The sequence below is a fragment of the Parasteatoda tepidariorum genome, chromosome 7 (assembly GCF_982258835.1).
Source record: "Parasteatoda tepidariorum strain Cologne lab strain chromosome 7, Ptep-v5.0, whole genome shotgun sequence".
In the NCBI taxonomy this organism is placed as follows: Eukaryota; Metazoa; Arthropoda; class Arachnida; order Araneae; family Theridiidae; genus Parasteatoda; species Parasteatoda tepidariorum.
In genome coordinates, this window is record NC_141761.1 from 108,475,744 (window position 1) to 108,619,290 (window position 143,547).

Below are 143,547 nucleotides of genomic sequence, written 5' to 3' on the forward strand. Positions count from 1 at the left end.
CTAAATGCATCAAAAATCAAATCAATTATAAACTAAATGAGAAGCGAAAATTGAAAAAATAAAAAGGAAGCTCACTTGCCCACTTCAGAGTTTATGCCAGAGATGGCACACCTATGTCACACATGCCATTACATGGCACAGGACATAGGTGGCATGCGAAAGGTTTTTATTTAAGTACAGTTGGACTTCTATTTAATGAAGTTGCTAAATCCTGATGATAAGTGCATTATATGGAAAATTCGTTAAATAGAAAATCACCTTTTGAAATACTTAAACAACAAAAACAGGTTTTAAATTCTTAAGCTCCAGACATAATTAAAATAGCAATTGATACACCTTTATCTTGTAAACAAGTATCTACTATTTATTTTATAAATCTTAACCATAAAAGAAATCTGCATGGAAAGCAAGAGTAAGGCAAAACATTATAGAGTGTTACACTATCATGTTACATACATTTTCATCTAAAAAAAAAAAAAAGCTAAATTTATGTATAAAATTATAACTGCATTTATTATAAAAGTAATTTTAAACGTACACACCACGTGCGTTCTTAAGTTTAATTGCTGCTGATAAAATCCGTTTTGTTTGAGTTTTTTGTTTGAAATGCAAAGAAAAAGGGATTTAACTGCTTTCTCTAATATGTAAGCAGCTTCGAAAATCAATTCAAGGTCATTTTCCCCACAAAATGCTATTAACAAGTTTGAAATGTTCTTAATCATTATTTTTTTTTTGGGGGGGGGGAATAGGAAAAGTGGATCTCAAAGAAAAGTTCGTTAAATAGAAAATTCACTTTGCTATTTGGAAGATATTTCACAAAGAAATTTCCAAAATGTTCTTGGTACCTCGAAGAAAAAAAATCGCGAAATATAAGTTCTTTAAATCTAAGTCCTACTGTACTTTTATTCAATTACATTCACCAAGGCAGAAATAATAAAAAAAAAAAGAAGTCCAACAATTATGGCCATTAAAGGCAGATTTAGAAATAAGTACAATTTTGGACGCCATTATGACATTTTTTAGGATGCAAGGGTGATCATTGTCCCCACCCTTACGGAAAAGCATTTTGTAAGGGGAGACATGCTCTTTCTTTGGAAGTAGGTGAGTATGATGAGTTGTAAAGAGAGAAATCAAACTTAACTACAAATTATGAAAATAATTTGCAATAGGGTGCATAACCAGATTTTTCAACAAAGATAAGCACTTTTTAAATACTTAAGTTAATAAGTAAACAACAAAACTTAAAACAAGTTAATAAGTAAACAGCAAATATAATTACGCAATGTAAATTTTATGCTTTGAAGTCTACTTAAGAGACTTTTTCGAAAAACAAAACTATCACACTGGACACCTGAAAGTAATAAATCGTAATTTAACTGGCACACTAATCAAAAAGGTTTGCCATTTCTGGTCTAGGCTGTTGGTTCAATGCTCAAAATCATCATAAAAAAAATTCTAGTTTGATCAGACAGGAATAGTTTTTATCTGGAAATGCAGACAGTTATCGGAGTTTTCAAGGCAAAAGATCAACATGTTTAAATGGGAGATATAACACTGAACTAGATTTTTCTTATCGTTTTGATTGATATTTAAAAGCAATATTTAAATGCAGATTTTATGAGATATTTATGTCAATACATCAGAATTAAATTTTTTAGGAATTTCATTAATATTAAAAAAAAAAAACATGAATTTCAGAGAATTTCAATGTAAATATTAAATACTTATTCTAACCATACAAAATGGTTAATTTGGAAATAAATTATAATATAGTACTTGATTTCATAAATCCTTTACAATTTCCAACACGTTTAAGTAAAATAACTAAGGTACAAACAAAATAAAATTTTCAAATGTTTCTAAATTCAATATTAACTATTTACAAAATTACATGTAAAATGATTACCAATCAGGTTCAAATACGAAGTCGATTATGTGTTTCATGGTTACTTAACAACAAACTTAATAATTCTCACCCATTTCTTCTTAAAAAAATTTTTTTTTTTGATTTTAGGAAAAACAAACATAAAATAGGGTTTTGAACAAAATAAAATAAAAAAGAGTATGATTCATAAAATGATTGAATTAAAATTTTTCCACAAGTTTAGCAAATTATAAGAAACAAAGGAATAACTTTAGGTTATTTTATGAATATGTCATATGGTAAATATATCAATTTGTTTTATTTTTATTTTCAATTCAAGGACAAGATCACTTTTCAACAAAATATGCTCGCCTTCAAACAGTTTTAAACAAATATCATAAAACAAATATCATTTTCTTGCAACCATTATCATAAAACTTTAAACTACTTTAAAGTTTAAATTTAAGAACATAAAATATATAATACACTAAAATTCTTAAAAAAAATCACTTATTGGATTAGTAATTGAAAATAAGCGAAATTTGCAGTTTTAAATTACTAGGGCAAACTAGAAGTTAAAAAAATATACATTCTTTAAACCTACGAAGAAAAACATTTTGCTAAATATGACTATGTTGAAAAAAAAGTTGAAATATAAATTTTCTCACAGTTTTCTCCTTTAAATAAGCAAAATTTTTTTACTTTACTAACTAATATGTTGCTCATAATAGGTGAAAAGAGCAGAATGGAGGAAGGTTCTAGGGAAGGCTATGGCCCACATAGGGCTATCATGCCAGTAGAAGAATTGATATGTATTGACTTAAAAAGTATTTTTTATGCATATACTTGGCTCTTTAGTTGAGTAAAACTCAAAAACATTTTATCACCAAATACTGAAAAAATTCATGTAAGGAGAAAATCATGAAAACTATTCATTTATGATATGAATGTGAGAAACAATCACAAATAAAACTTATGCTACTGCCCAAATACATATCATATGTAAAGCAGTTATTTGTGAGTGTAAAATATCACAAAACACACTTTTCTAATTTGCTATATTTTTTAATACCAAGTCTTTAAGTGAAACTATTTGTCTAATTGCTGGAAAAAAGAGAATCACTTGTTTATCATTATTTGTGATAATATTGTAAACAACAATATGGTCATTCCATAATATATTTAAAACAAGTGCAATTGTTCCTCTCACTTATTTGGTAACCAAAAGTTACAACAACAATTTTTGGAAAAAAGAACCGAGAACTTCCGAAGTGAAGGAAGAATTCTTTATTCTGAAAAATAGCAGATGATTTTTCTAATCGAATAATAAAATATCAAATAAAAAATTTATAGTTAATCGAACACAAAAAATATTTCAGATACAGTCAAATCCCGTTTTAGTTAAATTCGAAAATTTTAATGTAACAAATACTTTCTGAATCTCCCCAAATGAATCTCCACAGAAATAATGGATTAAAAATACCGATATTATGAAATTTGTAACCAACGATCTAAGCATGTAAAATACAACAATAGTTGATTATTGATTCACGGGACTGAACATGTGTTTTATGTACAGCAATATTTCACATTAAGAGGTTTCGTGATAACGAGGTTCGACTGCATTTGATAAATGTTTCTCTTAAAGTTAACCATACCTTTTCTTCTCCTATTTCTCTTTTCAATTATTAGCAACAAAAATAAAAGCTGATTCAGAGGAAAAGCATATTTGCATACTCGAAAGCAGTACTTAAAATGAGGCTAAGAATATGAAACTGCAAATAATAAACAAAGTAGGCTTATGAATAAAAAAAAAAAACTCAGTCTGGAATTAACAATACTAGACAGTCAAATAGATTCTGTTGAGGTGATCTTGTCAGTGAAAATATGTTGACCCATTAAAAATATCTTCATTTTAAACTTAACAATATGCATAATTTAAATATAAAATGCCTCAATATACTTTGAAATACAGACATAGAGACGCATAACAAATAATAAAACAAAGCAAAAACGAAAACAGTCAGAAGAATTAGAAAAAATGCTTGACTTGAAAGAGACAGAATTACCGGTATAAATAAATACTGTTTGTAATTGACATTTATCTCACTTTTAACTCTAAATCTCTGAAATAGCGACGGCAGAATACGGCACCATCCGTGGGAGGCCTGTCGTTCATGTGTAGTTGTGACAGTTGTTTGTTCGAGAGTTTTGAGTATGCTTTTCTATACTCCAGATCAAAGGACACTAGAAAAAAAACAGGCAAGTTACACCAGGGCTGAAGTGGAGGAGGGTTTTATAACCTCCATATAACAAAGTTTTTAGGTAGCATATTATTATTACTTCTTTATCTCCCCCACAACACACTTTTGTAGGGTTTCGTCTAAGGGGATGTGATAAATTTTCGAAATTTTTCTTTACTTTGTGCTCAGGTACAGTTTAATAAACTAAAATAACACTCATTAGGTGGAAAAGCAACATATTTTAAGAAAAAAAGTTTTTAACTTAAATTTTAAAATACCATTTTGGATACTTTCTCAAGAAACTTTTACTATAAACTCGGTAAATTTTTCTTATTATTAGATAGAAATAATGTCAAAAATTATTTGAAATATTAAAAAAAAAAAAAAACTAGCAATGTGAAATCTAAAAAATAAGTACTATGGCCAATTAGCAATAAAGTTTAAAAAAATCAAAGTTACATGTTTTTTTCGTTCTTTTTTTTCAAAAGAAAAAAAAATTATGTGAGATATAAAAATCTAATCTATCCATAAATTGTTATATTATTAACAAATGTCTTAGCATTAGAAATATCTTAACATTTGAATAAAAATACTTGTTTTAGAGGCAACTAAAATGAAGTGTTTTAATTCAGAGGAAGTTTAAACATTTCATTAATATTAGGACTAGAGTATAAGACAGTTTGCAAAAATTGCTATCACTAAATAAATATTTGTCATTCAGCTTTAAAATTTTGCATGAAGAGCAGCGGCTCCCAGTTATTTTCGGCAGAGCTCCTGCTTTATAAAAGAAGTTTAGGGTAATTGTGAATGTTATAACCTTTAAAAGATTACATTTAATTAGAGGATAATTTTTCATCATGTTATCATTAATAATTTTAAATTAGGTTTTATGTCTGACAGTTAAATTGGCAGTTCTTGTGATATATATATAGTCTAGTCATGAATTTGTTACTCGTATATATACATAAGCTGGAAATGATTAAAATAAGCCGAATTATGGTTTACTTCAAAATGAAAACACAACAGAACTGCTATAAATGTTGAAAATAGTTATTATGAGAACATATTTCTTTATTAAAGAATTTAGTTATTTTGATTTGAAAAGCACGATAGGAATTAGTAACGGAACATTTTACAAATGCTTATTTTTTCAGAATTTGTTTGATACATTGCTATTAGAATTTTTTTATTTTCCTTTAAAAATGTCATTTCTATTTCATTGGCATTTTACTTGAAATAATTTCATTAAGGCAACCATAAGATCATTGGTTATAAAAAGTACTAATCTGCGTAACCCCTTTAACTCTTTTATGGAACCCTAGGGTTCCTCGGAACACCATTTAGGAATTGCTGATGTAATGAAGCAGCATAAGGAATAATATTTACTAAAACAAAACTGTTTCAATATTTTGGTTGACTTTGGTTTACAATCTCATCTCAATTTAAGAAACTGATGACAATTCCAGATTTTCCCTGATCTATGGTTACTCTGTTCGATAAAAACAAACAGTTTCATTCCGATATACAGTCTTACCTACTTAAGTGCATATCGGATAATCGAATTTCGATAAATTGACAAATTAAACGGGTATAAAAACAGTCTTCAATTATAGATTATTTCAGAAGGAATAAAATAATATTATAGTGACTGTATTATATTTTTCATTCGCATTGATTAATTTTTATGTAACTTTAAAAGACATTTATATTTTACGATATCAACACAGACAGTTTCAATTATTTATTTATTTATTGATTGATTGTTGACAGTTTTAATTATCAGGGGTGATAGCGAGCTCAACTCAAAAATTTGGAAAATTTTTTGAGTAAAATCATTAGTGACGCATTTCAAAAAATTAATGTCTTAATAGATTTAAATCATTGATATTTTCACGACATGAAATTCTAAATAAATTATATGCAGCATAATTTAAATTAATAATTATGTATAAGTTAACTTTTATCACTAATCATATTTTATATTCTACCAGAAAAAATATTAACAAATGAAAGTGATGCCAAGTGTAAATTCTGGTTCTAATATTTTTAAATAAAATATACAAGAATTTTTACACATAAATGCGATCGATGATTTCTTAAAACTTCTGAACCATGGATTTCCGGAAATTTTTCCAGAGCACAATCATCTCTGAATTATTTATTACTAATTTATTGATCATAAAATAGAGTTTTTTTTTAACAAGACACTATGCATTAAATACTATTAAAAAGTAAAATTTTGGCAAAATGTCTCTTTTAAAGTTGAATATTGCACTCCCCTTTTAATAGAATGTCCCACTTAATTGAATAGAGTTTGCTGGAACCAATGGCATTCTTCTCAGCATGGTTGATTCTATATTAATTAACATTGTTTTGAAATACTTACAGTTATCAATGTTCTCTCTGCCCATTGCAATGAGAGAGAGAAATAAAATCTCTCTATAAATACTGTGATGGTGCTTCCTGGATGAACTCTTTTTCCTTTCATTTATGAGCAGACAAATGGGGGAGTAAAGGTCATTGCACTGCAGGCGACCCAGAATCTGTTTTATGACACTGAAATCAAATCAAAATAAGTCAAGGAAAGCAATTTTCTAAATTTAAGTGTTTTTATTATAAAAATCGGGGATAGTTTTCTTTCTTTTTTTTTTTAAACATCAAAAATCAGTTTTCAACTTGTCATGTGTGTAAAGTGTGTTTCAATAGAATTAAACAACCAAAAAAAAAAAAAAAAAAAAAAAAACTAAAGTATGCTATTTTAAAAATAGAATACTACAATTAAAACAGGGTCGCCACTCAAATCTGGAAAAAAAAATTCCCTGTATATATTTATTCCTCTGTATTCCCTGTGAGGAAACACAATTACTGTGCTCTTGTGTAAGATATATTGGGGGGGGGGGCTAACTATATTTATTAGTTTTAATTACTGGAAAAACTTGGAGAGGAAAAAAGGAACAGCTGAACATACTTAAATAATGCTATAGTTAATGAAATAGTTTAGTATAGCTGAAATATCATCCTTAAATATCTCATAGATTACGCTTTGAGTGGCAAAAGAGGAAAATAAGATAAATTTCCAGTACTTTCCCAGTTCGTAAAGAAAGAATCAAAATTCCCTGTTATTTTAGGTGATTTTTAAATTCCTTGTATTTTCCAGGTTTTCCTTCTAGAGTGGCAACCCCATAAAAGTAGATGTCAGGATACAAATAAAAGTAATTAAATTTAATTCAATTTTATGAGCAAGGCTTTCTAATAGATAGTAACTGCTTAATTATTTTTATTCACCTGTAATACAATAAATAATAATGACAAAAGATAATCTTTATTCACAGGTATTTTCTTAAAAGTATGTGTGGTATAGTTATAGCTATTATCCCATTTTTTGCTCATAAAAATAAAAGCTCTGCGTTACAAAATACAGACATAAATAAATATTATAAATATTCTTTAGTATTTATTGAACTTAACTAGTAAGGACAAAAAAAAGAGAACGTTTTATAACAATATTTTTGATAAATTACTATATGCAGAACTTTGATGTTTAGTAACAGTATGAAAATTCAAATTTTATAAAAAAAAAATATAAAACAGTTTCATAACAAATATGAAATCTTTGTGCTTAATTTTAAAAATGAGTTATGTTTTAAACTATACTATATACTTAAAAATACATACCATTTCCTACTATTTGTCAATGATAATAATTGTTTAGAATAATAAAATAATGTAATAATTAAATTGTTCCATAGAAATAAAATAGCACTATAGAAAAAAATTAGCTATGTAATTAACAGTAATTAATAAAGAGTTAATGGTTCACTATAAATTTTTTGGAAATTAGCAGATAAAACTAATGAAAAATTGACCATGTCAACAAGCAGATTTTTGATAAGTGACGATGGTTTTATCTGTCATAATTGATCAGGGGATAGAGCGTTCACCTCCCAACGAGGTGATCCATGTGAGGGTGGAAAATGAAGCCTGAAAATGAGAATAGTTTGCAAAATGCAGCAGAGTTGCACATGAGAGTGCAAGAATCTCACCGAACCCAGCTCAGTAGATGCACTTGCAAGTATTTCATCTAACATGTAAAATGATTGGCCCTTTCATACGCTATGGTCTGACCAAATGGATTGTTGTTGAATGAATTGTGAAAATGTTGGAGAGAACAATGTAAAAGCACGCTTTTGCATAATAAAAATGCATGCTTTACCATGGCGAAAATCGACATGTTAAAGACAAAAAATCTCATTTTGGAAAAGGGAGAATTAAGCACTTTTTAAAAATACCCAATGAAAACAGCACATTTAAAGGCTTTTAAAAAAAGAAAATCGAAAATAAGCACCTTTAAGTACTTTTTAAAAACTTTATGCACCATGGAGTATGATGATGAACAAAGTAGATTTGAAAAAAAAAAATTGTTTTTCTTAGTTAAGACTTATTTTAGTACATTACACTAAAGGACACCACGATTACACTTTCATCCCTAAGTTTAATTAAGCAATAATTAAATCTTATTATAAACTATAAAACTAATTGTATCATATGATGCAAATCAACATACAAAGTACAAATATTTCTAAAATTTCCTTATATTTTTGGAATTTTTTTTTTTTTATATTTTAAAAATGAGTAAAGCTTTCTTTTTTTCTATTTATTGGAATAAACGAACGCTTAAATTCCAAATTTTACTTTGATTAGTTGAATACTTATTAAGAAAAAATTCATCTTTAAAAATCATTGCACAGTGTGAATAGTAAAAGAAATATTTAAATAAGATTGAGATGTTACAAAAAAGAGGAAAGATAAACTGCAATTTTCAGATGTTAAGGGAGAAAAAACAGAGGGGTAAAATTACTTTCTGGAGGCTTTCCATTCGTCAGTCAAAAGTGCAGTGACAAGTGAAGATTGTTCACCTGAAAATAAATTAAAATAAACTTTAAAAATTAGAAACTAATAAAGAAATTTATTATTTTATATACAAAGCTGTACTTTGATAACTCGGAAACATGCAATATAAATTATTTATATAGCATGTCAATAGTTGAAATTTTTCTAATATTTAATTTAATATTGAACAATAAGAAAAAATTAACAAGTAGTTTGAAACATACAATTGCTTCAAAACAAAACATATTAGTGGAACCAAAAGAGAATGGTGTCAAATTTTTATTACACCAAAGCAAGCTGTATGTTTCTTGACTAACTCTATTTTGTCTTTATAAGTCAGTTACAATTTTATTTAATTCAGCTTTCTTTTTCAGGAGGAATAAATAAAACATAAAAACAATACAGTAAAATAACATACACTTAATCATATTTCTCATGTATAGAAAAAAAAATTGTTAAGAGCATTAGCATTCTCAACAAAAAATTTTCTGATTTTGGTTTGCTTTAGAGGCAGTAACCTCTCAGCAAAATTTTTTTTTCTTGCAGCAGAGAACAGTTAATGATTCGCGCTCAGCTTCAAAAGTTTCTTTAATATAATTTTCATTGTTTGCCCCCACAAAGTTAATGCGGTTTATGAAGAATTGTGGTAAATAAGAATTCAGTTGTCTTCTGCATACAAAGAGAAAAAAAAAAAAAAAGCTTGGAAACTGTTCAATATTTTGAGAAATATATATTGGATAAAAAAAGTAACGATAGAAGCATTCAATACTTTTCAAAACGTACTAGATGATGCCTACTTACTGGACCTCTCCTACTCACTGGAGGCAATTTTGAAATTTTAAACATTAAAAGTTTTTTTGTTGCAGATTCAGACTCTCCAGAAAAAAATAGGTTTAGGCATTTTGTTTCACAGAAGGTGCTGTAATTAACATCGAAAAAAATTATTATAGAATATAAACTGTTTAAAATAGTGGTTTATTGAGACCTATCAGATTGGATATGAAATAAAATGTTTGGATATTTTTTGTTGTTGTTGAAAAACATGTCTAAAATTTTTTTTGTATTTTTAATTCGATGGGTTTAATTTTAAACAGTTTGCTCCCTATATTAATTTTTTGATAAAAGCGCCGTCTGTGAAGCAAAACGCCTGAATCTTTGGGCAAAATTGGGTAAATTTTTCTAGAAAATTTGAAATAAAAAATATGGGTTTATATTTAAGATTTCAAAGTTGCCTCCCATCCCTTGCCAGGGAGTCAGGGAGGTAGATCAAGCAGGGTGCATAGCCAAATTTTTCAATAAAAAACAAGCACCTTTAAAGTACATTTTAAGCACTCAAAAACATTTTTTAGCATTATATATATTAACAAAATGCAGAATTTTCAAAGACTTCACATGATTATGATAAAATAACTAAATGAACTGAATAACTGAAATAATAAACTGAAATGGAGAATATCTTGCAAAATGCAGCAGAGTTGCACACGAGAGTACAAGAATCTCACTGAACCTAGCTTATTAGACGCACGTGCGGATTCGCAAGAATTATATCAAACATGTAAAATGACTGGCCCTTTCATACACTACAGACCAAGGGTAAGCCAAAATGGATTGTGGTTGAATGAATTGTGAAAAGGTTGAATAGAACAATTTGAAAACCATGCTTTTGCATAATACATTGCGAAAATAGACATGACAAGAAAAAAAAATCTCATTTTCGAAAAGGGAAAATTAAGCACTTTTTAATAACACCTTATGAGAAAAGCACCTATAAGGACTTTTAAAAAACAAAAAAGGCACCTTTACACACATATTAAAAACATTACGCACCATGTCAAGTTTGATATTATTGGATAGTTTAAAAAAAATTTAATGCGTCTATTTTCACTTTATTGACCCGTGTATATTTCTTGAGAACCATTTAGAAACTTTTTTTTACACCGTTAATTTATATAACATTTAATTTATCCATATAACTCTTGCTTGTTTCTAGCTGCGTCCAAAGCATATAGAGAGGTTGTCCAGTTTCATCATGTAGTTTGACATTGTCCCAAACACAGTGAACTGACACATTGCGATAATCCATCTTTTGCCATGACTCTGGAATCTAGAAATAAAAAAATTGTTGAGAACAGGATGAGCAGCCAGATTTTTCAACAAAAAATAAGCACCTTTTATGCACTCAAAAAATATTTTTAATCACTTTCCAAAAAAAAAAATATTCATAATTAGGATCTGTGCAATAATGAAAATTATTTATTTCTATTGTTTAAAGTTCTTAATTTATAAATATAAAATCAACAAAATGCAAAACTATTTTTAAAGACTTTACATAATCATGATAAAATAACTTGTTTCTGAAAAATATTGCAGAGAAAATTGTGAAAATCCTGCTTTTTTTTTGTAATTTATAACAATTGACACTTGAAAGATAGAAAATGAAGCACTTTTTAGAAACCACCATAAAAAAGCATCTTTAAGAGTTTTGAAAAAACGTTACAAAAATTAGCACATTTAAGCACTTTTAAAAACACTATGCACCCTGGAGAAACCTTAAACTTGTAAATTATAATTTTTCTGAAATAATATGTATTTTGTTTCCCTGAAACTACGAAAACAAGACTCAAACCACAAAAATAATATTCAACGGTACCAGTTGTCTGCTGATTTTAAACACACCCAGCAAAAAAGAATTAATACTCACCCATAAGAATTAAAAATGCAATTTTTGTGCAATCAATTTAATTTTTATCAAACAACATTTTAACTAAATGAAATAGTAATCTGCAAAAATTAAGTATAAACGTCTATCAGGGTTCCCACTCAATTTCAGAAATAAATTCCCTGACTTTCCCAGGTATACCAGGTAAATTTCAATAAAAATTGAGACCATATTTTCATCGGGAAACTTTGATTCTTTTATTTGTAATATTAGATTTTCTGTTAAAATAATATTAAATGAGGAGAGGAACATTTCTGTTTGACTAAAATTATAGGCTCTAACAACAAATAATTGTTAGAGATATTAGAATTATTTAACTCGAATCACAATAACTGATTACTGTTACTGACAATTTTAAGACTGGTTATTTTTCCGGTATGATATAGGAATATTCCAGGTTTCTGTAAAAAAATAGCATCTTTCCCTGGGTATTCCCTGATTTTCGGGGTTAAAATAAAATTCCCTGACAATTCCAGGTTTTCCCTGACCCGTAGAAACCCTGGTCTATTGCGTAAATTTAAAAAAAAAAGTTTTTGTTTATGTCTGATAGTTAAATTTTTTTTAAAAGTCTACTTTATCTTCAATATTTAACTTAGGTTAAATCATTAATGCCAAATTAATTAGTTACTAAGTAAATTTCATCATGAAAATGTGAGCGAAAAATTTTAAAGATAGTGCTTATTTTAAGATTGTTTTTTTTTTTTTTAGTCATTTTCTTACAGATACATAAACCACTTTTTTCTATTATTTAATTTTCGCTGTTTAAAAAGGCAAATTGAGGCTCATTTCCAAAACAAGCTCCTCATAAAACACACTTTTTACTCTTCCTATCACTGACCCACAAAACTACACAACCGACTACGGAAAAAAAGAAGAGGGAAGGCATTCCTTTTGAAGCGAAGTGCGACTATTAGCCAAGTAAAAATTCGGGGATTGAATCGAAAAGCAATCATTGTAATGAATTGACCCTCCAAACTTTAATGTCATTTTGAATTCACCACTAGGGCTTCAGTTTCAGGAATTCCCCCCCACACACACACATACTCCCCCATCGACATTGAGATTACACTACTAAGGAAGGTATAGCCATAAGGTTAATAGAAACATATCATTTGTTATATTTTAATCTGATTCTGTTTTTTATATCTTTCTTTATTAGATATTTCTATCAAATTCCCTGAATAGTTGAGAGGTTAGTTTGAATAAGAAAATGAATAAATCAAAACAAAAATTACTTTGATAGGGCACAAAAAACATTCAACAATGGAACTTAAAAAATGAAAGGAAGAAAATTAACGCTCTTGATGAAATATTATTTCAAATATCGAGCATCAGTAGCCCCAGTAAGATATTGTGAAAAATTGAGACAAAGTTGTCCTTTACTTGTACTCTTTAATTTACGTAAGGTACCAAAAATTAACTACAACTTAAATAAAGAATATTATTTCTTCTTTTCAAAATTGGCTAATTTTTCTCTGAAGTATTTTTTTTTACCTTTCTCACTCCATCTATATTTAAATTTTCTGATGATTTTTTACAAATCAAAAATATATAAATATAGAAAACAATGCAATTGAAACCTTTTTTCCTTTTGTAGTTGATTCTGAAGACAGAACAAGAGCAGGTAAATGACTTGAAACACCAATTCGTTTGAAAAACCATACCTGTAAAAAATATATATAACTGTAAAAATCACACTAAGTTACAATAAAAAAATCATAGGAGAATAATAAAAAACACTTTTTAATATAAAAATAAAATGAAAATTGAAAGAAATTTTACTAAATTGTTACAAAAACCATTGAATTATATTTTGTTAACACTTTTGAACATTGTTAAAAATTTCATCGGAATTTTTTCTCTTAAATGAGCAGTGTGATCAGCAAAAGTTATAAGTTACATCATAAAACAACTTGCCATATATATATCTATACATATAAATAAAGAATTAGTGTGTGTGTGTCTGCATACTGGATTGTGAGCATAATGTAGGCAATAAAAATACAAAATTCAATATGGAGGTAAATTAGTACATTTTTTAACAAATTATGATGTCCGATTTTTTGAATTAAATTTTCAAGCATGAATTTTTCAGGTGTGCTTTTTTTTATAGTTCTGCACATTGAAGCCCATTTTGTTCAAATGAAATGGCCTAGAACTTTATAATTATTTTTTAATCATTAAGTTCAGACTTTTTTAAACTGAACCATCTAATTTTTTTCTTAAGGTGTTTTTTTCTATTTTTAAAAAAGTAATTTGAGAAACCCACTTTCCTCCCCCTAAAATTGTTAAATTGTGACGTCTGTTAATCTATAGCAGGCATTAATTTCGAATTTAGATAAATACAGTATATACAATGTTTCGAAAACCTTTTTATGTCAAAAAAATATTTTTCCCTCTGGCATACACCTAATGCTAATTTGAATTCCTGTGTCGTTCCTATACTAGAAAAAAAAATTTCTCAACATTTTGCTTGAATAATTTTCTTAAACTAACCAAAAGATTAAATAATCGATTGTTGTTTGGATGTATTTCGCAGAGGACTGATCGTAAATACACGGTTCCCAGTAGAATGGCAAAAGCAAGCATCACTGCCTGTGGCCAGTTAGCGGGTGAGTGACCATTTTGATCAGCCTGCATTGGGACCGAGGGTGAGCGGCACTGGTCCTCGTTAAACTGTTCTACTGTAAAGTGCTCAACTTCGCACGCAGGTCGTCGGGCTACAAAAGCAGGGGAGCCATCCTCTCTGCAGAGGATCAAAATTGCGATGGCTCGTCTTCGGACAGGGTGCGTAGCCAAATCTTTGAGTCAAAAATAAGCACTTTTTAAAAACTTTTCAAGCACTTTACAAAAATTTTCAAGCACTCAAAAAATTCACATTCAATCAATGAAATAAAAAAGTTAATCTAGCACACAAAAAAATTAATAATTTTTATTTATATTTTTAAAAAAATTTCTAATCCATTTAACAATCTTACACTACAATAATACAATTCCAAGATAATTATAATAATAAAAAAAAAAAAGTTTACTAACCAGTTTTTAGCAATGTGGAGTTTGCCTGCTCTACTCTTAAAATGAATTACAATTGATTCAATCACATAAAACAAAGATTTATTAAGATTTATAATAACAATTTCACTTAAATGCAAAAAAGGATATAAACATACATAAGGCATATTTATTTTCCACACAGTTTCACATATAGTTTTCATGTTATTTCTTATCAATCAATAGTTAATTAAATGACAGGAACATTATTTTTTAACTGATAATTTGTTTTCTAGATCCAACAGTTCTTTCTGCTTTTTATTAATATCAATTCGTACAGCATTAGTTTCTTCCAAAAATGAAAATTCTCTGCCTGGTGAGCCAGCTCGCTTGCTTTATTGTTCAGGTTTATTATATATTTCTCTAAATCTATTCTGTTCTTTTTTATGCAGAACATTTCTTCTTCTTTCGTTTTCTTTTATTTTCACTTTCCTTTTCTCTAGCCTTTTGGGCTTCTAGGTACACTCTATACTTAGCATGTGTGCTGCTACATGAAACACGCATTTCTCTCGTTATTTCAACTTTATGGAGCCCCCACATTTTTTTTACATTATCGTAAATAATTCTCTGTGAAATATAGGAATTGTCACTCAATTTCAACGTTCTTGCTCACACCAAATCCTCTTTCCACTGACGCCTGTCCATGAGAAAGACTCAAAATCATCTTAATAATTTCCAACTACTTAGGAAATTTATCACCCTCAAAATAAGGGTTTTCTTATGGTCAAAGTTTCTGAAGGCACTTGCGTCAGGTATGACCACTTGCTTGTGAAAGTCTGAAAATACCGATACACATTCTTTTTCTTCAGTCTGATTCAGCCGATATAAAGTTAAAAGAATATTTTTCACCCAAAAAAAAAAAAACGGATGTAAATCGAAACAATCAGTACTTTCCTACATCATTGGTCCAATCCAAATGAATTCATCTTGACCCTGATGTCAAAACAAAAGTACCCCCTACGTCAAAAAAGTGGTGGAAGTAAAATAAAATGAACAAGAATAAAATTAAAGTAAATTAAAAAGAAAAACAGGATCTGATATTCTCTATCCGAATTGGAGCACTCTGGTTTCGGTTTCAAGTGTATGCGCAAGTCACAACGTGGGTACGACATGAAGATTGCGTGAATGATTCCATTGCAAACACCCCATTTTTCGTCAAATGCATGGGATCCACCAGATATCACTGAAGAAAAAAAAATTATTCGTGAAAAAAAGTACTTTTTAAAAACGTAATTGATTGTAATTTTGAACCCAATCCAGAAGACAGGGGAACTTGGGGCAATTGGGAGAAATTTGCCTCTGAGGAGGACTTTTTGATGGTACTAACGAGCATTTGCAATACATGGAGAGTGAAACCACGAAAACCTCGCATGATTAGATTGACGGCATTGGGACTAACCCATGATCCGTTTCTACCACTGAGGATATTTTACGTCAGCACTGTGGTCAGTGCAAGCCGGATGTGGAACCCGTATCGACCAGCCATTGCTGGGAATCAAACCAGGTTCATCTCATTGGAAGGCACACGCTCTATCCCCTGAGTCATTACGGCTTTTAAATTTAGTGCAACCGGTAGGATTGAAGAAATGATTACTGTCAAAAAAAAAAGAATTTTGGGAACTCAATTGAAGCTTACCAAATTCCAATATATGATAGGATGCTGGTCGACAAACTCTGGTTTTGTCATGCAGTTATCTCCTTCATGCTCAAGTACATTCTCAACTTCTTTCCGCAACACTAATGGACTCAGGTAAGGCACTGTGACTGGCTCAATGTCGTTGAGAGAGACGGAAAACCTGCGGACATCACTCGCTGATGAGTTCGTGGACTGGCTCAACTTCCGAAGCTTGGCATTGTACGGTGGAACTGCGATGGATGGATTCTCGTTTTCATCGAGAGAATTTGGGAGTAAGTTTTCAGTTTTCAATGGATCAAAACTGTCAACTATGTTTTGGTCGTAAGGAGATTTTCTTAAATATTCTTTCTAAAAATAGATACGGAGAACATGTCAAAAGCGGTAAACAAATATTTTAAAATATACAACAATAATATAAAATCATAATGCATTAAACTTTCAGGAAATAAAACTGGAAAATAAAATGAAGTAGTCATTAAATAAGGTTTCCATTATAATTATCCTTAAAAATAGTGGCTGAAAATACTGGTTTTCTGTTAGCTATTTTAAGCAGAAAAGAGGCAGCAAGTCGAAAAAACAATTTGAACAAATATTAATACAGTCAGATGATGATTTAACTCACAGACGGTTCAGCAAGTAAAAAATTGCAATTTTACCTGCAGTCTTCTCCGCACAGCAAAACTGGTTTTTTCATGTTATTAGATAGGGAAACAGTGTATTGGGAACATTCTCCCAATTTTGCCCCTTTGCTATACTGCCAGTGGATTAAAGAATACACTGAGACCTAAAATTTTATTTATAAAATTGGGAATAATTTCCAATATCAAGGTTAAAAGCAAAGAATGTTTCACAACTTTTTCTCAAAACCAGCTTTCCTTAATTGACTTTTACAAAACTTAAAGGAAAAAAATACATAAATAAATAAACAATCCTCATTTTAAGCCCCCCTTTTCTAACCACTTACAAAATGCTGTGTAGGAAATATTTTTTTCTTTTCCAAATGACAAGATTAGTAAAGCAGTCATATATTTTTCTTAAACAAACTAACATAAATTTTTTTTTCTGCTGTAGGAATATTTCCTTAATTTCGAGTTTATTTTTCACTAAATAAGGGTTGTGGCTTAATTTTAATCGAACCTAATAGAAATGATTAAGATTGAGACACTTTCTTGATGGCCAGTAGAAGCCAAATTATTTAGTGCCTCTTTTTTTGCTAAGTCAAAAAAAGGAATGAAACAATAAATTAGCTTCAACTGGGTTTCCATAAATTTCCCTCGCAGATAGTAGTTTGAGTAGTCTTACATATACGAAATAATAGCTTAAACAGTCTCCTTAATGAAATAATTTTTATGCTTTTTCATGCATCTAGTAGTGTTGTGAATAATTATTGCAACAAAACAAGAAAAAAATGCCATCGCATAATAACTTAAATCTTAGCCAGATTAGTACTAGATGAGACCATTTACTATTTCAACTACTGCTTTAAAAGCAGAACAATGTTTTCCTTTTTTTTTTAAAATATCACAAATAAAAAGGAAACTAAATAGAGATAAATTTCTAAACTTCAAGGTAAATAAGTTTATTTTGATTCTGAAAACTAGAAAGCACCATGTGAGATTAAAATGAATAATTGATCAAGACTTAAAATCAAGATCAACCTTATACAATTTAAAAAAAAAATGATTAAAAGGTAAACAATTCTAAAAGATTTTTTAATATCCAATCATGAAAAAAATTCATGAACATTTTACTCAGTATATCTTTCCTAAGCATTCTTTATACCAACAGAAAAGAAAACCAAATAATAAGAAATATGGAAAATCTAGGGGAAAAAAAAAGCTTTACCAACTTAGAAAGGTAAAAAAAAATTAAAATCTATTTCTTTTTAAATCTAATAAGTTTAACACAGGGTGAGCAATCAAATCTTTCAACAAAAAATAAGCACTCAAAGAATATTTTTAAGCACTATATATATCAACAAAATGCAAACTAATTTTCAAAGACTTTACATGATCATGATAAAATAACTAGTTTCTGACAAAGAACTCTTTTCTTGATTATATTAGTCATGATAAAATGACCAAGAGATTTTTCGGTCAGATTTCAGAGGGTGGAAAATGAAGCCTGAAATGGCGAATATCTTGCAAAATGCAGCAGAGGTTGTACATGAGAGTGCAATACTCTCACCGAACCCAACTCAGTAGACGCACATACGGACTGGCAAGTATTTCATGACACATGTAAAATGACGGGAGCTTTCATATGTTACGGACGGTACACTGAAATGGATTGTGGTTGAATGAATAGTGAAAACGTTGAATAGAACAATGTAAAAAGCACACTTTTGCGTAATACATAGCGAAAATAGACATGGTAAAGAAAAAGTCTTACTTTCGAAAAGGGAAAATTAAGCACTTTTTAAAAACATCCAATGAAAAAAGCACCTTTAAGGGCTTTTAAATAACAAAAATCAAAAATAAACACTTTTAAAAAACGTTATGCTCCATGTAACATATGTATGTCATGTGAAAAATTTTTGTGTTTTTTGCATACTATGCATAGATATACTTACTATGCCAGATATACTTACATTGTCAGAATTTTCTTCAATTAAAATAAATGCATTGTGGTTTGAATCAATATTGCTCTTAACAGACATGTTATTCTCCTGTGGACGGTTAATGAAAGAATCAGATTCAAAGACATCGGGACGAATGTTGGAAGAGACACTGCAAACACTCTCTGAAGATTGAGCTGTGCTGATAGAATTCTCCTCCCATCTGATATCCTGCAACATTACAATAATTATTATCCATAATCAGGGTCTGTCCAGACATTTTGTGAAAGGTCCTGCTTTTGTAAAACTGTGAAAAAACTACTTATAATTTGTGAATATAAAATAAGCGTTAAGTCACATTTTTTCAACCAGGGTCCTGCTTTTGTGAATTTGTGCAAATAGGTTACTGTTATTGCCAAAAACCTTTTCAAGAAGTTTTTAAATTGTGAATAGATACAAGATTCTGCTCAACAATTGCTGCTACTAAATTAGAGACGCAACATACAAATATTTGGTATTTGGCCTATACTGCTCAACACAGAATATTAATTTCGGACGAATAATGGAAACTAATTCACTCACATTTTTAATAATTTCAATTGACGTATTTTAAATAACACAATTTAGTAATGTATCACTTTTAATGTGTTACACATTAAGTAGACTTAAACAATTCCCCAATTTATAATATTTTATTTAAAAAAATTGCTAAAAATTAATTTTTATTTACATAATATTCTATTAATTAATTTTATGAATAAATATAAATTGATTAATTATTTATTTACAAAAAAAATTATGATTTAATATTAATAAGAATATGCACATGACTTTGTAAAAGTAGAAATATTTTCTTAGAATACATTTGGAATTTAAACTTAGGGAAACTTAGTTTGTCTCGGGAAGCGTTTACTTGATTAACAAAATAATAATGAAAATAAAAAAATTTGTGAAGGATCCGTTTTTATGAACAGATATTTTGTGAAGGGTTCGTTAAAGGACCCAAATTTCTTCTAAAGAGACCCCTGATAATATAATTATAATTATATGTATCAAAAAAAGGAAAACAGTTTACAATAATAGAAGAAAAAAGTACCTGAATAAATATTGAGAGAAGAGGTACTAACTTAGCTTTACAAAATGTACACCTGGAATATAATAAAACAAATGAGGTACAAGAAAAGAAAAACTCAACAACAAATAAAGTACAAACACTTCATTAAAGTATTGTTAAATATTGTAATATTATTCAGCTGTTCTCAGTTACACAAATAAAAATAATTCCAACTTCTTTTGCAGGTTTTTAGTCAAGAAGAACTATGTTTAAAATGTGAAAAACTATGAAAAGAACTATGTTTTTAATTATACGACCTCTTTTTGTGATACTTGAAGATGTTAACTTTTGAGAGACTAGTGTTTTCTCATATATATATATATATATATATATATATATATATATATATATATATATATATATATATATATATATATATATATATATATATATATATATATATATATATATATATATATATATATATATATATATATAAAGAGTCAGCAATTTGAAAGTTTTCCCTAGATGGCAAAGTTACTGATTTCTCTTTTGCTATGATTGAACATTTTTCTTGAACAGGTTAGAATGAAAAATGAATTCAGGGGTAAACATAGCAGCCAAAATGGATAGGAAAAAATGCAGTAGATATTACGATATAATATAAATTTCATGATAAATTTTGCATAATGTACTAAATATTTTACACATAGGGAATTTTTAAGAATTTTTATAGTCATCAAAATAGAGAAACTGCAATATTTTACAGTTATGACTGACATTAAACATACTTGAAATGTTACGCATTATATTTACTCATAATTTTGAATATTAATAGGCATTTAATTCATCAAAGATAGTTAGATAATTAGATAAGATTTTTTAAAATTAATTTAAAAAGAGACTTCCGAATTAAAAAAAAACTGAAAATTTTATAACAAAAAAGTTTTTAACTGATTTCTATGACTTAGGTTCGCTTCATTATGTATTAGTAATACTTATTTAAATATTCTAGAAAGCAAGCAATAATCTGTACAAGAATTCTATTTCAATAGGGATTTTTCTTAGGAAATTTACTCAATTTTAGGGAATCTTCTAAAATGTACAAAAACTAGGAGAATTTTACTTAAACCAGTAGACAAGGAAAAACTGCCAAAATCCAGTAGAGTTGGCAGCCATGGGATAATAATGATTTCAAAAAGGAAAGTAAATAAGCAATTAAAAAGTACCGAGTGTTCAAGTTTGAATCATCAGCACTCCAGCCTTCCATTATCTCTTCATCGTACAAGAGAGAGGAGCAATGGTGGCAACGAGAACAGGTAGTCATCACGATCTCCAGAGCCACTCTCTGACTGTTTTGACTATCATTCTGGGATGAACTCTGTTTCTCAAACATTTCATATACCTGAGAGGAAAAGACCGGTGCGCTACCTAAATAAAAATAAATAAGGAAATTGCTTTAAATCAAATGAGATCAAACAAACATTTATGCAACATCGATATTTAACATATATTAGCAGGGTTGCCACTTAAATATAGAAAAGAAATTCCCTGTGTTTTCCCTGTACATATTATGCACAATATATTAAGAAGAAACACAGAAGCACCATGCTCCTGTGTGTGAGCTATATTGGGCTAATTATATTGGGCTATTTAATTGCCATATTGGGCTATTTAATTGCTGGAAAAACAGCTCAGCATAGTATTTAAAACAAATAATGCTATAAAAAATAAAATAGTTTAGTATCATTGAAATATCATCCTTAAATATTCCATAGATAACGCATTGAGTGGTCACCATTTTTTAAAAGAGAAAAACAAGAAACAAAATTCCCTGTATTTTCAGGTTTTCCCTGTGGAGTGGCAACCCTGATGAGTCAGCAATCAACTGAATATTTCTAAACTTTAATCAAACTATCGAACACAGGGATGTATGAAAAGGAGATTATTCTTGGTAGAAATTACAAAGTGATAGTTAATAGGTATTCAAGCTTCACCCCCTAAACATAAGCTTCCATACAATTATTTGTAAACAGATAAAGAACAAATAATTTTCACTTTACTCACATATATGATATAAAATTCAGAAAACTGATTTATGATTTTAAATGAATTTTTACTTATGAGAGAGAGAATCAAAAAGGTAATGAGAAAGAAATTCAAATCATAAAAGTGAGGGTGAACCAATTTTTTCAACCTTACATTTTTATAAATATTGTAAATTTTAAATTGTGAAAAACTACAGTGAAAGATACATTATAATATGGCTACCCTTTAGTGAGTATGCCATTGATTGTCATACTTAAATAGAACAAAAATATCAATTTTGTCTCAAGTAATAAATTTAACCCAGAATTGGCAAAAAACACGATTTTTCAGATTTAAAACAGATTTTTCTTCTTGATTTTTTTACATTTATCAATCAAGACTCAGATGATAATCATTAATAAGGTTTAATATTATACAAAAACATTATAATTAAAGCCAATAATATTTTCAACTTAAAATGATTAAAATTAGTGAATAATCACCGAATAAATGAAATCGTAGTGTTTTTTATGCAAGCTCAACACTCTCATGGGTTAGTAAAGGCAAAGAACCAATTTTTCAGTTAGATATCAAATGAAGAATAAATTATTTCGATCAAGAAACAAAACAACAAAAAATCAATTTTCTAAATTACTTTTGATAGAATAAGTTTATTATTTATAGACATAAATCACACAATTAATAAGTTTCAAAAGTAATTGTATTTAAACAATAAAAATTAAATGGGTACAAATGAAATGCTATTAATTCATTGCCTGCAGCTGTGTATACATACACTTCCCTAAGCCAATGCGTTAACTGCCCCTGGTATGTATATATGTCTGTCTGAAGTATGCATTATGCAATGCGCTGCTATCAGTAAAACTGCTACCACAGATTTGGAATGCAATAGAATGATCTTGAGAGTGTTTTCAAAGAATTTCAGACAAATTGAGTCAGGCATGCCTCTTCTTTTCTCCAGTACACACCAAAACACACGCCATTGTGCGAACCAGTGGCACTGGGGAAGTGAATCTCGAAATTTTCTTAGGCAGGCAAGCGGTTAAACAGCAAATTATTTTACATACAGCTAATGAATAATTATAAAGTAAAGCATCTCCGCAACAGCCCGTTTTAATCTAGAGTGGGCAAGGCTCCACAATTTTGTGGCTAACCACATAATTTTGGTAATGTGTTTAGCAATGCGCACAGGCCGCCTCTACTTCCCAGACATGCTGGTACCCTTCAATCTGAAGCTGTGGGGGGGGGAGGGCTTCAAGTTGTTACTGGGGATCGAGCTCCAGTTCTTCACAATGACAGTTCAGTGCCTTAACAAAGGATGGTTTCTAATTATTTCTCTGGCAAAAACTTTAATATTAATAAAATGAAACTTTAAGAATGTATTTATAAATTACATCGAAAAATAAAAACTTTTCTGACTCTAAAAAATAAATAAAAAAATCAATTAAATTGTGATTTAAATGCTAACCTTGATTTTTATATTGGATGGGGAGGGGATAGTAGAGATCAACAAAGTCAACCTTCATCTATGAAAAGGTACCTCAAAATTGAATCGAGTTAACATGTCTTATATACTATGGAATTGGGATTGTATTTTTGTAGTGGCAGACACACTACAGTACTCCCCCACCAGAATTATATCTGTGACAGAATTCGATGAACGGATACCACTAGTTGATTTATTGCTGTTTCGTGAGAAGCCGAGAAAGCTGTATTAAGATCACCGTACTTTCAAATGCTTCAATGTGGACCATCCATCGAAGTAGGCGTGTTCAGATCAAAGTGGGTGTTACTGTGAAGACAGGCATCACGTCCTGGTCAACAATAAGGGGACAGTTGTTATCGACTATGACAACCTTCATCTATCAAATGGTACCCCAGGGTTGAATCGAGTTAGCGTGTCTTATATATTAGGGAATTGGATTAGTATTTTTGTAGTGGTAGACACACTACAAATGGTATACTAAAACAGAAATAAACTCAAGTGAATAAAAGAGGAGTAAACTTACCAACATGGTGTAAGGTTCCAGGTGAATCCGATTTCACGGGCGTTCGTTCTCTGCCAAGAAGACCACCGAGGGGTGAATCGCTTACATCAACAAAACCGGAATAATCCATACTGATACGATATCCGTCAGACATTAAACCACCAGAATCAGTATCATCATATATGATTAAATCAATATCTTGTTGAGAACTCAAAGGTGTGACATCTAAGATGAGTCACACGGTTAAAACAAATATATAAATTTAAATCTCATTTCAATATACTCTTAAAAGCAATCATGTGTATGAAACTCAAAAGAATATCTTTCCTATGTATGACCTTTATACAAAGCTACAATTTTCAAACGATTTATAACCAAATACATTTGGCCACAAGAAAAAAAAAATCACCTTAATAACGATTAGTATCACCATAGTAGGATTCCCCTGCTTTAAAAACCCATTAAAAAAAATCTTTTCCTTTATTATTAATAGCTGAAGGGATAATTTAAAATAATTTTGAGTATTAAATTTCATCAGTATTTTTCCTTGATGTAGGTGTTTTATCAGTCCAAACTTAAATAAAACCATTGATAGTTCAAAGATAACTTCTTGATTTGAAACTCTTTGTTTTATCTATCAATTAATAAAATATTAATCAATTAATAAAATATTATAATTGTGGATAATAATAGAGGGATAATGGGGATCCACTCGTGAAAAGGAACCCAGAAATATGGACACGTTAATTTCTTAAGTCTAACGAAATTATTAAGACAGATATATCGCGCCTTAATTGTAACATAAATGAATTTTTTTTAAAAATTATCGATTTCTATTTTTATTCTTGGTTCTGAAGATATTTTAATTCTTTTAGTTACTAATTTAGTTTTAACAAATCTAGGCACAACAATTAGTAAAGCATCAATATTGAAACTTAATAAAAAAAAAAATAAAACAGTGTTTTATTTAAAGAATGAAAAGGAACTTACTTTTTGTCGGAGTATTAGATGCAGAAAGAGAGGTACGGAACTCATTCAGCTTCGAGGATACAGAGGTGACAGCTGATTTTAAACCTTCAAACAGAACTTCAGAATGCCTCGAATTTATCTTTGAAATACCAAAAGAGGAGGAACTTAGAGGTAAACTGGCTGGTGAGTCGGTCAAGTTACTTTCTGAAGAATTGTCAATTCTAGGAGTTACGGGAAGGGTGGATGATCGGGACATGGACTTCCCAACGGAATTGACCATCACTGCTGGGACGCTTTCCTTGCGTTGCTTGAGTTTGGGAACTGAATTTCTAGCACCACTATGGAAAGTTGAGCTGCGGGACACCTTGCTGCCAGTTTTCCGACGAAAAGACTCTCTGTAGACATTGCCAAAAGTAGTTGTAATATTGGATGCAACACCTTTAGCACTGCTTGAAATGTCCCAATTAAGCCATGCTTCCTTCAAGGGACTGAAAGTTGAAGATAAAAAATCTTGAGAATTATTTAACTCTGCTTCTTCGGAGAAGTTTTTATCCTCTGCGGTACTCGATAGAGAACCTTCCTCGGACGACATGTTAGAAACAGTACTTTTCTTAGACTCAACAGATATCTTCTTCTGTTTCTCGATGAGCACGCCAGAGGACTTGTGTTTTACCGGAGACATCTCCTGTTGCTCCGCTTCGGGTTCCTCGTCGCACCTGGTTAGGACACAATTTTTGGAAATTCTATCTTTCTCTTCCCTTTTCTTATCAAAAACAGTCATCTTGAGAGGAGAATCAATCCACTTTGAGATGGAATCGTAAGAGTCACGGCCCGCTCGGATCTTCCTTATGATTTGGGCGTCACTACCGAAGCTGTGAGATCTTAAGAAAGGAGCTTTACTAGTCTTTTCGTCAGGAGTATCAGATATCGGTTTATTGGGGGAACGTAGATGGTAATTTAGAGAAGAGCAGTTGCATTCTCCAGCACTCTTGTGTCGTCTGCGAACGGGCGTGTCCAGTTCACAGAATTTCATGTCCTCTGTCAGAGAGGTGCGACTAGTCATAAGTATGCCAGCACTGCTGTCAACTGAAATGTTATAAGATAATTAAGACAATAAGTAATACAAAAATAAAATTTGCTATTTGATTTTATAAGGCAGTGCTTCCCAAACTTATGACTTTTGTGTACCCGTTCTAAATTTTTCGTAACGCTGTGTACCACTATTAAAAAAATGAGTATTTTTTTAAAAATATGTTTATTTTTTATTAACTCTGCAAAAAATAGCCAATAGAAAAATTTTAAATTTAGATGGCTAGCTTTGTTTTTAAATAAAATGCTTTGAAATTATTTTGTTGCAAGATATTTAGCATAAGAACGTGTACCCCCACTAAACTGTTCCTGTACCCCTGAGGGTACACGTACCACACCTTGGGAAACACTGTTATAAGGGATAAAAATTGAATGATTTTAAAAGACTTTTTTATGGAGAAGAAGCCTTATAGTAAAGATGAGACTGTCTTTTAAAATTAAGCTAACTTGCATAAATTCTATAAATAAAACAAGGTAAAAATTAGTTATTTAGATATTTAAGACAAAAAGTAATACAAAAATAAAATTTTCTATTTAATTTTATAAGGGATAAAAATTCTATGGGATTAAAAGATATTTTTATGTAGATTAAACCTTCTAAATAAAGATGAGATTATCTTTTAGGCTAGCTTGCATAAACTCTGTAAATAAAGCAAGATAAAAACTTTAAAAAAATTTAGTCACTGGTCCATGGACGAGTGGCTAATTTGTTAATTCAATTAGATAAAGTGAATTTAAATATAAAGTTACAATGCTAAGAATGTGTTATGATCATAATTATGATGAAATATGCTACATTGTGACAATGGAAGGTGTTTTCTAGGAGGCATTGCAAGCTCTTTAGTACCTATACTTCCGTGTTATTGTTCATGGTGTGTTCTGAAGCCATTTGGCTCCCGACGTGATCATCGTGTTTTGAGACTCTCTTGAGTAGTATTTCTTGCATATGTGTATTTGTTATCTGATTTATTATTTGTGCGTAAAAGAAGAATCGCCATTTGAAGACCTGCCATTACCAGACATAAGAATTGTCATTTGAAAAAAGAATCGTTATAAAATACTTCTTACTTTGCTAATTGTATACCAACTTTAAAATTTAAACCTAAATGATAATTTGTAAAATGAACATAATCTCGCTGCTCGAACAATATGCTACCACTAACGTTTGATAGAGCACCAAGGACAAACAGTAATAAACAAGTAAAAAAAGGCCAAATCAGAACTGGCAAAAAAGCGAGTTCTTTCTAAATCCAGCAACGATGTCACCATTTTTTTACAAGACATCTCTAAATAACTAAAACAAATTTATACATATCTTATGAATACTATCATCAATAATATCTTATGAAGTAAAGCAGATTTGAGCTCAGAAATTACATAATTTATTACTTTTATTAAAAACAAAATTATCTACTTGAAAATATTGCCTCGCAGAATAAGTAGCTGTATACTTTCTAACCAGAAGTAGAGCAGGTCAAGAGGTTGAGATTGTTGCTGTTTACATTTATATTGAAAACACCATCCATAACATAGGTTAAAACAGGAAAATGAAAAATCAAAACAGCATATAATCTCTTTACATACAATTCCCATAGCTGCCAAGCTGGATAGGAAAAAATCCAGTTGATTTTACAAAATGATATAAATTTCATGATAATTGTTGCATCATGTACTAAATATTTTATACATAGGGAATTTTAGGGATTTTTATTGTCATCAAAATAGAAGAACTACAATATTTTCCAGTTATGATTGACTTAAATGAACTTGAAATGTTATGTATTATGTTAGCTCATAATTTTGAACAGTTATAGGCACTTAATTCATCAAAGATAGTTAAAAAAAAAGATTTTTTAATTTAAAAAGGGAGTTCTGATTAAATATAAACTTAGTATTTTAGAGCAAAAAAAAAGTTTTGAACTAATTTTTATAAATGAGGCTCGCTTTATTGTGTATTAGTAACACTTATTTAAATATTCAAGCAAGCAATAATTTGTCCAAAAACTCTATCTCAATAGGGATTTTTTTAGGAAATTTTCTGAAATGCACAAAAACCAGGAGAATTTTTTTTTAACCAGGAGAAACTAGCAAAATTCAGTAGAGTTGGCAGCTAAGCATTCCATACTTGCCAGTTCGGGGGACCACTGATAATTATCTCATCGTAATTTGAATAAATTTTAGTGAATCAACCTAATATTTGTGCCTTAATATACAATCACATGCAATTGCTTCTTTTTTTTAAACAAAGATAAAATTGTTAAGGTAATAATTTGCAATAAAAGTGAAGGAAAAAAAAGGCATAATTAAAACTTGAATTTTTTTTACAAAACCCGTAAATTGTTTTTACAGTAATTTTGCACTAACCTGAACAATCTTGGAATTGAGAAAGACTACCAATACTGGATGCTGAACTTTTCACAATGCTACCGACACGGCATCTGAAGTTATCTGAAGCAGTAAAATCTATTTCTTTAAATTTCAATTTCCTAGCTGCAGAACACTTGGGGGCTGAAAATGCAAACTAATTAATATTATTCATTATTTTGCAAATTGAAAATTGTAAGAGCAATTTTCTTGCCAATTCTCTGATAACTGTACTATCTCTAAGTACTGTTTAAATTAAAAATTTCATCTTACACTAGTGCTTCTTCTCTAAAAGAGTGAAATAAACAGCTTAAGAGAGGGTGCTAATTCAATGCAGCTCAATTTAAAACTGCTAACTTTGAGGTTGTTTTACAGAAACACAACTAAATTTATACATTAAAACTTTGCTATATATATATATTTTTTAAAAATTTTACAAACATTTTGAATGAATTCTCTTATTTATTTCTCAAAATTTTACAAAAACTTTGGAATAAGAGGTAAAAATGCAAAATATGAGAAAAATATCAGTTAAACAACCAAGAGAAAGAATTAAACAACTTGAAATTTAAGATAACTATTTTCCATATAGTAAATTTATTAACAAATGATATTAATTAAATGCTGTTTTAAGGGATAAAAAATTATCTAATTTAACACAACACAACAATAGCTCATATAAAATTTTTTTAACTTTCAAAAAGAGGATTATCAACAAAATGGGTAAGAAAATATATTGAAAAAATTATCTTGCAAAGACATATGCTGACAATAGAAATTTCAGTTTAATTAGCAAAATTTTTAACTTTACTACAAAATATATTAATCTTTAAATAATTTTCCAGCAGTCTGGTTTTTAAAACATTTCTAAGGCTCTGATAGTTAAAATTTAGATCTCACAGGTGAAACAAAGTATCTAAATCTTTATTTAGAAAAATATTTGCATAGCATTAATACTTTTCCTGGATTTGGTGCAAATTTTGTTACACTCAGGCCCTCGAAAAAAAATCGAAAGTCAGCAATTAACATTCGAACTACCCACTCCTTAGCTCAGAAAATAATAAATTGACCAACAATTCACCAGATTTCAACATTTATCATCATTTATCATCATTATATTATCAGCATTTATCATCATTGGCGCAACAGACTAGAGTGGGCCTTAGCCTTCTTCAGAACATTTCCCTGTGAAGTTCTCTTTGTTGCCAGTTTAAATATCATTAAAGATATAAAATATTCAGACGATACACACTTGGTATAGTGGGAAAAACACAAATAGTTACAGCCTGGATAAACCTTGTTTCAAGCAAATAAACATGTTATAAAGTACCTTGTTTAAATTCTTGACAACAGGCTTTTTCTTCTTTTTCAAGTTTACAGTTATCAGCAGGCTCTTGTAGTGATAACGATTTGATTCCATCAACATGGTTCATGGAACTGTAACCCCTATCAGATGATTCATCTACAAAAAGAATGAACTTTGCATTCAAATATACCTTCTTTTATGCTGAACATGACATTTAAATATTAAATGAAATAATTTTTTTAATATTTAATAACAGAAGTTTTATATAATGATATCTGTCACCATCAGAAAGTAAGAATTAGTAAGATTGAAGCTCAAAAATGGGGAGATTTCACCAAAAAATTGGGAGATTTTGTAGACAAAACAGTGCAGACAAAAAAAAAAAAAAAAAAAAAAAAAAGAAGAAGATATCACACTGAATAACTCTTGTTCTAATGATCGGATTTTCATGTGCTCAGTTAATCAGTGATAACTGTTAACTAAATTGAAATCAAATACAAAAACTTACTTTCTTTGAAAACACACATATTTTTTTTTTACATATTTTAATTTCTGACCCTAAAAATATTGAAGAAAGACAAAATTCCGAAAAAATTGGGTCATAAATTGGGGCGGTTGAGAGATTTATAACATAAGTGGAATAAAAAAAAGAAAATGTCAAACTGCATCAGCATAGAAAATAGTGTAATTTAACATAACCATAAATTAATTGCATGATTGACAAGACAGCAAAGGCTAGTGTATCTCCATAAGCAACCAACAGAATGAAAAAAGCTTATGAATGAAATAAAAACTGATACTTTTTCATTAATTTTTCGTGTTTATGAGAAAAACCAGTCTATAGTTTATAGAAAAACATCATTTAGACAACTGACATTTTTAGATGATTTCTTGCCAATATTTATTTAAAAACTTCGTTGAACATAAAATTGGAATATAGTAATAAATAATTTATGGTTTTCCAAGATTTTAGAATTTGAATACATGAACTTTTCATTTGACACTATTTGTGCTTTTTTACATAATTTTATTTTCATTTGTATGAAAATTTTATACTAAGACCAAATTTACATAAAAATAATATAATTATATACAAAGCTATTAAGTCATATTTCTGAAGCTCACAAGAAACCAAAGCCACTATAACGTCATGGCGATGTATGCGTTAAATCGATAATTTGTGATATATCGATTTATCCAGGGTGCGCTGCCATTTTTTTCAGCAAAAATTAAGCACCTTTTAAGCACTTAAAAAAAAAGATCATAATTAGGCAGGGTTGCCAAGTTTTTGACAATTGACGGTTTTAACCGTCATGACAAAAACAAAAAAAAAAAACCTTTGGCATAGCTTTTGACAAATATCAAAAATCATGAAATTTTGAATAATGTAAAAAGAATGGCCTTTCATCAAAGTTTCTTACATAGTTACATACATTTATTTATGTTTACCAAATAAAAGATGCATTTTGGCGAATTAAAGACCGCATGTAGCCTCATCTTCCGGTCTGCAGGTTGGGCACTCCTATTCTATTTTCTAATATCTACAGGGTATCTGCTACATTTTAGATTTTCAAATTCATGACTTTCTATGACTAATTCCAAGAATTCTTCATGACTTAACGAAGTTACTATTTAATCTGACAATAACACAACAATAAATTTAAAAAAGCATTATAATAACATTAATTGAAATGATAGGTAAAACCAAAACTGTTCCACTCCGCTTCTTCCTATTTATAGATCTTAAATTTAAAAAAAAAAAAGAGTAAAGAAAGAGTTGAAGCAATACAATAGTTGGGAAAAAAATACACAAGAAATTTTTTTTTTCTCCCCCATGCTGAATTATAATCTAAAGATACTTTTCTTGTTCATCGGAAAGGAAAGAAATACTTCTGATTTTTCTGTTCTCATTTCGGAATTAAAAATAATTCGACAGTAACTGGCTTGCTTCAGCTAGAATTTTAAATTGGTAAAATAAAAATAACAAAAATTCTGAAATCACAGAAGTTTAAAAGATAATTCGCTCTAGAAATTGTGTTTTTCCTTTCATTTTTTGAAAGAATATCATAGTTTTTATAACTATGATATGTTTTAAACTATCATAGTTTTTATATGATAAAAACATTTTATATTTCAATAAAATATGACGACTGTGAGTGGGGATCTTGTTACAAATTCAAATATTCAAAACACCATGAAATTGAGGGGATTCCATTTTAAAAATTAGATTTACAGCGATCTAAATCTATGACTTCTAAAAAAATTGATTTTCTAAAAAAAAAAAAAAAAAAAAAAAAAAAACAAATAGTTAAAATCATGACATTCTAGGACCAATTTTGTTCAATACCGAAATTCATAACTTTCCAGGTGCGCAGATATCCTATTATCTACTATTTTTACTCCATAAAAGATTTGAATAAATCTGACATCAAAACAAACCTGAATTGTTCTGATCATCCCCGAGTTTGATTAAATCGGGTAAAAATTCAGCTGGGTTGCTTATCCTCACAATGGACACATCGTCCGGATTGCTGCTCTCCGTACTCGCTCTGCTTAGGCAGTCCAATTCAGTTTCAGAACACAATGAAAGAGACCGCCTTGCCTTGTTCTTCAAGCCCTGCCTGAATTGGGCCACACTCAAGATGACATTACGAAGGCGATTCCACATCAGGGTACTGCTTGCGTCTGCAGCAGGCCATTTGCTTTCTAGAACAGCCTGGAATTATTTATTTCATTTTAAAAATATGTTATCGCAAAAGAGTAGAAATAATTTATTCTACAGATCATCTAGCTAAAGTGCAAATTAACTAGGATTGCACATCAGAGTGCTGCTTGTGTCTACAGCAGGCCATTTGCTTTCCAGAACAGCCTGGATTTTTTTTTTTTTAAATATCTTTTCACTAAAGAGTAGAAATAATTTATTCTACAGATTATCTAGTTAAAGTGCAAATTAACTAGGGTGATCCATTAAAATGACAAAAAAAAATAATTGTTTCCTTTCACAAATTATCTAGGTAATACGCAAATTTCCTTAATAATCTACACATTGCATGCAGGGGTCTGTCAAAGTTTTTCGAGAGGTACTTATTTTGTGAAAATTTAGACATAATCTTGGGCATAAAATTGTACCCATATTTAAAACTCCATACAAATTACTGTCCATAGCTATATTTCAACTTGAGTTTAATAAAAACATGCATTTAACACTACTAGCACTAAAAGTTAATTTTCATTATGAGAACATTTTCAACTAGGTCATACAAAAAAAAGTTTCACAGAGAAAAAAATGTTTCGTAAAAAATAAAGGTCTGCTAGAAAAAATTTACGATAGTTTTTAAGATAATGTTCGAATGCTTAGAATAATGTTCGAATTTCGACTTCTTGTAAAGCTTATAGAGGGCTCATTGTTTCATTTTAAAAAACTCAGCGAAAAAAAGTTCGGTTTGACATGACGTAAGTGACCAGTTGGGCTTAGCACATTGCATTATCTGACCAAACACGTCATACCTTTTCGTAAAAGACAGCTGGCAGAAAAGCTTTTTTCCATAGATTGCAACGAGAACGGGGTTTGCATGAGAACTTGTTTTTTTAAAAGTGTTTTGTGAAACTACCGTTTTTCCTAAAGTTGAATTTGTGAAGGTACCACTAAATGGTAGTAAATTTACCCTAAACAGACCCCTGACATGCTAGGCACTTGCTTAAGCAAAAATAATATCTTTGCTGAAACAGTAGCAGCATTTCTTACAAGGTGTCTACCAGGTCCCAGGAAAAACAATTAATGACCTCAAAACAAATTTTCAGGACCTCTGATTTTTTTTGGCTTTTTGCTTTTAACTACTTTTTACAGAAATTATTAAATTTATGTCAATATTATTGAATACATTTTACATTCATAAGATTAGCAAAATATATACATACCAATGGACCATTAATTAGATATACTGCTGTTTTTTTTTTATGTGAAAATTTGGTGATATGCTTTGATGCAGCACTTTACATCAAAAAAAAAAAAAACTATGGAATAATGCAGTGTTAAATTTTTTTCCTTCAAGTTTTGAATAATTGTTATTTTCAATTTGACATTCTGCACAGGGCAATTTAACAGTAAAAAAAGATTCCAAAATATAAATAGAAAAATAGGTCCAAAAATAGATTTAGAATAATTACTTACAGTTTTGTATTTTCATTTTTTCTTCAGCCTTTCTCACAATAAAAATATGTCAAAAACAAAGAAATACTAGCTAAAAAAATTTTTTTCTAAAAGGAAAAAAAATCTACATAATTATTTACATAAATTATGTGTTACTTCAAATTTAAGGTTTTACATTTTGTTTGCACAACTGGACAAAAAATACAGTTTAAAATTTTTCTACGGTTTTATCTTTACTAAGGGTTAGCAGACACAGAACATTCAGTTTCATTTAAATTTGTTTTTATATTGTAATTGTTTTTCTAAAATTAGTCTGTTTATTAATGACTTTCTGCTTCCTCAAATGTGAAAATTTCAACTTTTCCTTTGAGAATATTTACTTTGAATAGTTACAGAACAGTCTTACTCTTTTTGTCCTTCAAATTTGGCTGAAAAATTCTTTTTTTCTCTTTTAATTATAGAAAACACTGCCCATTCTCTTAGATTATGATTATGTGCCATAGATATAATTAAAAAGGTCCATTTCCGCCAACTTTCTTAAAATTCCATACAATTTTTTTAAAATCATTTTTGAGTCATGCAGATTTTAAATTCTGATATTTTTATTACAGTGTTATTATGGCAAACTAATTTCGAATTTAACAAGGCAAACTTATTTTATCAGTGGACTGAATGTCAAAGATAAAAACAGGAATTTAACAAAAAAACAAAAACAGGCATCATTTTAACAAAAATCAAAATCATACTTTGTTATAATAACCATAAGTTATTGCATTGGGTTGAACACCATAATGCTTCATTTCAAATAAAATTTTCACAGCCAAGGTTGGCTGACTATATAATCCACATAACAGCATCAACACTCTATAGCAAACCTGTTACAAAAACAAAAGTTATCAAATTTGCAGTAATTTCAAATTGAATATATAAAAATATTATAATGATTTTATATATAATGACTTTATAATATGTCAGGTATAAATGGGAAAAGTATCACAGTTTTGTCAGTCCAAATGTAAAAAAGTAGTCATTTTCTCTGAAATAAATGAAGAGAAATAGCATTAAAAATAATTCTTTCTCAGTGCAGTTCTTATCATTGAATCATTTTATATTTCAATAAACTTTTTTGCTCGATTTTGTTGTTGTCTTGTCTATGGCACTGCTAAATATTTCCAAAAGTTTCGAGAATGAATTTTGCGAGTTCAGTGTAAGATGTCCTTTGACAGTGCGCAGAGTTCAAAAAGTGCAGCCAGAATGGCTTGACAGTTGAAAATGTGTTCTGGTGTTAATTGGGTTTGAGGCAATGTCTGTACAGTCAAATCCTGTTTTAGTGAAATCTGAAATAATGAAAATTTCAATGTAATGAATATTTTCTGAATCTCCATAGAAACAATGGATTTAAAATACTGATTTCACGAAATTGGTAATCCGATTCAATGAAGGTGTAAATAAGCAAGAATTCTCATTTTCTCTCATGATCAAAACACTTTTCCATTCCTCAAAAGTACAAATTGATCTCAGAATTCAAATTTTTTTGCATCTTCAAAAAAAAAAAAAAAAAAAAAACAACAACTTTCAGATATTTAAGGGACATGTCCAAAAAAAACGAGTCACTCGGTAGGGACCACCCCGTAAAGACTAAACCCTAACCCATTCATGTTACTGCAGACGATAATGCTGGAAAATGTGAAGCATTGACAGACCATGATATTGTTCTTATCATTTAAGAAAACAAAGAAAAATAGCTTCCTGACAGCAGTGATGACGAAGTATGTTCTGAAGAAAACGTTTCTCTACCTACAGCTTTACAGGTCTTGGCCAATTTGGAAGCCTTAAAGAAATATTTAGCAACACAAAAATCTTTTCGGATACTTTGTTTGATAATGTGCATAATTTGAAGAAGTTTGTAATTTCTACTGGTTCTAAATAATTAGCACAGAAATTTTTCTTTATGGATTACGTAATTTCTGATAAGTAGGGAATAATAAATCCCTTGTCCCTTGTAATTTAATTGTTTTTGTGAGCTTTTAAAATATTGATTTGATATTTTCTGCATGTAGAGTACAAATAGATCAAAATTGTAATTAAATGCAATATTTATTATTTTTTTATGCGAAAAATTCGAATGTAACAAAATAATTTTGGTTAATGTTTAAATTCTTATAATCGGTATAACGAATAATTGTTATTGCATAGCGATTGCTTCGGTCCTTAGGAATTTGATAAAACGAGATTCGACTGTATATTATAGTATAAAAGCCATAGTAAGTTTTTGTGAGCTTTTAAAACATTGACTTGATATTTTCTACATGTAGAATTCAAATAGATCAAATCTGTAATTTAATGTAATATTTGTAATCTTTTCATGCGAAAAATTACAATGTAACAAAATAATTTTGGTTAATGTTGAAATTCGTAATATCAATTCGTTAAAACGAGACTGTATCCAAGATCATTTATGAAGTACTACTTGACTGATTTAAATTGCTCCTCAGGGTTCCAAACAAGTGACAAAATGTACAACATGGCATTTCCTTAAAATGCATATCATATACAAATAAAATAAAAAAAAAATTAAAAATTTATTTGATGGTTTAAATTTTTTTGCTGTTTTTCCTTTATTTCAAATTGTTATCAGTAATGAGTGCACACATACAACGGTATATTTGAAAAACAACATAATTAAATATGGGAGAAAAAGTGAGAAAATAAAATGAAATCAAATAAATAATAATGATAAATTGGAATAATTTATTTAGAATTTTAAAAGCAAGGAAAATACCTCATCTGGTTGGCAAATTTTATATTTTTGAATTTGAGCCAGAACATCAAATGAAAGCCTAAGTGCACTGCTTTTGGATGGTGAGTTTCTTACAAATGAAGGCAAATGAATAAACCATAAACTAAAGCAATAATTCACCAGGCACCTATAGAAACACAAAAGAAATACATTGTTCAAATATATTTATCACTTTATATGTTGCACAAAAATTAGCAATATTATATGCTATTCTTTTTGATGGGATACATCAGAATTCTCCCTACAAATAAAAAAGGGCACTTTGAGTTTTGAAAGGGCAACAAAAGGGCACTTAGCAAACATAAAAATTTATCAAAATGTAGTAACTGAATCTGATCCTCAACAATTTTTAAATTACCCTCTTGTACTATTTAATGTGCAGATTTCAAAAAATAATTTTCTCTCATTATCAAAATTTGTAGTTTATAAAAATAATTAAAGGCTTGCTAAAAGACAATCTCTGTGCATAATTTTTTTTCAAAAAAAATGTACACCAAAAAAAAATTATGAGGAAATAAACATTTAAAGGTGCATTTTTTTTTAAAAAAAAGGTATTTATTTAAAAAATAATTTTAAAATTATTAAACAAATTTATTAATATACCAAGTCTCGAAAAAAAAGAGATACTTATACACATTTAACAAGTTGAGAATAACCTTATCAAAGTAAATATTTGAAATAGATATCAAAATTAAACCTATACACAAAAATATTTGCCAGTGCGTAATTATTATTTAAACAGTGAAATAATTCTTTTCAAAATAGAATATGAATAAAAAGGCAGTTTTTGATTCACTTTCTCTGATTTTCCTTAAATAATCAAAAAGGTTATATATTTTTAATATAGCTTTACCTGACAGTGATTAGCTAATTTCAATAAAAATTTTTTTACTAGTTTAAATAATTTAAACATTTGCAATTAATAATTTGAATATTAATTTGATTGTGTCAAAATGCAAATTTTTCTTCACTTCTGACAAGGATTCAACAATTATATATGGAAAGCAGAGATTGTCAATATGTATAGATAATAATTACTAAATAAAACAATAGTTAATATACATCATGCTTGGTGATTAGTGAATAAATTTAAGAATATTTAAATTGCATAAATGAAAATAATTACTTAGCCCACATCATAGGAGTTTCAGAATGTTTTCTAGCAATCTAAAAAAACAAGTAAATATTAAAAAGTTTGAACCCTAATGAGTAACAACATGATCAATGTACAAAAATACAATACATTTCAAATACTAAATGAAACAGAGTTAGTGTATAATAAGTTTTAAAATAATACATACTGCCTACTAGGACTGGGAGATGCAAGAAATTTTATATTGTGATACATCGTCTGTTAGACATCGCGATATAGCGATGTATCGCGATTTAGCATATATTCAAAAATTATCTATCATAAATCTTTAAATTAATCAAAAAGGAATAAATCTATTACAAAACAAAATGTCTTAAGTAAAATCAAACCCAAGCTTTATTTTAATTTTTTTTCAAAATTAAAAATGACTTAAGATTTATTGGTTTAAAAATAATAATAAAACTAGCAAAATATTTTACAAACATGCATTCAAAATTAAAAAAAAAAAAAACTGAAGAAATGTTAACTTAAGTAAAATATTTTTTAAATTATTAGTTGAAAAAAACCGTGCTTTTGAAGCATTGTTGGACCTTCTTTTATTTATATATTTTAAATAATTAAGTTGTACACACGAATTGGATGCATCAAAAAGGGGTTAATTAAATTCACCTTTCGAGATTCATGTGTTGTAATAAATAATATTGTATTAAAAATATCGAGATTTTAAAAAATATATACAGAAATCAATAATGATAACTATGGAAAAATTTATTGAGAAAATGATAGAATTAATGTGTCAAATAGTGAATACTCATGTTTGAGATTTGAATTTCCCGTACAATATTATCGGAATTTTAAAAAATAATTTCAAAAATCAATCAACAGCAATAACTGCCAAAAAGGCCCTATCGAAACGCCACACGAATTTTGCGTAAATCGAGCGAGTCAAAAAGTAATTATTCAAATGGGTGATTCTAATGTTGTGCATCATAATAATATCGGAATTTTAAAAACCATGAAAAAATTAACTAAATTAAATGCAAAAGAAAGAGAAAAAAAGATTGTAACACGGATTTACGATGGAGCCAAGAGTGTTGATTACTGAAATGCAAGACTTTTTTCTCTAACAAATCTGCATAAAAAGAGCTTCAAGCAACAATCTGCTTAGTTTTCCTTATTGATTTGAGTTCAAAAATTTTTTCGGTTACTTCTTTTCTTAGGGTTTTAATTCATTTCAATAAGCATAAGCACTACCAGTAGAACTGAATTTCTGAAACTCTGTCAATTTTGAAGGTCAGTGCGGGTCTTCCACTTAGGTACCTTAAAACTACCCCCCTCGACCAATATTATTCTTTACTTTTAGAATGCTCCACTCACCTCATGGGGTACCATTCTAAGCAAAAAGGAAGAATATATTAATGAAAGAACCAATATATTAATGAAGGAAGGACATGATTTCTTCTTCTTGCCCGTAGCCCTCTCACACACATCTCTTCTTGTATGTTCAACCCTCAATGCAGGGTCTTATTCTAGGCGATACAAAAACGATATTGTTTTAAATATTCTAACAAGACCGAAAAATTGTTCCTTTTAACTTCAGGAACTTATGCAAACCAACACTAATTATTATTTTTTTAACAATATTATTTATGGACGATCCCTCAGTTAACCATTTTCAAATATTGTGATAAACTTCTTGATTCTTTTGCTATTTGTACAATAATAAGTAATATAAAACATGTTTTAAAAGTCAATTCCTACTTAGGTCAACAATGAAAAATGTTATTTTAGTTACTTTAATAAAAAAAATTTCTCCCATATAAAACTAAAATTAATTTATTAAATTTAGTTAATGAATTAATATCTGAAAAAACTGTACTAACATCAAGTGTCATCCACTACAAGTTTAAAAAAATGTATTTGAACTTGGGTGGATGAATAAAAAGTATTTCATTAAGGATTGAAAATTTGAACAAGATATAGGGAGAGTGTGAACTAATAGTAGGAAAAATATGTAGAAATAAAATTGAGCTATATTATTTTTATTTAAATGTAACATTTCATTAAGACATAATAAAAGAATAATCTTACTCTTTGAGCACTTCTGATTTCCTGTTTGCTTCGCCGTGCCATTGGACTATTTGGCATTGGACTAGCTTGAGCAATTAGCTTTAGGACAGATTTCACTGGATTCTTATGAAACAACTGAGGTTTCAGAGTACCAAATTGTTTGTACCTGTACTCTAGGCCAGGGGGTAGGCCAATAGGCTCAGGAGGTGCGACAAACACAGTCCTATCGCTCACCTGAGATTCGTCAATTTCTAAAAACTTCATGTCATAACCAAAGGAGTCTATTTTCTCTGTACATTCGTCAAAGAACGCTAAGCTTGCATCCTTGTCAGAAACAAAAGAACGTTCCTCGATAAATCGAATGAACATTTGAGTCTTCATTACCATGGAAAAAAATCTGCCATAAGCTTTGTCCCGACTTCTTAAAAAACCTGAAAGACAGAAACCATCAGATTTAAGATTAAGTAGCTTAAATTACATATGGGGACCCAGTTTCAAATATAACAATTAAGTAAAAGATCCTCTTTTCGCCTTTCTTTCACTGATATGCAGAATAAAAACACAGACTATGGAAAAAATAAATAATAAATATTAAAGTTAATTTAATATATGATTTAAGTTATTTTCTCTCAAATACATAAATTGATTTTTTTTATTACATTAACTTTTGCTGTTATTTTCTTTAAGTGTGTAAAATTTCTACTTGTAAATTTATAGAAAAAATATAGAGACCCAAATTCAAATACAACAATTTAGCAAAAGTTCCTTTTCTCTCTCACTGATGCACAGAATAAAAACACAACGGACTATGAAAAAAAATAAAAAATGAAGACATTCCTTTTGCATAAATTTTCACAGTACTCACTTTTACACTGTGGTTGCTGTTTGCAGAAAGAAAAGATAAAAATGGCAAGCTAAAAGTAAGAATTCAGGCCATTAACAGAAGGGCAATTATTAGAAAACCACACCCCTCTTTGTAAAAAATCAACCCTTCAAATTTTTGAAGCATCGAACTCCCTGTTGGCTGATTTCTCCTGCACACACTCCCCATATACATTAGAGTTAAGCTATACGGAACGAGCAGCTTTAAAGCAAAGATAATTTTTAGAAAAAGCTGAACATTTCAAAACCATATACATTAAAACTAAAAAAAAACATATGTAAATCTGTGGAAAACTGTTCAGAAACCAAGAAATATGGTCATTTACTGCTAAACCCAAATTATTCAACAGACAATAATGAAAATGAATAAATCATACCAGATAAGTCAAATAAGGAATTGGGATCAGTTGTCCCAATTGTTGGTGCACTAGTGATTGGCAATAAATATGAGCGATATCCTTTCAAAATAGAAGCCATAAAACGTAAGAACGCTTCTTGTATTTCCAATTCAAGTTGGCGCTGAAATAAAACAAAAATGTTAGATGAACACAAACAACATCATTTAAGTACATCTTTCATTGATTACAAATAGCAACTTTACCTCAATCTTTTTTGTTTTAAAGTCATAGTCTATTAAGGCAGAATTATTGGATAACAACAGCGACTGAGAAGCACTACTTTTGATAGACCCTAGCTTTCCGTATAGAGACATTAAAGTGTTACGCAGATCTCTGGCAGGTTTCTGGAAGGAAAAAAATAACTACAATTGCATACCAAAAACATTATTTAAAAAATTGTATAATAAAAAATTTTTTTCAACTATTATTAAATAAAATAATAAATATTTAGTGAAATTAATTTTTGTATGGAATTATCCTTGGATAAATGAATTTCATGATTGTGTGCAAAAATGTTTAAATTTGTTAAGAAGTTCTCGAGATACTGCGAAATATGCAAAAAGTAAAATTAACATTAAGGGGTCAAAACTTTGGATTGCTCTCCTGTACAAATTATGGAGACCATATCTAGGGGATCAGAAATCTGAATTTGTTGAAAGAAAGGGGTGTTTATTCAGAGAAATTTTTTTGTGTTTGATTTTGTAACTTAAAACACCATCTGCACTATTTAATTAGCATAATTTAGGTCACCCCTTCAAACCATTAAGATTGAGTCCTAAAACGCGAAGATCCGATCATTCGAAAAAAAGTTATTCAGAGTAGCCTGTTTCTTTTTGCGCAATATACAGTGCACAAAATGAAACACAGAATACTTATAGGAATTTAAAAATGATTTCATATTCACAAACTAAGATAAAATTTTAGTGGTTCATAACTCTAATCTTAAATAAGCTAATTAATTTTTGCAGACAATCATTTTTAATTATAGAATCAAACACAAAACGTATTTGATTTGCTTGAATAGTTTTAGAGATTTGGCAATTTTAACAGTAAGAGGCTTAAACTTTCAACCACTATCCCAATTTAGATATAAGGACCACATCTCCCAAATAAGGGCTTATCTCCTCATATTTTTAGAGTATGGTTATGTTTACCAGGGAAAAGAAGCTTTTGTATCATATTGGCTAACCTAAAATATTACCTACATAAACTATCTAGCACATATTAAATTTCTTAGTCTTATAGTTTTGCACATGAGGGGGAAAAAAAAAACAATTGAAAATAGTGACAGTAACTGTACAATTAAAATTGAAAAATAGAGAATTTGGTCAAAAAATATTTTATATAAAAGTTAACAACACATACACAAAGGGTAGAGAATGATAATTTTTACTGAAATTTTTGTACAAAATGTTTTTTAAATGTCTTTAAAATTTTGTTAAAATTGAGATGTAAATTTTATTAAAAGTTTTTGAATGGTGGGAAAAAAATCAATCAGAGCTTGTAAACAGAGGGAAAAGTTTTCACCTATGTTATAATCATATAAAGAGAGTTTAGGTGCTTGGCCCTGGTTGGGCGTTGTGTATTTAAAGAGAAAAGTTCAAATTACTTTTCAGATAAATTTATTAAAGAGGAGTAGTCAATTGTTATTTACTTTAGGAAGGAGCTTTGTGGTAAGGCTTTTCTTTTCTTCAGAACTGAAATTAAGGAGATTTTGTTACATATTGAATAAAGATATAATTATTATAAAATCAAACAGTTTTTTCCTTTTTTCTAGAAAAAAATGAGGTTAATAGGAATATAAATAAGTTTAAAATGAAACAAAATAATTTATATAAAAAAATCATTAAACAGGGTTCGTAGCCAAATCTTTCAACAAAAATAAGCACCTTTTAAGTACTTTTTAAGCAATTAAAAATATTTTTAATCACTATATACTTTAATAAAATGCAAAATAATTTTCAAAGACTTTATATGATCATGATAAAATAACTACTTTCTGGAAAAGAACTCTTATTCTTGATTACATTAGCCGCCATAAAAAAATAGAGATTTTTTCAGTTCGATTTCAGAGGGTGGAAAATGAAGCCTGAAACTGAGAATATCTTGCAAAATGCAGCAGAGTTGCTCATGAGAGTGCTAGAATTTCTCCGAACCCAGCTCAGTAGACGCACACGCGGACTCGCAAGGATTTCATCAAACGTGTAAAATGATTGGCGCTTTCATACGCTATGGAACGACGGTACACCGAAATGCATTGTGTTTGAATGAGTTGGGAAAACGTTGAATAGAAGAATGTGAAAACCACGCTTTTGCATAATACATGGCGAAAATCGACATGGTAAAGAAGAAAAAAATTCATTTTCGAAAAAGGAAAATTAAGCACTTTTCAAAAACGAAAATAAGCACTTTTTAAAAGCACTACGCACCCTGTTAACCCCTTCCTTCTCATTCCTGTGAAATTGACGGGGTGAGGTTTCGGTCTCTATTTCTCGCTCCTGTAATATTTCCGGGCTGGAGTGTTCAGTAGTAACGCGCCAATAAGAATAAAACTAATTTATTTCTTTTGATCGGAAAACATTTTATTTCTCATTTTACACAACTGATGGCAGTGCCAGGGTATTTTTAAGGTAATTGTAAATAGTTAGTTTATTTTAAACTAGATGTCAGCACTAATCAAATAGCATTAGTAAAAAACACAGAATAGCAATAGTAAAAAAAAAATAGGCACTTTTATGACAGTTTTCTTTAAAATTAACCAATCGTTAAGGGGTTAAATAAAGATAAAATAAATTATGGTTAAAAAAACCAAAAAATTAAGCATAAAAAATATAGATAAAATAATTAAAAAAACATGAAAAAAAAGTTGAATAAGAACATTTATAAGAAATCACTTTAAGATAGAAAAATTTATATTAACTTACGTAAAAATAGAATTTGTATCAAGATCAATGCAGGTTACATCTTGAGGAGGATCAAACAAATCAAAGTATCGAGAATCAACACCTAAAATGTATCCACATATTTTTTATTATCATAAAACAAGTTTAAACCAAATTTTAATTCAAAGAATAATAAGATCAAGATAATTTTACTAAATTCTTATGAAATGTAAAATATGACATTATCCTATAAGATAAACTAATACGATGATGTCATGTTTTAAGAAATTAATAAAATTCTATACTTAGTTTTTAATGACAAAGATATAAAACTTATTTTATTTTGCCACTATTGATAAGCAATCTATCCATGTAGTGTACTTTAAATACTCATTCATACCCCATCGCTGCCAACCCAAATTTTTAAAATTGCAGAAAATTCACTACAAAGTTGAAGAAATTACTAAAATTCAAAGATTTTATTGGATTTAAAACTCTTACGTAAATTTATAGAATTTACAAACTGAAATATTAAACCAAGAAATAGTTCCTATTTTTCCATTCTGTTATCTTATTTCAATAATAAAAAATTTACTCATGATTATTTCAAGCAAAAATCTTGATCAACTATTATTAATCTTGTTATGATTTGTTTGCATTTTTATACTTAGAAATTTTTTTGCAACATTTGAAATTTCATGTAGTTTACTCTAGGTTTACCAGAACTATTAAAATTTAAATGTAGGTGAAAGAACATTTCACCTGAACGTTTTAGTTTATGCATCTTATTAAGGAGTTTTAAAATGATGAATGAAAAATATCTATTCTTTATCTATCTAATCTTAAAATCTATTTAATTCTACTTATCTATCTAGAATTATCAATTCTTAAAATGAAACCTTTCTGAAGAGCTTTCTTAAATAATATATTTAGAGAAAAGTCTATTTTTATGATAATGTATTCTGTTAAAGGTATGTTTTAACATTTGTTTTTTGTAAAAAGTTCAATTCAAGAACAATAAAAGTTACAAAGGTAGACCAAATTTTTGTCATTAAAATGACTCCTACAATGAGTAAATTTATTGCAATAAGCTGTAATGATATTACCAACAAGAAATGGCACAGGTGCACACAGGACATCAGATAAACCAAGCGGACACAGAGGAATGTAAGGACATTGCCAATGGAACGGGAAAATGAGCTAAAAAAATAGACGGATACAGCTCAGAATACTGCAAAAAATAATCATTTATAGAAAACATTTTCCTTCTTGTGACTACATCTTCCACTAATGCCTATGTAAGTTTGTAATTTGTTGTTTGTAATGCATGCTTATGTAAGTTTGTAATTTGTTGCTTGTAATGCATTCTTATGTATGTTTGTAATTTGTTGTTTGTAATGCATGCTTATGTAAGTTTGTAATTTGTTGTTTGTAAAGTACCCTTACGTAAGTTTGTAATTTATTTATTTTTGCTGATAAGGTGGGATTCCAAAATTGCTAAAAATATGCTTACATATAATAATAGCAATACAGATATTCTTTTTTTTTAAAAAAATCAAATAATATTATCTTCGGTGAGAAGTATTGTCCCAAAATGTATGAATTTTTAATAAAAACGCCCAAGTTGTCACAAATTTTAATTTGTTTAAAGAACAATTATAAATTCATTTTATGAAATACCATGTTTGTGATAACAACATACTTTTTCAATAGAGCATTTTCTCACCATCACACTCTGCCTGAAAAGAGACGTGTTAACAGGTTCGTTGCTGATTCTTGCGATATCACATGACGGACAACAACTTTCCAACAATTTATATCAATGATAAGTGGATTATCCTCTGTTAGATTATCCAAGTTCCTCAGAATAAGATGTTTAACAGATGATGATCCGAATGAAAACCTGTACTTTTACTGTCGAAAGGATGACACTAAAACTCAGACATGCATGATTGGAGGATAGCACAGTTCTTTAGCGGCTGAACTCTCATGCGTTAGACTCGTACAACTCCACCTTCTGGTTCTGTATATGAGACGGCACCTATTTTTGAGTATACAGTATGGGACCCAAAATTCGGCACTCACGGGACCGACGAAATTCTGTATTTCGGAATTTGCCGAATTTCAATGCCAATATGGCACCCATATATTACTATAATTCAATTATGCTGTTAATTTCAGAAAAACCAATAAATTTAGCTAACTTTCAATTGTAGATTATGATGGGGTGAATCTAAAACTGTCCCATCTTTAGAAATTTCATTAATTAAAATAATAAATTTCATTAATTAAAATAATAATCAATATGATATAATCAAGAAATAATCCGAAGAAATAATTCAAGATGAAATAATCCAAATCCTTCGAAAAAGAAATAATCGTTTCTTCTTTGGCGCGAGATCATTGTTCTTATTTTTTTCTTTTACATAACATTTTGTTTTAACAAAAGACGCTCACCTCGCTTAAAAAAAAAAAAAAAAAAAAAAAAAAAAAAAAAAAAAAAAAAAGCTGACAAGAAACTACAAAAAAAGTAACAATTAATGCTAAGAAACTAACAATGAATAACTACAAAAAAGAAGCAAACAACTAATAATGATAAAAAAAATTAAAAAAAAAAACAAGTTAACAAGGAACAAAAAAAAAAGTAACAGTTAATAACTAATAAAAAGATAAATAAATCAAATAAAAAGATAAATAAATCAAAAAAAAGCAGCAAAAGGGACAGAATTCATTTTGTACACCATGTGAGAAAGAAGCTTCAATGTCAAAAGGGTGTGGCTAATTTATGGTCTAACAGGAGAGAGAAATGTGGGGACAAACCAATAAAGCACTTGCCCAGCTGTCAAGATTGATTGATCAGTTTCTCCCAACTTGAATTTGTTTATTTTGTTCATTAGAAATGCAGATGTTTTGTTTGACACAGATTTATTTTTTTTTCATGTTTTTATTTTTAAAAGATAGAATATAGTTACTTACTTCATGAGAAAAAAATTCCAAATAAAAAGAGAACATGACTGACTTTTTTTTTCTCTTATCAATAAAAATTTCTTAAAAAAAAGAAAGAAAAAAAAGAAGGTCGGATTAAGTGCCGAATTTCGGGTCCTGTCGGATTTCAGGATGACGGATTAGGGGTCCCATAGTGTATTATAAGTCAACTAAAAAGTGGATCAGTTAATTCGGTCTTATATTGGTTGGTTGAGTAGAGTTGTTGGAGGAGACAGATCCTCAGCCTCTTCCTCTAGTCAGGATGTAGGTTGGCTTTGGATTGCTTATTCAGCATTGCTAGGTAGATGAGCAAAAAACTGCATTTATAGTGAGTTTGTGCTGAATTTCTAGTTCCAGAGGTGGCAGATTTGTACCATCAAAAGTACATAACTTGGTTTTTGTAATCTAAAAGTACATCTTTATTACAGGTTACATTTCTTAACTAACTGCTTTAACCTAATTTAAGTAACTGACAATTTTGGTGTTTTTATTGGATACTACATTTCTCACACAAGATATTATTAAATTTGAAAAAAAAAAAAATTTATTTAGTGTCCACGTGAATTGGCCATATCACTTTTTTAAAAAGTTGAAAAACGAAGAATTCGTTTGGCACTAAATGACGAGCATTACTGCGTTTGAAGTAAATTCAATAAAATAACAGCAACAAAAGATTTATTAATTGACAATTAAAAACAATTAGTAAAACAAAAGGGACCTCAGCAGCTAGGATGCAATATTTGAAAAAAATAAACTCTCACAGAGGAAAAACCAGCCTATTGCACCGTTTCTTCTTCATCTACTCTTCTTTATAGATCCGTGGTGGCTCAGGAGATAGAGTGTTCGCCTTCCAATGAGGAGAACGGGTTTGAATCACACCGATGGCTGGTCGATACGAATTAAGCACCCGGCTAGCATCAACTACACTGCTGACGTAAAATATTCTCAATGGTAGACGGATCATGGGTTAGAGTCCCCTTGCCTCAGGCTAACCGTAAAAGGTTTTTCTCTCCCTGTAAAGCAAATGCAGGTTAATTCCATCTAAAAGTCCTCCACAACAGCAAATTTCTCCTAATAGGAGATCCACAGCCGTGATGGCTCAGGTGACAGAGCGTTCGCCTTCCCATGAGGTGAACTGGGGTTCAATCTCGGCGATGGCTGGTCGATATGAATTCCGCATCCAGCTTGCACCGACCACAGTGCTGATGAGAAATATTCTAATTGGTAGACGGATCATGGGTTAGAGTCCCCTTGCCGTCAGGCTAATCGTGGGAAGTTCTCGTGGTGTTCCTCTCCACGTAATGCAAATACGGGTTAGTTCCATCAAAAAGTCCTCCATGAAGGCAAATTTCTTCCAATACTTGATCCAAGAGTTCCCTTGTCTTCTGGATTGGTTTCAAAATTACAAGGATACGGTACATTAGTAGTCGTAAACCCAAAATTTGGATCTAATTATTTAATTAGGTGCGTGATTAACTCGCTCTTTGCTCCTAAGCCAACCACTACAGACCTAACATGTCACGATAATTTTTAGAAGAAGCAAAACAATTAATTTGGTGCAATTTTCGGTAATACACATTTTAATAGCAAGCTTGAAAAAAGAAAGTTTAGTCTAATCTTAACTATTCTTAAAAGGAGTCTTATAAATCTACATAGAAAAACAGTTACCATTACTACAGCTTCGGCTACACTAGTCAAGACATCAGGCCGCAATGAATGGAAAAGTATTTTTTGTTCAGTCAGGGCAAACAGTAGGATTTTAAGGCATTTGTCAGGTCCAACATTTTTCAGTAGCTGAATAAAAGAAGCACCCCTAAAAAGAACAAAATTAAAAATGTGCAGACAAATTTCAATACCTTTTAATCAAATTGGAATTTCGAAAAAAAAAAACTCTGTGTTAAGTTCATAAACAAATGTGGCCCTTTCAGCATGCCAAATTTCAACTCAGTAGTTGAATTCTTAAGGACTGCAGAGGGGCCCGTATGGTATTTTTAACAACAAGTTTAACAGTTAATAATTCTCGAACAAATAATAGAATGTTTTTTTTTTATAGCTTCGTAATTCCTGAACACTCTTCTACACGCCTTAGCCCCGTGGCGGAATCGTGGCAACACGGCGACATTGTCACAGCATGTTACTGAGTTTCATTTGGGAAGTAAAAAATTTTGGTTTTCTTTTCTGCAGAAATTTTCGAAAGCTTCTATCTTCTCTTTGCCAGATTCTCTCTATGCCATTATTCTTGTACATCAAAGTGGGAAAAAAAACTTGTAACTTTTCTATTTTTATTTGTGAATAATGAAGTAAAAAGTTTGATTTTCTTTTCTGCAAAAATATTCATTCTATTTTTTTTTGCAGTTATTGCTATTGATTTCCACATAGTTTTTAAAATCCGATATTTTTAATCTCATATTATTTATTACAACAACTGAATCCTGAAATGAAAAAACACATTTGTAATACCCTTTTAAAAGAGTTCGATTTGGCGTGATTTCGCCGTTCTTTTTTTTTTCTCGTTAGTTACTGCTATGGATTTCGCTATTTTTAATTTGTTTTTAAATTTGATGATGACTTACAAAGAATGAAAAAGGGAACAATTAGTGTGTTTTCTCCCTACAAAATGTAAGAATAAAGCTCATAATAATATAATAAAAAATATTACACATTCAATTTTAAAAATTAAATTATTTTTTCCGAAAAGTTTTTTTCTTCTCAAGTTGACGCTTTTACTTCAAATTAGTAACATATATATTTGTTATTATTAAAAGTATCTTGCAGAAAGATATTAATGCTGGAGAGATTTGTCGCAGAAAGCCCGAAAAAATTCTGCCACAGGACGTCTTAGTAATTTTAAGTTTCTAAGTCTTATATTTGGGCAGCAAAGCAAAATGTAACGTTAAGTTAAGTTAAACACAAAATACTCGGCAACAGCCCCTATGATTTTTTTCCTATACGGAGAGATGATTACCTGAATATTGATCAAACATATTTCAATAAGACACCTAAACTAAATTCTATTTGCACTTACGTAAGTGGCAGCTGTGTATCTCCTGGTTGGGCAAGCGTAATAGTATAATCAGAAAGCTAGAGGAAAAATACAACATTATCATTCATTTGCCTTCACTAGAAAATAATTTTTTTTTAAAAAAAAGTAATATGTCTTTAAATTTAATACAGGGTGCGTAGCCAAATGTTACAACAAAAAATAACCACTTTTGAAGCACTCTAAAAATATTTTTAAGCACTACATGCATTAACAAAATGCAAAGTAATTTTTAAAGACTTTACGTGATCATGATAAAACAACTAATTTCTGACAAAGAACTCTTTTCTTGATTACATTAGTCATTATAAAATGATCAAGAGATTTTTTGATTCGATATCAGAGGGTAAAAAATGAAGCCTGAAATTGAGAATATCTTGCGAAATGCAACAGAGTTGCACATGAGAGGGCAATAATCTCACCGAACTCAGCTAAGTAGACGCACAAGCGGACTCACAAGTATTTAATCAAATATGTAAAATTATTGGCGTTTTCATACATTATGGAGCGAGAGTATACCAAAATAGATTGTGGTTGAATGAATTGTGAAAATGTTTAATAGAACAAGGAGAAAAGCACACTTTTGCATAATACGGGGCGAAAATCGATATGGTAAAGAAAAAAAAATCTTATTTTGGAAAAGGGAAAATTAAGCACTTTTTAAAAACACCCAATGAAAAAAGTACATTTAAAGGCTTTTAAAAATCGAAAATAAGCAACTTTAAGCACTTTTTGAAAACACTATGCACACTGATATATTTAGTTACTTTTCTTTATCACAAAGCTGTATATAATACTGAATCATTAGCTGATTGAATGAATTTTTTAGATAACATAAATAAATACAAAATTAGTATAAATTAGGCATTAGGATAAATGAGATATTTAGACAATAGTATAAACTAAACCTTTAAAATTTGGAGAACTATAAAATTATGGCATACCTGAATTAAAATCCTTGGTCTTTGTACTGATGGGAAAGGAACTTCAAGCATGAAATGAGATATTATTCTAGAAAATAAAAAAAAAGACTATTTTATTCTAGTAAAACATTGCTTAAATTATTAAATATTGTTTTTCTTTAAATTATTGTTAAAAATTTTAAGATATATAAGACGTACAATTAAAAGAAAAATGCATTCAATATCAATTTATTAATATAGATTTTAAGCTATTTAATAAGCTTTTAATAATATAAGATTTTAAGCTTTTTCCATGTGTTTTCCCTGTACAGTCCGCGAAAAAAAAAAAAAAAAAAAGATATCACCCTGAATAACTTTTGTTCTAATGATCGGATTTTCACGAACTAAGTGTCTATCTTAATGGTTCCTGGGGGTGACCTCAAATATGTTAATTAATTAGAGCTAACTATTAATTAAGTTATGAAATCAGACACAAAAACATACTTTCTCTGAATAAACATATAAATAAACATATAACATAAACTTCCCTTAGAGAATTATATTTGAAATACTGGTTTTAAGAACTTTAGAAGAATCTTTAGGAGGGAAGTAGCTCTGGCATCCTTTAAAAAAGTGATTGCATTTACAATGCGAACAAAACAAGAGTTGAATACTGCCCTTAAACGGGAAAATCTTTGGCCCTAAAAATTATAAGGATTTATATTCTAAAGTACCTCCATTAGTATTTTATCTTACTGAAGAATTCTTTGAGATATTACAGAATCAGTCCCTGCTATATATTTCATTGGAAAAAGCGATTCGTGAAATAAAATGATGACTGCAGCAACATTTTACAAATATATTGCAAATGCTTCTACCCATGGCTAATTAAAAATGATATCAAAATTTCCTATTTTGCTTCTTCTGGAAGGGTATAAATCTCATATCAATTTGAAACTGAGCAAGTTTTGTTCACCGAAACAAATTTTCTGGTTTAGTTTTCTACCTAATTCATGGAAATCTCCTGTTAGATCTTGAAAGCAAAAGAATTGTAAAACAATATGCCGAGAAAATTTTACATCCATTTTTAAATAAGATTTTGAGGCATTAACTGATGAAAAAATGCTTTTATGAAAAGCGATATTTTTCCATTCAATGTAGAAAACGTTGACTTTGTCAAATGCATGCAAAACAGACACCAAGAGTTAATGAGCAAGACAGCTTATCAACAAAACATATGCTTTGAGAGTAACGATTCACTATTTCTTCAGAAGCTTGAGAAAGAAATCTCACATGTTGCAAATTTTTAAAGGAACATTGACAGAAAAGTTTTATCTCCCAAGTATCCAATAGCCTGTGCTTTTCTCAATATGGAAGAATTTATTTCAAAAAGAACATTTGGTTAATCAAATTTTGGCACTGAAGCTGATACAACTAACACTGATAATGAAAGTATCTTAAAAACTGATTTTGAGATAAGTCCTCTTGAGGCATTGTTAGTTGCAAAAACAAAAGCACTGCTGAAGACCCACTAGATATAAGTCAATGAGAGATAGATTTTACTCAAACTTCGAAACTCCTTTTTCTCATTTATTATCCAGTGAGGAATTCTAGAAATGGTACTGGAAAATCAAAAGAAATTTCGAAGATACATTTACATTGGCCAAAAATTTGGAAAAAAGAGGAAGGTTAAATCTAAAGAAAAAGAAATAAATTACTTTTTTGCATTAACTTCAGAAAAAGAACGAAAATTTAAAGAGATTGAAAGAGCCGAAAAAGAAAGTTAAAGCAGAAAGTATGATGAAGAGAAAAAAAAATGCTTAAAAAGATTTTAAAAAAAAGCTTAAAAAAATATGGGGAAAAGAGTAAACGAAAAAGTGATCTAATTATAATAATAATAAAAACATCATCGGATTACACAATGATAAACATTCATAATTTAGAACGGACTATTAAACTACGAGAAAAAAATTTAAATTTTTTTTTTTTAATTATGTATTCAAACATATTTTACTTTCCATTCCATGACTGAAAAAAAAGTAACATTTTCCACGTTAACTGTGGTTATATGTTGCAATTCCAAGAAACATTTAGACATTTGTGTGGCCTATGGATCCCTAACGAGCATCAAATATTCTCAAAATTAAGTGTTCATTTACTGGAAAATTTAGTGTTTATTCACTGGTAAAAACTGTTCCTTCCTCTCGGCGGAGCCTGTAACCCCCAGAGAGCATGTCCCCAGGTGGCGGATCAGGGAATGCCTCCTTAGGTTTACCCTAGGGTGGTAGGAGTAAAATAAAATAGCTCCCGCAGACCAACAGGCAGAAGTCCAACCTTTCCGGAGGCAATGGCACCCCTCCTCTATGAATAGTGCAATACATAGTGCAATCGACCATGTTACCGCGTCCGGGGTAGCCGACGCGCCAAGAGCTGATGTCCAGGCACTTGGCGAGAAGTTTGCGACGAAGACACTCAATATCCTACAACTGAACATTAATGGTACGCAGAGGAAAACAGAGGAACTTTCAGACATTCTTCACCAAAACAACATTCATGTGGCTTGCCTGCAAGAAACCAAACTTAATCCAAATCTCACGTTAAAAATCAAAGGATACACCACAACTCGGAAAGACAGGATAGATCGATCTGGTGGGGGACTTGCTTTTCTTATCAAACAAGATATTAAATTTAAGATCTATCCTGGTAGAGTAAATAGAAACTCTGACAGTAATACTGAAGCACAAGCTATTGACATCTTCCTACCTCAGCATTCACTGAGAATAGGCAATGTCTATCATCCAGATGCCACGGAAATAAATGTTGACCTTCTACATAATCTTGTGAACACAACGAATGATACAAATATTATGCTTGGAGATTTCAATGCCAAAAGTCCGTCGTGGGGAAATTCTACACTAGATCAGAAGGGCTCTCAAGTTGAAGATCTACTCTTCGACCTAAACCTCTCAATCTTAAACAATAATCAAGCTACTCACGTCTCAAAAACCAATGGCACCGCGTCAGCTCTTGACATCACTACCATTAACCATCAACATGAACAGCTTATCTCTTGAAAAGTTCTTGACAGTGCTATCAGCGACCACTTCCCTATTCTCACCAGGGTCAACTTGATAATTGATGTGCATGAGCAAAGGAAAAGATCCTGGAACTTCAGGAAAGCAGACTGGCCAATCTTCACATCCAAACTTGAAGAATTCTGTGACCTAATGAAGCCATCATCTTTTAACAACATGGTTACTTCCTTCAACTCTTGTATACTAAAATCCGCAAAACTTTCCATTCCTCGGGGAAAAAGGAAAACCAACTGGGTGCCCTACTGGAAAGATAACCACATTGAAGAGCTTCTTTCGGAGAGAGATGCTCTGTGTGCAGAGGTTCAGAACAATAACACTGAAGAGAACAGAAGAAAATATGTCAACAGCTGTCACAAAGTTGAAGAGGAGATTTCCTTGTGCAAACGTCAGAAATGGGAGGATTTTTCCGCTACCTTAGATCCTAGAAAAACATCAAAACACTGGAATATCATTAGGACTCCGAATAGTCAAGTTTCACAACCACTGCAAGATGATCAGGAGACAAACTCCATAAACTGCTGTGGAAAACCAGCTCACACGAATTCTGAATGTGCTAATATGCTAGCTGAATTCTATGCCAACAACAGCAAACTCGTTTTCAGCAAAACAGACAAGGCCACCCTTAAGACTACTAGAAGACTAATTAAAAGCTCTTATAAGCCCCCTAAGAACAACATCTTCTCTGACCTTTTCAGAATTGAAGAACTCGACTCTGCCCTCTAAAAACTTGATCCAAAGAAAGCTCCAGGTGCCGACCTCATCTTTGGAAGCATGATTCAACACTTTGGCGAAAAAGCCAAAAGGCAGTTACTTGATATCTTTAACCTCTCCTGGACTTCTGGCAAGCTACCAAAAATTTGGAAAACCTCTATTATTATTCCGATTCTGAAAGCAGGCAAAAGCGCCTCTGACTGCAAGAGCTAATATCACTCACCAGTACACTGTGCAAGCTTATGGAGCGAATGATACACTCCAGAATCATGAACTGGCTAATTCGAGGGAAAAAATTAAATTTTTATCAGACAGCCTACTGAGCTCATCACAGCACAGTGAATCAGCTCTTTTACCTTTGCCAATCAATTATTGATGGACTACAGAAAAAACCTCATGAAAAAACAGTCGCTGTTTTTCTGACCTGTCTTCTGCTTTCAACCGTGTTTGGCAACACAAACTCGTCCACATTGCCCATGAAGTCGGCATCGAAGGACATGCCCTTGCTTGGTTGAATGACTTCTTGAGGAACAGACATTTCTTGGTCCGATTCAAAGGTGAACTCTCTAAGACCCGCAAAATGAATGCTGGTGTTCCACAAGGCTCTGTCTTGAGCCATCTACTCTTTCTTCTCTATATGAACACAATCGATGCCTACATCCATAAGAGTACCAGGATCGCCTGCTATATAGATGATATTGCCATCTGGAGCACAAATCATGATCTCAAAACTTCTCAGAAATTTCTGAATCTCAGCTTGAAAGGCATTGCAACATGGGCTAACGATCTGAAACTTACCATAAACCCTAATAAGTCTAACTACTGTGTTTTCTCAACCGACAGGAAAAATCGCGGAACCTTCCAGCCGGTCTTAAAAATTCAAAACACCATGATTGGACGTGTTGAAAATCCTAAATATCTGGGAGTGATCCTAGACCCAGAACTGAGATTTACCAAACACATCAAAACCACAGCAAATAATGGTCTAAAGAAATTGAATGTCCTCCGAAAACTTTCCGGCACAAACTGGGGTTCGAGATCATCAACATTAAAAAATACGTACTGCACCGTCATCAGGCCAGTACTTGAGTATTGCTCCTGTATTTGGGCACATGCTGCTGAATGTGTTAAAGACACTTTGGACTCAGTCCAACATGGAGGATCAAAAATCATCATTGGTGCAGTGTCCTCCACTAACAACATCAAGGCCGAACTTGAATGCGGTCTTGTTTCCCTTGAAAACAGACGGAAACTTGCCACTCTAAAATTCACCAACAAAATCAGAAGCCACAATAGAGACCATATAGCTCGCAGAGTTATTGATACTTGGACAGGCAGATCAAGGCTTCAGAGATCATCAACGCTGCAATTTGACAGAGACATCAGAGAGGCTGTCTGTCTTGACCACTCATCTCTGGACATTATTCAAGAGCCTCTCTTTCCTTCCAAGCCCCCTATGTAAATTAAAATCAATACTAACCTACTTGAACCATGCTCAAAAAAGGAACCAACCCGAGTATTATTACAAAAAGGTGAAGACACTGTTTGTTCACTTTCCAGGGAAAACAGCGTAATAGTCTACACAGATGGTTCCTCTGATATTGACTGTAATAGAGATGGTGCTGGCATCTCCATCACTTACCCCTCAGGAAATGGCTTCAAACTCAAAATACCCACTGGCCAAATTGCTTCAAACTTCACCAGCGAAGAGGCTCTTGCCTATTGTCGCTCCCATTCTCTAAATGACTCAATAAAAGAAATTGAGATTTTCTCAGACTCAAAATCAGCACTCAAAGCCATTCATAACGGTAAAACATCAATAACGTAAGAAATTAATACCCTTCTTCATTCATTAAATATCCGTTGCACTCTCCAGTGGATCCCAGCTCATGTTGGAATCGAGGGGAACGAATGTGCAGATGCCCTTGCAAAGGAAGCACGCGACGAAGATCAACCTCGAGCCGTCACCTGTGCAGATGCGAATGCTGTCGCCAGACGAAGGATATACAACCAGCATTTTAGCAAAGCAATAATCCCCGATCTAAACTGCCCAAGAAACCTCTCCTCTACAATAGTTAAGCTACGTACTGGACATTTCAAGGGCAAGAAGATCTCATGCACCCATATAAAATTCTATCCCCTCTGCAAGTACTGTCCTCATTTGCAACTAACTCCAGACTATGTTTTTGACTGCCAGACCATTATCGGCTCCCTCTTTCAACTTGGAGCACCTCCCATCGAAATTCTCCATGGCCATCGGGCTCCAGAACTTTCAAACCTTGTTATCAAGACTTTTGGAGGACTCTAATCTTTGCACTAGCATAGACACGACAACAACAACTGTTCCTTCACTTGGTTATCTTACTACTTATTATTTAACCCCTTACCTGCCGAGTAAAATTTACGCGATTCATTTTCGCTCAAGTGCGCATTGTTATGCTGTTCTTTGGTGGGGGAAAAAGATTAATGCTTTGCAATTTAAAAACAGTTTACTTTCACAAGAGAAGAAAAAGGAAAAGAAGAAAATACAAAACTTAAATTAAAGAATAAAAATACAATATAAAAGATGTTAAAACTTAGCTGTTGTATGATAAATCCTGAAACATGGTTGGACACATAAACCAACATCACATTCATTGCACTGATAGCGGAATTCTTGACGAATATACACGGGAAACGAAAGTGAAAGAAGAATAAACCCGACCTTACTCAAATAGAAACACACAAGCAATAAATATTATGATATAAGTTTTCAAACACATCCCTTTCCCATTCCCCCTCCTCCGAAATTGGTAATACATTCATTGCAAACACATTCATTGGCAAACACTTTCAAGGTCATTTTACTGTATTCACAAGTTGGGGGTGTAGTTCTATTTATAGCAGTGCAATGCAAAGCATCGTACTTCGGGAAAGCGTATAAATACGCCTGTGGCAGTTAACTCATCATTTGACCGAGATGTATAAATACGCCCGTGGCAGTTAAGGGGTTAACCAAAAGCTTAAAACAATATTATGTAACTTATCTAATTTTTTTTACATAATTTGCATTTAATAACAAACATGTCGACCCCATCATTTATCTAAAATTAAAAATTTTGAAATTTTTTTTTAAAGGCAAGCTAAGCTGAAGTGTTCCTTCACTTGTTAGTTTACCCTATAAGATGTTGAGAAATTTGCGATGTTGTGAGAGATGCTTAAAAATGTTGACTACATATTTTTATTAATATTTATAAAATATATAGTCAAGAAATTGATAAATATTTTATTCCAAATCTATTCATACGTATGTATATTATTGAAATTGTATCAGTTATTGAGAGAAAAAAAACTAAAAAATAATCACATTAAATAAGCACAATCTGTTGTATAATCATATTCTATCAGAAGCATGTTTTTATAAAACTCGACATTCGTTGAATAAAATATTTTTTATTCAAATTTCTTCATTAAGTTGCAAATAGATTTTTAGACTAAAAAAGAAACACCGCATTTCACAGTTTAAAAAAATAAAAAGATTAGCAAATGATTATTAGCGAAAAAAGTATGAATGAAATTTTACGCTATGCATGCTAAGTCAAGTTCCTCGTAAATTTATCACATTTTAATATTAATCGCCCCATTTAATTATTTCTTCATTGTTGCCAAATTATTTTTTTCAAAATAATTAATTTTAATTTTTCTCATCTTCTAATAAATAAAAACAGTTGAAACTTTAGATTTTTAAGCTGAAAAATATGTAGATTAATATGGTATAAAAATATCCATACTTTATAATTCAAAATTTTTTCATCCTCAATTTAAACTAAATAAAAAATAATTATTAAAAATTATTTTTTTCATGAAATTATCTTTATGTAAATGAGTTTTATGAGTGGGTGTAATTTTTTTTAAATTGCTTCATTAGTTTTTAAAATATGACTGAAAACGCAAAAAGCTAAATTAACATTAAGGGGTCCAGGGTTCATGCTCTACTATACAAATAAAATTCAAGTACTTTTCAAGGACTTTTTAAGACTTATTATAAAATTCTCAAGGACTTAAATTTTAGTTAAAGATAGACTAAAATTTAACATTTTAAACTAAAATGTTTTGACGATAAATGTTAGTCGATAATAGCAGTACTGAAAAATAAGACTTCCATTGCTCTCTCTTGATTTTGGAAAGTGATCTAAGTAAAAAAAAAAAAAAAAAACAAGGGTGATTGGCATCAAGTCGAGAATAAAATTCATGATGCATAAAAACGTCAGGTTTGAATTTTGCATTAAGGCTTATTTTAAGCTAGGTATACAACCTCTGAATAAGCAAAGATTCGGGCAGAAGACGGGGTAGGGGGGAATGTTCTATATAATACTGTGATATCAATTAGATATTTAAAAACAACTCTGCCGGGAGACTTTTATTTAATATTTAAAGTGGCAGAAGCATTTAGACAGTGAAATTTAAATTGTTCTTAAATATAATTTTGAAATTTCGACCACTTTTCTATTTAAGAAAATTAGTCAATTATTGGATGTTGCGGCTTAATTATCATTTTAAATTTATTACCAGTCAACCATTTTAAATTGAAACAGTTGCCAACTTTCACCTCAATACCTTCTGATAGATTCTTAGTAACAATTTTGGTCACTTTGACTTTTTTAATTATCCACTCATACTTGAATTAACTTTTTTTCAGTAGCATCGATCATTTGCACTTGACATGGTCACGTGAATATGAACTGCAACGAGTAGTTTTCAAATTGAGTATAAATACGAAAATCGATGTTTGATATCACAAAATGCGCGAATACGAATAGCGACATTGGATTTTAAACTCGCGGAAAAACTAATTGCGCTAAAAAACCGCTTAAGTACAAATCGCGATATTAGATTTTTGAATTGCTTTAATGGGAATTGCGAGTGCGATTTTTGAATCACGCTAAAACGAATTGCAACAGCAGGCATTAAAGTGGACAAAAATAAAAAAAGCTGAACCTTTACAATGCAGGTCACTAGGAGGAGGGGGGGGGTGCTCTATATGATTCTGAGATTTATAAAAGCAACTTTTAATTATGCTGGGAGATTTTTATTCAATATTTAAAGTGGCAGAAGCATTTAGACAGTTAACTTTAAATTTTTCTTAAATATAATTTTAAAATTTTGACCACTAATATATTTAAAAAAATTAAGCAATTATAGGAAGGCGCAACTATTAAATTACTTACTAATGAAAAATATATCACATCTTTACAGTAACTAATTCAAGAGAAAGCTTACTTCTACTTCTTTCAAGACTCGCGATATTGGGTTTTAAAATCGTGTGAATATGAATCTTGATATTCGATTTTAAAATCGCATGAATATGAATCGCGATTTTGGATTTCAAAAGCGCGTGAATATGAATCACGAAATTGGATTTTAAAATCGCGTGAATATGAATCGCGATTCTGGACTTTAAAATCACGTGAATATGAATCGTGCTGTTGGATATTAAAATCGCGTGAATATGAATCTCGATTTTGGATTTTAAAATTTCGTAAATGTTAATCATGCTATTGGATTTTAAAACCGCGTGAATATGAATCGTGCAGTTGGATTTTAAAAACCCGAAAAGACAAATCACGATATTAGATTTTAAAATCGCGTGAATATGAATCACGATATTGGATTTTAAAATCGCGTGAATATGAATCGCGTTTTTGGATTTTAAAATCGCGTGAATATGAATCGCGATTTTGGATTTTAAAATCCCGAGAATATGAATCGAGCTGTTGGATTTTAAAAACACGAAAATACAAATTGCGATATTGAATTTTTAAATCGCGTAAATAAGAATCACGATACATAATTTTTAGATCACGTGAATACGAATCGCAGTAATTTTTAAATAGCGTACAAATACGAAAAACGATATCTGATATTACAACTGCGTGATAACGAATCGCAAAATTGGATTTAAAAATGCGTGAATACGAATCGCGATGTTGGATTTTAAACTCACAAGAATACAAATAGCAAAATTAGGTTTTAAAAACGCCTAAATACAAATCGCGATATTGGATTTTGAAATTGAGTGAATAGGAATTGCTAGTACGATTTTTAAATCGCGCAAAAAAATTGCAACACGTAAGTTTTAAATCAGTTAAATACAAAAATCGATGATTGATATTAAAATCGTTTGATTAAAAATCGCGATTTTGGCAAATTCCGGTGCAGTTCCTAATATTCCAAAAATCAGCCAAAAAAAAAAAAAAAAAAAAAAAAAAAAAAAAAAAAAAAAAAAAAAAAACATCGGCGCTCGAAACGAAACGCTTAGACTCTTTTCCACTCTATAGCAGAAGTCGCGGTAATCCGACTATCATTCGGGCGGCTTGGGTTTCTCCAATAGGACTTCCCAAAAATTTTAGTTTTTGGAACACGGTCGGAAATTTTCAAAATTGGGGAAAAAAAGCGGATTTCCGCGGAAGTCTTTCATCCCTGCAACACATAATTTTTAAATAAGTCTAATACGAAGATCGATGATTGATATTAAAATCGCCTGAATAAGTATCGAGATTTTGTCAGAATTTGGCGCAGTTCCCAATATTTAAAATTCCTAAAATCAGCCAAACTTACATAAAATCCTAAACTCAAACAGTACGTGTCATCATCTGAAAGACGGGGAAGTCATTCTCTCACACTTACGCGCGTCAAAAGTTAAACATAGAAATACTGGAAATAGGGCTGTTTTCCTGAGTTTTCGATATTTTTCAAGGTCATTTCGAATTTTTCAAGGATTTAATATCATTTTCAAGTACTTCTAGGGGCCCTTGAAAATCAAAATGAAATTCAAGTACTTTTCAAGGCTTTTTCAAGGCCGCGGGAACCCTGGGGGTCTAAACTATTAATTGCTCTCCTGACCAAACTATGGGGACTACATTTCCCAGATAGCGGCTACCCCCTATATTTCAAAGATAAGGAATCCAAATATGTAAAAAGAATTTTTTGTTTATTCAGAGAAAGTACGTTTTTGTGTCTGATTTCATAACTTAATTAATAGTTAGCACTAATTAATTACCATATTTGAGGTCACCCCAGGAACCATTAAGATTGACACTTAGTTCGTGAAAATCCGATCATTAGAACGAAAGTTATTCAGGGTGATATCTTTTTTTTTTTCGGACTGTACATATTATACACAATATATTAAGAGGCAATACACAATCACTATGCTCATGTATGATCTATATTAGGATAACTATATAGGTATTAACTGCAGGAAAAACTTAGAAATAAGGAACAGTTCAACAAACTACTTTAAAAAATGTTATAGTAAATGAAGTAGCATAGTATAGCTGAGCTATATTTAAATATCACACGTATCACGCTTTGAGAGCATTAAAAAAAATGCTGACCCCTTGAGAAATAAAATTCTCTGTATTTTCACAGTTTATGAGGAATTAATTCAAAACTCCCTGCTACTTCAGATTATTTTTAAACTCCCTGTATAGAAACCCTACAATATGTGTGGAAATACCCACATAGATTGCTTCTACAGTACTTATTGCGATTATGAAACAACAAAAATTTTTTAAATGAGACATAAATAGTATTACCTTTCTAAGGGTACTCTATGCGGCCCTGAAACAGACATTCGATGCAAGTATCTGAGAAATTTTTCGAAGGTATCAAAAAAAGGCCATCGTGATAACAAACATATAGACTTATTGGTTTGTAAGCATTTGCTTCTTTTAAGTTCTTCACTGGAGAAATGAAGGTGCACTTTCATCGTTTCATTCAATTTCAGCTCCGGAAAAGGTTCATAGAATGTAACAGCCGCACCATAAACCTAAATAAAAAATTTAATTAGTAATTTGATTTCAAACAGAAAAAAAATCAAGAACACTTCAACCTAATAGGACTGGGCAATAAATCGATGCATCAAAAACCATTGATTCTATGCATTCATCACCGATCAGATGTTTGGATTAGCAATTTTTCTAGGCATTGGAAATTGTGATTTACTGAGATGTGTACGATATTTCCCGATGTCTACACGTGCAATGTTGAGAGTTGTTCTCTATAGCACATCATGAATAGCATTTTCCTCCCTTAGTGTGCAGCAATAGCTGTGGCAATGATCGTTATTCCCCCCCCCCCCCCGTCCTTTTAAATAATGACTCATCGTTTTGCTCACATGATGAATCCAAATGTGATTGAGAATCAAAGTGTTGATGAATCTCATAGTAACGGAAGGGTTTTCCATTAATAGTGTGTGTGTGCAAATCCTGTTGCAGGGTTCATGCTCTACTATAAAAATAAAATTCAAGTACTTTTCAAGGACTTCTTAAGACTTATTATAAAATTCTCAAGGACTAAAATTTTAGTTAAAGATAGACTAAAATTTAACATTTTAAACTAAAATGTTTTGACGATAAATGTTAGTCGATAATAGCAGTACTGAAAAATAAGACTTCCATTGCTCTCTCTTGATTTCGGAAAGTGATCTAAGTATATATATAAAAAAAAACACAAAAAAAAACAAGGGTGATTGGCATCAAGTCGAGAATAAAATTCATGATGCATAAAAATGTCAGGTTTGAATTTTGCATTAAGGCTTATTTTAAGCTAGGTATACGAAGTCTGAATAAGCAAAGATTCGGGCAGAAGACGGGGTAGGGGGGAATGTTCTATATAACACTGTGATATCAATTAGATATTTAAAAACTCTGCCGGGAGACTTTTATTTAATATTAAAAGTGGCAGAAGCATTTAGACAGTGAAATTAAAATTGTTCTTAAATATAATTTTGAAATTTCGACCACTTTTCTGTTTAAGAAAATTAATCAATTATTGGATGTTGCGGCTTGATTATCATTTTAAATTTATTACCAGTCAACCATTTTAAATTGAAACAGTTGCCAACTTTCACCTCAATACCTTCTGATAGATTCTTAGTAACAATTTTGGTCACTGACTTTTTTAATTAACCACTCCAGTGTTTTCATCATAGAAAAAAAATGGGTGAGAATTTCTCACCCTTTCTCAGAAACAGGGTGGGATTTCAAAAAGTTAAGTGAGATTTCTAAAAACTAAAAAAACACAAAAACTCTTGAAAAAAAAATCATTTCTTTAATTATAACACATTTATAACGTCTTCTATTTTTAAAAGCATTGAATATTTTTGCTGCATCATCATAGAAGATTTTGCCTTTACAAGGTATTCTTCCATTTTACATTAGTGCATTAAAAATTTGAACGTCTTACGTGAAGAAATCTTACGGTAAACACGTGGTTGCAGAGAAATGTGTTCTGAAAGGGGTTGTTTTCTGTTGTTGGAAAAGGTTCTGAACAATACTGGTAAATGGGGAAGCTAGATAACGGGTCAGATGTTGAAAATGATGAAAGATCAAGGAAGAAAAGTGAAACGGACTTAATTCTAAATGGCGTAATTCGAAGATTTTTCCAAAATGCGAGAAATTCGCGAATTTTGAAATTAACTTATAGAATGCGCGAATTTCTCGCGGTAATCATTGTTAAATGAGAGAAAAGAAAAAAATATGCGAGATTCTCGCTTTCTCGCGCTGTAGAGAAAACTCTGCTTTCAGTAGCATCAATCATACGCATTTGACATGGTCATGTGAATATGAATTGCAACGAGTAGTTTTCAAATCGAGTATAAATACGAAAATCGATGTTTGATATCGCAAAATGCGTGAATACGAATAGCGACATTGGATTTTAAACTCGAGGAAAAAATAATTGCGCTATAAAAACGCTTAAATACAAATCGCGATATTAGATTTTTAAATTGCTTTAATGGGAATTGCGAGTACGATTTCTGAATCACGCGAAAACGAATTGCAACACTAGGCATTAAAGTGGACAAAAATTAGAAAAGCTGAACTTTTACAACGCAGGTCACTAAGAGGAGGGGGGGGTGCTCTATATGATACTGAGATTTATAAAAGCAACTTTTAACTATGCTGGGAGATTTTTATTTAATATTTAAAGTGGCAGAAGCATTTAGACAGTTAACTTTAAATTTTTCTTAAATATAATTTTAAAATTTTGACCACTAATATATTAAAAAAAATTAAGCAATTATAGGAAGGCGCGACTATTAAATTACTTACTAATGAAAAATATATCACATCTTTACAGTAACTAATTCAAGAGAAAGCTTACTTCTACTTCTTTCAATAATCGCGATATTGGATTATAAAATCGCGTGAATATGAATCGCGATTTAGGATTTCAAAACCACGTGAATATGAATCACGATATTGGATTTTAAAATCGCGTGAATATGAATCACGATATTGAATTTTAGAATCGCGTGAATATGAATCACGATATTAGATTTTAAAATCGCGTGAATATGAATCGCGATATTGAATTTTAAAATTGCGTGAATATGAATCACGATATTGGATTTTAAAATCGCGTGAATACAAATAACGATATTGGATTTTAAAATCGCGTGAATATGAATCGCGTTTTTGGATTTTAAAATCGCGTGAATATGAATCGCGATTTTGGACTTATAAAATCCGGTGATTGCGAATCATGCTGTTGGATTTTAAAGACACGAAAATACAAATTGCGATATTGAATTTTAAAATCGCGTAAATAAGAATCACGATGCATAATTTTTAGATCACGTGAATACGAATCGCAGTGAGTAATTTTTAAATAGCGTACAAATACGAAAAACGATATCTGATATTACAACTGCGTGATAACGAATCGCAAAATTTGATTTAAAAATGTGTGAATACAAATCGCGACGTTGGATTTTAAACTCACGAGAATCGCGATATTGGGTTTTAAAAACGCTTAAATACGAATCACGATATTGGAGTTTGAAATTGAGTGAATAGGAATTGCTAGTACGATTTTTAAATCGCATAAAAAATTGCAACACGTAAGTTTTAAATAGGTTAAATACAAAAATCGATGATTGATATTAAAATAGTTTGATTAAAAATCGCGATTTTAGCAAATTCCGGTGCAGTTCCTAATATTTAAAATTCCAAAAATCAGCCAAACAAAAACAAAAAAAATCAAATATCGGCGGTCGTAACGAAACGCTTAGACTCCTTTCCACTCTATAGCAGAAGTCGCGGTAATCCGACTATCGTTCGGGCGGCTTGGGTTTCTCCAATAGGACTTCCCAAAAATTTTAGTTTTTGGAACATGGTCGGAAATTTTCAAAATTGAGGAAAAAAAGCGGACTTCCGCTTTTTTGTGGAAGTGTTTCATCCCTGCAACTTATAATTTTTAACTAAGTCTAATACGAAGATCGATATTAAAATCGCCTGAATAAGAATCGAGATTTTGTCAGAATCTGGCGCAGTTCCCAATATTTAAAATTCCTAAAATCAGCCAAACATACATAAAATCCTAAAATCAAACAGTACGTGTCATCATCTGAAAGACGGGGAAGTCATTCTCTCACACTTACGCGCGTCATAAAGTTAAACATAGAAATACTGGAAATAGGGCTGCTTTCCTGAGTTTTCGATATTTTTCAAGGTCATTTCGAAATTTTCAAGGATTTAATATCATTTTCAAGTACTTCTAGGGGCCCTTGAAAATCAAAATGAAATTCAAGTACTTTTCAAGGCTTTTTCAAGGCCGCGGGAACCCTGCTGTTGATTTTTTTACAATCAACCCAAATCCTGTTGATTTTTTTTACAATCAATCCAGCATTTAATATTTTTTAACCGCTATTCTGCAATCATCCACCTCTTTAAATAATTACAAAAAATGCAACGTTTATTTTTAAAAAATGCCACTTACTAATTTCGAACTTACGCAGTACTAAATGTAAAATATTAATGAACCGAAACACAGTGATGCATCAAAATATCGCAATATTAGCATGCCGATACATCGCAAATCTTAAAATCGCCCAGTCCTACTACCTACCATGCTAAAGTTTAAAGAAAGCATTTCTAAAACAGCCCATAGAGGGTGGAGGAAGTATATTTCATACACAAGAGAAAGATGCGTCAGTGTGATCAGCATTGCACTTTCCAGATACACTGTGAAACAATCAGAAGCTGCTGTCAGGAATCCAACACCAGTTCTCCACCATTATAGCTAAGTACCACTGTGGCATCAAGGCTCAATATGTTAAAAAGTTAAATTTTAACTATAAAAATATATACTTTTTCAAACCAGAATTTTTTTTTTATTAAAATGCAAAATAAGATTGAACCACCAAGTTTTTACTTCATATTTTATTTATACAGTGAAGCCTCTCGGGAGCGACCACTATCCATTCCACAGTAAAATGGTCGTTAATAGGTTAGTCGTTCTTAGAAGTTACCTCCATTGACTTCAAAATTGTTATCGAAGGTGAGTGATTTTTTGCAAATTATTTTAATTTTAGTTTATGCAATTTCCTTTGTGCGGAAATGCCATTTCTGTTGGCGACAGGGAAAGAAGGATCTGGTATAAATTCGATTTTGCCCAAACTATAAAGTATGTTTTTGAGTCTGATTTTGTAACTTGAAATATCGTTTGCATTAATTAGAATATTTGCGGTCACCCCCTCCAACATTTAAGATTGAGTCCTAGAATGTAGAGATTCGATCATTAGATTAAAAGTTATTCAGGTTGGTCCGTTTTTTGTTTTTCACAATGCACTTTATTTCTTGGATGGTGTAAAAAAGTACTGATCACTTAAATCACAAATATTAGACAATTTCCTAGCATTTCTTAAATCACTGTCGAGAAAAGCATAGAGTTTGAAAGTTAAATGAACAAATTCGCAAAATGTGTTTTAGAATAAAAAACTATTTCATGTAAACATGAATTAAAAGTTCTAAATATCTCCGCATATTTAACCAAGACAATTTTTTTTACTTGAAACCACTTTGTATATTGGTGAAAATTAAGTTCTCCAGTTAAGTTTGTCCTCTAAAAGTAGCGAAGTAGTGACTACATTTCTAAAATAGTTTGTAGTCACTACATTAAAAAAAAGTAGTTGTAGTGATAGTTAACAACAATTGTAATAAAGTAGTTGTAATTAACTACAAAGAAAATGTAGTTTTTCCAAAACCTGATTCCCTCTGTCTTGCTCACTACTTGACCATTTTATTTAACGATGCAACTTAAATTTCTGGTAAAGTAAAAAAAAATTTAAAGGAATTCAAATGTGGATTTATATGCTAAATTACCATGCCCACAATGTCTTTGAACTGGTTAAAGAGGACACAACTGTGAAACGCCCCCTTTATATTGAACTCACCGGTACCAGATTTCAACGTTAAATACATTTAATCAATGTTATATACATACATTTTATGTTACATACAATGTTATATTCATTGATACTCTTAATGAGAGCATTTGTGGCAATTTAGACCCTTTTCACCACATCTCACTTGCACACATCCTAAAAAGGATGCTTATTTATAAGAAAATTGGATTATTTCCCATTGAACTTCTCACTTCAAAATAATTTTCTAATAGTCATTCTCAATATTTACAATAGTTTTTTTATGTTATAATTACAATGAAAAATATAATTCAGCTTATTATAATTATTTTCAACTAATTAAACTTATTTGCTTTCATCAAAAACAAAATTAGAACAACACTATACACAGCCCCAGACATTTAAATTAAAGACATTTACATTAAATATAAATCTGACTGATAAAAAATTATTTTAAAACTATTTTACATAAAACAATGAAACAAATTTCATTCTTCACATAAAATATTTTCAAAATAAGTAGTTTTATAAGTTTTTTTTTATTAATGTTTCTACAATTGCAGATAAATTTTGTGTTTAAAGTTGGAATTTCAACAAAAGAAGTATGATCATTCAGGGTTGCATAGTAGAAAAATATTGGAAACCACTGCCGAAGGTAATAAATGTATCATGATTTATGATCAATAATTACTTTAAAAAAATCTTAAAACACTACATAAAATCCAAGGCAAATAAAAAGATTTACTTTTTCAGCTGAGTAAGAAGTTAAAACAAAGGTTGAGAATACAGGTTTAGGCTGCTGAGCTTTTTTAGGCCAACATTCAATTGTTGCACCCATTGGTAGACAAAAAAGTGGAACGGAAGGAGGTAGAGCAAAATTATCATAATCTTCTATGGGGAAACGTCCCAGAATACCTAAAACAATGAAAGCACATTAAATAGTGTAATATTATTTTTAAAAAAAGTTCACGATACAATTCCGGGAAGAAGAAATACTGTGAAAAAGGGTAAACACAGAAAACGTTAAAGTGGAGGGGGAGTAACTTTCAGTCACACAAGAGAAAATAAAGAGAACCCTATCAGCATGCCGCACCTTTATGCTTAATTGCTAGCCAATGATGGGAGAGACAATAAGAATTTGTCACTTCCCCGCCCTCAACTTGAATGACAAATAGGGGGAAAATGAATTTTCTTCTCCACCTACCCACCTTAATGAATGACGGGAATTTTCCCTTCTTGCTTGAATCTTTCTAGTTCAAAATGGCAGAGAGAACAATTAATATTTTCATAACTGTAACTTTTTTTTTCATTTTCTATATTTTAAGCAATAATTATTTATTTCTAATATTTTGTTTTTGATTGATTAGATATCATTCCAATACTAAAGCATTATTGCCTGAAAAATAATGCTTATTTATTTTTTGCTTATTAGATTCAGATCGTTTTAAGCCTTGTTTATCTTGGGGGTCTATTATACGCAAAAATCTAATATCCGAACTTCCAAAAGTCCCGCCGATTTTGGATACGTGACTTTCCACTGTATTGGGTTCTTAAATCACGTGAATAAGGATCGCGATGCAAGATTTTAAAATAGTGAAAATACAAATCGCATCGCATAACTTTAAATCAGATAAATATAAAAATTGATGTTTGATTTTAAAATCACATGAATAAGAATCGCGATATTAGCAGTTTTCATGATATTAGTAGTCAAATATTCAAAATGGTGAAAATCCGCCAGACCAAAAGAGTAAAATTGGCAGGAAGAATCACGTGTATGTATACATCTTGTTAACGTGATTTAACCGGTGACATATATTTTAGAACAATGGATTAAAAATGGAAATTTTTTTTTTACTGCTATTCAATATTTTATAAAATCAATATTCTTTATGTTATTATAAAAGTTAGAAAATGGTTCTTATTACACAAATAAAATTTTAAATGCAATAACTACTGTATTTATAATTTTTACATACACATAAAAAAGTAATGGATTACACACACATCTTATTCAATTAGAGCAAATTAAACAAAATATTGAACCTAAATATAACTAGTATAATATAATATACATCCCAAAACACGGTACAGCACACAAACCCATATCACACTCTTTGCCCTCAACTGAAGTCACAATAGGTGAAAAACTACGACCACTAATGCCATCTATTGGGAAAATAGTGAATTAAGTATCCTAAAGTAGAAACGAACTCAACTCGGGCTTCACAAAATAGAAACGTTAATTTTTCTCCTCCCCGAAGGCATCACAAATACTGCACATAGTAGTTGCCCGAACTGGATTCGAGCGACACTGGCAAGGGGTTAACAAAAGTTTCAACATTACGTTGGATTAGAAGATTTTGATTTGAGAAAGTCCAGGAACCAGTGGAATTCCGTGCGTTCATAGAAAACTCACATGTCTGGTTTCTAGAGCCAGACGAACAATACGGAAAACCTGGAATTCCGGGGTAAGCCCAGAATATAATCACCCCAGATGTAAGTAAAAACATTTTTTTCCTATTATAAATTTTAAGTTAAACAAATAATAAAAGAATTTTATATCCTGATGAGTCACATAGCGATATATTTGATATCCTGATGTGTCATCATCATCAGGATATCCTTAATATCCTGATGATGACTCTTCAGGATATTAAGTCACATTTGATGAATCTCTCTTCCTTCAGATAGATTTTCTTTAAAATGTGTGATAAAACTTGCTATGTATTATTTTGTAAATACGAAATAGTTCACTAGGCAGAAATTTTCAGAAAGTTGACAAAATTTTACGGAAATGCAGTGAATCAAAACATTCAGTTTAAAAATGGGGCGAAATGGTACTTGTTTGAAAATGGTGTGACATGTAGATGAAAAAAAAAATTTAAATGAAATTAAAAGTTATGAAACTAACTGCTCAGGTCATAAATCAGTTGCAGTTTATCAGCTCTTATCAATATCACATAAAATCAAGATAAATGTTTTGATTGCAATAATATTTCTAAATTAGCTTCAAAGATCATTATTATACTGATACAAAAATTATACTTTTTCCAAGATCATAATTATACTGAAACTAAAGACACAGGAACTCGTTAATTACGTTGAATGAAAAACCTAATTTCAGTTTTATAATCTGCAAAAAACATCCTGCTCTCATAAAAAAAGAATATCTGATCTGATTAATTTTAAGTAGTCACATGCAAGTTCGGTTTGATGAATTCTATTGCGAATAAAATACTAACTATAAAAGAAAACTTACCAGGTTTATAACACAATAGATCTGGCCGATTCATGGATTTTTTATAGCATAAATAGACATCTGAACCAAGCTATTAAAAAAAAAAAATTTTATTTTGTATTAGTTTAAGGATAAAAAAAAATTACACTTTAAGTAATAATACCTACACACAAATATAAGAGCCAGTTTAATGACAGAAATCTAAACTCATAAGAAAAAAAATGCCTCTTAGCATCAAATCTTCAATACTTCTTTTATGGATTAATACCATATACGTTTAAATATAATAAATTATAGTTTCAATCTAAATCAAAAGAGATCTTCAATAATAAAAAATCTCAGTCTCAATAACCCAAATAATAACTACTGCTTACAATTTTAGTAAAATTTAACATGTTTTAAGAACAATACATTGCAAAAATGTTTGTAAAGAAAAAACTTGTCTATTTGGATGACGTTATTGTTTGCATGGATCTCCATGTTTCGATCCGTTTGTTTCAGTTTATAACGCCTATGAAAACTGCTTCAATCCAAAAAGCCATGTTGCACAAACAAATGAACAAAGGTAAATACAAGCAATAGTGAATTGTCTCAAAGCTGCGATTAATTTATAAAGAAAGAGCAGCAAAATATAAACTAGACAGAAATTTCAAGATTATGGCAGATTTTTTAAAATCAAAAGCAGCTATCGTAAATAGGGTGCGTAGCCAAATCTTTCCCCCAAAAATAAGCACCTTTTCAGTACTTTTTAAGCACTAAAAAAATATTTTTAAGTACTATATACATTAACAAAATGCAAAATAATTTTCAAAGACTTCACAAGATCATGATAAAATAAATAGTTTCTGAGAAAGAACTCTTTTCTTGATCATATTAGCTACCATAAAAAGATTGAGAGATTTTTCGGTTAGATTTCAGAGGGTGGAAAATGAAGCCTGAAACTGATAATATCTTGCAAAATGCAGCAGAGTTGCTTATGAGAGTGCTAGAATTTCACCAAACCCAGCTCAGTAGACGCACACGTGGACTCGCAAGTATTTTATCAAGCATGTAAAATTATTGGCGTTTTTATAAGCTATGGATTGACGTTACGCCGAAGTTGATTGTGGTTGAATGAATTGTGAATAACGTTGAATAGAACAATGTAAAAAGCACGCTTTTGCATAATATGTGGCGAAAATCAACATGGTAAAGAAAAAATTTCATTTTCGAAAAGGGAAAATTAAGCACTTTTTAAAAAAGCCCCATGAAAAAGTACCTTCAAGGGCTTTTAAAAAAATAAATAAAAAATAAGCACCTTTAAGCACTTTTTAAGAACTCCACGCACCATGGTAAATTATAAGCCAACAATTTATGTTTAACTCACAAGCTATTAAAATAAATGTGCATTAAGAATTTTGTGTTACAGCTTATGAAAGTATTATTTAACACATATTTTATAGCTAAAAAATAACAAATTATTTACTATCTTAAAAAAGACATAATACAGGAGTCATATTTAACATCCGAGAAAAAATTTTCTCATTATCCAAATGCACAATTCTAATCAGTAATGTGCACAGCTATACAATGTGTTAGCTGAAAGAAAAAAAAACACTTGAGAATAATAATGGCAGATAGAGAAGGGGAAAAAAACGCCAATAAAATCTTAAAAGTATGACAAATTTAAAGTCATATGCATCATTGTCGATATAAAACCATTATCCACGACGCATTCCATGATAGCATTATGGATCATTATGATAAATATACATAAAACATCTTCAAATCACACTCTCGGTTTTAAATATTTCTTAACATCGTAAAGAATTTCAAACATAAGACTGTTTATGGCTAATCACCTCCCAACCTTTAAAAAAAAATTAAGATTTTTTATCTTTACCAAAAATAAACCAAAATCCAAACTTGACTCATTTTTCTTCAATCTTTTATGCTTTCCTTTTGAGCTGAAAAATTAACAATTGAGAAAAATAAAAAGTTAGAACAATATTTAAAAAATTGTAAAAAAAAAAAAAAAAAAAAAAAATTCTAGGTTCAATTTTTCTAGGTCAACAACTTTTTCAGGTTTTTAACTAAAAGTTTTGTTTTTATTGAGCATTCCCTGCTTTTCCATGCTAATTTGAAATCTGCTGAGTTCTCCCAGTTCCCTGTAACTTTTAGCAAAATACTATACTTTACAGCAGTTTTTAAGATAACTTTAGAAAAACACTGAGTGATTTCACACAAAACAGTCATACTATTTTCCATTTCAAAATAAGCTGGATCCTTAAAACCTGTTGTAGACCACTGACAATACTCAACTAAACTGAAAAAGATATTCATGGATTTAAAATCCTGAGATCTTAACTATTTTTAATTGTAAAATTGATATTTTTAAATAAAAATAGATATAAGACGTTTCATCAAAATGTTTGAGTTTCAATTAACTGCAAAATAGGAAGAGAATTAGATTAAGGAAGAGATTAAGAATTAGAATTTAATCAACAAACCAAAGTAATCTGCAAAACGGTCAAAGAATTTCCCCTCCACATATTTTGTGAAGTTAAAACATTTTATTTGTAAATAGCATTTTATTTTTAAACATAATTATTTAAACATATATTCTCATGAATTCAGAAAAAAAATCTCTACTTGTTAGGTCACATTTCCTAAAAATATAATGAGCATTTTAAAATAGCATTTACTATTATAATGTACTACTATTCAAAAACAGCATAGAAGGAGAAAAAATATGAAAAATTATAAATATAGAACCAATCGAATGTTTCAGTTTTATAACATGCATATTGTTTAAAATCAGTTATACATTGTGCTAAGTACTAACATCAATACACTGTGCTAAGTGAGCAAGCAGGGTTACCACTGAAATCTGGAGAAAAATAAATTCCCTGTGTTTTCCCTGTATATATTATACACAATATATTGAAAACTTAAGAAAAAAAAAATAAACACTGAACATACTTAAATAATGCTATTAGTAAATGAAATAGTTTAGTATAGTTAAAATATCTTTAAATATCTCATAGATCAAACTTTGAGTGGTCGAAATTTTCTAAAAGACGAAAATAAGAAACAAAATTCCTTGTTCGCAAAAAAAAAAAATTCAGAATTTCCTGCATTTTTCCCGTTAATTTAGGTGGTTTTTAAATTCCCTGTATTTTCCAGGTGTTCCTTATTCCCGCTGTGGAGTGGCAACCCTTGCAAGGAAAAAAAAATGATCTTGCAAATTACATTAAAAATGAAGAAAAAAAAGAGAAATAAACTAAGTAAAAAGATGACAAGCTTTAGGGTCATGTCAACTCAAGAAAGCAAATTTTCTGAAAGGTAAATTATGAAGATAATTTCAATCACAAGTGACTAAAAAGTAATATATTAAAAGTAGTATTTAACATATATCATACAGTATTTCAAATCATTGAAGAGTGGAGAAGAAAATAAAAGATACTTACCATTCCTTTATTTAAATTTTTGTTGATTTTACAAAATGCATGAGGTGGATTTTCATTCTAAAAAATAATTTAATTCTTAATATTTTTTTAAAAAATTTTAAATATATAAATCTAGGGGATAAAATAAAATATTTATCCTATTACAACATTAATGTTCTTATGGCATAAAAATTAGTAAATAATTCAAATTTACTTCAATTTAAGTTATGGAAATTCTGATAAAATGTACTAATTTCAATTTATAATTATACACACATTAATATTCACAACATAGTTTCTTAGTATATTTTTTTAATACAGGTTGAGTCTAAATTGTTTGGTTGATGGCTAAGAAAATAAGAAAAGTAACATAACTTAAGATGCAGGATTATACCTGTGGGAAATGGCTAAAAGCAAGAATTAGAATAGCCTGACAGGAGCGGTTGAAATGCTTGTTTGAGAAAACTAACATAAAATTGAAATTAACAGTGAATAAATAAGAAAAAATTTATTGGTTAACAGCCTCAGAAAATTTAGATTATGCAATGTTGGTCCAGGTGCGCCAAAAAGATGTCTAATAATAGAAAAATTGTTTTTACTTGGTTTAAATGTTTACAGGAAAGAAAGTAAACCACGCTTGGCTTATGACAAAGGAAATTGGATTTGGCGCTAAACATGTGTGGCATACCACACACATTTAAAATAAATAGCAGGAAAAAATAACCTTTAATCCCTTCCTTTTCGCTCCCATGAAAATGATGGGGTGGGTTTTGCCCTCTATTTCTTGCTCCCGTGAAATTCTCGGGTTGGAGTGTTCAATAGTAACATGCCAATAAGAATAAACTTATTCATTTCTTTTGCCCAGGAAAACATTTTATTTCTAATTTCACACACCAGATGGCAGTACCATGATATTTTTAAGATAATTGCAGATAGTTAGTTTATTTTAAACTAGATGTAGGAACTAATCAAATACGTGTATTTTGCAAAATAGGCACTTTTACAACCGTTTTCTTGAAAATTAAGCGATCGTTAAGAGGTTAACACAATAAAAAGCTATTTTTAACAAATTTTAACCATGTGTTTAAACTGATATCGGAAGCTCATTAAAAAGAGACAATAAAATCAAAATTAAATTACCTTATTTGCTAATATAATACATATATCTGTAACAACTAGTTGATTGCAGGGAGCATTTTCAGGTGCCCTCCGATATGTGATAAAAGTTTTTGAACCACTATTATTTACATTCGCTAAATGACCACCTGGTGTATTCAGGACCACTTCACTGTCAGCCATGACTTTCTCCTTTCCTTCATAAAGTACCCTGAATAAAGTTTAATCAAATTAATACAGCTGTAAACAATAAACAATCTTTATTTTTCAGAAATTAATAAAATAGATGTTTTGAGAAAGACAACTGCCCATTATTTTAACTTACTTGGGTACTACTTTGAAATTAAAGTTGCTTCTAAACATACCATCAAAATGTGCAAAGCATACCATTAAAATGCACTAAGCATACATCAAGCTATGCAAAGTTGTGTTGCTTCTAAATGACACAACTTTGCTAAATTGGTCCCTTTAAAATTAACAACTTACCTTAATTGATTTTCACAAAACTAAGTCACCCATCTCTCTCAGGAAAATATGCCAAAGCAGCTTTCAGTTGCCAGTAAGAACCCTACTTTAAATTGCTATTTTGTTAAAACATAAAAATTATTTTAAATAACTTAATATAATAGCTAATTAATGAAATTAAAATTGTGTATTAAACAATTAGCACTAAACAAATTAGCTTTCAAATTGCTATTAAGACCAAAAAAAATTAACATTTTAAATTAGGTGTTCTAAATTTTAATGAAGGTGGAGGGTCAATATTATTGGTTTACAAGAAAGATCGTATTTCATAGGTTCGAAAAAAAAGGAGGGAAAGCTGCTCCAAAGCTATCGTGAAAAATTGCTATGAATTTCGAAGCTGTTGTGAAACAAGTTTTGAATGTCGAGAGATAAAGATTTGTGATATATTAAGGATGTTCACTTGAGGTAGGTGGCAGGCAATGTAAAGGGTTAATGAGAATGCTCTCATTTTATTAGTTTTAGATATCGTCCGTGATCTTAAAAATCAATCAGAGACAATCAAAAATATAGGCTGAATATGTAATTAGCAATATTTACAAAAATATGGTTATATGGTATCTTCATATTTCAAGAGATTTTATCAGTCCAGAAAATTTGTAAATTTTTTTCAATAAGAAAGAAACTGAGTTGTAAAATAAGATGCAACTGCTGTATTAAACTGTATTCTCTGCAAATACAAGTCTTTTGTTGCTAGAATCAGGGGAGAAGAAAAGACTGTAAATAAGGTTTCTTTAAATGGAAACCAAACTGTAATAACAGGGCACGTAGCCAGATTTTTCAACAAAAAATAAACTCTTAAGTACTTTTTAAGCACTCAAAAAATTTTTTTAATCACTTTCCAAAAAAAAAATCTTAATCAGGATCTGTGTAGTAATCAAGTCAGTGCCGTAGCGAGCTTAACTCGCGCCCGGGGCACAATACCTTTTTAGCGCCCCCCCCCTCTCTCTCTCGAAAACCATCTAATATTATAAGTAAAATATACTCGCTAAGTAATAAATAAATTAAGTAAAATAAATAAAGTCATAGGCTCAAGCTAGGCATTAAATTTGAGACAAAAAATGTAGTTGAGAAAACAAGACTAGATTTTGAAATGTATATGATCATCTAGAATTAGTTCAAAAGATACCCATTATTTATTTTACATATTTATAAAGAAACATTTTAAAAACACGCAGTTTTAAAACAATAAAAAAGTAAATATTTATTATCTCTAAGGAGATACATATATTTAATAATATGATTAGAATACATTAATAAAACTAATTACTATGTATATATTTTCCGCTTTTGATGAAGCAAATTTATCAATAATATCATCAAAGTTGATCATTTCAAATTTTTCTCTTTCCACACTTAAAAATGCCAAGTCACTTAGGCGATCTTGTCCCATCGTTGATCGTAGATATGTCAAAATTAATTTTAATTTGCTGAATGGCCATTCGCAGCTAACAATTGATACTGAGAGAGTCAGGAGTATTTGAAGTGCCACTCTCAGGTTTGGAAAAACATCTTCTCCATACGGGATTATAATAGTAAGAGATTCTAATGGAGTTTTAAGTTCAATTTCTTTTCTACTGCGGAGTAACATTTTGCAGCCACATACTTCGATAAAGATTTCTATTCCATTGAAATCTGTATTATAAAACTCCCCCAAATTTTTAAAAAAAATTTTCAAGGTCGTTATCAACATTATCCTTGTTTAATAAATTTTCAACGTCTAGTAGAAATCCAAATTTGAAATTAAGATCACTTAATCGTGTAAATCCTGTATATATTTCTTGTTCGAGATGATCAAGAACGCTTTTCATAACGCGAGAAATTTCACTTTCTGCGGAAAGACTGACATCTCTAGCCAATTCTCCGGGCATTTTGCGGCGTCTTCTTACACGTATTGTTGCATCATAATCCCATTTTTCACAAATAGACTTCGCTTTTTCTATTTCCTCTTCACAGAGCTTGTCTCGAATTTCGGCTAGTTCTGTCGCCAATGATTCAAGATCATGGAACGCTTCTCTAAAATTCATTCTAGGATCCTGTAATCTGAGCTGCACATGATCATTCCTCCCTAGGATTTCATATCAGAAATGAACTGAAGTTATGAAACTAAAAGTTAGTATATTTCGCAACAGAATTGGAGCACCCTGCAAATATTTGGAGATAATATATGTAACCACACAGCGTAGATGCCATAAGGAAGTGCTGACAGACACAGGTCGAGTCAGCCCTGCCATTAGAAAAGACGTGTCATTTATATTATTAATATATTATTACAGTTTGATTAGTGTTCCTTTTTATTTACGAATTAACATTTATTATATTTCACTGGCACTAAATTTAAAATATATTTTCCAGAAATAAATTATAATAAAAATAAAAATTATCCAACGATTTTGTTTTGTTGACCATTTGGCGCCCCTTTGTGAGTAGCGCCCGGGGCATGATGCCCTCCCTTGCTCCCCCCTCACTACGCCACTGAATCAAGTGTCCCCCCCCCCTGCCCAATCGTTTAAAGTTCTTAATTTATTAACATAAAATCAATAAAATTCAAAAACTTTACATAATCATGATAAAATAACTAGTTTCTGATAAATATTGCAGATGTAATTGCGAAAATCATGCATTTTTTGAATTTAGAACGACAATCGATACGGCAACGAAAAAAACTCTTTAAAAGATAAAAAAAAATTAAGCACTTTTTACAAACCCAGAATAAAAAAAAGCACCTTAAAAAAATTAAATAAAAAATAAGCACCCTGTTCACATTTTAAGAGATTTCAGACAGTCCAGAAAATTATTACATTTATTTTTTAATAAGAAAAAAACTGAGTTGTAAAATAGGATGCAGCTGCTATAATAAACTGTATTGCCTGCAAATTCAAGGTTTTTGCTGCTAGAATCGGGGAAAAAGATCGCAATGAAGTTTTTTTTAAAAATGGAAACTAAACTGTAATAAATAACACAATCTAAAAATTGCACTCACCCCACATCCACGAGAGGGGGTTTATCTCTACCCCGGCGGAAACAGAAAAAGATGTTTGGACTGCGCAGACTTCCATGGTTTAAATCAGCAGGAAAACCAAGAGGAGTGCATTCAATGCAAGTATAACCTTTTGGCACTGTTTCTCCCTGGCTACGTATAATAACGGTCACATCAGTTATGGGCAGCAAAGATTGTGTAGATTTGGGACTGTTTCCATCACGAGAAAACTCTTCGAGGGGTGAAGCATTGTCTAGAAGACCTGCAACTACAAAGTAGTCGGCTACTCTTTTATCCTCCATTCTTCAAAATTCAGCATCCTTGACACCCTGCAATAAAGTTCACCTTTATTGGTATTTGGCAGAAGAAGGTTGGTCTAATTTCAAAATAAAACATAAATATCTTCACAAAACAAAACAAACAATTGTAAAATAATTTTAACAGATAAAAAAAAAAAAATTTTTTAAAAGGAAAAGCGATTTGTTTGCTTTCATAGAAAGTGTCAGGAAAATACATGAACCTGGATATGGGACTCTGTATTAATTAATGTTTTAATAAATAATTATTTTATTATCAGCTATTTAACAAAAGGAACAACACTCTGTATCAATTAATGATTTTTAATAAATAATAATTTTATTATCAGCTATTTAACAAAATGAACAACACAGATTATTTTTTTTAAAAAATTAAAAATTTCAATTTTAAGGTTTTTATATATTAAAATGCGCTGTTGTGCCACAGGCCCCTGGTTCGATCCTGGGGCCGAACAAGGTTGACTCAGCCTTTCATCCCTTCAGTGGGTCGATAAATGAGTACCAAGCATGCTAAGGAACTAAACACTGGGGGTTCCGCGTCGGCTGACCACCTGACCGGAACATCTGCTCCTGCACACCAGAGCCCAAGATCAAGAAAACTGAGATGGGCACAGTAGGCCTTGGCCCTCTATGGGCTGTCGTGCCAGAGTTTAGTTTTTATAAATTAAAATTATATTTTTTTCAACAAATTATTTTTAAAAAAAAATTAGCCTTGCAGTATACTTTATAGAATGTCACTAAAAACTGAATAAAATAACATAAAATTTAATGACCTTGGACAAATAGTTTTCAAATTTCAAAGTTCTAAATAATTTGTTTAAGTTTTCAAAGTTCTAAATAATTGACTTTGAATAATTAATGCGCTACATGCAGGATTTCATAATTGTTGTCAGTTGTTTATTTTTAGTTTTATTACTGATAAAAGTTTCTAAAAATAATGTTTTCATGTTAACTCTTTATAAGAACTACTTCACATGCTCTGAACATCATTTTTTTCTTTTCTTCTTCTCAATAGAGAATGAACTTCAGAGTTAAACCAATGAATGGTTCAATAATGATGAAAATGATCAGGAAATAGAACATTTTAATGATAAAGAAATTTTTGATAGAGTTATGGTAGCTGAAGAAAGCTAAGAAGATCAAACTAAGGAAAAAATAAGTCACGATACAGCACAAATTGAAGGACTAATTCAATACATAGAAGAGCAATATGATGCAACACTTTGCAGATTTTTTAGCAAATAAAGAAGTGTTTCAACAACACCAAGAAACAAAAAAAGCAGATAGACTTTTTCATATGTAAATTAAAAAACAATGTAAAAGAAGAAAATGTGTAGAAAACTGCTAACCAAAAATATGTAATAGATATTTTTTTATTTATTTTATAACCGTCCCTGAACAGCGGACCAAATTTTTTGGGCTTACGACTACTAATGCTCAACTCTGTAACCCTGTAATTGTGAACCTGATCCATCCAGAAGACAAGGGAACTCCTGGATCAAGTATAGGGAGATATTTGCCTTTGTGGAGGACTTTTCGGTGGAGCTAACCCGCACTTGTGCCACATGGAGAGGAAAACCACGAAAACCTCCCATGGTTAGCCTGACGGCAAGGAGACTCTAACCCAGGATCCGTCTACCACAGGGACAAGGGAACTCCTTGATCAAGTATTGGGAGATATTTGCCTTTGTGGAGGACTTTTCAGTGGAGCTAACCCGCACTTGTGCCACATGGAGAGGAAAACCACGAAAACCTCCCATGGTTAGCCTGACGGCAAGGAGACTAACCCAGGATCCGTCTACCACAGAGGATATTTTACATCAGCAGTGTAGTCGGTGCAAGCAGGATGCGGTATTCGTATCGACCAGCCACGGCTAGGATTCGAACCTGGTTCACCTCATTGGAAGGCATACGCAATAATAGATATTAAAATTTATCATTTATAATTGTAAAAAAAAATTATGTGTGTTTCTTTTAAGCGTTTTGCGGATTATCCGCAAATTCCCTTATTTGCTCTTCGTGGATAAGCAGGGTTTACTGTGATTATAAACAACTACTAGAACAGAATTGACAAAAGAAAAAAGTACTGAAATAGGAATATTAATTTTAGTAAAGATTAAGAGCAATGTAGACCTCTTTTAACCCCTTCCTCCTCGCTCCCGTGAAAATGACGGGGTGAGGTTTCGCCCTCTATTTCTCGCTCCTGTGATATTTCCGGCTGGAGTGTTCAGTAGTAACGCACCAATAAGAACAAAAATAATTCATTTCTTTTGCCAGGAAAACATTTTATTTCTCATTTTACACACCAGATGGCAGTACCAGGATATTTTTAAGGTAATTGTAGATAATTTATTTCAAACTAGATGTAGGAAGGAAACTCAGTACTACTGTCCAGATTGTGACGATCGCCTCTGTATCTCATGCTTTGAAATTTATCACATAAGAAAGAATTACTAATCTTTATTTATATTATACGTAAGTTTAATAAAAAAAAACTTAATGTTCAAAACATATATTTTTTTAATTTTCCTTGCTTGCTGGAAAACCAACATTATGTCATAGTAACCCTGAATGTTGGTTTTTCCTAAAAATTTTATTTAAAGTTTCATGCTGAAAACAAATCAAAAATGAATATATATACATTGTTAATACACATATTTTTAGATAATTTTCAGGGATAAAAAAAAATTGGCACTTTTAAGACCATTTTCCTGAAAATTAACAGATTGTTAAGGGGTTAAATTAATTTTTAAACTTAAAGGGAATGATGGCATAAATATTTATCAAGTTATTTTCTGAAATATATTTAATTCCTAACTGATATCTTTAAAATAATACTTGATAGATCAAGGATTCATAAAGTTTATCTTTCTTACTTATTTGTATAAATAAAAATTAGAGAAAAATCAGATTCTTTAAAAACTCATGAAATTTTTCATATTATCCTTTACAAGACATATTTTTATTATAAATCTCAAGATATTTTAATTTAAAGAAATATTTAATTGAATCTCAATGTTGTAAATTTAATTAAAAATTTGGAACAATATTAATAATAAATATTTTAAAATTGAAAACAGTATAAAAGATCTTAATAAATTTAACTCAGTCATATTTAATCACTTTTAAACAATAACTACCACTTGTTTAATTATACAATTTGTCTTGTACTCTAAAGTTCAAGTAGTGTTTTGCTCATAGTTTGCAAAATAATTCATTAATACAAAAAAGGAAATTTTAAGTTGAAAATGAAATTTTAAAATTTCACTAAAATAATGATTTTATAATAAAAATGATTTTTATTGTTTCGAATAAGATGCAAAAAAAAAATTATTTAAGCAAAATATCAAATGATTTTAAACTTATTTTAAAAAAACATTTATTTTAAATAAAATAGTTTTATAGTTGTATTCTTTTTTTAAAATTTATATATGAAATTTCTAGTTTAATCTTATCATTTATATTAAATTTTTGGGATTATTAGAAACAAATGAATTTAAGACATTTTAAACTCATTCCTTGTGCTCATTCATTTTTTCTATTTAATTTTTTACTTCATTTTATCTATTCATTTTTTCATATCATTTTTTTTTCCTAAGACAATGTTTTACTGTTGTCTTAAAAAAAAAAAAAATTCTTGAAAAGAGCTTAAACTTCACTTAAATCATTTAACATAAAGTCTACTTCGTGATATTGCAAAATGCAAACCTTATTACAATACTTTTTAATGCGACAATGCAGCTCATCAACTGGGTATTTATAGTTTTTTGAAATATTTTTTCTGGAATTGATATATTTTAAGTTTTAATGTTTATTTTTGAAAAGTTACATAATTTTCAGAACTATGAGCAAAACAAATGATGGTTACATGCTTTAAAAGGGGCAAAAAATTATAAAAACCCTGATTTGGGGTAGGGTGACTTGGGGTAATTCCTGATCAAAAAATGCAAACATCGATTTTGTGAAAAAACTATTCAAGATAGAATTTAATATTTTCTGGAAATTTGAGGCTATATGAGATGAGTCCTATGCTACCTTCTTTTGTTTGAAAATCTAATTAGAATTTAAAAGATTTTAAATTTTTAGTGATCAGGAATTACCCCTTCTCCTGATCAATTCTGGGGTAAATCCTGATCATTTCTGGGGTAATTACTGATCACCAGTTTTTACAGTAAATGGGCTGTTTAAAAATAAATATACAATGGTAATTAACAAATAAGACATTAAGATCAAACAAATAAATCAAAAAGATATGTTTAAGCAGCTAATAAAACTGTTTATTTAAAATCAGGAATAAAGATTAACACTTCAGCTCTGGCATCAGCTCTCACACTGAAATTTTCATTTTCAATCATTAAAAGAAATTCACTATTTTTGCTTTCTAGAAGCTTAGTATCCTTTTTAAGCTTATAATTTCTCACCATATTTATATTAGGTTAATTTATCAACTTAAAAATTATTCTAACAATGTACACACATAAATTTAAGATAGAAGCAAGGTAAGACAAGCTAGAAATGGTGCATATCAGAACACATTTTTCTTGTATACAGTTAAAAACAAATTTTGTGATTATAGTTAAAATATATTTTATAGTTGTTCCACTTAATAAATATGAACTGTTATTTAAGAAAAGACAATTGACTATTTATTAGCTATTTTTTATACTATTTATAAGAAGAAATGACAATGATCAGGAATTACCCCAGTGATTAATAATTACCCCATCTGTAGGGGGCAACATTTGATATAGTTTCCTATAATCAATTATAATGTTTACAGTAGATGTGAAATAATTAAGCAAAAGCCTACACTATTTTTATATCAAAGAAAAAGAAAGTAACTCAAAATATTTGTTATTAAGAGAAGGAAGGGGATCTTTGCAGAAATGTGCACATTTTGAAACCCATCTTTGAAATTGAAAATACAGAAAGCAATTTAAAAGATACTTATTTTGTTAGATTAAATAAAAAACTATTTTTAAGCAAATGTAGATATACTTTAGTAAAGTGAACAAGCATTCTTGTCCATGTCTCAAATTTAAAAAAAATATATAATTTTTTTAAATAAAACTTAGGTGATCATTATTTACCCCAGAAACAGAGTGATCGTGAATTACCCCGGGTCACCCTATTTACCAAAGGTAGGGATAAATACCTTTTTATAAATACCTTACCTACCAAGTATACCGACTGGGCTTACCTACTGTGTAAACCCCACCCACATCTGTAAACATAAACAACAGAGGAAATATAGTAAGTCAGTTCAACTATTCGTCTACGTAGACGATATCGCTATTGTGACCCGGACCTCTTAAACAAGCCTTTATGGTATTAAAACAAAAGGCAAAGACCATGAATTTAATAGTGTCTGAGAGAGTCTGGCTTGCAGGCCCCTGGGCCCATGTCCAAGAGGTCGTGGAATCGATCCCCGCCGGCCGAAGACTCTCCACATAGTAAATGGTAAGTGATGCACATTAAATCTGTCGGGGTCACAAAGTCTTCCAAGTTCCCATAATTAATCAATACCTCTGGGGGCAGTGATCCAGGAGCTCCCTTGTCTTCTGGATTGGGATCAAAATTACAAGGATATGAAGTTGAACATTGGTAGTCGTAAACCCGGAATTGGGTCAGCTGTTCAACGACAGTTATAAAATAAAAACGAATTTAATAGAGCTGTGGTGGCTCAAAGTATAGAGTGTTTGCCTTGCAATGAGATGAACCGGGTTCGAATCACAGCAATGGCTGGTCAATACGAATCCACATCCGGTTTGCACCGACCACAGTGCTGATGTGAAATATTCTTAGTGGTAGGCGTATCATGGATTAGAGTCTCTTTGACATCATGCTAACCATGGGAGGTTTTTATGGTCTTATCTATATAACGCAAGTGTGAGTTAGTTCCATCAAAAAGTCCTCCACAAAGGCAAATTTCTCCCAATACTTGACCCAGGAACTCCCTCCCTTGTCTTCTGGGTTGGGTTCCAAATTACAAGGTTACGGAGTGGAACATTAGTAGTCGTACGTAAACCCAAAAATTGGGTTGGCTGTTCAACGGTGTTTATAAAATAAAACAAAATTAATTTAATGGTAAATAATAAAAAATAAAAAAACAAGTATATTCAATGCTTAAATTCATCAGATCTCCAATTTAATCATTTAGAAATAAAGGAATACAAGTTTTAAAAGTGAATTGCAACAATTATTTAGGAGCAGAATTTAACAATAACAATGACCTAACTACAGAAATACATAAACAAATCACAAATGCGAATAGATGTTTTCACAGTCTGAAAAAATATATGAGATACAGCTTTCTAAAATTAAGAACTAAATTACTTTTGTATAAAAAGTCTTATAACACTTGTCTTGACTTATGCTTCTGAGACCTGAGCATTGCCTTCGAAAGACGAGAAGACTATTACAATTTTTGAAAGAAGGGTATTAAGGAATATCTGTGGTGGAATTCAGGTAAACGGTTCATAGAGAAGAACTAACTTAGAGCGGTATAAAATCTCAAGAAAGCCTGATATTGTCAAGTAAATAAAAATACAAAGACTAAAATACGCTAGACCAAAACAGAGAGAAAATATTTTTATCAAAACCTATCGGAATAAGACAAAGAGGACAACCACATCTTAGGTGGATTGACAGTGTTGACAAAAGGACAAGAACACTCTAGCCTGGTCGGTAATATGCTGGGCCCGTGTCCAAGAGTTCGATCCCAGGCGGCCGAAGACTACCCATGTAGTAAACGGTGACTCGATGCACATTAAATCTGTCTAGTCACAAAGTCCTCCATGTTCCCATAACAAATCAATACCTCTGGGGCTAGTGATCCAGGAGTTTCTTGTCTTCTGGATTGGTTCAAAATTACAAGGCTACGGAGTTGAACATTAGTAGTCGTAAACCCGAAAATTGGGTCGGCTGTTCAACGATGGATATAAGATATAAAAGGTGGCTGTTTTGTAGGAGTGACTGTAAAGTGAGGTTTCACTGTACTTAATATATTATTTTTAAATAAGTAGAAACTATATAGCAACAATCAAAAGAAGAAGAAAAAATTACTCAATTTCTAGAAGAATTGAAATAACTACAGTTTTTGAAATGTAATACCAAAAATCTAATTTTATATTTATACATAGAACTGTTAATATAACATCAAACTATAATAAAACTACGAAATTAACAAATTAGATACTAAACATACTTACTACTAAAAAAAAACACATTCTGAATCAAATAAACATAAACTTTTAAGCATGAACACTCAAACCAACTTATAAATAATATGATATACAGATTTTTAAAATATTGTGTAAAACTAAACAAAATATGAATCTTACTTTTTTAAAAATAAAAAAAAATCAATTTGACTAACTTATAATTTTATAATACTATATCAAATTTAAGATATTCTTATAATACTTAAACAATTGTATTTCTTCTTTTTATTTTCTAATTTTCTGGAAGAAATACAAGTTTAGCTTTTTCTTAAAGTAACTAGTAGTACTTCCAGCAGACCTTTAGTTTATGTGCAATGATCTGTATTTCAATTATATTCTTTTAATAAAAGTAAAGTTTCCAGATATTTTTGGTTCAGTCTAAATTTGTCCCTTAATTTGTATAAATATATTAGTATATTAATTTTAATCCTTATACATAACATATAATGTGCTAGTTAAAATGTGAATAATATTTACACTATTTATATCTTATTACGGCTTTATAAATTGTTAAAACAAGTCAAAAACTGACACATATCAAAACGTTGACAGCCATGAAAGAACTATTTTTACTTTTTCCTACATATGAGAAGTCAAAGAAAGAGTAAGATCTCAAACAACTAATGACAGATGTAACACTTTATATTTATTGTAGAGGAAACTATAAAGTACACGAAATACCTTAAATTTATTTAATCAGATGATAGAATCTCATGTAAGTTTACGAAGAGTTCGAAGAAAGGGAAAACAATTATTAATGTGGTATCGTAATTAAAAATCTTTAATAAGATAGTTTAACATTTCACGCCAATATATCCTATTACAACAACAAAAGCTTTAAAAATTCAAAAATTCTAAGACTATAAAAAGTATTAAAAGAGGGGCGATTAATTAAATAATATGCCGACAACCTGTAATATTTCTAGAAGCTCGCAAGAGGAAATAGTAAACATGAGTCATTGTTTATAAATCTTCAATATTTAATTTAAAGAGTAACTAACTTACTTTATTCAATGCAGACTAACTAATTTACAAGCTTTGAGAGATAATTCATTTCATTACACACTAGTAAGTAATTTTAAGATAACTTATACCTATAATTACAAGAAATACTCTCACTCACTCATATAAAATTAGTTTTCCTTCCCCTTCAACTTAAAACTGTAAATAAAAAACGCCATTGACAACTACAACAACGCCATCTGTTGAATCATATAATTATAGATCAAGGCAAGACGCAAAAACATTACCTACTTCAACTTTTACTCAATGAATGATTGAGCTAAGCCATGGATGTTGAAGCGATAATCTAGTCTCCATGAGTTAAGCACTGTTAGCTCTTCTTTGTAGTATTAAAAAAGCAGAAAGGCAGAATTACTCATAGTAAATATCTATTCATGTAAAGTATTGTTTCCTTAATAAAGAATTTTTAAAACAGAATAAACATGTTTTGCGTTATATTTAAAAGAAAACCACGAAATTTTTTTTCCTTTTTTTTGCAAACGTATCATCCTTGACAGCTCTTCTAAGTTATGCAATTTTTAACTCAACTCGGAAATCAAAGTAACTCGCTATTAAGGTAGAGGAGTAAAATAATAGTTATAAAAGTTATTTAAATAACTTATTTTATTTGAAATGAAAGAAATCAAGTTTCACTCAGAGAAAAATCGCGAAAATGTTTTTCAGATCTCTTCACTGAAATCGGATTCCAGCTAAATTTTTACTATCGTAATAGTCATCTTTTATAACTAATCAACTATTACTATCATCCTTGATTGACCACCTTTGTGAATATAACAAAATACTCTTCTTATTTTTGTTATTCAGCCCAACTCTGAAATCAAAGTAACTCACAATTTAAGCATCGGAGTAAAATCATATTTATGAAAATGATTAAAATAGATTATTTTATTTAAAATTAAATTTATAAAAATCAGATCCTGCGTTACAGGAAAAGGAAAACCATGAAAATGCTTTAAGATATCATTTGTTGATTGGCAGCCTATCATCTTTGTTCAACTCTGAAATCAAAGTACCTCACAAAATAAGTATCAGGGGAAAATCCTCTCTATGAAAGCAAAGAAAATAGATTATTTTATTTAAAATTAAATTAAAATAGTCAGATCTAGCAGAAAGACAGACTATCATTTTAGTGAATGTTATGAAATGTTCTTATTTTTGTAATTTTAATGTTACAAAGAAATAAAAGTCACTCACAATTTACGTAACGGAGTAAAACCATATTAATAGAAGTCATTAAAATGACAAAATACACAAGTGGGCGACCTTTGTGCTAAAATGCAAACTAAAGTAAGCAACGTTAAAGAGCACAAAAATATTTATAAAATACAGATAGCTGCTTCGGATGCTCAAAGGGCATTTTCTGTGCACTGATGAAGCTTGCCCTTGAACATCCGAAACAGCTGTCTGTATTTTATAAATATTTTTGTTTTCTTTAACGTTGTTTGCCTTAGTTTGCATTCAAATGACTTTATTTATTTAAAATTAAATTAAAATATTCAGATTTTGCTTTACACGCAAAGGAAAACCACAAAAATGTTTTTCAGATTACATGATGGAACTAAGGATCCCAGGTTAATGCTCATAATCGCAATGAAATAACTCTTTATAATTAATCATTTTTTTAAAATCATCTTTGAGGTATAATAAATGTTGTGAAACGCTCTTCGTATTTTTGTAATTTTTTACACAACTCAGGTGTCTAAATAACTTCTAATTTAGATATCAGAATAAAATCATCCTTATGAAAGACTTTTCGAATGAAAATAATCAGAATTTATGTTTCGCACAAATGAAAACCACAAAAATGCTTTAACAACAGCCTGACAATTATGAGAATCTACCTCGAAGATTCTTAGCAATTTTCAATTTATTTTTTTTTTTTTTTTTCTTATGAAATTTAATGTTCTGAGCAGCTTAGATTACTAACAAAAATGCATTTTTGTTAGTGAAAATGCAAAAGTGCGCAAAATAAAGAACATGTTCTTTATTTTGTTTTCATGTTCTTTATTTTGTTAACATGTCCTTTATTCTGTTTTTTTTTCCTTCATTCTAGTAATTTTTTTAAAGCCCCCAAATTGTGTGCCTTTTCTTAATATTTTATTTCAAGTATTTGAATTGTTACGAATTTTGGATTTTTCTGACACAGAGTTTTCAATCATTATTAAGCATTTTATTTTTCAAAAATCAAATAATGAACAAATTAAATGCAGCTGCTATTCGCGATCGCAACGATCTATAGGGGGCGTTGTTGTATGAGACGAATTCCTGCGATTTCTATCTGTCATACAGTCATTCAGTTACTCTGGAGACGTCTTTAATGCAGCATGTAGCATTGTAACGCTCCTTCTTTATTGTGTCCCGCAGTGGACTGATCGTTAAGACACGGTTCCCAGCAGATCACCGAAGTCAAGCATCACTGACTACGGTCAGTGTGCGGGTGGGTGACCACTTGGATCAGTCTGCGTAGGGACCGAGGGTGTGCGGTATGGGTCCTCGTTAAACTGTGCTACCGTAAAGTGCTCGACTTCACGCGCAGGTCGTCGGGCTACTGAAGCGGGGGTGCCATCCCCTCCGCAGAGGATCAAAATTGTGATGGCATGTCTTCGGATCATCCTCCGGGATGTTTTCCAGACCGTCGCCAATAGCCCATTGTGCAGCTCTAGTGCGACGTAAATTAACAACAACAACAACCTTCTTTATGGTGGCTAATTAAATTTAAAAAAGAAAAATGTTTGAAAACAAAATGGTATCCCTTTTTTTTAGAGAAGGAACATCCAAAACACATCGGAAAATATTTCTAAATAAACAGAAAAAAATATGTATTCTCTTATTAGAGTTAAAACCTAATGCATGAGAAATAGTTTTACTAAATTTAATGATTTAACATGAAGGGCATATTTAAACTTTACATTCCATAGTTTTAAGAATCATATTACTTCAAACATTAAAATAAGCAAAAAGTATACATAAGCCTCATAATTTTATATAATTTAATTTCGTAAAAAAAGTTTTTTAAGAAAAATTTTTATCAAATATTTTTAAGTTTTAATAAAAATCATTATTAAAAACTAAAAATCGTGAAATAAAGAATGCTTACAAAACAAACAAAAAAACTTTTAAAAAATCTAGAAATTCCTCACGTTAAAATAAAAAACTTTCATGTTTTTTTTTTTTTTTTTTTTTTTTTTTTTTTTTTTTTTTTTAAAATTCATAATCGGACGTAGAAAACCATTCTATAAAAAACTATCATCAAATAGGAAAAAAAATTATTTACAAGTAAAAAATTTTTTTTATAAATTATAACACTTACCTGCTTTATAAATCCGGAGAATTCCAATATGATATGTTCTTCGATTTTTGACACAATTTTTTAGTGCTACGAAAGTGCGTCTTTGGGATTTGCCAAAAACAGAACAAGATGCAATATTATTTTTCCAGGAGCGAAATATTTTACCAAAAAATCGAAAGTGTACCCATTCTTATGACATGAAACTTTGTTATGGTAAACGTACGTTTTGGAAATTTAATTTCATTTGGAATATTATTTATTAGAATTCATATGGCGACAGCATCAGGTGAATGAAAATAGAGATTGTTTTGAATCTATGTTAAACTCTATATCGACCCATTTTCCACCGAAATCCGATTAACTACTTTGATTTTAAATAAAGTGTTTTGATTTTAAATAAAGAGTTTTATTTTATGATTTGTCACAAAAATTTTAGGTGTAGATTGGCGGCAATTAAAAACCACCAAATCTGTAGTTTCGGTGGCGTTAATACGTAAGTACCGAATTTTGATTCCATACTTTTCTGAATCATATATATGATAATATTACTTCATAATATTACTTCAAAAATTAGAATATGCAAGAAGTATAGATAAACACATAATGTTATACTATTTAATTTTTCAAAAAAATTATTTTAGTAACAATTTTTATCAAAAAATTATGAACTAAAAGACCTAAAATAAAGAATTCTTAGGATAAAAAAAACGATTTTAAAAATTCCTCATATTAAAATAAAAAACTTCCATATTGTTTCTTTCTTTATTCTAGTAGTTCTTAGGTAACGAATAATTCCATTCATTAAAAAAAAAAACATTCTGTAGAGAACTATCATCAAATAAGAAAAAAGAAATTATCTCTACAAGCAAATTTTTTATTATTAAAGTCATAACACTTACCTGATTTATAAAATCCGGAGAATTTCAAAATGATATGTTCTTTGTTTGAAAACTTTATTCTCAAATATTATATACATAGTTGATCCCTTCATTACTTTTAGATAACATGCCACACAGCAAAATTTTATAATTGTAAGATCTCGATATGAATTTTAATATGCAGCTTGAAAACAGAATAGCTGAATTTTAGTTGAAACTATTCTTTCGAAAATAAAAAATACTTACCAAGAAAGCGATAAAAATTTATTAATAATCAGCACAAATGATACTATTTCATGTAATACGGACAGAGCCGGATTATACCTTTCGTAGGCCCTAGGCCAGCGGTCGGCAAACTTATCAGCCAAAGAGCCAAATATGATAAGAGACAACAATTTTTAAAAAAGTTAGGAGCCAAATCTGCTTGTTTAGTAAACTTTTATTACATTAAATAAGTAGTACATTAAATAAAATTAAATTTCATACTTAATAAATATTTATTAATGCGAACAATGTGCTTGCATCTCCTTGGAAAGTTTGAGTAAGTCAGGTTTGTATGTTGTTTTTAATTTTAAGCCAATTTGTACCCCCACTACTTTAGAAAAAGTATGCGCGCATGCTTGTGGTACCTTTGTATCACACCGGAGGACGCCGAAAACATACGAACAATTTAAGCCGGTAGCTTGTACATGGTTTGCGTTTACGTTTACGAAAATTAATAAAATTAAACTCGATGTTCGTTACGTATTTTTACAACAATATAAAATTCTAATTACCTATCTATCTTTTAACTTAAACAAAAAATTATATATGTTCTCGATTTATAGAAGAATTTTAATTTATCAAAATAAGATGTAATTTTTTTCTTACTAAGTTTTTTTAATGGAAATATTATTGCGCCTTCCGTGGATATTTGTGCCAGAGCCGCACTTAAGGAGCCAAAGAGCCACATGCGGCTCCGGAGCCGCACTCTGCCGACCACTGCCCTAGGCACAGAGCCGGATTATACCTTTCGTAGGCCCTAGGCATAGCCGTTTTTGGGCCCTCCCCTCCTTCCCCCACTCCTCCCCTCTTTTCAAAATATATGCTAAAATTTTCTTGCATATTTTTTTTTTTACATTTTCATTAATATGGATTTTAATTTACGAATTTGTTTATCGAACTTTATCTGCAATACCGACAAGTGTAATGCATAAAGTAAGAGAAAAGAAGAAAGGTACTCCTAACTTTAAAGAGAGAAAAAATGGTAGAAATATAACATTTAAAAGAATAAAAAAAATTTACAAGTTTAGACAAGAAAAACAAGTTTAAAAAATACAAAATTCTCATATTTATTTTTTAAAAATAATTACAATTCCTAAATTAACTTATATAAACAAAACCAATGATTAAATAACGCAATATATTTCATACCTAATTAAACAGGGAGAAATAATAAAATAAAAGGAAAACTTATTAATCTAAATAAAAACACTTGAAAATTATCGAACCGAAACGATAGTTAAAAAAGGCACTAGCATAAATATTGAAACCCGAAACAAAGGCAAGATCAACGGAATTAAAAAAAAAAAAAAACCTAATGATAAAATTTATGAATAAAAAGAATTTATTGAGTGCGAAATTTATCGTGAAAAGAAAAAAAACTGTTTTTCTGATTCCACTACGTTTGATTTTTTTTTTAAATTTTTTTCTCCCAAGTTTTTCGTAGGCCCCTGAATTTCGTAGGCCCTAGGCACGTGCCTAGTGTGCCTATAGGTTAATCCGGCCCTGAATACGGATGATTCTTAATTGTTGTTTTCCGAATTATATCGATACAGAAATATATACTATTCCATAAAGAAGAAGAATATTCTATAACTATTACAGTACGTACAGTATTATTGTACGTTCTGAATTCACATTTATTCATTGGAATGAAGAAAGAAATGTTGACTTCACTTTAATTTGTGATGAATTGAAGACAGAAGAAATGTATTTTACCGTAATACACACATCTGTAACAGTATGCGATCCCGAAATTGGAAGTTATCAGTTGCAGGTTTGTTGATAATAGAAGTTAAAAAATTATTCAGGAATTTTTCTTCAAATGTTTGGTGTGTTCTGTTTCTGAAAGATTTACCAATATTCTGGAGAGTTTCTTCAAGTTCTTCGGCCTTTTCCTCAGGGAAATTTTGCTTCTAATTTGCTGCTAAGATAATGGCGTCTGATTCTGATGGAACTAAATGAAAACTTAATAAATTAATGCCTGATATTTTCAGGCTCTCGCTAGAGGGCGTACTCGAGAATGCGTTCCATGGTCACTCCTCGTATCTTTTGTATCTTTTGCTTATTTCTGTCCATTTTGCGAATAAGTTAACATTAAATTAATGTCAAAATAACGTGAGTTAGATTAAAGCAAATAATTGTTTTCTACTATATTCAATTAAACAACTTGAGTTTTTGTAAAGGGTCTCTGTTTCAATCAACAAGGATTTCAATTTTACTTGGTATACAATAAATATGCAAAGTATAATACATTAATATGGTTTAAGTAGCTATAATAACTAAAATGAACTGTTTTGTGTAATTATTATATATGTTAGTTTTAACCAGGTTAAAATGATAAAGTTTAATAGACTGCTATATATTATTCGCCCAAATCAATTAAGGACGTATGCTAGTCATGGACAAATGCTTGCTGGCAGAAAAACTAAACGTGGTTCTATGCTTTCCAAGATGATTGATAATAAAGATAAAAAGTTGGTACTCTTTTCCAATTCTTTTAATACAAGTTTCAATCTCTGAAGCTTTTTATTTATAGTATTAATAGATTATGTATATAAACATCAATTTAGCTTTCACTTTTGTTAACTACAATAGATATCTATTTCTAAACAAATTTTTAATAATTACAATGTTTTATTTCTAATGTTTTAATAATGGGAAAAACAAAGATGTTTTAGTACCTGTTCCAAACAGCTTTGCCCATCAGCTGCAGGGACCATCTAGTGATGGGATGCAAGAAACTTTGAATAGCATTTTTCAATTATCGATACAAGATCTATAGCATTTGGTTGAGTTATCAGGGGTTTGTCTAGGTTTTTCTGAGAGGTACCTATTTTGTGAAAATTTAGACATAATTTGTGAAAATTAAAAATTAGATTAAAAAATCAACACAAAAATATGGATTTATCGTTTCTTACGGGATACAAAAATAAAAATTTAATAACAAGTATTTTGTGAAACTACCGTTTTTCCTAAAGTTGAATTTGTGAAGGTACCGCTAAACGATAGAAAATTTAGTCTGGACAGACCCCTGGTTATCCAGTTAGTATTGCACATAAATGGTATTTCTAAGGATGTTGCACTGTTTTTCTATTTATTAGACTTATAGGACTATTTTTTTCTAGTTTTATAAACTTGCTCACATTCAGGTATATTCATAGAATTATCTTTCCTCTGACCGTAAATCGTAATTACTGTTCATCGTAACTCCTTATAGTTGTATTTCATGTTTAATTCTAATCACGACAATTTGTAATTAAAATTATGATCTAAGTAATGGATTAATAATAATTTTTTTTAAGCTCTGTGTACTCAATCTTTTTTTTTCTCTCTCTCCATATTTTGTTACTTAATTTTTTATGTATACTTTCAGCAAAAAGTGGCATTTGAATTTTATGGAAAAGGTGAGTAACTTTACTCTTTCATATCATTCTGTTTACTAAACATGTAAGATCACTGATTCTGCTATACTTTGGAAATTGTGGATCTTTTAAAAGTCACGACTTCAATTTTTCTGGGTCCCTTTGTAATTCTGAGTTCTATTTAAAATATAAAATTTCAACTTCTTTATCTATCTATTAATATTTACATTTATATTATTTTATCTATTATTTGACAAAACAGAGTATTTCAAACCAAAAAGAATTATAGTTAAACAATGAAGGCTTTTAATTTATATTATTTTATCTACTGTTAGACAAAACAGAGAATTTCAAACCAAAAAGAATTATATTTAAACAATCAAGGCTTTTAATTAGGACTAATTAAACATCTGCATTAAGGAAAAGTTACAAAGTAATTTGATACTTAGAATTATGCTAATTTTCACCTTTATCTAAGAATAAAGGAAAAAAAGAAATTTTTCTCTATGTATGGTGTGTTCAAATTCAATAATCAGTAGGTTCATCCATGACTAATGTGTTGTTCAGTGGTTTTTCAAGTGTTAAGAACATCAACTCATCGATGACATCAGTTTAACAAAAAACAATTATTTAATAACAAATATGAATTTGTATATTGACACTTCCATGTCTCTAAGTTCTTTGCTTATTACTCGTTTATTGCTCACAGTGCCCCCTCAAAGGTTTTTACCAATATGTCTAAACTTAGGTTTTAATTTTACCCACATAAATCTGTTGGCGCTGTTTTCTTACTGCATTAGAGAATTGTGCATCTTGAGAGCATGTCTTAACTTATTTTTTATGTTCTCTTTGCAATTTTGACACTTTATGCGTAAGCATGCACAAACTTTTTGAGTGAAGGGCCACTCACACAGCAAGTACAAAAGGCCGCACGCATATTTAGTCATGTTAGTGGTAAATATGATGATTTTTATCTAAACATTAGTGTTTTAAGCACTGAATATTTTTATCAGTAATCTTAATAACATATTTGTAGAAAATTTAATACTTTTAATTATATGAATTTACATAAAACTAAAAAAATTTATACTTTTTTTATATAACTTTTTCCATTTTTCACAGTAATTAATTTATCAAATATATACATATATATATATATATATATATACTAAGGGGCTAAGCCCCCTGTTCGCTGCCGCTCACCAACCCCGATTATTGCTTCGTAATAATTGTCTTTTCTTGGCAGAAAGCAGTTTTTCTATTAAAGTTAAAATTATTCACTTAACATATATGTACTAAAAGGAATTCTGTTTACTTACTCTTGTGCCTCTACTTCCCACGTCCAAATATTACTGTCTATTAGTATTATAAACATTTATGCAACATTTAGCAAACTCTTGGTGAACAGAAGCGATTTTTCAAAATAATAATTTTTTTAAAAATAACATTTATATTCTTATAACATTATATTGTTCGAACAAATTTGATGAGGTCACAACCATAATTTAATATTCTCGCTAGTAATAGCAGTACTGGAAAATAAGTTTAAATTAGGGATACAAAAATATTTAAAGGAAAACAATACCTTTACAACTATTGTTAATTTTGTATGTATGTATGTATGTATGTATGTATGTATGTATGTATGTATGTATGTATGTATGTATGTATGTATGCATGCATGCATGTATGTACATATGTAGTACGTACACACACACACGCACAGAGAGAGAGAGAAATATTTTGGGGGATATAAATTATAAATTCTATAAGCCTCCCCAAATTACAGAAACAATCCGTAGTAATAGGCTGAGATCCCTGGGCCATCTACGGAGAAGCCCTGTAAATAGCGCCACGAGAATCGTCACCTTTAAGAGCCTCGACAGGTCACGTCTCAGCGGCAGTCCCCCTACTAGATGGCTCAACAACATCGAAAATGACCTGGAAAACCCTAAACATTAGAAATTGGAAATAAATTGCCATGGATAGGAGGGGCTGGCATTTGTCAGCTATTGAGGCAGCCAAGGTCTGCAAGGGGCTATTGCGCTGACAAAGAAGAAGAAGAAGATATAAAGTCTAACAAAAAAGAGGCTTACAGAATGAAAGTGCAAAAATGTACGCATTTTAAAGAGTAATATAAATTTTAGTTAAATACTTTAATTAAATATTTCAATTAAAGAAAATTTATAATTTTCAAACAAAAACAAATTAAAAGAACATTTTTTATTGCATTCAGAAGCTCCCACGGGCCACACTCGAACAGTCGGCTGGTTGCATGTGGCTCGCGGGCTGCAGGTTGTGCACCTTACTTTATAGGATTAGGGATTAGGGGAATCACTGAGAATGTCACTCACCATTTCAGGGCTATAAGTGCTAATTTTTCTTCCAGGCTCCCAAAGCCAAGAGCGTGTTTGAAGGTGTGCACCAGCCCAATAAAAGGCAAACCATGCTTCAATCTCTGTTTATTAAAAATATCACTGATGTTCTATCAACTGGAGAGATCAGCCCAGAAATACTTGGATACAATGTTGAAATAAGTGGAGTGAGTATGTTGTATGTCTATTGTAGTGTATCTACCACCACAAAAATATAATTCCAATTCACTAGTATATAAGGCATGTTAACTCAATTATATAGAGGGGTGCCTTTTCATTGATGAAGGTTGACGTTGTCAATAACAACTCACCCCACATTGGTGAGCCGGACGCGATGTGAACCCGCCTACCTTGGTAGAAACGCCCGCTACGATTTAAACACGCCTACTTCGATGGATGGTCCACATTGAACAGTTGACTTTCTACTTGTGACTGAGATATTATCCACCTCCACTAGCTGTTGCTACTTAGTTTCGATCACACAGAGCATACAACATATTTAGTCGACTGCAAATGGCAACACAGGAGCGACCGCGAATTTAATACAGCTATCACTATCAGCACTCGAAAAGTACGGTGATCTTAATACAGCTCTCCCGGCTTCTCACAAAACAGCAATGAATCAACTAGTGGTATCAGTTCATCGAATTCTATCACAGATATAATTCTATTGGGGGAGTACTGTGGTGTATCTATCACTACAAAAATGTAATTCCAATTCACTAGTATATAAGACATGTTAACTTGATTCTATGGAAGAGTACCTTTTCATAGATGAAGGTTGACATTGTCGATAACTACTCCTCTCCCCATATCTATGTTAAATGATGGGTAAGTTTTCACCAAATCAACTAATAATAAGGTCTTAGTAATAAATTTAGTTTTGGCTCATAGGTAGAACTAACAAAATTCCAAACATTAGATTTTAAAAAAAAAAAATTTGTTTCCGAACTGAGCTTTTTTAAATGTTAAAATTTTCACGAATTTTTTGCAGTTTTTAAATTTTTGAACAGATAACATGAGTCTGGTTTAGCTTAGAAAAACAAATTTTTTCTTAAGAAATTCGACTTTATTCGTCCACGTTAATGAGTGATATAGTCATTCCAACACTCCTCCAACTTTTTGATGCCTTTTTTGTAGGATGATTTGTGTTTGCTCTCAAAATAGACTTTAGTTACTGATAGTAAAGTAATTCTAATGATCTTTATATTAAGCTCTGTCATTGATGAATAACGTAAACAGTTACATTACTTTATATAGCAATTCTCTTTATAAGAATTGAATGCACACAAAGTATGGTTCTCAATTCACTGTAATTCATGGGTCATATTCCTACATTCTTCAAATGATTATTATTTCATGATGAAATACTATTTTTTTCTGTGCAAAGAGAAAATATTTTCTTTTTGTAACGCTGAAAATAAAGAAAAAGAAATTATTTTTTTCTTTTCAGAAGACATAAAAGATTACTGTTGACTTAGTTAAATAGATGGAAACGACTATGTTATCAGGGCCTAGTTGAAGTTTGGCTGGGCCCAAACCAATTAAAGGCAGTGGGGCCCTTTAAGTTCAACCCCATTTTCCATACACAGAAAGCAAACTGTCATTTTTTTATTGGTGATTATTGAAGATTAAATTAATAGTATTTGTTAATGCTACTTGTTGTTGAATTTATTTTGAACAACTCCAAGCAATACAAAAGGAAAAAATATCTGGAGCCCTAAGCTGCAACCTTTTCTGCTTATATATAAATCCAACCTTGTGTGTTATTCATTTTTTTTGGGGGGGGGGGGTAGTCGAGATCAAATTATGAAGGGGATTTTTCAAATAATCAAATAAACTATGTTTATGATTTTAATCCCTCCTTTGCTCTTTCTGATATCAGTCTTGGTGGGCGAAAGTTCAAAACTGTTTTTTCTTCCACATTTGAAAATTAATTTGTGACTCTTTATGTGATGTTAATACTATTTTTTTTTACCATGATTTTTTAGTTATGTATTGAAAGTGATTTAAACACCTTGTATTATGTATGTTTCCAAAATGGTAACATCAATGCATTTATTTTTCAGGTTAAAGTATCTCCTTGTTACCAAACATTGAATGTATATTGGCAGATACCATCTACTAGTTATGAGAAACACGAAGAAATAGCTATTGCCCTGAATTCTATAGCTCCACGACTTAGGTATCAAATATTGCAGAGTAATCTTTGAATATGTTTGTAATGAATCTCTGTTGTGGACTGATTTTTGTTTTTTTGTTATGAATCTTTGTTGGCATTGCCTGCGCCTGCTCTTAAAGTTAATTTTAGTTCTGCTTCTTAAATAGTGACTTTTTTCATTTTTCTTGGCGAAAGAAATTCGAAAAACACTATCAGCTTTTGTTATGTATGGCATAGCATCTGTAGTCATGAGTATTAGGCTAAAAACTAAACTAATGAAAATAATAATTAAAAAAAAATTAAACGGAGTGAATGAGGAAGAAAAAAAGAATAAATAAATCAGTATTGAGCAACACTACGAAATTGTTCTCTAAGCTGAAAGGTATATACCTATACAATGGAAGAGCTTAGTGGAAAAACAAAGTGAATGACACTTTTAGGGAAATTAATGAATCAGAGAAAATAACATAAAGTGGTTGCATCAATATAAGCATGTTTAATGTAACAGGATTTGCTTTTACTTTGATTTTAACATAACTAACCCACATTAGTTTTTAGCATGATTTTATTTTAAATCAGTCAGTGGTAAATAAAATATGACCAAGAATCATTAGTAAATCGGTTATAAAATAGTTTAAATGCCATTTTTTTCGTACCCTGAATATAGCCTCAAATGTCACTTACCTGGTTCTTCTGATAAATTCTTTATTATATAAAGCTAATAAATCTATTTATTATTTGTTACCCTTTTCGGTAGCTTTACATTATCAAATTCAGCTTTTTGTTGTTTATTCCACCAGAATAGAATTCCACAACTGTATTTAGCATCTCTTTGCATGATGCTATTGTTAGCGATCAACTCATGATGGTCAAAATTTTGTATTTAACACTTTTAAAGGGCTGTGTGTGAAATACTTATTTCCCCAGTATTGGTATTAAAGCTGCTTAGTATTGGTGTAGTTTTAATAATTGGAAAATATGTCAATATAATTGGTGTAGTTTTAATAATTGGAAAATATGTCAATATAATTGGTGTAGTTTTAATAATTGGAAAATATGTCAATATAATTGGTGTAGTTTTAATATTTGGGAAATATGTCAATATAATACTCAATACCTATATTTGGCATTTATTACATTACCTTTTAACATTTGAGTTGTGTGCAAAATAAATTTATCAATGGCAGCAAACTAAAGCCGGAATATTAATAACAAATAAAATTCTTATGAGACCTTGATAAGGACTTTGGAGCATGACTATTTCTCTTATCTGAGCTTTGATTTACTGTTTAAAATTTTTATAAGTAGTGGTGAAAAAAGATTTCTTTTAATTCCAATTCATTAAAATATTAATATACTATTTAGCTTATAAATTATTTTTTTATTTCAGCTAATACATATTATCAACAGTGATTAAGCATCATTGTTGTCAATAATAGTATGGCAATTTTTTTATAGTTTCTCAAAACGAATGAATACCTTTTTTTCATTAATTTTGTCTTTTAGTACATGGTTTATTTATTTTATTTCACTATGCATATATTACCTAAATTAATTGAGAATCTTTGGCGTCAATAATGCCGTGTCGATTTTTCACATTTCTTCTAAACGAATTAGTACCACTTTTCTATTAATTTTTGAATACTTATATTTTTTTCAATACTTATTTTTTTCAATTTATATTTTTATCTAAGTATTTTTTTTCTCATTTCAATAACTGTTGATTTTAAATCATTCACTTTTACAGATACACATTTTAAAAGAATTGGTTTAAACCAAAATATTGGTATAAGCAAATGGTATCAGATAACTTTAGAATTTAGAAATACTAATATGATGGTGACGTTGTCTATGCGTGCTCTCACGTTACTGTTGAAGGTATCTGATATAGAAAATAAAAATAATTAAATATTAAAGTAGCATAATAAATTCTTTTTTCTTGTTAATCAAATAGTGCTATAAGCAAATAAATATCGCTGATGCTAGCTTTAAAATATTTGAATAATTAAATTGTCTAAAGTTAAATATAAAATAATGGATAACGCTTGACCAATTAGAAAATTCTATTTTCTTTTTCGCTCATCTTGCTCAATGGGCTTTCCTTGTGCATCAAACTTTCTGTATGCCAGATCGCTGTTTGGATGATTTGGCGGTCTATAAAAGACACATAACGGATAGGCATTCATTTATACATGTATATAGATTAAATATAAATAAAATATAGTTTTCTGATTATATTTTTTGTTTCTCTTGTAACTCCTATAATGTTTTATTTTCAAAGTTTTAATTTTTTTATTCACATAAATTTGTATTTTATTTAATTATAAGCTGTTCTAATTTTTAATAATGGAATTGTCATTAACTTTAATTTTTTGCTAGTTCAAAATTTCAGGAGGGAAGCTGAATTTGATTATCAAAGGTTTCAAACCTTAAATGTTTTAGTTGAAAACACTACATATAAAATACTTAAATTTAGCATAAACCTACAGGGTGAAATCAGGAAAATTTTTCTTCATTTTAGAAACAGAATTTGTTTTTCTCCTCATTTTAAAATTTTTCTTCATTTTAGAAACTCAAACCTTAAATTATATTAGTTGAAAATGTTACATACAATGCTTACGTTTTTTATAAACCTACTTCGTGAGATTAGGAAAATTTTTCTTCCTTTTAGAAATGAACTCTGTAGTACTTACTATATTTTGAAAAATCCTCCAAAAGACATGCTTCACATTAGTAATACATCAACAGTTTTTTAATTGTTTAAAATTTTCAATTTTTAAGAAAGTGGCCACTATTAAAACTTCCATTAACTAACTAATAGCCGTTATTATTTGACTAGCCAGACACAAAATTTCTTAATTTTGCCCTTTGGATCACACATTAAAGAACTCATAACAATGCAATCAACCAAGCAATAAAGAAATGTTAATTTTGCAATCTCCATCTTCCAGTACCCACATGAAATTTTTTTATTCTTCTTAATCCGTTATTTTTTCCATTTAAGAAAACCCTCAAAACTGTGTAAAATTCATGCTTGAAGAATGACAAACAAAAAAGAAAATGCATATATTAAGAGATTTTAAGAATACTGTATGTCTTGGGTTTTCCTCTTTTCAAAGCCACAAAATTTTACTAAAATAGGGTGACACAATTTATATATCAGTAATATATTCGGACCTAGTTGATCGTGAAATATTATAAATAATGAGATAAATATAAATAATTCAGCATCAATTTACCCCACTCGAAGACTATTTTTGTTATATATACAATTATTCTTTCATTTTCTCTCATCATATTTTTTTAGCATATAAGAACTTTAAGGAAACAATTTAAATTAAGTTAAAAAAAATTAAGAATAAGAGAAGTTAAATTTATTCATGAGTATTTCAAAAAATATAACACCATGTGATAAATTTTTAAAACATACTAAAAAGCTACGAATTTAAAGTTATTAATTTTATATATATATATATATATATATATATATATATATATATATATAAGATAATCTTTTATTTTCAGGATTTTTATTTATTCTTTTTCCTTGTTTCGTTTTTTTTTCTTCTGGATTTTTATTATTATTTTTCTTTTTCCCTTTTTTCTGTAATTTTTCCATGTTTTCTATACATGTTGAAATTTTATGAATTCTATTTACTTGCAGCTTATGCGCAGTAAATAAAACTTATTGTTTTTCCTAATTTTCTTTGTTGTTTTTTTTTCTTTTTGTATTTATTTATTATGCTAATATATATATATATATATATATATATATATATATATATATATATATATATATATATATATATATATATATATATATATATATATATATATATATATATATATATAATTTAAATTAAATAAAATACGAAGTTTGTCCAAAAAGTTATGTCAGTAATTTTTCTGGGAAACTTGTTTCCGCATTTGAAAACTTCTATGATAATACATCATTTAGTTACAGTTGACAAAGCCAAAAAATATGAATGATTTTAAAATATTGTAATCAGTTGTTCTGATCTAAATTTTTAATTGACATATTACTTATCTATGTTTAAGCAGTAATTGATTGGACTAATGATTATATTAAAAAATAAGCTAAATGAGAGTTATTTTGTAAAAAAAATTATTACTTTTTTTGTTTTACTTTGATTTTTTTTAAATTCAAGTAAGTTGGATTTAAAAAAATTAAAAACGAAGGAGATATAGAGGTGCGTATAATGTGATAAAATTTGTTCTTACTAATATTGATACCTACTGAAAAAAAAGATGAAAATAAACTTGATTTTTGAAATTGTAGGGCGGAACTCATTAGTCGGAATGTGATGGGCAAAGTACCGTACATTTTCTTCATAAGAGATGTGACAAATGCTAGAATTGCAGAGTTTGAGAATGCATTGAGGGATGCTGATTTGGGGCCTGAGAATGAACGGTCAATCATACCTGATGATGCATTCACGAAAGATGTCTTAGTCTTCAGAGTCAACAAGGTAATGCAATACAACATTGTTTTCATGGAATAATGTATTCCTTTGTTAAATTCAGAATAAATTTTTTTTTTAAAAAATAGATTAATTTCTACACACAAAAATCATGCAATTTAAATGTAAAGTAATAAATTATTATCAAGTAAGTAATTTAAAATAAAATGTTAATTGTAATTTTAAATATTGTAGTAAAGTTCAAAATTATTGAATGAAATCTGTCAGAATAATATTTTTACTTACATATAATATGATCTTTCTTTTAAATTTTCATGCAATATAATTAGCTATTTAAACATAGCAATGTAAAATTAAAACTGTCTGGTAAAATGAGTTATTGTTCACTTTATGAAAATATCTTGGTTATTTTCATAAAGGGAATAATAATTCTATTTAACATTTATTAGTTTGCAGTTTATTGAATAAATAAAAAAAATGACCAAAGAAAATAACTGTAAAAGATATTTTTTCAACAGAAAATATTTCATCTAAAATCTGTAAGATGATTACATATGATTATCTTACAGATGATTACATATACTCTTGTATCGATTAAAAGTTCAAAAAGAAAAAAAAATCAATCAAATACTTCAGATAATATTTAAAACTTTCAAAAAATATTTAATTCAACAAATTTGTGCAATAATATTAATTTTTTAACTCTTTTGACTTCTTAATTTATTTCTGGTTTTTGAGAATATTTAACCATGCACAAAAGATAAATTAAGCTCAACAGGGCAGAAAGGTAAATTTTGCTTATTGATAGTTAAAAACTCAATTTGCCTTTCATTAACTCTTGTTGTTCCCCCCCCCCTTTTTGTACTCAATTAACTCTAGTATTGAACTGAATCAATTCAATGCTAGATAAACTGTTTACTTAACCAGTATTAAAAAGAAGGTATCTTTTGCGTTGTTTCTTAAGGATGAGCAGTGGTAAACATTTACAAAAAAAAAATTAACATAATTATATGAAAGTTAGTTTTACAAGCATACACACAAGTACGCATGCTGCAAATTGTCACAAGTTTTATAATTTTTACCACCATGTAACAAGCTTTCCTCTATATTCTTTTGCAAATTCTCCCCTATTTTTTCAGCGTTGCACCAGGCGACTATTTTCGGCCTAAGGCGACTATAGCAATTTTTTTGGCCTAAAAAAGCAACTATTTTCAGGAAAAGGGGACGATTTGGAGACTTTTCTGAACTCTTAGCAATTTTTTTTTAGCGTAAATTGGGTTGACAACCTGCGGCCCTGACACAACAATTTTTTTTTTCTTTAAGAAAAAAAAAGTTAAAATTTTGACTTGCAAATTTGAGTTATCATTTTTTAATGCTCCCAATTTATACAGATTCCATTGTAAGCCTATTTTGTTTCTCGATCACTTTTCAACGGTTTGTGCTACGAAATTCTGCATGATTTAAAAAAAGCTCAATTTTTAATCCGATATTATCGTGCGTAAATTTCGAATTTGATTTAAGTAATCACCTTTCAATTGAACTATTTTCATGCTTTAGGCTACTATAAGCAACTAGTTGATTTTTTTTCTGTGGCGCCCTTGCATCATCTATTAATGGACTGTTTCTAGGGGCCTATCTTTGTTTTGGAGAACTCACTTGAATAAATTTTAAAAATTGAATCAATTAAAAAAATTATTTCATTACAAAAAGAAAAATGAACATAAATTTTTTATAATAGAGTTTTAAAATATATTATTTATTAAGTTTAACGTGATGTGATGCCACAATAGGCATTAAATATTTCCTAGCTTTTAAAATTTCTTAAACTTATTTTTTTCAATTATTCCTTATCCAATTATAATTAAACTAAATCAATTAGTTAATTTTTATTAAAATTTATAAAAAGCGAATATAAAATATTTGATTCTTTTCTTATCGATCAATGTAATGGCTAACTTTTTATATCAATACTAAAGTAGACTGATTAATTCACTTTTGCGCCTAATCGAAAACAAAAGTCTATAACTCTAAAGAGTTAATTTCTTACCACAAATATGTTTCAGTTACATGGTTATACTAATTCCCACAGTCTTGTTGACAATTCGCGATCGCCACAGTATTTTCAGACCTAATATTGATTATGGGGGGTTGGCTTTATTTTTGCTGATGTTATCTTTAGATAAATCACCAATTCATTCACTTTCAGTTTTTGAGGACTGGGGGTGCCCTTTTGGGCATCCCAGTCCCATCCGTACCTAAATTTTCGTATCCTAAAATTTTCAATGGAGGAGAATGTTTTATCTTGATCCCTTTAAGCTGATCCTTTTTTCTTTATTATTTTTATATTTTTGAATTATGGTCATTTTCAATAATTAATAAATCAATTTTTCTTAAGCAATTTTATTTATTTCTTTGACAATTATCCTTTTATTACATCCAAATTATGATGTGTCTGTAATGGCCAAAAGTCAAATTATGCTACCTGTACAAATCCACTAATTGATTTAAACGATCACCGTCATAACAGCTGATAATACTTCTTATCATTTACAAGAGTGGCAGTTTTCATCAATAAAATACATTTCCTGCCTAAGAGACACCATTTTTAATGTTCTGTAATTTAATAAAATGAAGTTTAAATTCATTTGTTTTTATTTAGACTCTTTATTTTCGAAATTTTCTTGTATGACCTGGATTCAGATTTTTCTTAAATGTGTCTCATTCGATTTAAAGACTATGGGTGACAATAATCGTTTCTTAGATTCTAAATTACCTTCTAAACAAATGCTTTAAAAACAAATACAATATTTTAGCATTTTTCTGAAAGTAAGATATTTTTATTTATTTATATCAAGATTTTGTTCTCATATCTTTCTTAGCTTGCTGAATAAAATAAAATATTAAATCGAAAACTGTATCACTTAGTTTATCCTTTCCAAATTTTAATGACATTTTTCAAAAAAGTGTAAATAAATGTTTTTTTTAAAAATATTTCTTGGTAATCCTTTAAGTTTTAAAATTAGATAAAGGAAAAATAAGTGTATATTATACGAAAAAATATAATTTTTACTTTCGTTATTATCCTTAATTACTTGGATGCTTTCTCTCTGATTATAAATTCATGAACTTCTGATATTTTAAAGTTTTAATTTCAAAAATCTTTCAACAAAAAAAAAAAAATCTCCACAGGTAAAATTATTAAATTAAATTTTTTATACTAGATGTGAAAATTTGAAAGGAGATTTATCCATAGATGACTTCCATACAGTAGAGTATTCATTCATTTAATATACGTATCAACTAAAATTGTATAAATTACCAAAGTGCAATCGCTGTGAATAATGCCTGCAATTAGTTAACTAACTTTTTGTATTTCATTACTGTACTTTGTGATGAAATGCTGATAAAAAAAATTTTTAAGCTGTATTTTGCAAAATAACATCAGAAATTGAAATTTCAAACTGACAGTGTACATAAAACAGAGAAACTTCAAAATTTTGCAAGGATATAAAAATTAAAAAAAAAAAAAAATCAGAATTATGGCTTTTCTTTCTCTTTAGAAAAAGAAATAAGATAAAAACAAAAGTTGAATCTAAAATGTTTGCTGAAAAAATTATAAACTTTTGCCATATTTGATAATTCTATGCCCAACTAAAAATATAAAAATGTACAGATAAAATGAACTATTACTACATTAAACTAAATGCCAAATGAAAAATTATTTCTTTTCATGCATTGTCAAAATTACATGAATTGGTTTAATAGTTAATGCTCAGAAAACATGTTAAATGTTGTAGAATAATATTATGAATTATTTTTTCACAAATTGTAACTAAATGTTATAAGCTTTTCTGAATACATATCCTTCATAACATTGCAGTTTTATATATTAACTTATATAGAAAAAAAAGTGAGCTTACTTAAAAAAAAAAGAAGAGAGAAAACATTGAAAAGCCTTGTTTATTTTACAGCAAAAGGTACTTTAAATTTATTATTTTTCCATAAAAGGCTCAAAATAATTCCAGAAAAAAAGTAGTAAATTAACTTATATAGAAAAAAAGTCAATTTATGATGCTTGCCTGATTGTTTGATTTGTATTGAATTTTATTATTTTTAGAAATCAAATACTGATGAAAATAAAGAATTAGAAGTCAAAAAAGTTGAACCTCCGAATATTTCTCATAGACCTTCTGACATGAAGTCTGATGTTTTTGGATTAAAACACAATGACATTATGAATAAAATATTTGCTTCAAAAGGGAGAATCAAATCACTCGAAAATTCTGCCGTCATATCTTCAGAATTCTTTCCTAGCGCAGAACTCTTTGATAAAATTCCTGGCACTACTCTTGAATCTTCTGGAATAGATCGATCAAAAGTACTGAAGCAGTTCCAAATTGAAAGGAAAATTGCAAAATATAAGAATAGAAGTATAAAAATCACGAGAGAGGATTCCTTGTTGGAAGATGATGTCCCCTCAGATCATATAGATTATCTTCAAGACGACCATCATTCTTTTCACTGATTTCTGTTTAAATTATGTCTTTTTCTTTTGGTACTTTACTGTCAATAAATCCATTTAAAGGTTTATGTTCATATTCTAGAAAAAAAAATGAGGTCCATTTGCTAAAATCAGAGACACCTAAAAAAGGCCCATTCATAAAAATCCAAACCTCAAAAATGTCCTTTTAGGGGTCATTCAAAAATTAAGCAACATTCATATAATAATAATGGCTAGAGTAACATTGAGTGTCATTCGATTCGATGCAAATGCATAAAATTAATGTTAAAACATTGAATAAAAGCAAAAAAAAAGTACGATTCAAAAATTTGATTAAACATAAGTTTAAAGAAATTCATTGCAATGTGAAAAATTTATTAACACAATCATAAAAATTGATTTAAATAAAGATAATTATATTTTAAGTATCCGTTAATTGCATTAAATAATTTTATAATATTAAACGAAGTCCACACTTCTTATCTGTTGAGCCTGATTTGGATTTGTCTTAGTATTCTGTATGTTTGATTTACAAAATAATTTTATTTTAAGAATTAGTGTGAGTTTGCATCCTAAACTGTCCTTTAAATTTTACCATACACTTTTCTTTACTGACACTTGAGTCTTTTTGCTGTAATAAATTTTATGGTTTCTGAACACCAATAGTAGTGGAAAAGGAATATTCTTGATATTTCACAATACCAAATACGAAGGAAAGTAGTAATTCACTAAGCCTTTTTTGGTGTTAAAGTCAGTGGTCGGAAGTAGCGCGCTAGAATCAGTGTAGCATGCTACTTTTAATGTAGCGTAGTGCAATTAAAAAAAAACAGTAGTTTGTAGCGATTCCTGGCAACTACTTTTAACGTTAGTTTGATAAGGAAACACTACTCTAATGCAACTAATTTTTCAAACTTGATTGGTACAAGTTTTCGCAGGTCCATCAATGGATTCAATGAAAATGACTCAGTAGCTGCAGCTGAACGTTAACAGAAATGAGAAGTTTCTAGTGACTGTATATATAAACATGTATAACTAATGTTTAAACTAGTCATTACGAAAAATAGATAATTTATCACTTTGATGAAACACTTTCAAATGCGAATGCACACTCGTGAAACATTAATGCTACTTAAAAAAAAAAAGGGAACATATTTTCGATGTAGTTAATTTCTTAGAATTAAAAGAGAATTAAACAATTAAAAAATTGCAAGTGTTTGATAATTTTGCATTTCTTAAATAAAATATTCGCTGTTGAAAGAGATATAAAAAATTAAAGGTTAAATGAACAAATTCTAAAATTTTTTTTGGAATAACAAACTGTCTCATGCAAACAGGAATAAATATTTGTATAAAATTTTTTTCTTGTTTAATATAAGATAATTTTTTTTATTCAAAACCATTTTGAACATAGGCGTAAATTAATTTCTCCAGCAAAGTTTGGTTCCTTAAAGTAGTCACTGCATTTCGAAAGTAGTTTGCAGGTTACTACATACAAAATAATGTAGTTGTAGTATGATCGGATACAAAATAATGTATCCGATCATAATGTAATGTAGTATCGGATACAAAATAATGTATCCGATAACTGGATAAGATATGGCAAAACTTTTTACAGTGTAGAAAATTAATCACGATTGGTAAGATTAGGAGTGCACAACCTGCGGCCAGCAAAAGCTTCTATATACCATAAAAAACAAAGTTTTTTTTTTAAAAAATAAAAAAAATGCCGAAATTTTGAATCCTACATTTGAGTCATCACTTTTTGACGAGCTCAATTTACATAAATTCTACAGTAAGTGCATGTTTCACCGATCGTTTTTTCCGCCATTATTGCTTCAGAATTATGCATGGTTTATAAAAAACTCGACGCCCGGTGGCTGAACGGTATGCGCTGCGCGCTGTCGTGCCACAGGTCCCTGGTTCGATCCTCGGGCCGGGCAAGGTTGACTCAGCCTTTCACCCTTTCAGTGGGTCGATAAATGAGTACCAAGCATGCTTGGGAACTAAATACTGGGGGTTCCGCGTTCGGCTGACCACCGGACCGAAACATCTGCTCTTGCACCTCAGAGCCCATGGTCAAGAAAACTGAGATGGGCACAGAAGGCCTTGGCCCTCTATGGGCTGTTGCGCCGCTGAGTTTAGTTATAAAAAACTCAATACTTTTAATAGGATATTAATGTACACGAATTTCAAATTTGAGTAATCACTTTCTGTCTTGCATTAATTTTGCAGATTTCATCGCAAATCCAAGTGATTTTTCCTACAAATTTTGTTCAATTAAAGTATTTCATTTGAATTTGTATTAATTATCAAAATATGTATTTATTGATTTATTCTTTATAGTAAAGATTATGCTTTTTTTTAAGAGTTAGAATTTTCTTTTAAAAGAATTTTTGTACTAAATGATATGACAAAAAAACCCCATTTTTTTTTATTCAATTTTTATAAATATATCAATTTTTGATAAAAAGGGAAGTTTTTCTTTAAAAAAGGTATTAGTTTTTTCATTTTTGTATAAATTGTAATAATTAAAATTGTTTTTAAAAATTAAAAGCATTTAATTTGCCAAAAATAATAGTGATAAAAAAAATTAGTGCTTATGTTTGGAGAAATTTTTGTTATTTGCCATAAACAAGTCTAAATACCTGCACGCCCCGTTTATTTATCAACTAGATGTGCAAGTGGCCCTTCACTCAGAAAGGTTGTGCACCCCTGGGTAAGATCATAAATAATTGAATCGATGAATGAGTTGAAATAGTGTTTATCAGTTCTTAAATATCATTTTGACTTTTTTATTATCTCTGAAACTAGTTGCTGAATGAAAATAACTTATTTAAAAATAATTTTGTGCAAGAAATCAAGCAAAGGTATCTGTTTCATAGCAGGAAAAATATTAAATTCCAAGCACAAAATTGTTTTTCAGTTTAGCTTTGTTTTTTTCTTTTGTAGACACTCTTACACATTGATTAGATTTATAACCTAAAATTATTTTAACTAAATTGTAAAGATTTTTTTTAACAAAAACTTTATTTAGTTAGTAATTTTTACCACTAATGCTAACACAGGCTATATCCATGATTCTATAGGAAAAATCAAAAATTGAATTAAAAAACTCACGATTTATCACAAAACAGTTGTTGCTAACAGATGTTCTGAAGTCCAATTAAGAAATATATAAATATAATAATTAGTATTGTAATTTCAGAAATAAAAAACTATAATAAGAATTAGCAATATATATATATGTTACCGTGAATGATCAAAATCGAGAGAATGTCAACAATCACATAGTCACTTTAGTAAATGTCCAAAATATTTATTATATCCGATTTGATATTAATTTATTCTTTCATATTAAATTTATTCGATATTTTAATATCTGCTAAAGATAGATTACAAGAAACATTAGTGTTCTGAGTACCAATTAAATGCATATTGGGCAGTGGCACTTGACCTTACAAAAATATTGATGTAGGGCATACCAGGCAGTGGCATTAAACTAAACCTAGTACATATAAATTTTAGGACATTTTCTAAAGCGAATATGTGATTGTCAACATTCACCGGTGGAAATCAACAATCACCAATTTCAGTTATTCACAGTAACATATATGTATTTAAAAAAAAGCTATAAAACCTTGTTTCTTGATCTTTTATTTATGTTTTTTCCCTTACAATTGTGACACTGTATTATCTCATAATCAATATTCAAATGCAGCAGCAATATATTAAACTTAACTTCCATACCATATATATTGAAGGTGTGTTTACCTAAATTTTGCAATCAACTTATTCACTTAAGAGTTTGATTCTTTTTACTGCTGGCTCGCAGGAAGAGTTACTGTTAAAAAATAAAACACCTTCAGGTAACTCGTAGGTCACTCTCATCATATATTTATTAGGAGCCACAACTCTGACAACAGAAATTTCAGATTTCTCAACAACATCACCTTTCAGATATTCTTCTAAGACATTCAAATCATCCTCATCTTTTTTCCTGAAGTAGTAGCAATGAACAATCGTTCTACGTTTAGAAAACTTAACCGATTCTCTAGCGAGTAGGTTGTCGAAGAATGGCAAAAATGTCAACGCAATTGCAGGCAAGTTCATCAAAATGTGAAATTTCCCAACATTTTCCTCTTCACTGTTAAAATAATTGATGATACTATCTCTTACTATTGTTTTAATAAAATCCTTACCATCCATATTATACGTTTGAATGCGTTTGTCTACTTTGTTTAACTTTGCATTATGGCAAAGCCAATAATAGGAATCAGGATTCAAGTCATTGGCACAAACTTTGCAACCTTTTTTCGCCAGAGGGATTGCAAAAGGTCCAACACCAGCGAAAACATCACATACTGTATCTTTGGAATCAATACTGTTTGCCACACGGTCGTGTTCACTACTTAATCTAGGATTCCAAAAAACTTTTTCATAATCAAATGCATATTTACAGTTGTTTTCTTTTACCATAACTTGATAGTTATGCTCGCCAGCCAAGTGTTCCATTTTAAAATTTCTAAACGTGTTTTCTATTACATCAGATTTATTAACGACAGTTTTAATATTTGGCTGATATTTATCGAGTAGAACTTGTCCTATAAGGAACTTGTAGTCTAACAATTCAACTTTTAAGTTCAGATGAATAATGTGCCCCACTATGCTAAAACTGGAGATGTTGCCCACACTGTCCTCTGGCAAAACAGCTCTGAATATATCATCAGAAGTCCAGTTCTCATATTTAAGCTGGACATCAGTCCACTCGATATCATCAGTGGTCAAACCAACGTCAACTTTGTTGCATAAAGTTGCTTCATATTTCTCCGGATGAAGAAGAATTTTTCTCTTGTTGAACTCCTCATTACAAACAGGTTTCAGTTTTGGCATTTTCAGGAGGCAAGGTTTCAAAATTTTTAGAACATCAGAAATTTTGTCCACTGAAATCAGAAAGCAGGGTATTCGGGCAACAGTCTGAAATTTATCACGATCTAGTGTGGTCATACCACGGACTTCAGCAGGAGGTTTGGGCAAACTGTTTTTTATCATGTTTGTAAAGAATCTGATCACTGTTAGGCAGGGATGAAATTTTTTCTGAATAAATATGCTATAAATCACCTGGAAAAAAATAAAACAAAAAAAATAAAACCAATAAATAGGAATAAATTAATAAAAAAAAAAGGTACCTGCAAGTATGATTTTTTTATATCTACAGCACGGATGAATTAAATATTGGCTGCATATAAACTAGACTAGGGATCTGAAAACATTGCCAAAAATTTTTTAGAAGCTGACTTGGAAAATTGCTTTCAAGGTTGCTGCAGTAAAAAAAAAAGAACAAAATAGTTGCTTTTAGTAGCCTAAAGCATGAAAATAGTTGCCGAAAACTATGAAAATAGTTGCCTAAATAAGAACAAAAATATGACTAAAATTTCATCAAATGACTTAATTGTCATACATGAGCCATTTAGTCAAGTTGGTGACAAATATGATACTTTTTATTTAAACGTTAGTGTCCTTATCATCATCATAGTTGGCCAGGCAGCCCAAATTGAGTCAATGCCTTCCTCTGAGGATTTCTTCATGACGACTTCCGATTTATCTTTGATTCTCAATTCTTTTTATTAATTGCAAGAAAATCAGACTCCACTGAGTCAGCCCATCTCAACAGCACTAAATTTTTATATCAAAAAATTAGTATAAAAATTAAATACTTTTAATAAACTAGAATTAATTGAGAAAAATACTTTTTCATTAAAAAAAACACATTTTTCTAAAAAAATTTCGCTTTCATCAACAATTGATTTAGAAAATATATATATTGTTAAAATGATTATTCAAATTCTAAATTCATGCATCGTAATATTGTATTAAAAATTGAGTTTTTTAAAGTCAGGTAGAATTTAGTAACAATAATTAAACTAACATATTTTAAAAGTTGATCATAAACAGTCTGTAAACATGACATTTTTTTTATCAGTTTCTAAAACTGAAACAAAAATGCTTGCCCCAAACCTAGTATAAATTTCTCTAAAAATATTAAATAAATTATTGCAACTTAAAAGGAGAAAATAAAACCCAAATAAAATATACCTATTTTACCCCAAGAACCCAATTTTTCCCGACCCTATTTATTTACAAATCTATTAACAGTCTAATTAAAATAATCTTTGAAGAAATATATTATATGGTAATTATAAAAATAAACAAATTTTACAATTTAATTAGCAATACCATTTCAAAGTGTGAACAGAATGGGACATGTTTTCTGGAGATAGCATAATATGTGGTGCAGAAAATGTGCCAGCAATTGTTTTTGGAAAACTGAACTATTACGCAGCATAAAAGGGAGAATTAATTAAGCGTTGAATAATTTAAAAGCAAATTGATACATTTATAACTATTACAGATTAGAACACACATGAAATATCACATGTTCATAAGTTAAAATTTTTGTTGTGTTATTAGGGGATATTTCTGTATAGCGATCTGAAGCGCCAACTACAAGCGCTAAGGTGCCAAATAGATGTTGAACTTACAAATTTAAAAAATATATAAATAATGCACAGATGTTTGCACGGAGATGGCTATACCTTCCAAATTGGTTCCTTTCATTGATTATTTTGTTTTTTTGTTATTATTTTTAAGTTTCTTGCGAGTCACTGCCAAGACTTCGCAATTATTCTGCCTCAGATCACGATATGGAAATTTCCCCTGCTATAAAAGTGAGAAGCATGGAAATTTTCTGAAAGAGCGATGACTACGGCAATTACCTTTCTTTATTATAGACAAGTAATTTTTAAGCTTACACTGTGTGGTAGATTGCACTATAAAGTAAGGTTTACATTAAAATAAATCCTCACATAATGGCATGAAAATTATTCATTTAAACTTCTAAGAAACACGCTTCTACTGAAAAAAAAAAGGAAGTGTGAGAAAAAGTATGAAGTATAAAATACGTCATAATTTAAATATTTTTAATTCGTTTGTTTGAGTTAAGCCACCCATGTATTAAACGTTTAAACGCCACTCTAATCTTAAAAGTAGTCTATTTTTTAAAAAATTTAATAGTCTATTCTACATATCCGAAAATAACTTAAGCATTATTTCTACAAAATTTTCAATATCAGTGAAATCAGACTTTTTTTAAAATCAACTCACCTGATCAATTTTATTAAAATCATAGAAAAATAAATAATCAATAGGTGCGTTTGCGATTAAAAAAAGAAATGTTCTACCTATATGCTAATTATGAATAAAATTAATAATACCAAGAGAAATATTCTTATCGTTATCGAAACACTCACATTCATTTCAATCTTTTGATATTACTTTATAGGCTAGCATAATTTTGTTTCGACAGTCAGAATAACATTAAAAATTTTACTTGTCTTTATAACATTAAAATGATGGATCCCTAACTTATTTAAAAGATACGTAGTAAAAATATAGATTTTAATATTTAACAGAACACAGCATGCTGCTGTTGCTGAAGGTGTCACTTTCAAGCGTTTTTGGAGGCTTTGCAATATTTTGCTTATAGCTCGCTTATCAAGTACGTAGAGTAGTTGTTCTAGTTCATTTTACGTCACACTAGAGCTGCACAATGGGTATTGGCGACGGTCTGGAAAACATCCCTGAGGATGATCAGAAGACATGCCATCGCAATTTTGATCCTCTGCAGAGAGGATGGTTCCCCTGCTTTGGTAGCCCGTTGACCTGCGAGTGAAATCGAGCACTTAACGGTGGAACAGTTTAACAAGGACCCATACCGCACACCTTCGGTCCCTAAGCAGGCAGATCCAAGTGGTCACCCACCCGCACACTGACTGCAGCCAGACTTGCTTGACTTCGGCAATATAAATTATTCGTCACTATTATAAATTAGCAGTAATATTTATAGAATTTTTTATATATTAAGTTTTTTGCTGCCATAATATTTTATTTTCTCTGCTGCATTTTATTTGCTGCCATAATATTTTATAATTAATATTTTATTATAATATTTTATTTTATTTTCATAAATGAAATTTTAATTCGATAGTAGAAGCTAATGCTAAGAAATTTTCAGCTTCTTTATAACGCATCTGATACCAGTTAATACTTTTTTCCAGGTGCATTAATAATTCGCGATCGCAACGCTCGAGTACGCCCTCTAGCGGGAGCCTGAAAATATCGGGCATTAATTTCACCATAACCAATGGCAAAGACGGACGCATAGCTCTTAGCAGCAAATAAAAAACAGAATTTCCTAAGGAAAAGGTAGAAGAACTTGAAAAGACTAACCAGAACATGCCAAACATTGAAGTAGAACACGCCAAGCATTTGAAGAACAATTTCTCAATAATATTTACCTTTCTATTACCAACAACATAACTACTGATTTCATCATCACTTGCTGTTATAGATGTGTGTATTACGGTAAAATAATTTTTTCTGTCTTCAATTCATTACAAATTAAAGTGAAGTCAACATTGCTTTCGTCATTCTAATGAATAAATGTGAATTCAGAACTTACACAGAACTGTATAATAGTTATAGAATATTCTTCTTCTTTATAGAATAGTATATATGTCTGTATCTATATAATTCGGAAAACAACAATATAGATATGATCTTTATTAATAAATTTAGATTAGATCCTTATTAATAAATTTTTATCGTTTTCTTGGTAAGTATTTTTTAGTTTTGAAAGAATAATTTCAACTAGAATTCAGCTGTTCTGTTTTTAAGCTACATATTCAAATTCATATCGAGATCGTACAACTATAAAGTTTTGATGCGTGGTATGTTATATAAAAGTAACGAAGGGATAATCTATGCATATATTATTTGAAAATAAAATTTTCAAACGAAGAACATATCATTTGAAATTCTCCGGATTTATAAAGAAGGTGAGTGTTATGATTTTTATAATAAAAAATTTGCTTAGAAATTTTTTTTTTTCTCATTTGATGATAGTTCTCTACAGAATGGTTTCTTACGTCTGATTAAGAACTATGAGAACAAAAAGAGAAACAATATGAAAGTTTTTTATTTCAAAATGAGGAATTTTTTTAAATAGTTTTTTTATCCTATGAATTCTTTATTATACGTTTTTTAGTTTATAATTTCTAGATAAAAATTGTTGTTAAAGTAATTGTTTGAAAAATTAAATGGCATGACATTATGTGTTTATGTATACTTCTTGCATATTCTAATGTTTGAAGAAATATGATTCTGAAAAGTATGTAATAAAAATTCAGTATTTATGTATTAACGCCACCGCCGCTACAGATTTGGCGGTTTTTAAGTGCCGCCGATCAACACCTAGAATTTTTGCGACAAGTCATAAAATAAAACACTTTATTTAAAATCAAAGTAGTCAATCGGATTTCGGTGGAAAATGGGCCGATATAGAGTTCAACATAGATTCAAAACAATCTCTATTTTCTTTCACCTGGATGCTGCCGCCATATGAAAAAAATGTCACCGCCAGTCCGATTATGTATGAACTCTAATAAATAAAATTCCAAATGAAAGATCATTTCCAAAACGTACGTTTACTAAGATAAAGTTTCATGTCATGGGAATTGGTACATTTTCGTTTTTTCAATAAAATATTTCGCTCCTGAAAAAATAAAATTGCATCTTGTTTTGTTTTTTGAAATAATTTCTCAATAATGTTTACCTTTCTATTACCAACAATATAACTTCCGATCACATGCTGTTACAGATGTGTGTATTATGGTAAAATAATTTTTTCTGTCTTCATTTCATTACAAATTAAAGTTAAGTCAACATTGCTTTCGTCATTTCAACGAATAAATGTGAATACAGAATGTAAAGATGTGTAATAGAATATTCTTCTCCTTTATAGAATAGTATATATTTCTGTATCTATATAATTCGGAAAACAACAATAAAGAATCCTCCGAATTACTTGAAATAGTATCATTTGTACTGATTACTAATAAATTTTTTTCGTTTTCTTAGTAAGCATTTTTTAGTTTTGAAAGAACAATTTCAACTGGAATTCAGCTATTCTGTTTTCAAGCTACGTATTGAAATTCATTACGAGATAATACAATTCTAAAATTTTGATGTGTGCGTATGTTATCTAAATGTAATGAAGGAATAATCTATGTAGATATTATTCGAAAATAAAATTTTCAAACGAAGAACATTTCATTTGGAATTCTCCGGATTTATAAAGAAGGTGAGTGTTATGATTTTTATAATAAAAAATTTGCTTGTAAATATTTTTTTTTATTATTTGATGATAGTTCTCTACAGAATGGTTTTACGTCTGATTAAGAACTATAAGAAGGAAAAAAAGAAACAATATGACAGTTTTTTTTATTTCAATAGGAGGAATTTTCAAAATCGTTTTTTTTTTAATCCTAAGAATTCTTTGTTTTAGGTTTCTTAGTTTATGATTTTTAGATAAAAATCGTCGTCAAAATACTTTTTTTGAAAAATTAAACGGTATAACATTGTGTCTTTATGTATACTTCTTGAATATTCTAGTATTTGAAGTTATATGATTCAGAAAAGTATGGAATAAAAATTCGGTACTTATGTCTTAACGCCACCGCTGCTACAGATTTGGCAGTTTTTAAGTGCCGCCAATCTACACCTAAAGTTTTTGCGACAAATCATAAAATAAAACACTTTATTTAAAATCAATGTAGTCAATCGGATTTCGATGAGAAATGGGCCGATATAAAATTTATCACAGATTCAAAACAAACCCTATTTTCGTCCACCTGATGATATCGCCATATTAACTCTAATAAATAGGATTCCGAATGAGATAACATTTCCAAAACGTACGTTTACCAAAATAAAGTTTCATGTCATGGGAATTGGTACATTTTCGTTTTTTTTTTGGTAAAATATTTTGTTCCTGAAAGAATAAAATTGGATCTTGTTTTGTTTTTGGCAAATCCCAAAGAGGAATTTTCGTAGCACTAAAAAATGGCAACAAAAAAGATTTTTTGTTTGTTTCATAAGCATTCTTTATTTTACGTTTTTTAGTTTCTAAATAATGATTTTTATTGCAACTTGAAATTTTTTGATAAATATTGTTGTCAAAAAACTTTCTTTACAAAATTAAATTTCATAAAATTATGAGGGTTATGTATACTTTTTGTTTATTTTAATTTTTGAAGTAATATGATTCTTAAAACTATGGAATGTAAAGTTTAAATAGGCCTTTCATGTTATATCATTAAATTTAGTAAAATTATTTCTCATTCATTAGGTTTTAACTCTTATAAGAAGATACATTTTTTCCCTGTTTATTTAAAAATATTTTTCAAATGTGTTTTGGATGTTCCTTTTCTAAAAAAAAAGATACCAGTTTGTTTTCGCTTACATAAGAATGAATATTAAACATTTTTCTTCCTTAAATTTAATAAGCCTCAATAAAGAAGGAACGTTACAATGCTACACGCTACATTAAAGACGTCTCCAGAGTAACTGAATGACTGTTCATATTGAGAAAAGCTAGAACTTTGCATGTTGAGAGATCTGCTTTTTTATTCAATTTATTTAATTTTTCTAGATGGCATTTCTTTTATAGTTCAAATTCAATCTGAAATTTTTTTATCCTTAAGTTATTGTGATAAGCAAAACTATTCGCGATCGCAACGAACTATAGGGGGCGTTGTTGTATGAGACGCATGCCTGCAATTTCTATATGAGCCATCATTCAGTTACTCTGGAGACGTCTTTAATGTAGCCTGTAGCATTGTAACGTTCCTTCTTTAATGTGGCTTATTAAATTTAAAAAAGAAAAATTTTTGATATCCTTTCTTATGCATCGGAAAACAAGATGGTATCTTTTTTTTTAAAGAAGGAACATCCAAAACACATCTGAAAAATATTTGTAAATAAACAGAAAAAAATATGTATCTTGTTATTAGAGTAAAAACCTGAGAAATAGTTTTATTAAATTTAATGATATAACCTGAAAGGCCTATTTAAACTTTACATTCCATAATTTTAAGAATCATATTACTTCAAACATTAAAATAAGCAAAAAGTATACGTAAGCTTCATAATTTTATATAATTTAATTTTGTAAAAAAAAGTTTTTTGACAAGTATTTTTATCAAAAAATTTTAAGTTTTAATAAAAATCATTGTTTAGAAACTGAAAAACGTAAAATAAAGAATGCTTACGATACAAAACAAGAAAACCAATTCTAAAAATTCCTTATATTAAAATAAACAACTTTCATTTTTCTTTTTTGATTCATAATCGGACGTAGAAAACCATTCTATAGAAAATTATCATCAAATAAGATAAAAATTATTTAAAAGTAAAAATTCTTATTTTATAAAAATTAACACTTTATCTGCTTTATAAATCAGAAGAATTCCAAAATGATTTGTTCTTCGATTTTTGTTACCATTTTGTAGTGCTACGAAAATGCGTCTGTGGGATTTGCCAAAAATAGAACTAGATGCAATTTTATTTTTTCAGGAAATATTTTGCCCATTGTCTACAGAAATCCGATAAACTACTTTGATTTTAAATAAAGTGTTTTATTTTATGATTTGTCTCAAAAAGTTTAGGTGTAAATTGGTGGCACTTAAAAACCGCCTAATCCGTAGTTGCGGTGGCGTTAATACGTAAGTACCGAGTTTTTATTCCATACTTTTTTGAATCATATTACTTCAAAGATTAGAATATGCAAGAAGTATAGATAAATACATAATGTTATACTATTTAATTTTTCAAAACAATTACTTTAACAACAATTTTTATCTAGAAATTATAAACTAAAAAACGTATAATAAAGAATTCATAGGATAAAAAAACTATTTAAAAAAATTCCTCATTTTGAAATAAAAAACTTTCATATTGTTTCTCTTTTTGTTCTCATAGTTCTTAATCAGACGTAAAAAACCATTCTGTAGAGAACTATCATCAAATGAGAAAAAAAAAAATTTCTAAGCAAATTATTTATTGTAAAAATCATTGCACTTACCTGATTTATAAATCCAGAGAATTCCAAAATGATGTGTTCTTTGTTTGAAAACTTTTTTCTCAAATAATAGATACATAGTTTATTCCTTCATTACTTTTAGATAACATACTACACAGCAAAATTTTATAATTGTAAGATCTTGATATGAATTTGAATATGTAGCTAAAAACAGAATAGCTGAATTCTAGTTGAAATTATTCTTTCAAAACTAAAAAATACTTACCACGAAAACGATGAAAATTAATAAAGAATCAGCACAAATGGCACTATTTCAAGTAATTTGGATAATTTTTTATTGTTGTTTTCCGAATTATATGGATACAGCAATATATACTATTCTATAACGAAGAAGAATATTCTATAACTATTACAGTTCTGCACGTTCTGAATTCAAATTTATTCATTGGAATGACGAAAGCAATGTTGACTTCACTTTAATTTGTAATGAATTGAAGACAGGGGAAATGCATTTTACCTTAATACACACATCTGTAACACTATGCGATAGCGAAATTGGAAGTTATCAGTTGCCAGTTTGTTGATAATAGAAGTTAAAAATTATTGAGAAATTTTTCTTCAAATGTTCGGCGTGTTCTGGATCTGAAAACTATCCCAATATTCTGGAGAGGTTTCTCAAGTTCTTCGGCTTTTCCTTAGGGAAATTTTTATTTTTATTTACTTCTAAGAAAATGGCGTCTGATTCTGACAATGATTTTGATGGAACTAAATGAAAACGTGATAAATTAATGTCCGATATTTTCAGGCTCCCGCTAGAGGGCGTACTGGAGCGTTGCGATCGCGAATGGTGTTTCTCCAAAATGAGCGCTGTAATAAAACATGTGTAGAGTTACTACTTTTTCGGAAAAAGAAACAGATTTTTTTGGAAAACTTGAAGCTCGCCTGTAAATGTTTAAAATATTTCCTTAAAATAAATTCAACAAAATAAAATTGTGATTATTTTTATTAAAAATAATTTTTTTTGGTTGCTAATTGCAAACGATATTGCATATTAGTTTCCATGGATTCGGAAAAGATTCATTGTCCATCCGAAATATTCATTCATCTTTCTACCGTAAACAACAATAACGAGGTGATGGTTCTTGTTTTTATTTTCAACTAATTAGGTAAGTGCTTTTCCAAACCCCACAATCCGATACGTTTAGTTTCAAACGATATTACAACCTGCAAACGATCGAATGGGCGAGAATGAAGAGCGCGAACTAAACGAAGTGTAAAAGAACAAGAGAAACAAAAAGTCAAAACTCGACCTCAAAATGGTTTGTTGTAAATGGATCTGAAAAAATTCACATCTTTTTTTCTCTTGTTGCATAAGTGTTGACTTCGTACCTCATCTTGGGCAGCTCTCCAGAATAATTGTCGAAACATTTTAAATTCGGTGTATAGTATAGTAAGTTTATATATTTTATTTTTAAAGACTGTCCTTAACTCAAAATAGATGGTGTACTACAGAGGTTATGTCCAAGTCTGCTGTAATAGAATTTCATTGTTTATGAGAATTGTTCATTCAATTGAATTTGTATGTTCCAACGTCTAAACTAGAAAGATTGCGAATTCAGTCATTTAAAACCTGACATTAAATTCATTAATAACTAGATTTTAGATGAAAAAAAAAATCTTTTTTCCGACATTGATACATTTTTTTTTCGTTCCACGTTGCTCAACAAAGAAAATAAATTAGTATCAAGTGCCTTAACCTTTTGGGTTCGAGAGGTGATCCTCAGTCACCACTCTAATTCCTATCTAAAATTCATATTTCTATCGAAGACGAAAACTTTATTTGCATTAATTTTCAATAGGAAACTAAAATAACAGGACTAGGAAAATTTGCTAATTTTAATAAATTTTTAATAGATTTTGGCTAATTATTAATCACCACTTTTTACATTTTTAGTTCCCTTTGGCATCCTTGCGACTATAAAATATTTACCACTCTGAATTCTAAGACTTTCGCATCTTAATGTTTTTAAATCAACTTGCTACACTTTGTTATTAAATAAGTTTTAGTGGTAGAGAAATTTAAGTTATTTTTAATTTAGTATTTTTCACTTGAAATAATTTTTCCACCACTACATATCAGAAATTAAAACATAACAGTAGACTACATAACAGTAGACATTGCGTCATATAAAAATTATTAAAATTTTTAATTTTTATGTAACCCTATTATTTTAACTATCATTTGAACTATACTAACCACATATAATTTAAAAAAATTCTAGAATGCAGTGTAAAAATTTCGGTTGTCGACTGGAGCCCTATAGGTTACATGCATAGTAACCTATAGGGACACATTGAGGGCCCCCTATAAAGCCTATAATTACTTCCTCTATTAGACTACAGTAATACACGGTAATATAACAAGTGGTGAAGTTTCAATATTATGGGACAATATAAAGGGGAGATATTGGGCCGCGTTGCAATACAGAATATTGACTTCGAATTTCCTATTTTAAAAGCTATTCAACACCCTATTACATATAATATACATACATAGTAAACTGTAGGGCCTTATTGTGGGCCCCCATTAGCGTATAATTATTTCCTCTGGTATGGTACACTAATACCCAGTAATATAATACCTGGTCTAATATGAATATTATGAGCCAATATTAAGGGGTGATATAGGGCCGTGTTGTGAAACAGAATATTGTCTTCAAATTTCCTCATTTTAAAGCTATTTAACACACTCTTATATACATACACAGTATATATTATATATATACATACACAGTAACCTATAGGACCATATTGTAGGCCCCCTAATAAAACCTATAAATATTTCCTCTGGTAGGCTATACTACTACCTGATAATATAATACCTGGTTCAATTTGAATATTATGGTTCAATGTTAAGGGGTAATATAGGGCCATGTTGTAATACAAAATATTGACTTTGAATTTTCTTATTTCAAAGGTTTTAACACACTATTATATATATACATACATAATAACCTATACGGCCGCATTGTGGGTCTCCTATTATACCTATAATTATTTCCTCTAGTAGGGCACACTAATACCAGGTAACCCTGGTCTAATTTGAACATTATGGTTTAATATTAAAGGGAGATATAGGGCCATGCTGCAAGACAGAATATTGACATCGGATTTTCTTATTTTTAAGCTTTCAACACACTATTATATATATACATACATAATAACCTATATGAGTTCTCCTATTAGGCCTATAATTATTTCCTTCGGTAGGTACTATAATACCTGATCCAATGTGAATATTATGGTTCAATATTAAAGGGAAATATAGGGCAATGTTGTAATACAGAATATTGACTTCGAAACTTCTCATTTTAACGCTTTCAACACACTATTATGCATATTAACCTATATGGTCTCATTGTGGGACCCCAATAATTCCTATAATAATTTTCTCTGGTTAGGTACATTAATACCCGGTCCAATTTGAATATTATTCATGAATATTTAGGGGAGATATAGGGCCATGTTGTAATACAGAATATTGACTTCGAATTCGTTAATTTTAGCGATATTCAACACACTATTAAATATATATACATACTTACTAACCTATAGGACCACTTTGTGGGGTCCCTAATAAGCCTATAATTATTTCCTTTGGTAGGGTACACTAGTACCCGGTAATGTAATACGTGGTGCAATTTGAGTATTATGGGTCAATATTAAGGGGACATTGAGGGCCATGTTGTAATACAGAATATTGACTTCGAATTTCCTCATTTTAAATGCTAATATATATGTATATATACATAGTAACCTATAGGACCACATTGTTGGACCCCTATTAAGCCTTTAATTATTTCCTCTGGTTGACTATACTAGTACCCGGTAATATAACACGTGGTCCAGTTTAAATATTATGGGTAATAAATCGTAAAAGTAACGCATAAGTTAAGCATAACTATTTTATACGTAAGAAAAGTAAACGTGTAAATTAACGCTTAACAATAATGCGTAAAAGTACGCTTAGAGAAAAGTATCGCGTAAAAGTTACGTATAAGGAGAGTGAACGCGTAAAAGTAGCATAAAAGAAAATTTTAATGAACAAGAAAAACAAACTTGTAAAGGTAGCACATAAGGAAATTGTAATGCATAAGTAAAGTAAACGGCCAGCGTAATGTTTAAAGGAAAGTAAAGCATAAAAGAAATAAATAAAAAAGAAATCGAGTAAGATTAACACATAAGTAAAAGCGTAAATATGAAACATGATCAAAAGTTGGCAGAATTATATCATAACGCATAAAAATAGAAGTAATGCATAAAAATTTTAAATACTTAAAATTACTTCATAAAAAAGTATAAGTCACTTTTGAAAGGAATAAATATGTGAAAGGAAAGAATTAAGAAAATTAGATACTTAAAAGTAACGCTTAAAGAAAAGTAACTTGTAAAATTTAATAGATAATGAAAATCGTTAAGAAAAGTAAGGCGTAAAATATAAGTAAGTAGAAAAAAAAATTAAAAAGTAACGCAAGACTAAAAAGTAACGTATGAAACACGAGAAAGGAAAACGAGAAAGAGAAAAAAGTAAAACGTTTAAAGAGAAGTATTGCTTAAAATATAATGCGTATAACGAGTAAGCAGCGCATAAGAAAAGTAAACGCGTTAAAGTAATGTGTATAGTGCGTAAATGTTAAGTATAGTGATCTATATATTGTAAATTACATATGCAGAAAAGTATGGTATGCCAGATAGCGCGCAAAAGTAGTCAGTAAAAATAAAAAAAGGGAAGGAAAGCTTAAATGTAACTCATAAGAAATTTTACCACGTAAAGTAACGCGAAAAATAAACTCATTAATTTAACAGAAAGTAAAGGGAATTCGTAAAGGGAATGCATAATAAAAACAAACTTGTAAATCTAACGCATAAGAAAAGGGAAAATATCGCAAGAGAAATGTTTCGCGTTAGGAAAAAATGAAGTTTAAATAATAACACTGATTAAGAAAGCTTAAGAAAAGTAATCTAGTAAACGCAACGCATAAAAAGTAACGTGTAAAATATAATTGGTATAAGTAAAGCATAAGGAAAGCAAACGCGTAAAATATGGAGTAAAAGAAAACGAAAAATCTGGAGTAAAGAATAGAGCAACGCGTAAAAGTAACGCATAAGAGAAACTAACGCGTGAAAGTCTTGCATTAAAGGAAATGCATAAATATAACGCATAGGATAAATAAAAGTAACGCATAAGAAAAGTAAACGGTTAAGGAATACTGACGCTAAAAATAAGTCACAAGAAATGTAATCGTGTAAATTAGGATGCATTTAATGAGAAAAAAGCATTAGAAAAGTAAAAACAATTCATAAGCTTAAAAGGATAAGCGTAAAACGCGCAAACGCAATTCATAAGCGTAAAACGTTTAAAAGGAACACTTTAAAATAATGAAGAAAAGTAGGGTATATTAAATAACGCGCAAAAGTTATGCGCAAAAATAAATTTGTCACACAAGAAAGTAAAAGTGTAAATATGACGCATTATGGAAAGTTAAGAAAGTGGCTCATAAGAAGAAGCAATAAAAAGTAACGCGCAAAGGTAAAAACAATGCATAATAAAATTAACGCGATAATTTAACATTGAGAAAAAATAAAAGCAGTAAACGCGAAAAAGTAACGCATTGAGAAAAGTAAAGTATTATACATAAAATAAGAAATTTATAAATTTTAACACCAAAAATTTACTCTAAAGTAACGCAAAAAAAGTAACGAGCAAATGAAAGAGAATTTGTAAGTCATGTGAAACACATTCGAGTAAAAATAATGTAAAAACTCGTAAAAGAAATTCAACGCTTATGCAAAAGCAACTTGTAAAAGGAAAGAAAAGCTACATGAAGTATAGAGTAAAGGAAGAAATAGAAAAATGTGTAAAAAAAAAGAAAAAAAAAGGCATAAAAGCAACGTTTATGACATGTAAGTGTAACACATAAAGAAAAGTAACACGTAGAAAATTACAACGCTGAAAGTGACGCATAAGAAAATCAAAGACTTAAAAAACGCATAAAGAGAAGGAAGGCATGAAAATTAATGAGCGAAATTAAAAGTAACGCGCAATTTGAATTGCGTTAATATAACGCGTAAAATTTGGTAACACATGAAAGCAAGCATCAAATGTAAAATTAACTCTTAAAAAAAGCATACGTTAGAAGTAAAGCAAAGGAATAATACAAGTAGTTTTTAAAGCAAACGCGGAAAATAAAATATGTAAAAGAATAATGCCTAGAGAAAAGTATGGCGAAAAATATAGAGTAAAGGAAAGCGTAAAGTATTGAATAAAGAATAGAGTAGAACAACGAAAAAAAGTGAAAACAACACATAAGAGAAATAAACGCATAAAAGTGAACCACAAAGAAATAAACTCCTTAAAATAGCGCATAAAGAAAAGAAACGCGCATGTAGCGATGAAAAGTAACGCATAAGAAAAGTAAAGTAGAAAGTGTATAAAATAAGAAAAAAAAATGACGCGTTAAAAAGTAACGTTTAAAATCAACACGAAAATCTAACTTATAAAGTAAAAAAAGTAAGGCGTGAAACAATTACGCGTAAAATAAATAATAACGTAAAAGAGGAAAAGTAACGCATGAGAAAAGTAAAAAGTAATTCATAAGAAAAAAACAAGAGTAAAAAAAAGTAGATGGGTAAAATATAATGCGTGTAACAAGTAAAAGTAAAGCATAGAAAGGGGACGCGCAAAAGCAACGCATATGAAACAAAAGAAAAAGTAAATTGGTTACTCATCTATAGGTGAATGTAAAAAAGGATTGATAAAAAAAAATCCGCGAACAATGAATTTTGTGGATTTAACTCACAAAGCAGAGTTGGCTAAAAATCATGACGTACACAAATAAACTGGAACACATTTATTATTACTTTCAATGGTTAACTTAAATCTAAAATTCTAATTGAATATACAAATATAAATATCGGATCATCATACAATCGGCCAAAGACTCAAAATATGAGTAGGCTGCTCATCCCGCTCCACTGGCATGAAAAAAGAAATTGTTCGTTCTTTTATAGATAACGATTTCGTACGTCACATTGATTGAATGCTTGTTTCTTGAATTCCCTTCACTTCCTTCCTGGAAACGAATCTGAAAAAATAAACTCAAACACTAAAGTTTATAAATGGAAACTACTTATTTCCACATTCGGCCCCATTATAAACTTTATCAATAAAATACTGAAATTTTTCTTTACTTAAAGGTTTCGTGAGAAAATCTGCTAAGTTGTCTTTACTACAGATGTACTCCAATTTAAATAAGTTTTCTTCTAACATGTTTCTAATAAACTGATATCTTACGTCTATGTGCTTAGTTTTCACATTTTCAATCGAATTTTTGGAGAAATAAATTGCAGCTTTGTTGTCACAGAGTTGAATTGGTACTTCCATATTTTCTAATACATTCAATTCATTTAAAACTCTTGAAAACCAAATAATTTCTTTAACAGATTCTATAAGTGAGATAAATTCGGATTCCATAGAACTAAGAGCTACACACTTTTGTTTACTTGTTTTCCAAGTGAACGGTACACCACCAAAATATATTATATGTCCACTTGATGAATATCTGTTGGTTAAATGGCATCCCCAATTAGCATCAGAAAAAGCTACTAAGTTATTTTGATTTACACTTGACAAGTTAATTTTTAAATCTTTCGTATTAAACACATAATTTAATAAATCAGCAACTATATTCCAATGTTGATAAGAATAACCATTACAATATTGCGATAAAATATTAACTGAGAAAGCAATATCAGGTCTACTTCTATTAGCTATAAAAGAAAGACAACCAATCAAAGTTCTATATGGGAATTTTTTCATTAAATCTGTTTCAAAAATTTCTTCTTCGTTAACTTTAGGTGGTAATTTAATTCCAGGTTTTAAAGGCAAATTTACAAAAGTTTTAGGTAATTCTTCAAATTTCTTCATTAACTTTTCAATATAAGTTACTTGATGTAAATAAACCCTATCATTTACGGCTTCAAAGTTTACACCTAACAAATATTTCAATTTGCCTAAATCTTGAATTTCTAATTTACTTTTAAGTAAATCAACAGCTTCATCAATTTTGTTTTGGTCTTCCCCAAATAATACTATGTCGTCGACATACACCAAAAGGATAACTTTAGATTTTAATTTATAAACACAATTACACCAAAGTAGTTTTTCAAAACCTAGTTGTCCTAAAGTTTTATCTAACTCAATATTCCACTGTCGTCCACTTTGTTTTAAACCATATATAGCTTTATTTAATTTACAAACCATATATTCTTTACCTTTAACTTCAAATCCTTTCGGTTGAGACATATATAAAGTTTCACTTAAATTACCGTATAAATAAGCACTTTTAATATCCAGTTGTACACATTTCCAGCATAAACAACTTACTAATAAAATGAATAGAAATCGTATAATTGAAAAATTTACTACAGGTGAAAAAATGTCAGAAAAGTCTTTTCCTTTTACCTGTTTAAATCCTTGAGCTACCAGCCGGGACTTGAACTTCTTTATCCGGTTTTTATCATCCCGCTTCACATTATACACCCATCTGCTTCCGATGATTTTTGCATTTTCTGGAGGTTCAACTAAATCCCATACTTTACGATTTTTCATCATTTGAATTTCATCTTCCATGGATTTATTCCACTTATCCTTGTCGGCTGATTCTTGGGTTTCCTCGTACGTTCTAGGCGATTCCAAGTTGTATACTTCGTCTTCAAAAATATCTTCGAAATCTTGAACTACACAATCCGTCGATGAATCTCCGCTATCTTCTTGCTTTGGACTTGTCGACTTAAATGAAAATAGTTCTGGTTGGAACTTTAATCCGTTCTTAGCACAAAATCGTTCTACGTCCATAGTTGATCGAAGTCTCTCTTTGCTTGAAGGTGGGTAATAGTAAACATCTATTCTTGAACTTAATTTTCTTGGTGCTTCAACTCTTTTCCACTCTTCAATTTTTATTGGTAGCATTTCTTCTTTCTTTGTAACAGTTTCTTCGTTATTGTCTAACACTTGTTCTTGATAGCTGTCTTTGTATCTTACGTATTCACACTTCTTATTCTTCCCAAATAATGTCTCTACTCCATTTTTCGTTTCGTCAAAACTAGCATGAATAGTTTCTACTACTCTTCTTTCTTCTGGAATATAGATCCTATAACCCTTCGTTCTTGTTGCGTAGCCAACTAAGATTCCTAATTTTGATGTCTTGTTCAATTTGTTGCCTTTTAGCTTGGGTACGTGAACAAATGCCAAGGAATCAAATATTCTTAGATGTCGAACTGATGGTTTGTATCCATTCCAAATTTCAAAAGGTGTTAATCCATTTGTTAACTTGTGTTCACTTCGGTTTCGTACATGAACGTACATATATAGAGCTTCAGCCCAAAATCGGTCATTTAGTCCACTATCGTGAAGTGATGCTCGAACAGCTTCAACTGCGTCACGGTTGAATTTTTCTGCAATCCCGTTTTGTTCTGGTGAATAAGTTGAAGTTCGCTCTATTCGAATTCCCAGATTGTTTAAATGATCTTCAAACTCGGCGTGACAAAATTCCATTCCATTGTCTGTTCGGACTGACTTCAATTTGCAGTTTAATTCTCTTTCAGATTTTACGAGATATGTTTTGAAACATTTAAAAACTTCTGTTTTCTTCTCTACAGTAAAAACTTCCACTTTTCTGGAAAAATCATCTATTATCGACAAAAAATATCGACTTCCACCCATTGAAGGTGTTGGAGAAGGTCCCCACAAATCCATATGCACCTTATCCAGTACTTTATTTGTTAGACGTTGATAATTCCTTTTAAAAGATGCTCGGGTAGACTTTGTCACTTTGCAAGTGATACAAGTTTCAGATTTACCTATAAGTTGCTCAATTCCTTTTACAACATTGTTATTACTCATGTGCTTAACAAGACTGTCATTCAGGTGAGCAAATCTCCTATGACACAGTGTTACGTCTAATGCAGCGTTAATTTCATTTTTGAGTATTTCAGATTTACGTTTGTCAGGTAATCCTTTCACAATGTACAGTTTATCTATTCTAGGTACACTGAAGAAATATCTGCTACGGTTATCGTAGATTATCATTTTTGAATTTTGCCAAACAATTTTATATCCAGCTATATCAATATTAGATCCAGCTATTAAGTTGCGTCGTAGATTTGGAGCATAGTATACGTTCTTTAATATAAGCTTTACGAATCTGTTGTTATCTTTAACATAAAAAATTATGTCACCTACCCCTTCTACTTCTGATGTACTGTTCTTATCCCCGACGAGTACTTTTGCTTTCTTCAGAGGTCTAAATGTCTCGAACCATTCTCGTCTGTTCGTGAAATGGGATGTTGCTGCTGAGTCAATAAGCCATTCTTCTAAATCCAGTTCCGTGCTGTCGACCGAGGCAACTTCTTCGTTAATTTCAATATCCGTATAGAAAAGACCAGTAGCGGGATTTTGCCTCACACTTTGACGATCTTGCATCTTATTTGCAGTTTTGCTTGCTCTGCAATCTCTTGAATAATGACCTTGTTTATTGCAGTTGAAACACGGCCCCATACCTTTAGGTCGATATCCTTTAGTCTGCAAGTTTCGTCTGTATCCAGTTTCTTGTGTACTTCTCCGGCCCAGACCGCTTCCGCTGTGTGAAATGTCTTCGTGCTTCGACAATTTCCTTTCTCTTGATGATTTTATGTCTGTTTTAGCTAAGTAAGCATTTGTAACTGAATCGAACCCACTATCTCGAGCTTTTAGTTGGATTCTTCCGGATTCGCTGATCAATTGACTCTCAATATTATTTATTGTAAATTCCGAATCCTTTAAACGATATAAGATCTGTACTAAATTGTCATATTCTTCCGGCAGTTTTCTTATTATCTGGAAACATACTAATAGTTCGGGAATCTCGAATCCAGCTTCTTTAATCTGTGCACTTTTATCTCGAACTCGTTGACAGAATATTCCAATCACCTCTTCATTTGGCTGAAATTTCAATTCGTAAAATTCATCTACCAGGCCAGCAATTCTTGCTCTTGATTTAGGTTCAAAATTTTCTTTTAGAATATCCCAAGCTTTCTTCCCATCTGACGTAGACTGAATCAACTTCAAAAATTGACGTTCAACACCTTGATATATTGTAGAATAAGCTCTAGCTTTCCTTATCTCGAAATTCTGTTTAACTGATTCTGGAGCAGTGTCTACAGGTGGTGGTGGGGGTTCAGCTCCACCGACGAATTCCCAACTTCCACGATCCATCAGAGCCACTCTCATGTCACACTTCCAACTGTCGTAGTTGAATGCTCCAAGTTTGGGAAAGGCTAAGTTCGTTGATTCGGAATTTCCTTCCATATTCAAAATCTTGGTTTCTTCCTGCTATTAAAATAAATCTTTCAGCTCCCAGATAAAATTTTTTATGAATCTATATCGTTGACGTGGGCAAAGGCGTTGACGTTTGCAAATAGCGTTGAGGTGGGCAATGGCGTTGACGTTGGCAAATAGCGTTGAGGTGGGCAAAGGCCCATAACCTTTGTGGATTTAACTCACAAAGCAGAGTTGGCTAAAAATCATGACGTACACAAATAAACTGGAACACATTTATTATTACTTTCAATGGTTAACTTAAATCTAAAATTCTAATTGAATATACAAATATAAATATCGGATCATCATACAATCGGCCAAAGACTCAAAATATGAGTAGGCTGCTCATCCCGCTCCACTGGCATGAAAAAAGAAATTGTTCGTTCTTTTATAGATAACGATTTCGTACGTCACATTGATTGAATGCTTGTTTCTTGAATTCCCTTCACTTCCTTCCTGGAAACGAATCTGAAAAAATAAACTCAAACACTAAAGTTTATAAATGGAAACTACTTATTTCCACAAATTTTTTTTGTGTCAAATGTAAATCTCTACTGATATGATTAAAAAGAGAAGCAATTATATGTATTGACATCTGAACTTAATAATTAAACAACGGATTAAAATAAATTTAAGGGACAATGTTAGTGAATTGACTTAAACCTGTCATGCGTTTTTGGCTATATGGAAATATTTGTATGAGTTTCTGAAGAAATCAATAATTTTTTTAATTTCTAATCGTGGAGAGTCGATGTTATTGAGATAATAAAGAATTTAATTAATAAACACAAATATCAAAATAAGAGAGAATAATTTAATTTATAATTAAATTATAGTTTTAGAAAAAATTGTGGATACCTGAAATTAGGGTTTAGTTAGGGGATTCGTTTTTGGATTTCACATCAAGGTATTATAAAAAAATATAGTGAATTAAATTTGGTGAATAATTAGTTAAACATAATTAATAGTAAATTTTTAGTAGTAAATTGTTAGTCTTTTGAACAAGCATAAGAATGTTCTTAGTACCATTGACTACATTTAATCAGAAAAAAAAAAGCAAAAGTTGTGATTGCCTTATTACGACCACTGGTTACCCATTGGTCAAATGCTTTTTCTTTCTGGATTGACTCCGTTAAACACCACAACATTTCAAATCATGGGTTGCAAAAACTGTCTCAATTGATGTTAGTCATCGGATTGGTTTTCAAATCCTGCCTATGTACGTGTTTCGAGATATCACAGAATACTTTTTCTTCTTTAATATTCATATTTATATTGAAATCACCGTCAAGCCAGTCATTATAAGTCAATATTGAAAAGAATACAAAAATACTTTAAATTATTATGTAAATACATTAAAAATACCTGATAGTGGGGAGAAAAAAAAAAAACATCAGCGGTCACCGTAGCAACTCATGCAATGACGACGCATGTGCAGTGCGTCGTCATTGCACATACACACTGCACACATCACACTTTTCAGTTGAAAAGTGTGATGGCGTCCAAATAAGTTGCTCACGCCACCCTTATGAAAATTTAAGGTATATTTAAGGTTGATTTGAGGTATTTTTGAGGTATTAAGGTTGTTTTGAGGTATATTTCAGGTATATTTAAGGTTGCAGAGAAAACAGAAATAAAAATTATACCTCGTAAAGGTTGTAATTAAGGTGTACGAGGTTGATTTATATATACTTCAGCTTGTTTTGAGGTTGTTTAAAATTCACTTCAAATCATCCAGACTGATAAGGTGATTTTTAAGGTATACCAGGTTTATTTTCTTACATTTGTAACAAAAGAGGTATTTTTGAGGTGTAAAATTTTTTACCTTATTTCAACTAAAAGAGTGAGATATTTATTGAGGTATATGAAGTCATTTTATTTATACCTAAGCTTATTTTGAGGTTGTTTTAAATTCACTTCAAATCAACCAGACTGATAAGGTGATTTTTAAGGTATATCAAGTTGATTTTCTGATACTTGTAATAAAAGAGGTATTTTTGAGGTATAAAAAAATTGACCTTATTTCAACTAACGAGAGTGAGATATTTATTGAGGTATATGAAGTCCTTTTATTTATACCTAAGCTTATTTTGAGGTTGTTTAAAATTCACTTCATATCAACCAGAATCATGAGGCAGTTTTTAAGGTTCACCAGGTTGTTTTTTTTACACTTGTAACAAAAGAGGTATTTACGAGGTATAAAAAATATAATTTTTTTCAACTAAAGAGAGTGAGGTCTTTATTGAGATGTATGAAGTCATTTTATTTATACCTAAGGTTGTTTTAAGGTTGTTTAAAGTACACTTCATATCAACTAGCTCACTTCCCAGAGTTCCGTGCTAGCCGGCAAATGGCGTGTGTGTTTACAATCGAAAGTTTCTTTAAAATTCGGTAAGTGTGCTTGACATTTATTAATTTAGCTTTGTCACTTTTAATCAAATATGCCTCAACTTTCAAACTTAAATTTCATTATTTTTGTTTTAAAGACGCGTCCTGATCTTACATTATTTAAGTCGGAGGATATTCTTTGAGGCTATTGTTGTAGGCTTAGCAATAAGACAGATCAATCTAAATATTTCTCGTCGCTGTTTAGGGTAACGTTACTGGTGAATCGTTACAGCAGGTTACGCACAGTATATTTTATTGTTTGTAATTTATTCAAATATAACTATTCTTTTTGTTTTGCTTAAATGTATATGTTTTAACGTAGCAGTATGCAAGCTGATTGAGTAAAAGGTTCATAATTTCTCTTATAAATAAATCACTGAAAATTGAAAGTTAACAGTTTCTATATATTGCAGGTAATAAAACAAATAAACAATACTATTGTAAGGAACGAAATGCATATTTGTTGCCTTCAACAAAAATCTAACATACATATTTAACTAATAAAATAAACATATACAATAAAAATTGCAATCAGGGTAAATACATCACACAAAAATTTTAATATTTCTTCAAAAGTTGCATTTTCATAAAAATATATATTTACAAACATGAAGAAAAAAAACAATCCTGTTTTTCGAAGTAAATATTCATTTTTTTAAATTAATGTTAAGTATTAACAGGTGATTCTAAGGTAGGAAACAAGTTTACCATATCAAATCAACAAATTTCATTAAAAAATATATGAGAATTCCTAATAAAATCTGAAATTTTTTTTTAATAAAAATATATGTAATATGAGATAAGATTCAAGCTAATTTTAGTGAACTAATTTTTTAACCTCCCTCACAAATTAATAAAGCAAACTTCATAAATTTTCATAATCTGAAAAATATTTTGTTTTTAAACTCCAGAAATGATGAGAAATTGGAAATTCTAACATTATCGCAGAGAAAGAAAAGAATTTTTTTTATTTTTAAATGTGCAGAGTAAATAAAAATATAACGCTAATAAATAAAGAATTTTGAAAATTAAATTCTAATAACATTAAATTATGTAAGGATCACAGAAAACTATAATATCAATGAAAAAAAATCAGAACCGAATAATTTCGGTAATAATAAGTGATTGATATTAGCAGCGATTACATTATATATAAGCGGGGATTACTGAACTTACATATACATTGCCTCTAGAGAGAAAAAAGTTATTCTAATTCTAGATTGTTCACCACATTAGCAAAATAAATTTTTCCAGTGTCATCGCACTGGATGGAAATAGAAACAGAAGATATATTTGTCACAGGAATTAAGTTAAAGTTGCCAGAATTAGTTACTTGTGTAATATGGCTTAGTTCAACATTAAAATTAAGATTAAGAGAACGCATCTTTTCACCAGAAATCATTTCTTCAATAACACCATAATAATTCCAGCAACAGCATATTGAATTCTGACAAGTACAAGTTACTAAAATTTTTACGAAGAAATTAATGCAGCCTAGTTTAAGTTTACTTGCCCTTTTATACATAAGCTTGGTTTAGTTGAGTATCTTAAAAGTATTTGTATGTGTATCACCTATTAAATAATATCTGAAGTTAGTTAGCAAAAAGGCAACTATAGGTAAAGGAAAACTGGCATCCACTTAAAAAATTCTCATGCAAAATTCAAACTTTTTGTCCGTTTAGTCCACTAAGGCAACGCCCCGCTCTTCCGTGCCACAGGTCCTGGGTTCGATCCTTGGGCCGGGCAAGGTTGACTCAGCCTTTCATCCCTTCAGTGGGTCGATAAATGAGTACCAAGCATGCTTGGGAACTAAACACTGGGGGTTCCGCGTTCGGCGGACCACCTAACCGGAACATCTGCTCCTGCATCCCAGAGCCCAAGGTCAAGAAAACTGAAATGGGCACAGTAGACCTTGGCCCTCTATGGGCTGTCGCGCCACTGTGTTTAGTTTTATTTTAGTTTTTAGTCCGCTAAGGCAAAATCTTGAATATTATTCTAGATCAACATGATGCAGTTTAATATTTTGGAATGATTTTCAATTTATTTTTAATAAGACTCGTGAAGACTCGTAAAGAGACTAAGAGAACATGAAAACTTTTCGTATAAATAGTGTGCTCTAATAAAATAGTTTTTATCTTTAATCCACAAAGAATATTGTATAAAACAAATTTACTGAGACAGCTATTCCAAAAAAATAATTTTATTATTTCAATTAAATATTAAAATCATTTTGGTGAACCTATACTTAATCTGCTTATATTGTAGTTAAAAAAGTTTAAAAGTATTATTGACTCTGGATTTTTGTTGTCAACATTAGTAACTTATCAAAGTTATATAAATATATATTTCAATTTCCTTCAATTTCTTAAAAAAAAATCTCATCTGAAAATTTCCAAATGAAACTTGCTATGCAACTTTTATATAACTTGATTTTACTCAACTTGAACATGCAACTTTTACAGAGCTGCTCCGTAAATGGCATCCAGAATTTCAAGGTTTGAATAAGGCTGTCAATAATACGTGCTCTGCAGCTAGGAGGAAGTGGAGACTAGTAACTGGAGAGCCTTCCCCTGGGAGTAACTCTAAATATACACCAAAAAGAAAAAAGACAAGTAAATTATTCTCCTTTGATTCAATGAAATCTTTTCACCTAAAAAATTACTGATAAAGTTTGCATGATCTTTGATTTTTGAAAACATTATTTTATAGCATTATCTTAAATTATTCCCTCAGGCAAGTAAACATATAAACTTAATGTTGCTTTTATTTCGATGGGGCATGAAAAACACAAAACATTGATGTTCTACATTCTTTTATTAAAAGATGATTGATTCTTGATCACATTAAATAAAAGGTTGAAAATGACCTTTTGTTTTTAAAAACCTTACGTGATAGACAATTATTTTCGGAATCAGCAGCATTGAGAATTGGTTTTAATACAATTTCTTTTGCGAAATTGGACTAAAAATTTAAACAAGCAGGCCAGTGTAATTGAATTTATTCAAAATTTGCTGAGAAAAAAATTTAAATATCAGCATAACAATCCATAATTAAAAATGGTCGGTTGAATTATTGGAAAATTAAGAATTTCAATAAGCGTGTTATTTCTACAGCAGTTTTTATATGCATCTTATAGGAAAATTAGCTTTTTTAAGTGATATGTTTAAACAGTCAAAATAAAGAATTAAAATATACTGGGAGGAGAGTTTTGCAGGTCATTATTATTATTCATCTGCTGTTACTAAAGAAACCATTTATTTATTCAAAATTGAATAGAAATAATAATAAAAGGTGATTTATGCAACGAAATAAGCTTTAAAATATTATTCTAATCTTTTAAAATTTGTCATTATCAATGTAAATATGACTCTCGCTAATTCAAATTTTTTATTTATAGGTTCCAATGCTCCAAATAACGTAAGCACAGCAAACTTGCAGAAGAAGCAGAGTAATTGTCAAGAATTTTGATTTCTTGAACGAAAAATTAATTTTTTTTTGTTAATAAAAGGTTTTATTTATAAGCTGGCTAAATTATTTAAATTTGCTGTTATTTCGCTTTTACAAAAAATTAGCGCCTTTAACATCTGTTCTATATAAATGAGTTCCCACATTTTTCTGAAACAAATGTATCCTCTTTTCACGATAGTTTAATTGAAATTATTAAAATTACAGAAACATTTGAAATGTTCTTTTAAGGTTTATGAGTCAGCATACTTAACATTATTCAACTCTACATGTTAATTCAAGATTAATAAATTTTATGAACTATTTAATTGCAAATTAGCACAAGGTTCACAAACTATAAATTAAAGGCGTTAAGTGAAAATTCCTATTTTGAATTGTGTGAGGAAGAATACGTTCCAATGGGTTGTATTTCAAAATTAAAGGAAGATATATTCTTTGCATTGCATTTTACTTTTCTTCACACAATACATGGAAATCAGTCGAAAATTCTTTCGAAAGAAAGATTCATCCGTATTCCGCCTATGTGTTTAGAAAATAGTTTCTTAGCATCAGGATTAGCAGTGAAAATTAAGACAGACCGTAAAAAGTTAATAAGTAATTACCACCTAATGTGTAACATTAAAAACTCCATCAGAGTGATAAATACCTCTACAAGTGAAAAGATATATATTTTAGGTTAAAAATTAGCAGTCTAAGGAGAAACATTTTAATTATATTTAATTACCAGCATTAGCATAAAAAAATATAACCTGAAGGGAAAAATGGCATATTTTAGTTTGATTAAAAAAATTTCCTTTACAAGCATAAAAACTTATATTTGAGGTGAAAAATAATACACCTTACGTTAGTAAAAAATCACCTTTCCAACTATCAAAAATTACACCTGAGGTAGATTTGAAATAACCTGAAGAGTAAAATGACATGCCTCAGGTTGAAAAATATATACCTCTACAAGCATAAAATTAGATACCTGAGGTTGAAAAATAATTACCTGAGGTCGAACAACATACACCTAAGGTTGATTTATAATAACCTGAAGTGTAAAATGACACACCTTAGGCTGTTGAATAAATACTTCCACAAGTGTAAAAAAATATATTTCAAGCTGATAAGTAATAACCTAAGGTCGAACAAAATACACCTGAGGTTGATTTGAAATAACCTGAAGTGTAAAATGACACACCATACGTTGAAAAATATATATCTCTACAAGCATAAAATTAGATACCTGAGGTTGAAAAATAATTACCTGAAGTGGAACAAAATACACCTGAGGTTGATTTATAATAACCTGAAGTGTAAAATGACACACTTTAGGTTGTTGAATAAATACTTCCAAAGTGTAAATAAATATACTTCAAGCTGATAAGTAATAACCTAAGGTTGAAAATGAAACACTTTAAAGTAGTAAATATCTACCTCTCCCAAGATGTAAAATTAAACACCTCAAGTTGAAACATATATACCTCTGGAGGTATATATTAAGGTATATTTGAGGTTGGTTTTGAGGTATTCATTTGCACCCTTTTCAACCTCAACGACGTCTTTAAATAACAACCTCCTTTATACCTTTAAAATATACCTTGTTTATACCTCATTTATACCTCGATTTTTTCATAAGGGCATCAAGCCCAAAACAAGACCTATTTTGCCAATGGGTATTAAATAAACTACGAATTTACATTTCTTTAAAAAGATTTGTTTCAGTTTAAAAAAAACAACATTTCGAACTGATAATTTAACAGTAAAATTTTTGCAATAATAATTTGGTCCACATTTCATACATGTTTAATTGTTCTGATATAATTTAATAAACGATTTTTAAATCGATCATTATCAAACTGATATTGCAGTAAAGAATAAAAATAATTTTCGACTACACTTGTTCATAAAATTTTGAAATGTTTAATGGTATAATTGTGATTAAAAGTAACTCATTAAGTTATAGACTTAAGACTATGACCTTGAACCTCACCGTATGGTGGTCTCGATAGGGTATGACTTCACTTTCCAGAAGTTGTCTTTTCCTCTCTACTCTATGAATAAGAAACAATTGATTTTGCCATCATTATGAATTGTAAGAGTAGGGTATTTGCGCACCTGGAAAGTCATGAAAAATCATGGAAAGTCATGGAATTCGATATTGATCAAAATTTGTCATGAAATGTAATGATTTTGACTATTTTTAAAAATAAAAAAAATCATGGAAAGTAGCATGGAGCATTAGCTTGCCGAAAAGCCTAATTTTTAAAATGAAATCCCCCTTTTAGGCCCCAGTGTCTTCGAGGGTCTATTGAACTTTATGTATAAGGAAAGAAATATCATTCATACATAAACTAAATTTATTAACTAAAAACAAGAACACAACCATCTGGTTTGACGGCCGAGAATGAAAAAAGGTAAAGCTGGAAAAGTGAAAATCCAAATTACAACTCAGTTGTCAACGGAACGTTGCCAACGGTGTTAAATAAATTTAAAGCTTTAAATAAAGTTAGGTGAGGCTAGATCTGTAGCTCACCATAGTACTCCCCCTCCAGTGAGGTCCACGAACGTTACCAAAAATAAACTGCGCAAATGTCTATTGCGGGTAACGAACAGGTACTTGAACTTTTCTTCCTCTCATTGTAGTTTTGGTTAAAGATCGAGGAGAGTTTTCAAATTTAACCTTATGCTGTTTCGGTTTGGAAGGTGTAAGATTCGTTGATTGTTGTGAAGATTCCATACTGTTCTTTAGAATAGATTTATATGGAGGATTTGTGGGGAGATTTTCAACTCTTGGATGCACATTGGACGTATTGTCTGTAAAACATGGTTTAAGTCTGTCAATGGTTACTGTTGATTCTTTATTTCCAATTTTTAAGGTGAACACTTTGTCGTTGCGTTTCACAACTTTATGTGGGCCGTGATATGGAGATTCGAGGCTTCGGCGGCCACTGTCAATTCTCACAAACACATGTGTGCACGTTTTCAAGTCTTGATGCACAAAAATATTGTGCTGTCCGTGCCGTGGTACTTGAGTAGGAAGCAATGTAGACATGAACTCACGAAGTCTTTGTACAAAAAACGGGACATTGCGGGATTCTTTGCCAGTACTGGAAGGTCGGAAAAAATCTCCAGGTAATCGAAGGGTTGTACCGTAGAGCATCTCTGCACTTGAAAAGGTGAGGTCCTCTTTAATAGCAGTTCTCATTCCTAAAAGAATTAGTGGGAGGACTTCGATCCGTTTTTCTGTGGCATAGGCTCTAATGGACGATTTTAAGTGTCGGTGAAAGCGTTCGACCATTGAATTAGCTTGTGGGTGGTAAGCTGTTGTTCGAGTTCTGTGTATACCCAGCATTCTGGATAATTGTGAAAAAAGTTCACTTTCAAATTGTGCTCCTCTATCAGAAGTTACAGTTTCTGGAACTCCAAAGCGAGCTATCCAGGTATTCAGTAGGGCAGCAGCAACAGTTTCAGCAGTGGTGTCAACAATTGGCGTTGCTTCAGGCCAACGCGTGAAGCGATCAATTGTTGTGAGACAAAATCTAAAACCTTTCGATGTAGGAAGTGGTCCGACGATATCAATATGTATATGCGCGAACCTATCAGGATAATCTTTTAAAGGTGATTTCGTATGCCTTTGAATTTTAGCTCTCTGACACGAGACACAAGCTCGACACCACAGGGTACAATCTTTATTCAAGGAAGGCCAAATGAACCTTTGTTTAATGAGACGAATTGTTGCGCGTATACCGGGATGTGACAGGTTATGAAATTTGGAAAAAAATATTTGTCGGCAAGATTGAGGAATAAATGGACGTGCAACATTAGTAGAAGTATCACAACAAAGTATTATACCGTCAGGAGGATATACAATATTTTTGAAAACTAAACTAGAATTAGCTGACGACTTTAAAGTGTTAAGTTCGGGATCGGATTTTTGCGCTGCTGCAAGTTCAGCGTAGTCCATTGGACCAGTGAGTGCTATTTCCTCTATGCGGGAAAGTGCGTCAGCAACAACATTTTCTTTTCCAGGCACGTGACGAATCGACGTTGTAAACTGACTTATATACTGTAAATGTCGGTTTTTACGAGGTGAAGAGTCATCCGATTTTTGCTGGAATGCGAAGGTCAGCGGTTTATGATCCGTTAGCACATGGAACTCTCTTCCCTCTAACATGTGAGCGAAGTACCGTATGGAAGAGTAGACTGCGAGTAACTCTCTATCGTACGTACTGTATTTTCTTTCAGTGAGCGT

The 143,547-nt window shown here is 30.1% G+C and overlaps 3 protein-coding genes and 1 long non-coding RNA gene across 12 annotated transcripts; 2 read left to right on the forward strand and 2 right to left on the reverse strand.

Moving 5' to 3' along the window:
- Positions 1 to 2,898: 2,898 nt before the first annotated feature.
- Positions 2,899 to 88,057, reverse strand: Crag (DENN domain-containing protein Crag). Of its 5 annotated transcripts, none has more exons than XM_087168465.1 (33): positions 87,930 to 88,057; positions 79,270 to 79,595; positions 75,789 to 75,975; positions 74,670 to 74,726; positions 71,242 to 71,311; positions 68,725 to 68,894; positions 62,365 to 62,597; positions 51,024 to 51,090; positions 50,065 to 50,120; positions 48,708 to 48,852; positions 45,161 to 45,254; positions 44,097 to 44,178; positions 42,827 to 42,869; positions 41,376 to 41,516; positions 41,152 to 41,293; positions 39,914 to 40,323; positions 37,856 to 37,896; positions 36,712 to 36,856; positions 34,676 to 34,804; positions 32,219 to 32,495; positions 29,804 to 29,935; positions 28,474 to 28,617; positions 25,042 to 26,106; positions 24,073 to 24,276; positions 21,244 to 21,445; positions 20,057 to 20,108; positions 18,994 to 19,191; positions 16,404 to 16,751; positions 13,297 to 13,380; positions 10,978 to 11,101; positions 8,966 to 9,023; positions 6,494 to 6,663; positions 2,899 to 4,111 (listed from the first exon to the last, which is right to left on the reverse strand). In XM_087168465.1, exons 2-33 carry the CDS (start codon positions 79,566 to 79,568, stop codon positions 3,966 to 3,968), a joined length of 5,715 nt encoding a protein of 1,904 aa, XP_087024591.1. In that variant the 5' UTR covers positions 79,569 to 79,595; positions 87,930 to 88,057; the 3' UTR covers positions 2,899 to 3,965. The 5 variants fall into 5 exon arrangements, with proteins under 5 accessions (XP_087024591.1, XP_087024589.1, XP_087024592.1 ...); XM_087168463.1 differs by having other exon boundaries at positions 87,812 to 88,015; XM_087168466.1 differs by having other exon boundaries at positions 87,901 to 88,003.
- A 6,246-nt stretch (positions 88,058 to 94,303) lies between these two features.
- Positions 94,304 to 109,188, forward strand: LOC107449711 (uncharacterized). Of its 2 annotated transcripts, XM_016065334.5 has the most exons (6): positions 94,304 to 94,734; positions 95,634 to 95,664; positions 98,012 to 98,164; positions 100,067 to 100,182; positions 104,459 to 104,648; positions 108,718 to 109,188. In XM_016065334.5, the coding sequence occupies exons 1-6, from the start codon at positions 94,595 to 94,597 to the stop codon at positions 109,123 to 109,125; spliced, it is 1,038 nt and encodes a 345-aa protein (XP_015920820.1). In that variant the 5' UTR covers positions 94,304 to 94,594; the 3' UTR covers positions 109,126 to 109,188. The 2 variants fall into 2 exon arrangements, with proteins under 2 accessions (XP_015920820.1, XP_015920821.1); XM_016065335.5 differs by lacking the exon at positions 98,012 to 98,164 and having other exon boundaries at positions 94,420 to 94,734.
- Positions 109,189 to 112,739: 3,551 nt separating this feature from the next.
- LOC107449708 (tRNA (guanine(37)-N(1))-methyltransferase) lies at positions 112,740 to 116,637 on the reverse strand. Of its 4 annotated transcripts, none has more exons than XM_016065322.4 (2): positions 116,409 to 116,637; positions 112,740 to 114,219 (listed from the first exon to the last, which is right to left on the reverse strand). In XM_016065322.4, the coding sequence occupies exons 1-2, from the start codon at positions 116,412 to 116,414 to the stop codon at positions 112,891 to 112,893; spliced, it is 1,335 nt and encodes a 444-aa protein (XP_015920808.3). In that variant the 5' UTR covers positions 116,415 to 116,637; the 3' UTR covers positions 112,740 to 112,890. The 4 variants fall into 4 exon arrangements, with proteins under 4 accessions (XP_015920808.3, XP_015920807.3, XP_015920809.3 ...); XM_016065321.4 differs by having other exon boundaries at positions 116,373 to 116,621; XM_016065323.4 differs by having other exon boundaries at positions 116,263 to 116,621.
- Positions 116,638 to 135,309: 18,672 nt separating this feature from the next.
- Positions 135,310 to 139,372, forward strand: LOC147807379 (uncharacterized). Its single transcript, XR_015435665.1, has 3 exons — positions 135,310 to 135,848; positions 138,308 to 138,457; positions 139,243 to 139,372. It is a non-coding gene; the product is annotated as an uncharacterized LOC147807379 (long non-coding RNA).
- Positions 139,373 to 143,547: the final 4,175 nt, after the last annotated feature.

What these genes read in the sequence shown, in the direction of transcription:
- Crag (XM_087168465.1), bottom strand. Translation starts at nt 79,568, where the DNA reads ATGGAGGATAAAAGAGTAGCCGACTACTTTGTAGTTGCAGGTCTTCTA. An exon ending in CCACAAAGCTCCTTCCTAAA is followed by an intron (nt 41,517 to 42,826) that starts GTAAATAACAAT and finishes TTTTCCTTCCAG; the next exon opens with AAACCTGCCAGAGATCTGCG. An exon ending in TTAAAACAAAAAAGATTGAG is followed by an intron (nt 41,294 to 41,375) that starts GTAAAGTTGCTA and finishes GTTTTATTTCAG; the next exon opens with CGCCAACTTGAATTGGAAAT.
- LOC107449711 (XM_016065334.5), top strand. Translation starts at nt 94,595, where the DNA reads ATGATAAAGTTTAATAGACTGCTATATATTATTCGCCCAAATCAATTA. An exon ending in ATTTGAATTTTATGGAAAAG is followed by an intron (nt 95,665 to 98,011) that starts GTGAGTAACTTT and finishes TTTTTCTTCCAG; the next exon opens with GCTCCCAAAGCCAAGAGCGT. An exon ending in ACAATGTTGAAATAAGTGGA is followed by an intron (nt 98,165 to 100,066) that starts GTGAGTATGTTG and finishes TTTATTTTTCAG; the next exon opens with GTTAAAGTATCTCCTTGTTA.
- LOC107449708 (XM_016065321.4), bottom strand. Translation starts at nt 116,414, where the DNA reads ATGAATGTGAGTGTTTCGATAACGATAAGAATATTTCTCTTG. An exon ending in CGATAAGAATATTTCTCTTG is followed by an intron (nt 114,220 to 116,372) that starts GTATTATTAATT and finishes ATTTTTTTCCAG; the next exon opens with GTGATTTATAGCATATTTAT.